Below are 144,179 nucleotides of genomic sequence, written 5' to 3'. Positions count from 1 at the left end.
CTATATGGTTTGTTACGGACAAACGGTGATTATACAATGAGTTAATGGACGCTATATGGTTTGTTACGGACAAACATGTTTTGCTCCATTGATGTTTTTGTTATTTGGAGATATGCTTAAGTTGAGTATCAGTGAAAGAAAATTATATTATCTTACTATTATTAAGCCTGACTGGTCCCTTTGTCAAGCTATGACTGAGTGAGCCATTTGTATTGTTACTCACTCCATTAACCTATTCGATACAGTGTGTATACTCGCTATCGATAGGGAAAATGTTCCGGGTTCAATGACATTATTCAATTTCATCACAACGTTGTACAGGTAAACAATAAAATAAAAATCTCTCCCTCAGTCGTAGCTTGACAAAGGGACCAGTCACTCTTAAAACGTTGCAACAAGTTTAATATCGAACATTGTTTGGGTATAAAGTAAAACTTTTATATTAGAAAATTATCATGTTTGAGTTTCTGTTGAAATGTAGATGTTGTATGTCTGTGTAAAAAGATAAACAAAGATAATATTTTTAAAAATGTTCTTGCTTGTATATATTTGAGTTTGATGAGAAAAGTAAGAATATTGCAAAACTCATGGTGTGCTATACTATTGGCCATTATATGTTACATTAAAAAACATAACTGTTAATGGCACAATCAAAAGCACACGGAAATCTTTATAGCTGCTCACAGTTGGTTTTTAGCTCAGCTGGATGGTATGGTGTGTTGTCCACCAACTTTTACTTTGAACAACTTCTTCATAAGAACTGGATAGCCTAGGGCCATTATACACTGTATTTGGCCAGTAGGTACCTTGGACAGAGCCCTATAATATTTCCTCAAATAAATGACCTTGACCTACATGTACTTCAAGGTTTCAGGAGTCAAATATGTAAAAACCTTTAAACAACCCTGAGTGGTGATACTTGGCCAGTAGGTACCTGGTGTGAAGTGCTATAAAGTTTCCTCAAATACATGACTTTGGCCCACTTTCAAGATCACAAGGGTCAAATGTGTTAAAAACATTTACACAACTTCTTCTAAATAACCAGGTTGCCTAGAGAATGATAGTTGGCCTGTAGGTACAGTGTAACCTGCATCAATTGTTAAAAAACATTTCAGGGCAATGATAGTGGGCCAGAAGGTACCGGGCATTGAATGCTATAAAGTTTTCTCAAATATATTACCTTTACCAACTTTCAAGGTCACAGGGGTCAACTATGTCAAAACCTTAAAAAACCGTCTGCTGAATAACCAGGAGGCCATGACTGATGATGCTTAGCTAGGAGGTACATTGGATGTTGTGAAGTTGAATAAACTGGATGACATTGACATATGTTTAAGGTCAAATGGGTCAAATATGATAAATCCTTTGAGCAATTTCTTCTTAAAAACTGAGAAACATCAGTAGGTACATGTATATGGGAAGGTGAGATACAGGCTTTCCCCAAATAAATGACCTGGACCTAGTTTCAAGGTCACCTGCATCAATTATTCAAAAACTTTTCAGGCAATGATAGTGGGCCAGAAGGTACCGGGCATGAGTGCTATAAAGTTTCACGAAATAAATTACCTTGACTCAATTCTGCATTACCAGGAGGCACATGGTGATGATATTAGACCAGTAAGAGACTGCAATAGAGTAAAATGAGACTCAATGTATGGAAATATTTGCACAATTACTTTTATTGAGACTGTTTTCCAATGATTGCTCAAGTATGCAGGTGAGCGACACAGGCCCTCTGGACATTCTGTTTAAAAAGAGTTTTACCTAAAAAAGAAGACAGATTTTCGCTTTAGAATGAATTGAAAATTTCCCATAGGAATACTCAAGAATATTTTCTCCAATTTTCGTTCCAACGAAAAAAGGCAAAAATATCTGTTAGCGTGGAATTTTAACCGCACCTTTAAAACATCAGGACAAAAAGAAATAAAATGTCAAGAAAAAAACCCATAAAAAATGTATCAAAACCAAAGCAAAGACACAAGTTTAAAACCAACAGGCTCCCGAAGGAGATACAAAAATATACCATATGATCCGGAATCGTAAGCGTTCCCGCCCGATGTAGCATCCGTGATGTGGTTTCCTGTCTCATTAACGAACTCTTGACTCACTCTGTTACTTATGTAAACATCCACTTATAACATACAGCTGTACCAGGCGAATTCTATATTAGTGATTCAACCATGCAGTTTTCAGGCCGTGAAATACAATGTCATGTCTTTTACATTGTAATAATACAAGATGTATTATCAAAGAACTGTCATTTCTTGCGCGAATGGGTATATTTTACTTGGGCCAAGACTTTCGTGCAATCTGAGACGTCAAATGAACACACACGTGTGATATTGCCTATCTATCTTATCAGACTCTGTAACAATTCATAGTTGTAAATGGTTCCTTTTTGGCGTAGATTTCAGCACTTCTGGTAGGAAACGCTGACTACAAACTGTAAGAAATAAGTCATCAGGAAAAACCAGTGCAGTGACATAAAAGTACTATTCATTAGTTTAAAAGTTACACAAAAAATGTTTAAATACATACATGATCAATATAGAATTACGGGCGATGGTATCATTTTTTATTTATGAAGTTCCACACACATCTAACCTTATTTCCACTTAAGGTAGTTGATAATCGATTGTGTAATCTTTGAAGATCCGTCTATCGTTTGATCTCCTTCATGTTTCTGGCAAAATCAATATTCACTCATGTGTGAAAACAAACGGTTAGGAAAACTTAAACCAGACAGTTGAACATTCTGTGTGACTACGTAGGCTCAGAAAAATGTATCTCCTAGAAATGTTTTACTGCAAGGCGGAATTTGTGGTCCTCTATGGACTGATGTTTATGGCAGTCCAGGGTAAGTTCATACTCTTTATTTTGCTTGATTTTCCTTCATAGTCCTAGTGATTATTTTACGTCACCATCGGTTGACTATACCGTTGGATTACCAGTCCCCAAGGTTGGCCGTAACATTGCAGCTTGAATTTATGCTGACACACTTTACATAAAATGCTTATTTAAGAATACATTATCTATTGTAGTCAAACTTTATTCACATTTTGCTTTATTTTTACAAATGTTTCGGAACACTTTATACCTTAAGTACAAACTGGNAGGGGGGGGAGGGGGGCAGGGGAGGGAACTTTTTATCGTTTTTCTTGTTTTTTGTTAATGTGTGTTAAGTGTGAACGTTGCTATTGTTTTTGTTGTGCGGTGTATACATATTTGAAATACATTTTTCTATTAAGTTAGACTTATCAATACGGTAGTATTTTATTCTTCGTTCCACTATACGTTTCCGCAATATATTCGGTGTTAAACTTCATCTATTTCCTATTTCTGTTAAGGTACATTTTCATATCTTTTAATTACTATTATGTTAAACATATATATTGATAATATCACATTAGTGAAATATATAAGTCATTTGGTATATATACCATCCTGCCTTATCACATATATACTAATTTACACTTCCTTAACTCGAGGCATGTTCAGTATTTGTTCACCAAACGGCAGGCTTTGTAATGTCGGGTTGTAAATATTGAAAGAAACTGTGAAACTGATCAGCAGTCGGATTAAAAGACAACACCCAACTTAGCCGAACAGTAAGACTGTACAAACGTCGACTTAGGCCAGCGGCTTTACTGATAAACACCCACCTAGGCCAATGGCCCTGCTATTGAACTTCAACCGAGACCAGCCGCTCCGCAGGTAAAACTCAATCTAGGCCAACGGCGCTATTGATAAACGTCGACCTAGGCCAGCAGTGCTACTGATAAACGTTCAACTAGGCTAGTGACCCTGCTATTGAACTTCAACCGAGACTAGCCGCTCCACAGGTAAAATTCAATTTAGGCCAACGTTTCTACTATCAACTTCCACATAGGCCAGCGGTTCTACTGGTAAAATCCACCTAGGCCAGCGGTTCTACTGATAAATTTTCACCTAGACCAACGGTTGAACTGATAAACTTCCACTTATGCAAGTGGTATTATTGATTAACTTCCACCTAGGCCAACGTTTCTACTGAAAAAGTTATACCTAGGCCAGCGGTTTATTGATAACCTTCGACCTATAGGCCAGCAGTGCTACTGATAAACGTCCACCTAGGCCAGTGGCCTTGCTATTGAACTTCAACCGTGGCCAGTAGCTCCACAGGTGAAATAAAACCTAAGCCAGCGGCTCTGTTGAAAAACTTTCACCCAGGCTAGCAGTTCTACATAAGCCAGCGGTTCTACTGATAGCTTTTCACTTAGACCAGCGGTTCTACTGATAAACGTCCACATAGGCCAGCGGTTCTACTGATAAACTTCCACCTAGACCAACGGTTCTACTGAAAAAACGTCCACCTACATGAAGGCCAGCGGTTTTACTGATAAACTTCCACCAACACCGACGGTCCTAATGATAAACTTCCACATATGTCAGTGGTTCTATTGATAAACTTCACCTAGACCATATGTAGGCCAACGGTTCTACTGATAACCTTCCACCTAGACCTACGGCTATACTGATAAACTGCAACCTACACTATGTAGGCCAACGGTTCTACTGATAACCTTCCACCTAGACCAACGGCTATACTGATAAACTGCTACCTACAATATGTAGGCCAACGGTTCTACTGAAAACCTTCCATCTAGACCAACGGCTATACTGATAAACTGCAACCTACAATAAGTAGGCCAACGATTCTACTGATAACCTTCCACCTAGACCAACGGCTATACTGGTAAACTGCAACCTACAATATGTAGGCCAACGGTTCTACTGAATAACCTCCACCTTGATCAACGATTCGCCTGCTTAACTACCACCTATACAAACGGTTTTAATGAATAAGTTCCACATAGACCAACAGTTCTACTGGCAATTTCTTTCTAAGCCAGCGGCATACTGCATAACCTTCACCTATGCCGGCGGTTCTACTGATAAAATTATACCTAGGGCCAGCGGTTCTACTGATAATCTAAATTGTCTAAATTACTGATGACACATTAGTTACAAGTTATACATGTATCATCAGCTAAGCTTGTTATAAACTATGAGAAGGACTATGTATAAGTGCAATAGTCCGTGTTTCCTAATCATCAGAAACAAATGTCTATATACTTGTACATGTTTGTTGACATGAATAAAATATGGCCTAAACTACAGAAGGGGTTCCATGCTTGAATGAATAATTGTATGTATTAGCCGCACCATTGCATAGCTTATAGTCATGAACGTCTGAGATTTTTGTAATCAATATCATGTTACTTTGTACGCTCTCTATTCCTACAAAGGCGCTATACCAAGGGGTTGATAACACTTTTTAGAACTCATTGTACCAGCTCAGATAGACATACACTTACTTAATAATTGAAGACCTACCCTTAGTCAATACACTTTAACAGGAATGAAGTTAAACCACCAACTCTAAAGTGCTTTACCCTACGATTCCCGCCACTGTGGGCCGGGTATCGAGACACAAATACATACAGTAAAAGCGACCAAACTAAATCTGTTGTACCCGCTCTAATATTTGTGATCTTTATATTTCTTTCTACTTCTAATTACCTTTTATTTCCTAGCTCTTTGCTTGGCAATACCTAACTTTTGGCTTTAATATTGAACGTTCGCCAAGGTGAGGAAGGCAATGGGTTCTGTCCCAAGGCCGAGCCATACCAAAGTCAATAAAATGGTAGTTGCTAATTCCCTGCTTACCAACCAACCCTACGCGTCTGTAAATGCTGTACCATAATTACTTGCATATCACTGCTTGCTTTACGTTTTAACTTGAAAAGTGTTTTGAAAAAGCTTTAAAAAGAGCAGGCTATGCGATATCTTTCATATCAATAATCATACATGTCTACCAATACAAACAAAAGCACAACAAAATCATATAACTTTTTACGTATTATATTCGAGGCGTAAATTTATTCATATTACGTTCAGTACTTGTACTTGTATATGCCATTCTGTCTTTTCGCTTTGTCGCCCACGTAAAGACGCCAATCGACAAAACGAAATAAGGAAAAGACAAAAACCCGCCGCAGCTACATTTAAATAGCGAAATAACGCCAAAGCTAAATAGCGAAATGACGCCAAAGCTACAAAACGAAATAAAGAGACAAAACATAATAAGCCCCGTAAGTAGGGATCGCCATGACTGTTTAAATCAGAGTAATTAATGGCATTATAGGCATATCAAGGACATATAAAGTAAAATAACTCACAAGGATAACTTAATCGAAAGCTTCCATTACCAACACTGTTACCTATCCAGATAAGTGCAGGTGAGAGCTAACCTGGCGTTGTATACATTGCGTGCAATAGTTTTAACATTGTAAGTAGCAGTACCCGCGGGCAGACTACCGTAACGGAACATCTGCAAACTTTATTTTCTTAACATTTTTTTTGAGGTGTGCATTCCATTCACAATATCATATATTGATTTTTTTTTTATTTGTTGGATAGAGCATCTCATGGTCAAATATTTCAAAATTAACACTTGATGTTTTAGATGTCTTAGCTTTGCACTGAATATATTACACACTGATAATAATATTCACACCATTTGTAGCCGACGTCGGACAAACATGCTCTAAGCATGGAATTGGTGAGGGCAGCAAATTAGTTGGATATACGTATCGAGAAGAGATTGGATTACAGAGGCAGCAGTGCGGGAAGGAATGTTTAGCGAGTGTTTCGTGTAGGTCTGTCAACTATAACAAACAGGACCTCATCTGTGACATCAACTCAAATGATGACGCAATCATTTTAACAAACGACGTACTGTGGGAGTTTATCAGCCGGTTGGATTTGAAAAAGGTAATTGTTAAAAAAGCATCTTGTAATATATATATATACATGTATATAAGAAATAATCAAAATATGTCTGTGTAGTATGATGGACTAAAGTAAAACCTCCTTATACTGCTACCATTTGGCCCAGACAAGTTTTGGCGTTATAAAGGGGTTTGGTGATAACGTGAGGGAAATGTATAAAGAAAATCTTAAGAAACAAAGAAAAAGTAACATTGAAATATGTTGGCGGTAAACGAGATGTCAAATGAAACGAGGGGCATTAAAATGAGGGTTTAATGTATATTACGAATGTTAGAGGTAAGGGACCATTCCGGCGGCTCGTTTGTTTAAATTTATGAAAGAGATTTGTGGAAGAGCGTTGTACATGTGTGTGAATGATCTGTTGGAAAATTATGCATGAATGCACATGGTCTGTGGTCAAATATTACATGGTAACTAACCAATGAAAAGTGTCGTTACATTGAAGTCGTGATAGAATGTCTTACGGTAATCTTTCAAGTAACAAGGCGGTAGACTCTACTAGTGGACTTTTTAATCCACGAGGCTTGCGGTAACCTTGATATCCATAGTAATTCTTTTGAGTAGTAGATTAATATACACTCCTTACTCAGAATTTATTCTAATTTTACTTATGAAATTCATATGATTAAGGGATTTTACGTACCTCCCCTTAAAATATAAACTTTATCTATTTCACACCAATTATGGGGGGATAGGGGGTCTTTGATGTGGGAGGAAACCGGAGTAATAGTGGGGCAGGTGATCAAATGCCTTTTTGTGCCTGATTGGGTAATCAAACCCAGGCTGCCTTAGCGAAAGGTGAGCACGTTACCAAGTGTGCATGTGTGGTCCTGCGATCTTGGGTGGTCAGGTGGCACAGTGGAATAACACCTACATTATGTACTCTTCTGTTTCAACAGATGTCTAGAATGGCTTCGATTTGCACCTGTTTGCCCCTAGCACCTCCTTTGAGCCTTTAATTTTATTTTGGCATAATGTCTCTTTTACCAAATTGTATAGGTGGACTCGCATGAGTTTGTCTTACAACGAATTCCATTATGTAGAAGTGTCGCATTGGGTAGGATTTTATTTTTCCGTGAAGAGAGTAAACTCGAGTGATGTGCAAAGTAGACCACCAATATTCCTGTCGATGTTCATAATTAACCTCTTCGTTTTGTATTGATAGGTATTGATAAACCACAAACAGTAATTTCAATGGCATAAGAATATTACCTTCAGCATAGATTTCAAATTTGGTGATTTAAAAAATAAATATCACTGCAACCGATCTATATTCTTTTCCAGATCCTGTCTGACCCATGTGAAACTACAGCTTGCACACTTTATCACAAATGTGTCGTCCTGCGATCTGGGGTAACCACCTGTGTCCGCACGGGTTAGTATACATTGTTATGTAGTTGATATAATATGACATCTAAGGTGATATGACATTTTTACATTTGGCATAACTATATTTTCAAATGAATGAATAAAATAAAAAATAAATAAAAAATATAAATCAATATAAGATAAAAACTGCTTATAATTGAATGCTTTCAATTGCTAAATTATGAATACAAGTATCAGGTATTTTTGAATTACTTATATTTACTTGACTGGACCGGAAACATCATGATGAAGGAAAACGCTTTCCCGTTTTAAGTTTTATTTGCGATAATTCACGCAGTCTTATGTTTTCTTTTAGTGTTTCACAAGTTTTGTTTGCCGCTGTTTCGCAGCGAATTTCAAACTATTTGATAAATTCTGTCCTTGGTTGTTGAGGATGTGGAATATTATGTTGTTTTTTCTTCTTGTGTGCTAACGATACTTTGTCCTTTAGTGTTGAAACGACGGTTTATTGACTATGTGTTGTATTTTCTGTATATGTGTTGTGGCTATAGTAATGTTTTCCTTGTGTCTCGACTGTTGTTTGTGTGTTGACAATACTTTGAACTTCATGCAGTGTTGAAACCATGGTTAATTTTGTCATTTTTCGTTGACGATGTGTTGTATATTCTTTATATGTGGATGCTATGGTATTTTTTCCCTTATGTCTCGACTATTTTTGTGTGTGTTGACGATGCCTTGTCCTTCGGTGTTGACAGTGGTTTATGTTGTCATTGTTAGTTGACTATGTCTTGTATTTTGTTTTTTTTATTTGTTGACCCTGTTGTATATTATTTTCCAAATGTGTCGGCTTTTTGTGTGTTGACGATATTTTGTCATTGTGAGTTGAAGCCCTGGTTTATTTTATTTTTATACATAAGGTATTCCGTCTTTGCGTATTGCAGAGTTATCTTCTCTTGGGAGCAGGTATTGATTGTTACGTCACTTGTTTGTGAGAGTAACGTCATCAATTTTTGAGAAAATGACGTCATTTTCTCGCACAAAGCAATGATGTAACAATCAATACCTGCTCCCAAGAGAAGAGAACTCTGCAATACTCAAATACGGAATATGATGTCGGACAGTCTGTTAATGCAGTTATATATTTTGTCACTGTGTGTGACGCGTTGTATATTTGTCTTGTTTGCTGAGGCTGTGCTAAATTTTATTATTATGTGTGGTTGATAAGGTATTTTCTTTTGTAACTGTGTGTTTAGAAGCTGTTTGCCTCGTTCTTGTAATAGTATGGAGACGCTGTAATATATTTTTATTTCTAATGTTGACGCTGATATATTTTTGTTTTTGTTTGTTGACGCTGTCTTACATTTTGTATGGTATTGTGACAGGACCTACCACAAATTAGCTATTTTTCCCCAGCATGATTATAACTTTCATAAATATGTTCTGAAAAGAAAACCATACTTTGCGAGACTTTTATGAAAAAAATAAGAAACGTGAAATAAATCAAACATAATCAACAGCAATGTGTTATCAAACTCTTGACCCTATATTTTTATCCTGTCGCTCTAAATGATAGCGATATTTGTCCAGCGGAGGTGTAACAGTGTAAGACTCAATTGTGTTACTTTTATATCCAAAACAATATTAAGGGGAGGTAACTGTCTATATGAAAAAACACCGAGTGTCATGGGACAGGGACCCTTAAAAATAAAAATAATAAGAACTCATCTAGCAATAAATGAACGCATGTCTGATTATATGATAGAATCTATCACTCAGTACGGTACATTTATTGAACACAGAAATTATATTCGGATACTTTTGTCTCACAGTTTCGACAGGTTTTCAATTGAGTGTAATTTCACTTTATACCATATGTTGTATATGTCTCTGTCTGTTTTGCAGAATGCGACTTTCCTCCTGATGTTGCAATGGCAATGCGGATCAGTAACTCTATGACAAGTGTTGGCAAGTCCATCAATTACGCATGCGCAACAAACCACCGACTTAAGTATGGAACTGGCAAGCTAATGTGTTTACCAAATGGGGAATATACCGACATTGACTTCGAATGCGAGTTGATTCGTAAGTTTATAACTAAGTTAGGTTAAGAGAAGAATTGAGTTTTCATCAGTGTTGATTCAGAGACTATTCAAAGAGTCATTTCTCTGCAATCTCGATGTTTTTTCTCATCAGTCTAACAGTGTAAGCTATGTTTGTATTTCATCCTTGTGTCCTGTCGCTCGCATCTACTTTGTGTTCCTCAAATGAGACCTGTTAAGTTTGGTTAGTCCTAATATGTTATCTATAAAGCTTACATTTCCTCTTTTTACAATAATAACAAAACAATTTAATTCAACTTACATTAATCTCTCTCGTTGGCTTTGAGGATAGCGTTGAGATGGTCTATATACGAGAGAACACGAAAACACTCTTAAAAACTCGCAAACATGATTGCGTTGGTGACCATATACCTTTTCATATCCAATCGTGGAATCGAAAACAGGCCGTTGTGGTGACAGATGAGTGCATTATCAGCTGCGCAACCCGATCACCCTAGTGTGATGGAAGCTATGGTACATACATATATTTTGTTGTCTAATTTTGTGTTAATGCTATGGTATAGTTTCCCATAGTGTGTGACGCGTGGCATAATTTCTTTAATCTTGAGCTTTGATGCTGTGGCATAATGTGTCTTATTGGTATCATTAAATGTTTGTGTGTTTCATTTTCCTCTGTACACTCCAAGCGCCGAATAAACCAAAATATAACCACATCCAATTAAAATATCCAGCAGTACGTTATTTTGGTCTTGGTTGCTGACAGCGGTTACGTTTAATCTTCTCAATTGTATCGTTACTAAGTAATTACTTCCACAAGTTAGGACAAATGTACATTTATGCATGTGGCATTGTAACAATATTTGGGAGAGCATCATAACACTGAAAAAAAGCTTTATATCAGCATTACTTATATAGCTCAACCGGTCATTTTGTTGAATATATCAAGTAGTTATGCAGAACATTTGAATGGTAACACAGATACTCAGATTTTATTCTGACTGTAGGACTTCAAAAAACCCTCAGCTGTCAGCTCAGTACGTTTGATCAAATTCTTACAGGAGCATGGACATACGAAGTAGTATCTAAATGGTTATTTGAAAAACATTAATGGTTAACAGTTGAGGTGAAAATGAAATGCATATATTCCCAATTAGAGTAATAAAAACTCTACAGAGCTTATGTTTGTTGTTTACAATGTACGCGACGTTAAATAAAGATTCTTTATTTATTATTTATTTCTAACCAACAACTCCGTCTCCAAATACTCAGTCAAGTTCGTTTATGCTTATGCTTTCATTGTTTACAGAATGCCGTAATCCTCCTAGCGTTCTAAATACGTATCACTTCACCAATAGCGTGATGAATGTCGGCGAGTCGATTACCTACACGTGTGCAACAAACTACAGACTGAAGGGCGGTAATGGCAAGCTTGTCTGTTTATCAAGTGGTGAATTTGCCGACGTCAACTTCGAATGCGAGTTGATTAGTAAGTATTTGTTTAATTTACATTCAGAAGGAAATAGAGCCTTTATGAGTGTTGATTAGGAGGCTATTCAGAGAGTTATTTAGACGTTGATTTAACCACTAATATATCATTGAGGAACGCTAGACAAGTTCCTAAAATCATTTAATATATTTTTGATTGCTTTACATTTTACGTTTGACAGTTACCCTAATGTTAACAATTGTTTTCACAACATCAATGCTGTCTTCTTTTTTAGTGTATCCAACATTTTGTAGATGTTTTCCATTTTGCGTGTTATTTTCAGTATTTTTTTCTTCTCTTTTCTGTGTTTCTACAGCACTCTGATTGAATATATTGCCTGCGTTTCCATGGTTATTTTCTTTTAAAGTCTCCTTTTTCCCTCACCACTGTTACCACCTCCTTCCATTTTTCTGTATTCAAACCACTGTGGTTGCCTACCATTCCTCTGTCTCCAAACCACTGTGGTTGACTACCATTCCTCTGTCTCCAAACCACTGTGGTTGACTACCATTCCTCTGTCTCCAAACCACTGTGGTTGTCTACTATTTCTCTGCCTCCAAACCATTGTGATTGCCTACCATTCTTCTGTCTCCAAACCACTATTGTAGCGTACCATGTTCAGTCTCCAAACCACTGTGGTTGCCTACCATTCCTCTGTCTCCAAACCACTGTTGTTGCGTACCATTCCTCTGTCTCTAAACCACTGTGGTTGCCTACCATTCCTCTGTCTCCATGAAATGCAATTTTGACTGTATCGTCTGAAGGCTTAGTTTTCAACAATACGGGAGATGCTAATGCAGGGAAAAACAAGGTGTGTGGAATGCGCATACGCTTACCAATTCACCCAATCAGTTAACTTCCGTTACAAGTCCCCTTGGATGAAAACAGGTTCTCTTCGGGTCTATATTCCTTGAATTATTTTTCTCCTGCTGTTACTGTAAGTCGCGCCGACAGCAGCAAAGGAATAAATCTTACAAGAAAGCATCATACTTATTTCATAGCGTCTGCCTAGCTCTGTTATGTGTTGTGATATGTACATTTTCACGTTCCTGTCTTGATAAAGGGGCAAATTGCCCTGCAAATTTGACAAATTTCTTTGTCTGCACTGTCGTTATTACAGTACGTCTTTGCCCGTATATCTAATTAATACGCATCCAACGAAAATTTGTTTGTTCGGATCCAGTTCCGACAATATCACTTGACATATTATAATGTTCTTCTTTGCTGTCTTTCGATTTTTGTTTGTTGAGGTTGGACTTATTTTTGTTCTTTCTACGACCACGACCTTGGCTTCTAGTTTTACATCGATTAGGCTGTGATTGGCCTGACCTAGAGTCATGTTTCTCAAGGATTGTATCAAACTGGTCATCTACCTGGTTGGTCAATTTGACCTCCAGTTCTTTCAATAAACTATCCTTCTTCTTATACACTTCTGCAACAGTTAATGCCTGCCACAGATCAAGATCAGCAGTCACGTTATGACTTCCAGCTTTCTTTGTTTAGCAGAATCATGGCTTTTACTTGCTTTACCTGATAGTAATTGCATAAATATAACGCTAAATCTGAACGAATAGGGACATTAACAATTACTCTTGTGTCAACATAAGAGATATTTGGTAGATTATGAAAATTGCCATCGTAAAGCGAAATGACATTAAACATGTGTAATGATTCGGATTGTTTCAATTTGCATATCAATATAGAGCTCAAAATACTTGGTCGAAACCCCCAATGTACTGCATATTGCAGTTGTCATTATGGCATTATGCAACTTGTTGTGATAATAAACGTGGAAAAATTACATAACAAGGGTCCCTGTCCTACTGCAGCCAAAATACTTGATAATTCCAGTGTAGTTTTCCGTATATAAAGTAACACACACACATGCCCCATCTTACCCTAACCCCCACCCCTTTAAATATCATGTATGATATAATTTAACACAACTGCGGTGTAAACGTTTACCAGGTAGCTCAGTTGGTAGAGCGACATTATAATAATCGGACGTTTAGTGTTCGAATCCCGTTCCCGATTGCAATTTGATATTCATAACACTGATGTAGATTTCATTTTGTTTATTTCATCTTTAATCATAATACTGATGTAGATTTCATTTTGTTTATTTCATCTTTAATCACAATACTGATGTAGGTGTTATTTTGTTTAATTCATAGTTATATTTAGATATATTTATATTCATGAAAATAATCTGCAAGGTACCGTGTTCGTTTCACTTATTATTAAATAAAGTGAAAATCGTGCCGAAAACTATGTCTAACGCACACTTTCATGTATGGCCTTGATACGAGGACACGTAACTGCTATTTTTGTATGTTTGATAATCTTTAAGGACGTTGGTAATAAGCACAATAAAGCACATTAGAAACACTACTGTACTGCAACTGAGTTATCATACTGCAGACGAAAAGAACATCAGACAGACGGACCGACGGATACCACCATACTACTATATATTATGCCCCATCAAATCGGTCCTGTGCAAAGTACACTGCTGTTGCCTAGAATTCATTCAATTGTACCCAAATAAAACGACAGATATAGAGTATGTCTTACAATCTTGCGTGTACAATAACAATCGAATGTTTTATTCTTTCCAGCATGCCCGTCTCCACCGAATACGATATCAACATCAGCTATACAGCATTGTAATTGCTTAAGTGTCGGGTGTTTGGCGTATTATACATGTCCTAGTGGCATAATTACCAACACACACCATCAATTTATACAGTGCCTTAGTGGTGGAGTATGGGAGACGTCCTTGTCCTTGTCTCATGGTGGCTGTTATTGAATCTGGTATTTAAAAACACCGAAAGTGAAACTTTTGTTTAAGTATTAAAATGCATCTTTTTAACAATTGTGATGGTATGCAACACATGTTTTTCAAGAAACTTTACATTGTTGATACAATAATAAATACAAATAAATGTTTAAAAAAGTTTTAAATATGCATTTTAGTCCTCAAATCAAAACTATGCGCTTAGCCTTTCTAAATAACGCAACTACGTTATACTGTGTTTGCATAATATCATAAAAGTTGAAAGTGCAATAAATTTACAATCCTTATATGTATTTATTCAATTAACAAAGGGTGTTGTACAGTAGTAGATCTCTCTGAAGAGTTTGTTTGGTTCGTGATGCATTATAGATAAAGTTCGTAACCAACTGGTTTAACAGCTATTACATATTTTTCCCTAGGATTACCATTTACATAGGATACAAACGCTAATCGAAAAGGATTTGAGAATTTATAAATTTAATTTGAATTTAACCTCACGCCAAGAGTGGTCTCTTATTACTCTTACAACAAATTGGAAAGACCTGAATAGTTTTCAACATTGGGATGTTAAACGGAAAAATTAAATCTATAAAATGTAATATTGCTTGTAACAAGCGTTTTCATTAGTTTGTGTTTACAATCAATTTCAGAAAAAAATCAACGTATTTGCGTGTATTATGGTGGAAAATATAACGAGGGTGAGACGAAGTTTGGTAAAACAAATGAACTTTTAACATTTGTCACATGGTGCCTATAATGTGTTGTCAGTTGTCCCGTTTTGTGAATATTTCGGAAGGGTTGAACGTAATGCACGCTCGCGCATGGTCTATCATCCTATAGTCCATGTTTAATAACAAGTGAAGTGTTGTTACATTGCAAACGTCGTTGAATAAGTATTTGACTGAGAGATGTAATATATTTTGATGACCTCGTATACAAAAAGTTATTTTTCTACACAAATGTACTTATCTGTCAAACTTGAATGATTGTGTATAAAAGTACCTTTTGTCATCGAATATCATAACATTATACTCGATTTAAAAACAGATAATATGGACATATTTCCGACGACTAGCGAAAATCTAAATATGTCCGGTTCCGACTAAAAAATGGATTAACGCGTCAAAGCAAGCGCGGAGGATTAAAAACACGGCATTTGATTGATCGGCTTAAAAAAACAATTGCGCTAACCATTACATAATAATACAAAATGACACATAATTTGTGCTACAGGAGATTACTTTTCTAGTTTTAATTAATAATTGGTCTTTCGATTTATTAGTCTAGAACGAAAACCGCACTCTAAATAAACCGCAAACGTAGAAGAAAATAGGTGGCAATTATTAAGAATAATAATGTAGAGTTAAATACAATGATACGTAACTTTTATGACATAGACGACTGTTATATTCTCTGATAATCCCATAATTACAACACTTGTATTTGTGTTCAACACTATTAATGGTGAAATATTATGTCCAGTAACCAGTCAATTTACTATTGACGATATAATTAATATCACAAAGATATGTTGGTTATACTATCAATGTCACAATGTACATAAAATAATATACAATATCGTCACATCGCTGTACAGGTAAAATAATACAAATCGCTCACTCAGTCATAGCTTGACAAAGGGACCAGTCGGTCTTGAAACGTTGCGACACGTTTAAAACGTACATTGTTTGTGTGAAAGTAAAACTGTGACATTACATATTTCTTACTGATGAATCTTATAGAAGATATTAAAATGACAATATGTTTATTGTTGCCATTCATGCAATATTTTTGCAATAGGAATTAGACAATTTTATTTGATTTATATGCCACGTCGTAATAAGATATTTAACAATAAAGTTTTATTTGTACTACACCATTGCCTGTTTTTGATAGTGTAAGTTTTTTTAAAAATTATTTTCATCAAACGTATTGCGTTCACGTTTTGCGTTCACGTATTGTTGTCCATCACAGTGATGTTAAGGAGATTGAGTTCTGAATATTCAATTATTTTCTGAAGTCATAAACCCAATAAAGCATGGCAGTTGTAATTCTTTATATTTCAAATTACAAATACATTTTAATTGCTTTATGTATGTTATTAATAACTTTATTCTTTGATAGATTAATTGCCGAGGAGACTAAACTAAAAAGACATACAATTTCTATCAAAGTTACAAAAGTTTTTTCTCACTTGCAAATTAAAATATTTTCTCAAATATAACCTACATACAAAGTTTGTAAAACTAACGTATACACTAAAATTTCCTACAACTTCATTATCATATTTTATCAAAATTGCCATTTCATAATTTATGTCCATCATTATATGCTTGGAAATTATTGTAATTAACAAACACGTCCTGATTTCATATTGATGTAATCCAAGTATGATGCAGAGTGACTGATATGAGCCATCACATTATTTCATTACTTGGCATACAGTGCGTCAGGTTATTGTTCTCGTTATTGCGTGATTTTTGTATCGTCAGTTTACGGTAAAACGATGATGTATAATGCTTATCTGCTTCATATATACGTCAACATATATGTGTCATTCATTTGTGTTTGATATCGTTGTGATACCATTATATGCACTTATCAAAAGAACCAATAGTCTCTTTTTTCATGTAAAGGTTTAAACCCTTTCTCTCAACATTTGTGCTCTTTTCATAAAAACAAGAATCTGCCTTCTTGTCCTTTTAATGTCATCGGAAAATCAACACAGGAGATATAAAAGTTCCCGCGTGTAAATAAATGACCATTAAAGAAGTCAGCGTTCAGTTAAGGTTATACGTTTCTTTATTATAAGCCGTCGTTTGAGTAACAAAGGCTGTCATGTGAATAATATAATGAAATTCTCAAGTTGACCACTTCTCAAAAAGTATATTTCTTATATAACGTGTACGCATACATGCTATTTAGGGTAGAGAAAACTCCGTAATTTTTTTTGATAGTTAGAAAATGTATTTGCTATTTGGACAATGCGAAATTCTGCTTGAAACATCAATTCAAAAGGCCAGGAATCTTTTCGGAAATGTTTTATTTCAAAATTACCATAAGCACATCAACGCCCACTCTGCGAGCAATGATGCGAATTAACAGTCCTTCGCTCCGTTGTTCGTTTATATTTGCAAAAATGCGATAGTTTACACGATTACGTGATCACCATTAGGTGAAGGAATTGCATTCGAAAGGCTCTAAGACATATTTACCATTTTAAGCATTGAATGTTTGATCAGTGCAAGAACTTCTAGAGGGTAGCTTACTTCACATTATTTTCTCAAAGGGCACTTCGCAACGTAAATTGTTTATGCACTAAAATTAATTCCAGTCTCTCTTATCTAGTTATGTTCGTAACAGTACTGTGTTGATCGCTTATTACAAAGTTGCTCAGTTAGTAAAACTAGACTGGCTTTATCTGTACAGTATGTTGATCCAAACGGATCTCGCTAATAATTAGCTAGTATACACTTAAATCTACATTGTAAATTGTAATATGATATGCCAGAGGTGGTGTTTACATTGAATTGATACTATATGATTGTTAGTATCATTATTGTGATATCATTGTACTTTTGGAATATTTTAAATCTTAATGATTATGAATTATAGCTGTTTAATTTATTTGTTGTTCCGAGAAAGTTAACACTTTTGTACTCAAGGTGATGTATTATTGTTCTTATAACAAAATTTAAATATTTTCATTGGGGATGTTGTACATGACTCATTTTCCCATACTTCTTGTACATGTACTAATTAAGAATCAGTTAATTAGCTGTAGAGATGTTGTATGTTTAGTTGTGGTGATGTTTTTCATTTCCCCATGATTCCAATTAATCTTGTATTAAATAGGATTCAATTAATTAGTTGTGGTGATATTGTACATTACCCATTTTCCCATTATTTTGTACCAATTAAGAATCGGTTAATAAGTTGTGATTTTACCCATTTTCCATTACCAATTTTTCCATTATTTTGTATTAGTTAAGAATCAGTTGATTAGTTGTTATGATGTTGTACATAATTCATTGTTTTCTTTTTCTTGTATGAATTAAGAATGATTTAGCTATAATGTTCCTATTTCCCATTTCCCCGTCATTTTCTACTACTTTAGAATATACAGATTATTGGTGATAGTGATAAAACTGTTTCATCTAAGCATACGTTCCATCAATTTCATCATAGTTTCATGCTAATTTAATGTGCGACATCTATCATGTAATAGAAATAATAATTATAAATGCTACAGATAGCTAGGTTTTTAGTACATGTAGTATGGGACCATAAAAGCCACACTAGTACTGGCAAAGATTGTATGCACTAGCGCACATTGAGTCAGTAGTGAACTATATCAATTTGCGGTAAATCCATTTTGATAGAGGCAAAACCAATCTCGGCTCCTCACTGCTTAATTTACTAGTTTGTGATTCAGCTTGGCTTAAAATCAAAACTGGAAGGGATGAAAATGGATTATCAAAGGATATAACTTACTATATAAACGGTATGATGGTTTCAATTGCTTATCAGCAATAGTGTTGAACGTGACATGATGGATTGAATCAGAAATTATAACGCTTAGCATTTCTACAAAAAGTTTTCATAGAAAAGGAATATAAAGATTAATATTTCTCCGAAGAGGTTATATGACCATTTTAATATTTTTGCTGCCAACCTTATGCATTGTACATATATGCTACGATGTAAGGAGTAATTCTATAACAAGTTAAGAAGAGCTGCCAGTTAATGAGGACTTCAGTTCGGATGATAGTGTGATATTTTGAAGGGCTAGATAAACGTATATTATAATTACACATTGGGGAAACAACTATAAATTCTAAGCGGTACAAAATATTATAACGGAGATGGTATGCTAAACGCCTCGTTTAAGGAATGGGGGAGCTCTCACTTCTTTGTTAACGGGTATATTTGATAGTTTTCTTTAAATGTAAACTTTACTTATTTTAAAACAACACTGAAACAAGTTATTACAAACTACATTTATCACTCATGTTGGCTAGGAGGTTAGCACGCAAGGGTTTTAATGTGGAAGGACACTGGAGTTGTCGGAGAAAACCTACTTGGTCGATAAGGTGACCCCGTAATTCTTCACGTGTGATCTCGAAATCGAACCCCGGCTGACTTAATTAGTGAAAGGCGAGTGCGATATCCACTGATCCAGCGGATTTTTAAGGACCAAATCTAATCAGTTGCTATGTAACTATGTGACTAACTGATATTTACTTATATTCCAAACAAACGTTTGTTAGATACATGCACAAGCATGCTATATTTACAGATGCGCATTGTGGCTTTCGAACTGGTGTCAGTATTCAGGGCCCAGTTGCTCAAAAGGTTATTAGCTTAATCGGTGATTAGCGCAAATTTTATTTTTTGTGTAACTGAAAAACAAAACCATTGAATTAGTTACAATTTTGCAAATAACAAATATTTAGTAGAGTGAATTTACATGCAAAATTAGAATATTTTACTTTGTATATTGACGAAATTATTAAACGTTGAAAAATGTCGTTAAACAGTGATTAAGCTAATCACGTGTTGAACTGGGCCCTGGATGCTATGATTTATTTGATATTATAGTATGCAATACGTTAATCAGAATCATAAGATATTACTGCTTTGGTGAACTAGTTTGTGGTAGTTTAGTGTTAGAAAATAACAAAATTAGAAACTATTTAGACACTACTTATACACTTTCGTTGTTTTCGTGGTTGCTATGGAACCACGAATATAAATGCAACGAATATTTCTACTACTCGAAAGAATGTCAACAACGAAAATGTGTCGAGGAAAATTTAAAATTCCGGATTCATTCAGACCGTGTTCCTATTCTAGTATATATATCGATTTCAAATTTTCCGTGTGCTACTGTATTGACACATCGATTCACAAACGAATGTTTTAAGATAATTGCATAATTCATTTTAAATATATGTATGTTTTTACTGAAATGGACATGTGTTATCAATCTGTTGTATCAGTATCATTTATTATTGATTAATTAAGTATGTGACCAATTACGGGAAACGGTAGGCCTAACGGGCGTCGCGAGATCTAGAACAGGTCAGTGTTTTCTTAGCATGATGTCAACACTCCCACCGCAGTTACATTCACTTTACCTGTGTGATAATCATTTTAATCGTTTGACATGAACAGAGATGAATGATGAGAGTGACTCTTTGCCATTTTAAAACATACCGCAAATGTGTTACGGTGTTGTACCAATGACTCTCAGAATTGTGTATATATTTCGGTGTACGTGGCTAACAACGAAAATTAATACAGTTCGTTGTACATGCTTACCACGAAAGTTTGTACCCACGAAATAATTTGAAAGCTCCAAACTACGAAAGAAAGGGCACACGAATATTTCATGTTATACAGTATATATATGTGTACTTAGTCATATGTAGTATTAAGCAATATGTTTTTTTCAGAGTTGTTTCTAATTCCGGGATTCTATAAGAGGTAATCATCTGCTTAACACTAAAACTACTATGTGTATACGATTTTGAGACCACCTTTACCAATAATAAGGCTATCAATTATAATGTTGACGATGTATTCTTCCTCATGTATACGGATAACCTGGTATAGTTCTTAGAATGTTTCGATTTATTTTTAGCTTTGCTGTGTATCTTTGAATCGTGTCCGACACTACCATATAATTAAATATTGAATGAAATTGTTAAATTCTAGAAATTATATTTTAACTTCATTTCGATATATGACAAGGTCACCTTGACCAGCTATGTTTATTTTCTATTTTTATTTATAGATTTTATTTTCAAATGTATCATATATTACAATTTTGAGGGTAGGTAAAACTTTTTTTTTTCAAAAAGGGGCCATAAGGGGTTTGATCCAAAAATTTAATCATTTATATTTCGAAATGGTCTAAAAGCTTACCTTAATTCTATGCTATATCATGATGTATATATATATATGGGAAAATATTAGTTCTCACCTGGAGACAAAAAATGGCACTCCTCCTTGCTTAGACTAGGTTTTGAAAGCGTGGTTGACATTGTAACCTATTTTTTAAGTAGCGTATTGAGGATCTGGCCAAGCGATACCTATTCCATGATGTTGCAGGTTCTGGTTAGTATTGCCTATAAAACATATGGTAGTTAAAGTAACAGCACAATTAGTTTGCATGCATTAGTTTGCAATAAGTCGTGCATGCATTCACGACTACCTGTCAATAAACTATGTATAAAAACAGGAAAATAATGAGATGTTGAGAAAAGTGAAAGACTGTACTGTGTACGAATTGTAAGATAACGGAAGTGAAAAATAAATTTCATTTTTTTTTTATTTGCCCTAAAAAGAATGACACCAGGTAAAAAAAATGGGAAAAAGCAGTAAAACACTTTGTTAAAGTAAGTCCCCAATGGCTAATATAACCGAATTCATAGTAGTACAACATGTTGATAATTCAATCTATATATATCTTAAAACAGCGGATAAGCAACAAATGGTTACAACTTAACCTGCTACATGACTGAATGTAAAAACTCACGTATTATTTCTGATTAAATAATATCAAGTTTTCATAATACGTTGTCTGAAATCTGTTATTCTCTACTAGAATTGTATAACTTATTTCAACTGTACTAGTAAATTCATTGCTTAAAGTAAATAAAAAAACCTGAATCTGAACATGGTTACGTTTGAGTCTGTCTGTATCTACTCTGTGTCTAACACCTGACATATACACCCCTTGGCGAGAGAGGTATTGTTTCGCCACAATTTCTAACCTGTAGCCCGATTTTTCGGGAAGTAGGAAATCATGCTACAATTAATATCGCTGGGTACGCAGCACGATTTCTCACACAACCACTTTAGACTTCCTCACTTCCGACTCATTGATGAACCTGCTAGGAGTTAAACATTGCTGGTTACCCACTAGCGGGTAACACCCTGGATGTTATTTCATTGATAAATCTTCTAATTATCAGGTGAAGTAACAATGTTTTGCAACGTCATATTGCATTGTAATTCCCGATCGGAAACAGGAGTATTGCGATCCTAAGAGATAATGAAGTAGAAACAGCCTTTTATAAAAAAAAAATGTAAGGGTTAATATGAAATTATATTAGTTATTGTTTAATCACCAACTCTTATATGTAACCTCAAGCGGTTGCTACAAATGACGGCCAAGGGTTGGTTGTGCAGGGTTACTTGTGACCGGGTGGAGTGTCCTGCTGGGTGTCTTCGGCAGTATGTGTCAGTGAGGTATCACTATAAAGTCGGCATCAGTTCTTCGCTATCACAAGGAGACAAACACAAACATATTTCAGCCTCCCAAAACACACATTCATACACTACACGCATGCATCTTGCACACAGGGGAGGCCGTCCTTAATCGACCATAGCTGTTGATAGGACGTAAAACAATAGTAAACCAAACCAAATTGTACAGGGTTAAACGTCTGATCAAAAGCCAAAGGTCAGTTGAGGACGTACAAGTGTTGTATGACCAAAAGTCTGTCAGCCATGACTTGAAGACCAGCCCAGACAAATTGTCCACAAACTCGCTCCATTTTGAGCAGGAATCCCTGGACAAGCCGACCAATACCCGCAAAAAATACTGTTATACAGTAATTAGAAAATTTAAAAGTCTCATAAAATGTTTAGTATCCAAAATATATCATTTTCTATTCGTGTTTATTAGGACGGTATACATTTAACCTTAATGTTTTACAAAATTGATCGACACATATTTGGAATAACCTGTACAATGTATATGTATCACACGTCCTCATTGAAACACATACTATGTTGAGTCTTCAGTACAATCCTATACTTATTGCAAAATTTATGTACGATGCATATATTAAGGCCCCTCATAAATCTGTATAAGTTAAGGATCCCCACTCCACTGCAGGCACAAAACACTACACAATTCCACTGTTATGTTTCATATATAAAGTAACCTACCCTTAATGTCGTATTGAATATAGCTGTGATTGAGCCTAGGCACCTGTGTTGAGCAGGGCTCGTATGCATGAAACCGTTCTCATGCTCAAGCATAGTTCGTGTGCACAAGCCTAGTTGCTTGGTTCAGTTATAAGCTCAGAAAAGATCTTATTGTTGCAGTGATTTGAAAAGAAAAAAAAATAAAAGAAGCCGAATACTGTTTTCAATGTTTTACGTGTTAGTGAGTTAGTGAATTACAAAAACGCGGGTTTTAGCACGGTTTCGTGAATACGACCCCATGTAGCGTAACTGATGAGAGCGACATAATAACAATCTGAGGTGTTAGGTAACGAGTCCCCACTGAATTATACACTCAGAACACTGACATATCTATATCAGTGGTCGTAAAAGTACCGCGGGGTATTGTTTCTTTCCAGAGATGATTTATTTAGACTATACCCACGCCAAAAATAAACACAATTTGCAATGCATAGTCAGTTTTTGGCAAGGTAAGGGGATGATAAAGAGGCAATTGATTTATACACGTAAGATACCAGAGTGTTTAAAATTCCTTCAGAAGTAAGGCCGTGTCAGTCATAGGTTTCAAAGCAATAATTGACTTTATTGTGTAGGAACGAAAGCCGAAGTTATATATACTAACATTCGGAGTAGGCGTGAAGCAAGCAATCTTTCAACCTCATGGCAAACGGGTTTTTGAGTAAGATAAACAAAGACTTCAGTTTACATTGTACTGATTTATGTATCATAATGAGAAAAAAGACGCCCTTCCTATCCCACATATATTTAAAAGCTATGATTTAAAATGCTATGTATATTGCTAAATAACTACAACAGATTCGGGAATAAAACAGCTATAATACAGATTTCAAACGAATACATTCATTTAATATATATCGGATCTAACAAGAATGTCCTTTTCATATGAAATACATGAAGCGAGTCTAAGAATTGTTTAATTAAGCGAGCTAAAATACAAAATTCGTTGCGAGTTTCACAAATTTCATATGAAATGAAAACGAGTGTAAGATCCTTTTTATCACATAATCAAAAGTTGTGGTATTTATTCGTGTAAAACGATAATTTCCATGCGACCGTGAAATGTAAAAAGCCGCCTTTTTGACGCCAGTGCGCCTAGGCGTGACGTCACAATTGAGACAATTGAAACTTAAAACCAAACACAGGGCTGATTGGTCATATTACATGAGTTAAGACGCAAATAAATTATGATATGAGTATATTCACTGGATAACACAGTACATTATGTGATAAATTAGAATCTGTTTTGAACCAAATATAAGAGCGCACAGACAGAAGCTTACAACCAATCAGAAGGGATGAAGTTTGTTAAAGCAAAGTTATGTGTACAACTATGTGTCAGCAAATGATACTCTAGAATGTTCGTATCTGTAGTTGTAAAGTTAAAACAACCATTTTAATGTCTGTGCAAACATTTTTAGCTTTAGGGTTTGTGTAAAATGAGGCAAATATGCAAAAGAATATTTTTTTTGTAGAAATTAAGATTAAAATTCATGTTAAACATTTTTGTCAGTGCTGAAGCCTCGTTTATGTTATTGTGAGTAATTAAATAGCTACGGGGTATAACTTAGTTGAACAGGATGTGAACCTCTGCCATATTGTGAAACGCTGTCAGTTCGAAAGTCCCGATAGCAGATGGAATAAGCTCGTAGGCTGAGCTTGCGGTACAATACTCTTGTCAATCTAGATGTTTACTAATTGGAAGGTGTAAATTTAGGCATTACTATAATTTGGGGAGTTTAGCATCGGGTAAATACACAATTAATATGTTTAAACTTCAAATATATTAATATCGTGTTGGATTTTTATGCTATTTATTTACTTTTCTTCTTCACTGAGCATGTCAAGTATATTTTCCAGGAAGAATCGCTTACCCCCTAACAAACGCATGCATTGTTACTTACTTTTTGTACATGCTTTGTCCTTAATAAACAAGCCCTTATTGGTAAATAAAATGTATTACCTTTTAACTTATCATATCACCACCTATAATTTATGCAAAACAATACATATTGGAATATCTACATACAATGCATGTTACAGATCCAGAGATTGAGCTAGGGAGGGGTTTGTGGTACAAACAAAAGGAGTAAGGGCCGTTTAAGATCGATTTGTTAGCAACGGATTATCTTGCTTAATCTAATTGGCCAATTGATCGGTTTGCACAAAAAAGCAAATTGGGGTAAAAAGCGAGCGATTTAAGAAAAAGAAGCCCTAACCTGCAGTCACGTGTCACGTATGAATCAAATTAATTGATGTTTGACGTGAGGTGCATCAAGCGAATTTTAATTTCTTAAAAATACGAGTTAAAAATGACGTCTTTTAACATCCCTAAATCTAACAATAACATTCAGTCAGTGTCTTATTACCTTATAAGCTGTCCTATGTAATGATACGTACAATGTAATACATACAAAACAGTATTTAACCTAATAACCACCAACGTAAGGACGCTGTCGTTTATCTGTTTTTAAAATATTTCTCTTTTTAAAGGAAATTCAGCCTGTGGGTATTCTTGAAATCTTGGTTCCACCTTCATTAAAACACCACTAAAATAGGTAATGAGCGAATGAACGTGTTTACAAACGGGGTCTCTGAAGAGGAAAAAGGTGCGAGTGACCTACCAATTAATACGTGTTTTCCTGCGTGTGTGTTTATTCGTATACGCGTCAAAAGTCAAGTCAAGATAATCTTAGTCATAATCAAAATAATTCACGAGTAGGTTGTTCTTGCTAGTCACACAAGCATGCAGCTGCTAGGGTATTTATAAAATTATGTTGAGATAATCTGAAAATATGTCGACATCTCTTAATAGTACATGTATTTCGACATATGTACATGTAACTTATAAGCCATAACTTGATGGCAGAAATATGCTACAATTAAAATAGACTGAAGCCATATATATCAAACTACTTGTTTCTTGTACACAGTACTTGTTTCCTTATCATGATTGCTTATGTGATTTGCCATGAATTTCAGATACAACCATACTACCATTTGATATTTATTCATCCTCCACCACTAGGTCTCGGGTTCGATGCCTACCTGGGGAAGACGTTTTCCTCCGGGCACACCGGGTTCCCTCCACTACCAAGTCTGGCACGTAAATGACCGTAGCTGTTATAGGTCGTAAAACAAAACGAAACCAAACCAAATTTATCTCCCGCCTTTTCTAATAGATGTATGTTGCAATACATGGAAAGTCGCGACCAGCTTATCTGTATTTGGACACCAAACGTTGGCATATAGACATGCATGTGCGCTAGTCCATAATGTGTACAAATATATTTGTATACCCTTCGCTGAAAAGGATTTGTCGTTCGTCAACCCCATACCCAACGGGGATAATGATTACACGTATAAGCGGGATTGTTACACAGCATTGTATACCGACAAAATGGCAAAGGGTTTATTTATAGATCCACCCACGAAGTAGGTCACACTCGTTCAATCCAACCCGCATTAGCACTAGCTAACCAATGGACAACAGGGCGCTGATCTAGAGAGGTTTCATCTGCAGGTAAGTGTTTTGGTGCGTTTTTATCGCTGCTATATCACACACTATTGTTGATGTATAATCACTCTCTGCTTTGATAACATTTGGCGAGAATTGTTGATCTCTGTTTCCAAGGAATGTAGAGAAATACCTCTAAACAACAATACTCATTCATACCGCCTGGGCTTCGCAGTTCGTTACCCATCACGACATTATACCCATGTATGCTACCGGACATAAACACGGATATTCCTTGCTGTCTTATAACATGAATTTTGACAATGGGCTTTCTTTCCCTTAACATATTGATCTGCTTTCGTGTTTATATATGATTAGCAAACATTTTTTTGCCATCCCCGTGACGTGTATGAAACCAACTGTGTGTTCAACGTATGGTTATCTTGACGATTAAACGATCATTGGAATGCCAGAAACAAGACTGACAATGTCGTTAAACAACGGATTTGGTTTAAAATTGTGTGAATGCACCTCACAGGAGGGGGTGATTTTGGGGGGCTTTTTTCTGTAGTAGATTCAGCTGATAATGCCCGTGAATCTACATGTTCATGTAGTTTAGGGGAGTATTTTGGCAATTAAATATTAATTTATTTTGTCATAAATATGAATTTTGATTTAACTGTTTGTCTTTTATTGTGAACTAGTATACAAACATATGTACAAGGGCAACACATAATTAAGAGGAAGGACACGCCAGGTTTTTATGCTATCATTGGTTATTATTCACCTGATAAAGTGATGCCTAGGAGGTTGTCTGCCTAGATNGGATCCACCACTGCATGTGTACTTGAAAAAACCACAGGTAAAAATGCAGTTGTATATCTATCATAAAATAGACTCTACCTTTGAAATAACACTTTACCTATATACCTAATTCCAACAAATTCAAATTCAAATTCAACTTTATTCTCTTTCACAATACAATGTATAGAGAAACATATTTACAATATAATATATAGTAATTGTAGTGTTTGTCGTCGGTAGTACACAGTACTGTTTCATAATATGTACACATTTATATCGAGGTGGTATATAGTCCTCTGCCAACTGACGGGGGTGATCACCACACCATGACGTTAATTAGAACAATAAGATTAGGTAGGGTCAGCCTGGTGAGCCTTAAAGCTTGCCCACTGACCTGACTGGAGAACCTGCTCATATATAGACAATTCAATTCAAATTAGTTTATTATAATGTCACATGTAAAATGTACAAGTATTGCAATTTCTAAAATATGTCTGTTCAGCCTCCCTTACATCCAGTCTACTATATTAGACTTACGAGACACTCACTCTTCCCCTATCACTCTAGACAATGGGAGATTAGCCCCCTATTGTTTAGGGTATAAGTAGTGGACTCCTTGTTTAGGCAACATCCATAGTCATATAAAGATATCCAAACTGCTGGCAAGGGGAAGCCATAGAAAATCATAGTTCAAGGTATTGTTGATATTAGAATGAAATCCAATATAAGATAGAGGAAAATCTTCAAAAGCCTTGGTCCAGATCTTTTTTTGACACGGGGGGAAAAAGGGTGCCCAGTCAACTAGGTCAACACCCCTAAGTCCGCCACTGGCCTCATATAACGTAATGCGTAACGTAATCAGAATCTCGGCTCTGTATTGTAAACATGTAATTCACACTGTGTAGACGACATTTCTAAACAAATAACATACCTTCGGTGAACCGGAGTGTAAAGATTTCTCTAATAGGCTGAAGTTAGTTAAGAAGGCAGTGTAGCCTGCTAGGTAAACGCAACCAGTACACAATCTGCAATACATCCGGGAACAGCGTTTTATGCATAGATCTTTAGTTATAAGTCTCAAGTTTGCATATACCGAGAAGGTGTTAGCCAAAAGTCCGGGGCGGGGGGAGGGGGGAGGGTGTCTCTTGCTTATCCCTTCCCTTCAACACCCATCCCATTCCCCCTCCCCGCCTGTCCGTTGTCAGAGGGGTCTGAGTGTCTCCTGCGAGAAAACAATTGAAAAATTTAACAGATTGTCGGAGATGAAGCTATTGTATTTATACCACTTAATTCCAGTTTTATGTTCATCAATCAATATGAATTAATCACAAATTATTAATACTTTACCTAAAGGCTTACTATTACGTGTACCGTATATGTATACGTCGACCAGTCCCAGCTAGCAGACGACATATGTACATGTTGTAACACATTTTATTGCTATATTTTGAAACTGTGAATCACACAAAATGCAGGATTCAAATGACGGGTGGAGTCTGGCGTAATTGTCAGCCTTTTTATTCCGCGTTTATTTTCTTAATATCTATTTGTAAAGATTACAACTTTGTTCTTCGATATCAGAACATTAATTGATGTCAAAAAACAATATAATTGTGTAAAAAATATAAATTAAAAAATATCAAAATTCACATTTTAAATCCAGGAAATGATTTTTGATATCAATAATATCTAAATATAAAGCAAATAGTACAATGGCGCCCTATAGAAATGTGTCTCGATGCAGTGACCTCAAGCTTCTATTTATGTTTGAGGCACGTCCTAAAATGACCTCAGCTGTTAAAAGGAAGTTTGACAAAATAAAACACAAACCAAGTCTTCTAACAGGACATTGAAGGGACCAAAGTTGATCTGCTACCCCTATTGCAACACAAGAGATATTTGTATGTTTCTTTTTTTTCCTGTCTACTTTATTTCTTTCTTATTTACATCCTCCTTGTGGTTCTACACTAAACCAAATGTAGTCCACTGAACCGTTTTTAAGTTTCAAGTTTCAAGTTTTATTTTTACACTCATGACACACACGAGGTGTGTTACAAGAGGTCAACATTTTAATACATTTCAGTTACATAGCAAAGTGAGTACAGATTGTGTATACAACATGTAAATATATAATACTGCAGAATAATAGCACTGCATTTATCTTATGTCACTTAAAGCCTTAATTGTTTTCTTTAGAAAACGACTTATTTTAGGTAAAACATTTAAATTACAAATAGAAATAATTCTTTTTAGCTTGAAATTGCTGGGGTTTGTAGTTTTATAATTATGGATACATATTTTTCTTATTGATGATTTTATATATCAGACTAGATGACTTGCTCCCGCCAGTTAAAAACTTAAACCAGAACATGATCATTCTTGTCTTGATTTCTTCTTCCAGAGGATATCTCCCGGTTTCTCCATAAATCATGTAATTCGGAGTAGAATTTTTCACATTTATGATTCTTTTACAAAATTGCAAATGCATTCTTTCTATGATAATAGTGTTTTCGAATCCCCATAGCTCACAAGCATACAATAGGATCGATGAAACAAGAGAATCAAATAACTTAAGTTGAAAATCGACAGACAATGGAATACTTCTTATTTTCTTGTAATTTTAGTACATGTACAATGTATGTAAGGCTAACCATTATCTAAACCAACAGTAGGATTTACCAGGTCTTATCCGTTCACGTGTCAAGCGTTGCGTAGGAACGGCAAGTTGTATACGAGATCAACTTAAATTCACATTATATATTTAGAGCTTTCTTGGTATGAAGAGAATAATTACACGTATTCAAGATTTAGATCTAATTCCGGTAAAAAATTGCACGGGGACCCGCATTCGGAACACCTCGCCCCGATTTCAGTACCGTTCATCAAAGGTGACTGAAGTGAATCGGCCGAGGTGTTTTTTGGCGACTCCTATGGATGGCATACACTATGCCAATGCTATTGGAAACCATCGGCACTTTCCATAAACAAGAAACATGCTATTGCCGACGGTTCCAGATTGTTGTCAATGTCGAAATATCCACACCAACACATATTTCTCGTAGCAAATTTTTTATTTCTGGTGGGTGTTCAAAAAGTTTAGATTAATTAAAAAGAAGTTTTTGATTAACATTTTATATCCACGTAAAATGCATTCTCTTTACGCAGACATCATATCCGTTTTCTCTAAACAAAATATCCAAATTAGATAGATTCTCGTTTTATTTTGCTTATTTAATTTCATATAAGTGTTTAATTTATTAATTTTTTTATTTTCGTTTTTATTTGCGAGTTTCACGTCCATGCACCAGCTAAGACACGCTTGTTATGTTAACAAGCATGCCCTGTGGGAACTCATCGATGTTTATTCTTATCTTAAGATAATGATTACATTAATTCAAACATACGTTTTTAAGAAATGTGTTATATGTTTATTCAAGCATGCATGTACTTGCAGATATAGCAGTTAAGTATTTACATTCTGTGTACCACTCCTTGTACATGTACATTGCGTAAGATTGTCCACACGTGATTTATTTTCGAATTTTATTTTCATATTTATTTTTCTATATGCTCCTATATGTATAGTGACGATGGCCGTGAACCATTTTTCAATATTTAGTGGTGAGCTGCAACAGGAAGAATTCATTAAGTTCTGTTATTGAAATCTCAAGAAACTCATTAATTGATACAAACATCCAAATGCTGATATTTAGAAAACAATTTTAGATCGCTAGAGTTACTTTACATGTATAAGAAAATATTTCGAATTATTGATTTCAGCGTTCAACATCTAAATAGATTTGTACTTTAACCAAATATGGCTTAGCGGAAATCAATACACAAAATTTCAAATCATGTTCAATATGTAAACTCAAGCATATTAACATATGTATAGCATCTACGCATGAACGACACTCCTTGTGCATTGTAAAAGACTGCCTATACAAATACAATTATACACGTAGGCAGCCTTACGTGTATAACAATATATCCTTTTCAATAACACACGTAACAGCAGTAAAGCGTACAAAAGTAAGAACAACAAAGTGAGTTAATCTCGGGATATGTCAGACGATTTCCATTACAAACCCTAGACCACAGGTACTTAGGCGCTACCCACTGGGGATTTAGCTTGTGTAACGTGCACCGTGGTCGGTACCTATTTGGTCCGTCCCAAGTGTCTCTCGGGATATGCTGTGCAGTTCCGGTAGCTTCGCCTTAGCGCACTTGCTTAGTAGCGCGACAATAAACAGCGCGACAATAAACANGGGGGGGGGACAAGACCTACACCGCACCGGCTTATGCAGCGTGGCGCACGGCACTAACAACTAGCACACGACTATTACCAGTGCTCCCTGCACCAGTACAGCGCAGTGACAACCTTGCGCACCGGCTTATCCAGCGCAGCGCACCGGCTCACACAGCGTAATAGCTACACCGTGCACAGGCCTTACAACCGCTAATCACCCTAACCTACTGCCTCACGACCACTGGTCACTTATTCAGCGATCAACAACTACCACGCTATGAAAGACTTATGCAGTCTTTCCACAAAGACTTTTTCAGCCTTTGTGTATACCTTATCGTTGTTGTATCTTCGCCGTGTTCTTCTGTCAGCATCATAATTCTCTCCCAGAATGAGATGAAGCCTCGCTTATATACTGCTAGCTCAAACCATTCTGGGGTAAATCAGGTTATCCCATTTTTCATGACGTCACTAAATTTCTCGCTTACAGCCTATGCCAAAAGCTATGTAAAAACCACAAACGCAACCTAAAACTGATTACACATGGTTTATATACACGATCTCATTAAGCTCACAATACTCCACACGTACACACGTACCTCTCGACAGGACACCGGAAATAAATGCCACTGGTACGTACACACACTCAATAACTTGCATAACTGTTCATTTCACTTGTAATCCCGAGGACAGCACAGTGTCCGACCAACTGAAATTTGACTATTTTCCGATTTTTCATGAAGTCTACCGAAAATTCTACTGCATGATATATGGTAAATCATACATCAAATTAAAGGAAACATATTTTCTTGCCGATCTAGACTACTCCCGGCGTCATACGTTGACAAAATCGTATGTTTTTTGGAACGGGGTCATTTCACTAGGGGGGCAGAGTTAGCAACCTTGATTATATTATAGATGTATTGACAGACAAGGCTATTACCTGTGCCCTAAACTGGATACCAGCCCTTAAGTTTTTATGAACAATTGACCGGCTATATCTTAATACTAGCTTATCTCCCCCTATAGCTAGTTACAGAACTTAGGGTCAGACAGCCAAGTGGAGTAAATTATCAGGTTTTTTTCTTAATAATTTATTAATATAGAGTCTATACAAACCGCTATGGGTTAAGAATCATGACGCTCATATAGAGAGACATTTCTCATCAAAAGTATACATGTTTGCCATATACAGTCGCTGGGAATCATATTCCCTTCATTCGGAAGCTCTCTAGTTCCGACTGACAGCTGAAGCACACACAACAATGACGCGTCAACCTGACCGTCTTTGGTCTAGTTTTATTGGTTTGATCCGGTGTCATATAATTCTATTGTGTTTGTGATAGGGACATTTTATTTTTGTTTCCTCTAGAGTTGTCTTGGATGAAGATAGAATCCCGTTTCCTACAATAAGAGCAATACATGTATATTGTTGTACATTTCTGATTATCATAATGTGCATATCTAGAACAGTGGTGGCCGAGTGGTAAAGGCGGCTGACGGTTTACGATCAGTAGCCTCCACCACTAGGTCACGGACTCGAGGCTTACGTGGGACAGTCGCCAGGTACTGGTCATTCCTCAATCACCAAAACCTGTCACGCCCTTAAATAATCATTGCTGCTAATAGGACGTAAAGCAAAAAAAACAAAACAAACCAATTTGACATATTTTCTCAAGTATAATATTGACAAAACATTCTGGTACGTTTACTGTAGAGCTTTGTGATACATCAATTCATTTTATCTTGTAATAGATGTGTACAGTATAAACATTTTGCCTAATAGTATGATTTGAAGTTGTTCCATACTTTGGGGGATGCTATTTGAAGGATTATTTGAAAGGTAAATAAATTATGGTCTTAAAACGTAAAAGAAATTTAATAGGACAACTGGCTGCAGATTCCGTAAAATATTATACCAGCTGCGTGCCTGTCATGTAAGTCATCCTACTTTGTGATAAACCCATGAGAGACAATGCTGACCCAACAGGAGCATTTGGTTATGTTTTCTGATCAAGGGGGGTTTATAAGTTGTTATTATGATTAAGATGCATGTAGTATAGCGGCTACCTAACTAGAGTACCCAACTCAATTTATAACCCACGGATGTACAAAGGACCTGTTACAGGAACAAAAGAACTTTGCCCACAAAGCAATTCAACTATTACTGGGTTATATTTGTAGCTCCCTAAGACACGACCCATGAGATAAAAAAAAAAAAAAGGTCCCCAGGGCCTGTGCTATGAACTATTTAGTGCCGCCTTCCAAAGGTGTACGACAGGGTTCATTTTATTGTCCAAAAAACTCATATTATATTATTTAAAGTATTAAATAATATAATATGATTTGATAGCGTAAAACATTGTTTTGATAGTTTTTTGGACAAAAAAGTGAACCCTGTCGTACACCTTTGGAAGGCGGCACTAAATCGTTCATGGCACAGGACCTGGGGACCTTTTTTAATTTTTTTAAAAATATCTCATGGATCGTGTCTTAGGGAGCTACAAATATAACTCAGTAATGGTTAAATTGCTTGGTGGGCAAAATTCTTTTGTTCCTGTAAAAGGTCCTTTAACAACCAATAAATCTGTTGTATCAAAGATACTCAGACAACAAACACAAGTAATAAGTTTTATTGGATTTATTGGTCACAACTTTCTAAACGGCCGTCGACCCAATAAGCCAGTATGGGTGTAATTTAATAGACCACAATCAACAAACAAACAATTCAATATCAGCTCCCTGCTGATTATTGTGCGAATCAATAGATTAACGGGATTAACGGGTTGAAGGCGACCAATTATTAATCAATAATTAACAGTTTCTGGGTATCAGCTCCTCGCTGATTATTGTGCGAATCAATAGATTAACGGTTTGAGGGTGACCAACTCCCCGTTAATCAATAATTAACAGTTTCGTGGTATCAACTCCATATTAATTATCAGGCAAATTCAAAACCATCAATCAAATATCAAGCTGCACATGTATTCAATATAACACAGGTCAATGTTCATATATTAATCACTATAAATGAAATAGCCATAATACTTTCAAAAAGACACCTAGCACTAAGACAATAAATGCTAATATGGTATTGCCTTTTTGCATTATAATGTAAAACTTGACGGAACAAAATGTGCATGCCGGTGAGAATATCTCTCGACTCAATTCTAAATAGGTAAAAATTATGGTGCAACTGTATTGAAAAGTCACAGCAAAGACCTTGTAACACCCACTCCGGATCTCTTGTATTCCGTTTGGGTTATTGAAAGGTGTGTTAACACGAGAGAAGTCAATGCTTGGTTATACCACTAATGTAGTGTCATATAGATACATGAAAAGTGTAACAGCCCGAATTCCCGTATTAAGTCACCTCTGAAATGAACAAAAGACTGAATAGGGTATCAAAATCTGAAAATAGAAATGGCTAAACTAAAATAATACAATTAAATGTCACCGCAAATTTGATTTGCCTTTTCTAAGTAAAAACACTCTTTAACAACAATTTTCGACTGATAAAAAAGAAGGATAGATACGTAAATGATGTTTTATTTTTTAATTTTCAGATTCGACCGAAAGAACAGATAAGATGTCGTTTGACTTTTTATCGGGATTTGTAGAGATCAGGAGTTTCCTTGCAGGAGACAATGATTCTGCGCAGGACTATGAGTAAGTTGGGTAGACGTCCAAAATAACCAAACAACATTTTGGTTTCAACTCAAAAATTGATGAAACAAGGGCAAAATATGCTCCAAAATAATTACCAACTGGGAACTTCGATATCGGCGTTAATCTCTCTTGGAACAGGTTGTTCTAATAACGAAAGAAGGACGGTTTTCATTCAATTAGGTATGAAGTATTTGTATTTAGTCCAAATATGTTTTTTTGGTTTTCAAAATTCCAAACGTTTGAAAAGGACTCAAATAGGCTAAGTCTGACGTCCAATCACATTGACATGCAGTAAACGTATAATGATTTAGCGGTATTCTGTTTTTAGCGCTATTTTCGCCCTTCAAATATAGCGCTAAATTAAGATTGCACAAATAAACTTTCTCTATATAACTCGCTATTGCATATATCGAGAGTTCGCGCCAATTCATCAATGCGCTTATCTATTAAATTTCAATAAAATACTGAAATTAAAATCCGCTAAAATAAGTCATTTGCCAGTATAGGAAGTCAGTGAAATGTGTTTGATCTGATATTGACAGTATACAGAGTCACAATACGACTGTAATCCTGATTTAATAGTACCACGGATGTTATTAAGAACTTTGATTATGGCTTAGTTGAGCATCTCACAGAGCCAGCGATACAATGTTGTTTACAAGGAATATTGTGAAGTTTTTGAACCTAATACCAGCGTATCTTTATCATTAATCTGTATGAGGAAGGATTGTAATACAGAGGTGTTGTTAGCTAGTATTTTATATTTCAAAAAATATTATTTTTATAGTGGGGCGCTGACTTATCTATTCACTTATTATGTGGATGATTGAGTGCGGTGAATGGATATCGGGCCAAGATCGGGCCAAGAAATACAGACTTTTTTCAATTTTTTTCTTTCTAAACATACATATTTTTTTAAATTATAGACCTGATATATTCTATCTACTCTGAAAGTTAATATAACACTCATTTGCTCTCGTGTTACCCGTTGCCGAACGTAGATAAAAGTTTTTAAAAATTACAACAAAAAAAAACTAAAAAGAATTTCTTACTAACTTGCTTTTGACAATCGGTTAAAAGGTACAAAAGAGGGAAAAAATACCTAAAATATTTAGACAAATGGTGGATTTATCGAGATCTAAAATTCTCGATATAACGGGTTTTGATATAAAGCTCAGTTGTCAGCCTCCATTGTCTCCTTTTAAATCATAATATATATATATATATAAAAAAACATCAAAAGAGTCACATTTTGCCTCTATTGAAAAATAACATTTTTCAGTTCTCATTCATAGCACGTGCTAATTGTTTTCCAGTCCACCGTGTAAGGACGTCGTGGCTCACCAAACCTTCTACCTCTATCTCCTTGCCCCTGCGGTAAGTAGCACATTCCTGATAGTCCCTACAGTACGTACATTATCGTATGCCTTAGTCATCGGTGCAGCATTTCCTCGAACAGATGCGAAGTCAACTATCGATGACATAACATGCCATTGCTGAAAACATTTGGGGAGAAATGGCACCGTAGTCGTTAAAAAGAATTAAACCTGTGCGTTGTAGATTACTCTGAACTGTTTGCTTACGTTGTGTTGTTTACTTTTTCACATACATAGTCAATTGTTTTCTTGTGTATAGATAGACAAAAAATGATGTATATTGTTAATGTTTTTTAGAGTAATTCTATTGACACTCAGTTACACAAAACAGTGTTAAAACAAGCAAAAAAGCGACATAAATGCAATAACATGATTGTTCCAATACGCATTAACTTCAGTGACCCTTTTTTTTTTTTTACTAATTTCGTATTCCTCAAAATATTTGTTTGATATGGACCTGACGATGTGTACAGTCCAGCTAACAGTGACTGTGGTAATTGTCGTGTTACACGCCCCTATGTAACATTGCATTATAACCATTGTGATAACATCCGTCTCAATTCTCGCGACCATGTCATTCCTGTCTATTCCTAGGTTCTCTTTACCTTGATGTTGGCCTTCACAGAGAAGAGGTTCATAAAGAGGGATTGCTGCGGCGGGAGACCTTCTCTGGTGCAGTAAGTGATGTAACCTCCCTTGATTTCGTTTGTCTCTGCAGTAAGTGATGTAACCTCCCTTGGTTTCGTTTGTCTCGTTCAGTAAGTGATGTTACCTCCCTTGGTTTCGTTTGTCTCTGCAGTTAGTGATGTTACCTCCCTTGGTTTCGTTTGTCTCGTTCAGTAAGTGAAATTACCTCCCTTGGTTTCGTTTGTTTGTTTGTTTTGACTTTAAGGCCCTGGCATCAGCCAGAGCCATGTGGAGATAAATGCTTATGGAGATGCCACCGGAAAGAAAATAGGGAAGTGAGAAAACAAAACTATATAAAATCCCAAGTATAGCAATTGGGGATAGCAGATCAAATTTTGTTTCTTCAATGTCGCATTAGCAAAGGACACTGAGGGAAAAAAACAATTCTGCAGAGCACCGCATTAATACGATTTTGCAATACAGAGGGATACAGTAGGCCTGTTATTTCCCCGAACCTACAGGGACAACCTTTCCCTGTGATGGGTTAGTGGTATTCATGGTGCAAATACACTATAATGGTGACAGCATACCTGAATTTCAACCAATGACAAACTTAGATAGAGTTGTATTGTATAAGTTTGATTGCAAGTTCGTATCAAACATACAAACACACTTCCTTGTTTCTATTTATGATAAACCAATTGAATAAAAGTGTATGTTACAGGAAAATGATACAAACATGTAAATATCAAGAAAATGGATTATCCGGGCCTTTTACAGCTCTTCGTGAGCTTACTTTTATTGGGATTCTTCGTGCGAGAAAAGAAATCATAGGTTCTGATGTTTGGGAACTTTAAAACACCGGTGTGTTGGCAGGTGTGGGTTCGACTCTCGATGTCGTTAATTTGTTGAGTTCTGTTAATCGGTGCTTTCGTTTTACTTCATTTTCACTGCACTACTTTTTCTTGCTTAATCTCAATATTATCGACCCTCTTCTGTCGGACAGTATAGCAGCATGCCCTTATATTGTTAGAACTGTTAATCTATTTCAAGTATTGGTTTAGGTAGTATTGAGGTTAAAAAGGAAACAACGGCTAACCATTAGGCCTGTGTAGGAGAGTTAATTCCTAAAATATGTTGCTATTATCTAAGATAAAATGTCAGTCATCCGAAACGGGTTTTTTTTGTACGGAGTCCAACTCTTTTGTTACGTTTGCAATCGATCATCCGGGAGAAAAGAAGCATTCGGTTTGATTGCAATAAAATCAGATTGTTCCAGCGATTACAATTCCATGAGCTTGTGTGTATAACAGTTACAACTTAGTTGAATTTAATAGGATATATTTAGATGTCTATGAAGATGAATAACTTTTAACAACGGAAATTGATTTTTCTCATCAATCATTATTAATCAATCAAATCGGACTGAACTGGAACAGTTAAGCATATCAAAATGATCCCGAACATTCCTAGTGCACCGTCCATCCTGCCCTCTCGATCCTTATAGTTACTTATAGCAGGTTTCTAGTACAGACACGTGTTCCTCTTCACCGGACTCGAGATATGATCCGAGGGAAGGTCTGGCACTTTCAGGTAGCCCTGTTATTATTTCTGCTCTTTAATTATACAGCAGGTTTTGGCTTTTCTATATCCTATCAGGTCTGTTGCAGAATGTATTAGTATTCATTGATGTTACTATATTTTACGTGAGGTTTTATCAAATTTTTACTACTCTCAAAGAGAAACAAATGTCTCCTCCCTGATTTGGTCCTGTTTTCCATAGTACAATCAGCTTTCACTCCATTTATAAACAATATAACAAAAATGTAATGTTTTTTTCTAGTCCCCAGGATGTGATTGGCCGCTCAAATCGAGTGTCGTATGCCGCGGCGTTTGGATCCATAGCTTTCTTATGTGCCGGTGTGATTTTCGAGGGAACGTATGCCATCGACTACACGGGTCCACTCTATCTGAAAGGTGGGTTTCAGTTCTATACACGTGAACCTGTGTAATGAAAACTGCTTAAAACTCGACAGGATAAACATCCCCATGATAGAAATACCAAGGTCTAGAAACAGGGCCCTGTGTAATTAAAACTGTTTTAAACTCGACAGGATCAGCAAACCCATTACAAAAGTAACATGGATATACATGTACCAGTTGTAACGTTTTGTAGTCGCCTTTTTATTGCTTTAAATGATATTATAAGGTACCCGTTGTATATTTAAATGATACTCTAGAGTACCTGTTGTATATTTCAATGATATTCTAAGGTACCTGTTGTATATTTATATGATATTCTAAGGTACTTGTATATTTATATGATATTCTAGTGTACCCGTTGTATATTTAAATGATATTCTAAGGTACCTGTTGTATATTTATATGATATTCTAAGGTACTTGTTGTATATTTATATGATATTCTAGGGTACCCGTTGTATATTTAAATGATATTCTAGGGTACCTGTTGTATATTTAAATGATATTCTAGGGTACCCGTTGTATATTTAAATGATATTCTAGGGTACCTGTTGTATATTTAAATGATATTCTAGGGTACCTGTTGTATATTTCAATGATATTCTAGGGTACCTGTTGTATATTTCAATGATATTATAAGGTACCCGTTGTATATTTCAGTGATATTTTAAGGTACCTGTTGTATATTTCAATGATATTATAAGGTACCTGTTGTATATTTAAATGATATTATAAGGTACCCGTTGTTTATTTCAATGATATTCTAAGGTACCCGTTGCATATTTCAGTTTTCACCACTTAACTGTCTATTTTGATTTACATAATTTGTAATAATCAATAGAAATTCGAAGTAAAAAGGAAGCAAATATTTCAGATTGTATTTAGTCGATGCAAACACCAAACAAAAGTTTGTTTTTTCACTGCACCATATTGTCATTGTATCTATGAATGAATGAAAAAATAACGAAAAAAAACTTTCTAATGTATTCAGAAACATTATGACCGTTTGTGATAATCTTTGCTATCGGTTGTATTATGTTGTTGTCTACGATGACTTATGGTATATAGTTTCACATTTCAGTTTTGTCTCTGTTGCATTATATGAGGATCTACAATATCAGTTGTATATTTCAGATTTCGTTCAATTGCTGTCTTTGATGATGCATGATACATGTACCTGTTGTATATTTCAGTTTTTATTCTGTTGCTGTCTATGGTGATATACGGTATCGGATATTATCCTTTGTTCCTGTCCCTGTCCCTGGATTCCATACCCGGTTATATTGTCGGTATCATCTACGCCTGGTTTCTGACGGGCATGAACTTCGCCAGGACTTTCAACTGTAACAATCCTGCAGCTGTAAATATTTCTAAAACTATTTTACATAGTATATCATATCGCATCATATACATGTACCTGTAGTCCAATTGGTATGGATTATACGTCTCATTTATCAAATCCACCGCCTGTCAACGTTAATGTTGAAATTTTAGCAAGTACTGAAACTGAACCTCAATCTTTCTGACGTCAGGTAAAAACTAGAAAAAAATGAGTTTTCGAGATAACAAATTCAAATATCGAAGCGTCCTTTTAGCATTGTTGCTCCCTTAAACATTTCTTTTTATAAATAGATGCACATTACACACATTTATCAATAGTTATTTAAGCGTTGTAAGCTACGCAACACTCGTTCAATATTAGCAAATACATGTAACGCATTTTTGAGGAATATAGCAAATGATTGGTATGATTTCTAAGATAGCAGAATAGCAAATGATTAACTTTTAGCACGTTATCATTATCAAAATCTTAAAATTAAAATTTTAAAGACTTTTTACCTGAAATGGTTGATGAACTGTAGAAAAACTGACTCGACAGCATTTTAAATGAAATGTGAAAATGAATATACCTGTTTTACCATAGATGGATATTGGGATTCTTGTCATCCGCGGTCTTCCGGAATTCCTGTGTCAGATATACCTGTGTTTTAGCCTTCCGGTTCGACTGATTCTGCGCATTCGACGACGGAACATTGTAACCTCCAAAGACGTCCAGGATGAAGCAAGGAGTTGCTACTCTGGGCTACACGTTCGAAAAATCTTTGAAAAACCCAAACCCCCGAAGCCGTAAGCTTCCTTTACAAAACAACTCAGAGTCAAGTCCTTGATAAATTGATGGGCACGTGCATGCACACATTTTAGCGTTAGTCTAATTTAATTTAAGCACTTTTCGTGCCTAAATATCGTGCTAAATTATAATTACGCAAATCGTAGTTCCTTTCTGTGTTTTCTATTGTATAAATTCTATCCCGTTAAACTTCTGTAATGCGCTAAAATAAATGTTTTTAGAGTATGCTTAGTTTTGTAGAGTAGAATCATTTCGTTTACTAAAGAAATTGAAATGAAAAACAATCTTGAACAAAAATTAAATAAAACGATGTGATCGATTTGATCTTTATTAGTGGAAAGGGGCGTAAAAGATGAATATATACGTTCGCGTTTGTAATGTTTTCCTTTCTTGAAATAAAAGACATCTATTTCAGTTTTGTATACGTTAACGAGGCAACTTTTAAGAACATAAACAAAGATGTTTATGGCAGCTCATCGATTAATAATATGTTTTGATTTGTTTTAGGGAACCCGAATCACTAGTTGGGAAAGTCGTTGCTTTGATAAAATCCTTGCCTGCGCGTCTGCTCTATTTCAATATTCCAAGTAAGTAATACATATCTATGTTTCATGATTTATATCTCTCAACCCTTAGATTTATATTTACAATCTATAATAAATAGAGAATGAAATCATAAGCATCCAAGATCTACCGCTAGGCATCAATGCCTTTTAGGGCTTCTGCAAGCGGACTCCTGAAGAATGTACAAAATACTTGAGTCCGCCTGAAGAAGCCCTAACAGGCAGAAAGGCCTAGCCGTATATCTTGGATACTTGTTAATTTATTCTTTATTTTCTTTTGCAAGAAGTTGTTTATTTATAATAAATATGTATATATAAATATAATATCCTTAATGATTTCTGATAATTTCCAAAACTGTCTTTAAGAAATCAAAGATCATGATCAAAATCAATAAAAAATGTAGAGTACTTGAGATTACGTTAATTGATCATAGTCATTTTATATTAATGAGCTGTTATGTTTCTTCAGCTAATATCCAAAGTTAGAGCTGTGTGCAGTAAAGGCCCCCTATCCCGTTGAGGGAAACACGATAATTCAATGTCATTTTCCTGCATAGAGTAACCTTCCCTTCATTTAAGTTTTGAAAAAAAAAAAAATGTAGTTGGCCTGGGACAGGGACCTACAACTTATCAGATAGCAGAATTGGTTAGGGCAATTGTATTGCGATCGGTGATGCAGGGTTCGAAGCTCGGTCTGCCCGGTCTGGGTGGTCGGGTGGTGCAGTGGATAGCGCACTTGCCTTTCACCAAGGCGGCCGGGGTTCGATTCCCCGATCGGACGTGAAAAGGTTGGGGTCACCTGCCCGAACACGTGGGTTTTCTCCGGGTAATTCGGTATCCTCCCACACTAAGTCCCAACACACGCTAACATCCGGGCCAACAAGAGTGATTAATATAAGTTGAAATAACTTGTTTCATAATTGTTTTAAAATAAATAAAGTTTATATTTTATATATGCCCGACCCCCTGCAGCTTGACTTCCGTAATCTAACTACGGAATACTAACGTTGATCTTGTTTTGATTTTAGCCTTGTTTCATTTTCATAAAAGACCCACAACGTATGGGTTTCTATATATAAATAATCTGTCAAAGCTGATTTCATGCCGGAAATAAAGTTTCGAATTCACAATTACAGTACCTGTAAGAGATACGGGGATTATGTATAAACAGTTTGTTATATTCAACATCTAATATTTGTCTATTAACTATGAACAATGCATTATTTCCAGAATTTCGCTACTCCGGTAGGGTTTTGTCTGTATTTGCTGTTGCCTTCATCATTTTGTACAAAGTAAGTAACACAACTATTATTTTTTTAAACTGAAATACGATATGTATTTTGAAAATATTGATATTGTTTTACAAGTTTTAGCCGGCCTGGTCCGAAAGACCAGCGTGAGCTTATGTCGTATTGCGGTGTCCCTTCATACAACCATCAATAATTTCTTTTACAACATGCCATGCTTATATCATGAACTTTTATATACCATACATAATAAAGATTTGTTTTTGTAAAATTAAAGATCATTAGTAACATTATTTGCTTTTTTGTTAAGGTACCCCGTGACTCGACCTAATATTATATAAGAAGAAAATGCAACGGGCCCATACACTGTGCTGGTATTGTTGATAATAATAATAATATATAATTCGAGGTTCTTATATTCCGGTTTATCACAACCTAGTTCGAAGGTCGTCTCAAAGCGGTTCACAAATTATTATCTGTGGTTATAGGGCCTTTGCAACCAGCCAATATCTTTCTCAACTCCATGTGGAGCATACAGCCGGAGCTGCCATTTCGGCGCTAACAGCTAGCATTCAACAACATAGCTGCCAAACCACGTACTCATTTACAGCTGAGTAGACTGGAACATGCAGAGTAAAGTATCTTGCTCAAAGATACAACAAAGTGCCGTACCGTGCCGTGCCGTGCCGTGGCTCGACCACGCAACCCTTCGGTCATGAACCCGGCATCCTACCACTAGACTACCGTGCCTCTACATATCTGTTGATACATTCATTTGAATCTACTTACAGTGGAAAGACTCTATGGAGACTGAGTGGAGGTCGAACATGGCACTATCTTATTCTGTCCGCTATCTTTATAATAATGTTATGATTTCATAGCACATCACATGTGGTTTCCAATCCTTGTAAGAGAAGGCGTACTCGCAATCCCAGCATTTCCTCGCAGTCACGCTCTCTCCACCATTGGAATATGTCATCAAAAATCACGCTGTTGCATACACTATTAATATAAAACTACCGAACATAGCTAGATTGACAACTGTCCGTTGACGATTACAGAGGGGCGACACCCTGTTACGCTGCCGTCCTGCTATTATTTGTTTTGCTGCTTGTATCATCCTCAAAATGTCGCATATATAACATTCGATTTTTATNCCCCCCCCACACCCCGATTTCTTAAAGGAGGATGACCAACTAACCTGTTATGTGTGTTTGCCTTATGTTGTTGACTAGGTGACCGTCGAATTCATTGTTGCGGCTATTTCCTTGTTCCAATTTGGAGATATACTACTAGGGCTCATTTTAAATGAAGTTGGATTGGAGGCACAACCAATGGAGGACGAAACAATATCTACAACAAGGGAAATAGTTAACCTCTTATTCTATATCCTGTACGCGTTAAAAGGTAAATAATCATTATGACCTATCTTACACTTTTCTCTTTAGCCTCTTTTTCCCTCACCCAATCTCACAAAGATTTAATTTGTTATTATATATTTATATACTTATTTATAAGAGTATTTGTAGTATGTTTTGGTATATATAATAGATATTTGTAGTATGTTTTGGTATATATAATTGATATTTGTAGTATTATTGGTTTCTATAAGAAATCTGTTAGTATGCATTGATATGTATACCAGTTATTGGTAGTATGTTTTGGTATTTATAATAGATATTTGTAGTATTATTGGTATATATAATAGATATTTGTATATATATAATAGATATTTGTAGTATGTTTTGATATATATAATAGATATTTGTAGTATGTATTGGTATATATAATAGATATTTGTAGTATGTTTTGGTATATATAATAGATATTTGTAGTATTATTGGTTTCTATAAGAAATCTGTTAGTATGCATTGATATGTATACCAGTTATTGGTAGTATGTTTTGGTATTTATAATAGATATTTGTAGTATTATTGGTATATATCATAGATATTTGTAGTATGTTTTGGTATATATAATAGATATTTGTTGTATGTATATTGATTTGTATACCAGTTATTGGTAGTATGTTTTGTTATATATAATATATATACCAAAACATACTACAAATTTATATTATATATACCAATAATAATACAAATATATATTATATATAACAAAACATACTACCAATAACTGGTATATATAATAGTTATTTGTAGTATGTATTGATATGGATACCAGTTATTGGTAGTATGTTTTGGTATTTATAATAGATATTTGTTGGATGTATATTGATTTGTATACCAGTTATTTTTATTATTTTTTGTTATATATAATATATATACCAAAACATAATACAAATATCTATTTTATATACCAAAACATACTACCAATAACTGGTATATATAATAGTTATTTGTAGTATGTATTGATATGGATACCAGTTATTGGTAGTATGTTTTGGTATATATAATAGATATTTGTAGTAAGTATTGGTATATATAATATATATTTGTAGTATGTTTTGGTATATATAATATATATTTGTAGTATTATTGGTATATATCATAGATATTTGTAGTATGTTTTGGTATATATAATAGATATTTGTAGTATTATTGTTATACATAATAGATATTTGCAGTATTATTGGTTTCTATCAACGTAATCTGTTAGTATGTATTGATATGTATACCAGTTATTGATAGTTGTATGTAAACTCTTTGTTATATTTTGTGATATGTAAATATTATATTTCGGTGTTGATAATTCGACAAAATGCTTTGTCTGCACGCCAGTTATTACGTCTTTGCTTTTATTTGTTGTAATATATCTATATTTAGTTATTGATAGTTTGTATAAGTACATGCGGCACATGAAAAGTGCTTATAGCTTCTATCAATTCCATATTTTGATAAATGAATTCTATACCGTATAGATTATTATCTTATTTCATTTATAGGTTGCGTTTACACCGCAGTGGTATGCGCATTCGTCCTTGGCTGTGTTCTGATGCTCCATTCCTTGTGCACATACAGGTAATGAAATGTTAAAGGACAATGGGTGCATCTCAGTTCATTTGTAGTCCCATTGTAAAAATATACATAATATAAATTTTGGGAATATGTTTCTGTATGATGTCGAAATAATCTACTTAATCGTATAAAAATTCAATAAAAAAAATATTTAAAGTTACATGAAAAAGGTTATGAAGAAAAAGGATTAAGTTTTGTTTTCTTTTTTTGTCAAACGTATTCAATATTGTATTACCGAACATAACCTGTTCTGTAATGCTCTGCTTGGTCATTGTCATGTCATATATTATAAAAAATGTCTTTCACATAACTTTTCATCACAAAAGAAGAGTATATGATTGTTTATTCGAAACATTGTTTATGCAAACAAAACTAATGATAACGCGACATGGGGCTTTTGAATGGGTCGCCTAAAATTTCATTGTAGTATTTTATAATCAAATGAAAAAACCCATAGTAAAACAGAAATAATAAAACAGTTTGTTCACATATCAATAGCACTTCAGCTTATTCCTCTTGTTTGCTGTTTAAGTAACTCCGCTTTTCTTGGGCGTTTGATTATCATTATTCATAGGCAGATTATTTCATAAAAATTGCATACTATTTCATGTTTTAATGCATATTTGTTTTATATTTCTTAATTCCTGTATTTAGAATGTACCTTTTGGAATCATACAAGGGCAACCATGAGTTTCTGATACCAAGTGAAGACAGCAGCAATGCAAGTAAACTGGTGCGTATAGTATACGGCAACTATGTATTACATGTATGTCTGTAATATATTGGAGTTTTTTTCCGCCTTTGGGTGGAGACAGCTTCTATCACTGTCCAATGAGAACGTTTTGTATTCACCGTATTTAAAGCCGTCGTAAATATTGACTCTTTTCATATTGATGTCAACCTTTTTTCGAATCAAATTCGATTTTATTGTTGTCCTTTTGTACATATTTTCTGTCAATTTTACTAATCTTCTTTTACGTTCATATTCGTTTCCGTCCATTGTCGTTATTTATTTAGTCATTCAGAACAATAAATAGTTAAATGAAATATAAAGCAAAATAAAGCATTTTAATACCGTTTGTTTTAAAACCACAACAATAATTTTCATTAGACACTGATGGGATCTAAACACATTGTAAGATATAACACAAAAATGTTTCATTTTCGTGTTGTGCTACTAGAAAATGACTATAACACTGAAACATTCTCAACATAGAGAAATATTGTTCACTATTATATGACACAGATAATCTACATGCAATGCAAAAGGTTTTTTTTCGCTTTACATATTGATGTGCAACGACAATGTTTTCTCTTAAACTTTAATTTCAGAAAGTAAGGCAACTAATAAAACGATTTATGCATGTGATAGTGACCTTCCCAAGCCCATGCTGTGATACTCTGGTCTTTTTAACTACTGGATACTTCAAATCTAGAAACTAAGCTACTATACTTTAAACATGTATGCATACATACTACAAAAACATTTTGGAAAGTATTTTCTGAAATTAAAGGGATACGGCTAACAAGGTTGTGTTGTGGTTCTCAACTACTATTTATCTGATAATGTTTTTATCAATTTTACAACATGGTTTGCAGTCTTGATGTGGATGTTGTGTGAAATGTCTTCGCTTCGTTTACAGGTAGGATTCATGCGATACGCTGGGTACCAAGTGGCTTATATAGGATGGGGTAGGTGCAAAAAAGACTTGCATACATTATTAATTTAACTTTTCACCAGAATTTTAACTGTCTGACATTTGACTATATCAATAGTTTTTTTCGAACGATCTATTAACATTAAAACATACTTTTTAACAAAACGTACAGATTATATAAATAGCATCCCGTAATTCTATTTAGAATGCAGACAGACATCTGATATAAAGCAGCTCTGTCCCACTGCCAATAACTGTACCTACGCATTGGAAAATTATTTTATTCAGACATTGCTATAGCTTTGATAAATCATTTATGAAAAGAAAACCACACCTTCCGGGGATTATATGAAGTTAAAAAATAAATATAAACAATACAATCAACAATAGTGTTCCGAGTGTAAAAAAAACCGCAGCGGGTCTAGACCGAAATTCTAACCCTTTACATACGATTGATATATAATCGCTCGAACCGATTGAACTAACAGGTCAATGGAAGTGTCGTGGACCAACTGTGCTACAGTCATATCCAAATTGGCGTTTAGGGGCGGTAACTGTATATAGGAAAAACCACAGTGCATTTTGACAGGGATCATCAAGTACAGACAACGATTGAAAATTAAAAATGCTTAAAATAATCCTAGAATAATTCACTCATTCATGCTTGAATACAATAATTTCCTATACAGTTTCCAAGTTGCTAAATTGTATATCACTGCTTTTCTCTATATTTTAACGGTATTTGTACAAACCATATATGTTTATTATACTACCATCATTCAGTTTTCCGTAAATCACAGGGTATTTGTACTATAGATAATGTCATTTGTGATTTCCCAACATTTCCGATATATATATTGGAAATTTGTACCAATAATAACAATGTCTCTCGTATTCTAAAAGTGTATGCGTATTATAGCAAGTTCTGTACCGTACAGGCTGTAGTACTAAATGATACTAAATCATACGATATCACTCTGTGTTACAGGTTTCTTTGTACAGATGATTGTGCTGGCTGTGGTATCAATAGTGATAGCAACAGTTGTCGTATTGTTCCAGTTCGGACTTGGGGGTTGGTTTATTGAAAAGCTACATGCAATATGGTAAGTTCTATTCTGCCTAAACCTATGGAGCATATCCAATTGTAATATCTACAATCCACCGTATAATTTGAAATGTTCGTGAATACTTTCTTTAATGGTTTGAAACAATTTTTGTCGTTTCGTAATCCACACTTTTATGAATACCCAATACAAACAAACAGCAGTCAAGTTTATTAATTAAATGTGTCGGGGGTTTTTTCGTGGTTCATACATGTAGCAACCGAAAAAACCACGAATGTTTATATACCATGAACATTTCATGTTGTACAATAGTTATTGGGGGTCATGGTGATGACTTTATTCCGTCTATGCGTATTACAGAGTTATCTTCTCTTGAGAGCAGGTATTGATTGTTACGTCATTGGTTTGTGTGAGAAAATTACCTCGTTTTCTCAAAACTTGATGACGTTAATCTCACAACCAAATGACATAGCAATCAATACCTGCTCTCAAGTGAAGATAGCTCTGCAATACGCAAAGACGGAATATCACTAAGCATTGTTAAATGTTATATTGCTCATGCATTTATATAATTAAGAACTATTGGGATTTGTTTTACATAAACTTCAATTCTGGCTCTATTTTTAGACTTTTGTCTCTGCAAGGGTGGAACGGTGGTGCAGAAAATGCTACTTATCACCGAAACATGATCAAATACTCTTTTTAACGATTGTGTAATGGACATACATATGTTAAAACGTTTGGAAAAAAAATGAAATATTGCCTATTTTGTTATTGATGAATATCGGCTTGTAAGACAGACAAAATAAATTGAGGTCCATGATGAATTCATCTTTCAATTTTAACACAATTCCTGCCGGTTGCGATATTCTGTGTATTAGCTATACCTATATCTTTCTTCTTTGCCTCAATATGGCTAACATTTTTGTTCAATTTACATCAGGCCTGTTCTATTGACAACGTTGGTTGTAAATTTCGCGCAGCTGTTAATGGCAAGATGCGCATTTTTACAGAAGGGAGGTGAATTTATGGCTTTAAACAACAGGTAAGTTTCATTGCATTGCTTAATTTCTATTAAGACAGATCTCGTGACATATTCGAAGCTTTGTAGGCACAAAATGAATTTTGGCAGAAAATGTTACAGTAGATTATGTATTCCGTCTTTGCGTATTGCAGAGTTATCTTCTCTTGGGAGCAGGTATTGATTGTTACGTCACTTGTTTATGAGAGAAACGTCATCAATTTTTGAGAAAACGACGTAATTTTCTCACACAGACCAATGACGTAACAATCAATATCTGTTCCCAAGAGAAGATAACTCTGCAATACGCAAAGACCGAATTTGTCGTTTTAATTTGATTTTGTAAACCGACCTTTTGCATTTGACAATAAGGACTTTGTTTCGCGTTTCTTTTAACATCACTGTATAAGGTTATATGAACATAGCTGTTTGCATTATTCGTCATTTATGACGAACGCAAATGTTTAGTTTAGTTTGGTTTATTGGGGTTCACGTTCAATTAGCATCAAGGTGAGTTAAGGACATGGCTTCATGGATGTCGTTCATGTATGCGTGTGTGATGTATAAATGTAGGATTGAGGCGGTATGTTAATGTGTCTCATTCCTTAGCGTTCAGTATAGCATAACCCCGAAAGTATACTAATAAGGGAAAGCAAAAGTACAAGAAATTTAAATATCACATAAAATAACTATAAATATTTATAAGCACTGAATAAATAATTGCCATACTAGTATAAATGATTCTATTGTCAGAAACAAGGAAGAATAAAAACTCATCACAATCGAATGCATTGTGACCGTTTTTGAATTCCCTTAGATATTATGGTATTCTTATATCTGTAATATATGTTTCTGTTCTCGATATTCATTTTTGATACATGTATATGGGTTATGATACATGTATATGGGTTATGATACATGTATATGGGTTGTGATACATGTATTTGGGTTATGATACATGTATATAGGTTATGATACATGTATATGGGTTATGATACATGTATATGAGTTATGATACATGTATATGAGTTATGATTCATGTATATGGGTTATGATACATGTATCATAACCCATATACATGTTAATAACCCATATACATGTTAATAACCCATATACATGTATCATAACCTATATACATGTATATAGGTTATGATACATGTATATGGGTTATGCTACATGTATATGAGTTATGATACATGTCTATGGGTTATGATACATGTATATGAGTTACGATACATGTATATGAGTTATGATACATGTCTATGGGTTATGATACATGTATATGAGTTATAATACATGTATATGAGTTATGATACATGTAGATGGGTTATGATACATGTATATGGGTTGTGATACATGTATATGGGTTATGATACATCTATATGGGTTATGATACATGTATATGAGTCATGATACATGTATATGAGTTATGATACCTGTATATGGGTTATGATACATGTATATTTGTTATGATACATGTATATGAGTTATGATACATGTATATGGGTTATGCTACATGTATATGAGTTATGATACATGTCTATGGGTTATGATACATGTATATGAGTCATGATACATGTATATGAGTTATGATACATATATATTGGTTATGATACATGTATATGGGTTATGCTACATGTATATGAGTTATGATACATGTCTATGGGTTATGATACATGTATATGAGTTACGATACATGTATATGAGTTATGATACATGTATCTTGGTTATGATACATGTATATGGGTTATGATACGTGTATATGAGTTATGATACCTGTATATGGGTTATAATACCTGTATATGGGTTATGATACATGTATATGAGTTACGATACATGTATATGAGTTATGATACATTTATATGGGTTATGATACATGTATATGGGTTGTGATACATGTGTTTGGGTTATGATACATGTATATAGGTTATGATACATGTATATGGGTTATGATACGTGTATATGAGTTATGATACCTGTATATGAGTTATGATACATGTATATGGGTTATGATACGTGTATATGAGTTATGATACATGTATATTGGTTATGATACATGTATATTGGTTATGATACATGTATATGAGTTATGATACGGGTATATGGGTTATGATACATGTATATGAGCTATGATACATGTATATGGGTTATGATACGTGTATATGAGTTATGATACCTGTATATGGGTTATAATACCTGTATATGGGTTATGATACATGTATATGGGTTATTAACATGTAAAAGAGAAATGCAAATGGTAGTTACCACAACATTACATTTGAAAAAGAAATACACTATAGCCCTACTTTCTTGTCTTAAAGGGACCTGTGTGCTTTTTATTAAATTCTTTTTTCTTTTTCCATTTCCCTGTGAGGTTTATGTTGTTTTTGATCATTTCATGTTTATTCTTTGAAAACATCCTTTTTTTTTAATTTTCAATCGATTATTTGATATAGGAATTAAAAAAATGGCTATTTTCTATAAAATGCCTATTTGGACCCCGTTTTTACTTGAAGATCTCTTTTTTGCCATTTCAGACGTCTGTTCTTCATAACGGTGTATTTCATGTTCTTCTACAATATATTCCTGGGACTGGTTTCTTGTCTGTTGAGGATCCTAAAGGCCATACTAATAGGGGCTTTCTTCCTCCCCCGTCTGGATCACAGCACGTTGCCAAGACGTTTCCAGTGGTTTGATCCAGGTATACACAATATACTATGAAACATACATATTTTTGGATGCTGTGCACAGCATTCATGGCGGTCCTCGCCAAGCCTGGGCAAATCAAAACACTTTATCTTCTTCCGCGAAAGATCTTTAGATAATGTGTTCATTATTTCATGATATGATCAATGCTATAATATGGTACAATATATCTGTATAAGACAAAAATATCAAAAAAAGTATGTAAAGATCTTTAACAATGGCGTTTTGTAATCAGTGAAAGTTCCGAACTATATAGTTCAACTTATTACGCCTCGTATTCAATTACTCGAAAGTGTGTGTAAGAGTTTTCTCCCCTGGTCCATTATTGCGTACTTTTATGCTCGCGACTAGTTGAACGACTGTTTGATAACTATCCGTGATAAAGTAGGCTTCGTGTTTTCTTTGTCTCATTGGAACATTTCCAAATGAAAGAGAATGTTGACTTATACTAAAGTAGCCGTCAGCAGCTGTGCCTAACGAGTTTGTAGATAGCTTCGTGAATATAGCATATTGAACATCAAAAACTAAAACCGTATATACATATTATTCTCATTTACCAGAAACTGAATAATTATATAGGTCTTTAACCTTTGTTACAATATCGAGAGAAGAAGAGATACACAAGGGAATTGCATAAGTCCGTGATTAGACGCACTGGAAATAATACAATCTCGTTTTATTTTTTTGTATAATTAATCATGATAATACAAATTGTAATAATACTATCATAATTATTTATTTATATTATATATATAGCAGTTTGTTTATTTTTATTTAATCGTAATTAAATGTACTTTCCCATAATTGGTTCGCAGGGTTGTCTGGTCAAGGTCACTGTTACTATTTTAATAAAGATCATTGTCTACGCTGTAGCAACTTCATTCCGTGAAGGATTTCCATTGATTTGAAACACTAATTAAGGACCATAATATCAGACAAGTTTCAATTGTTTTAGCAATACTCTACTTGTTATATATATTTATATCGAAAATTATGATGAAGGGATGGACTATTATGACCCTTACTCAACAACATGTTCTTTATCATTTACTGCCATATGCATTCTGTACTGATATACCACCTCCTTTATTCCATTATTTGAATCCTTCATACACAGCATCACTGAGTGTACTCGGCACTTCGATTTTCTTAACTAATTCAATAAAACTTTTTAAAAAAATCTGAATTTTAAGTATCTGGAAAATAAGTCGTCTACAGTATGTGAAATCGGTACATTTTACACGAGACGTTGTACCAAGTTTGGTTTTGAATATCGGTAGCATCAGTCGGGGGTGTGTGATCGTTCTAGAAACGTTTAGAGGTACTGTGTAATCACTAACGTTGGTTGGGTGGTTAGTTTGTTGATTAAGTCGGTTATCTTCATCTACGAGTTCATAGATCAACGAAGTGATAACAAGTTTCAATAAAAACAATTCTCCGTTTGAGTGGGAACTCGTAATTTACAAACGCATGTACACACGAAATAGTGTTTCGTCTGGAAACCACAAAATGTTGGCCCCAGGCAAATATTTTGTTTCGCAGTAACCAAACATCACACAGATAAGTCTGACATCAATGCAGACACTGATCTTATTTAGATGTTAATCAAATTAACTTAACGGTCTCTACTGTCCTCAATGTTGATTGAAGGTAGACAAATCTGTTTATAAATAATGATGATATGCTTTTGTAGGTTTCGCTGCATATTGTGGTTTTATATACGTTGAGAGTGCTCATACGAACCCAGTTGCAATAACTTTCGTCAAAATGCTGAAAATAGAAACACTGACTACAAAGGAACTGGGTGCCGGGACAACTGTTACTAGAGCAGGAAGAAAAGTCCAAGAATCCCCAGCAGCAGTGAAATATATTCCGATGACTGAAAAAAGTGAGTATAAATCTATTTGTATATATGTGAATCGAAAGCTAGTTTTTCGATGATTACAATTAACCTTACGCGTAGAAATAATGTAAACACATGATAGACGAAATGTAACTCTTGTTTATTTTTGAAATTATTAAAACGGAAGTGTAATTTACGTTTTTGGAATGAAGCTTACAAATGGGGAAATACTATATTTTCAATTTAGGTATGGAGCTTTCATGGGAAACTAAGGCATTTTCAATTTCGTTAGGTGGCTTACAACGATGAAATGATGTTTTTACACCTAGATATGCTATAAATACATTAACACTTTTGCTTAGAAATTATAATAAGGAAATAATGCATTCACAATACTGTATGTAGGTTATAATTTGGAATTGATATAAACATGTAATATATATGTAATTATAGGAAATTGATACATTTATATTAGAGTTAGAAACTATATTGGGGAAATGATGCATTTACGCTTATGTTTGGAGGTTATGATTTGGAAATGATACATTTACAATGACGCTTGGAAACTATCATGGAGATATAATTGCATTTTCAATAATGTTTTGTTATGATGGGGAATTGATACATTTACGTTGAGAACTTTTACCGGGGAAGTAATACAATGTCTCTTATGTATTGATGTTATGATGTTTAAATATGGAGATTGAAAAAGGAAAATAAATATAAAGACGTTTAATAATAATAATAATAATAATAATAGACTTTATTTAGATTCGATAACACATTGAGTGTAGGACTCATCTCACATGTTGTCGACATACATTATACCATATTTACAACGTTTCAGTACAAATATTTTACTGATACTTTTGCTCTTTCTGAAAATATGTATTTCATGCCTGAGTAGAATTTCATATTTAGGAAACGTTTATAGAAGTCATGTAACATTGATATCAAATGTCGTTATATAGAGAATAATACATGCCTTTTTCCATATCACACCCAGTATCAACCCGAGACTGCAATATCAGCCCAAGGGCCGAATGCCCGAGGGCTGATATCGGTCGAGGGTTGATACTGGGGGTGATATGGAAAAAGGCATGTTTTATTCTGTTTATTACATACTTACTAATAAAAGCTACTATCTTATTATCTATTTTTCAAATAATAATTAATAAGCTACTATCGTATTATCTAAAAACAAAAACAAAACACAAAACAAAAAAGAAAGTTTCCAAAAGGGATGTGATACGGGTTTTGCGGGCTGATACAGGTTTTGGGGTGTGATACGGCGGGGGCTGATACTGATACAAAAAACCCGTATTAGTAAGTATGTAATGCATATGTTTTCTTGTCAGAGACATTACCATTGTTAAGAAACATTTTATAGGGCAGATAGAGTCCAACACCAAGCCAGGGTTTCGGACCTGAACATATTTATTTCTAGGCTGAAGAAATGTTATGGACGTTATAAAGATATTTTCGACCTACTAGATTTGATTACCTACAATTATTTATTATCTTGGATCGTTCTTGACCTACACACTTTCCTTCATTTGCAATGAAAAACTATATCGGGTGCAATATTTGGTGTATCAGGTCGTCATCATGAATGGGTTGTTTCTCTATCGATTTTGAAGTGTCTGTTCATTGTCAGCCTGAGTTCAATAGGTACTATTTCCTTTTCACCACCCGTATTCCAATGAACTTAGCTATTGTATGGACTTTTAACCCGAAATTACGAAGGTAAACAACAATGGAAATAGCGTATAAATAGGTGTTGCAACGATATTGTTTGGTATCATTGCAAAGGAAACAAAGTCATACAATTTACATTGTGTTATAATTCTGTTTTTTTTTACTAACTTAATGTTCCTTTTTACCTCATTGACCTTTGTGTGATGTATTTCCAGCTGTTCCGACAGTTGACAATATGACCGCCCAACGCAGGTCCAGACAAGCTTTGTTTCGGTGGCAAGTAGCTTACACACTGATCCGGAACCCAGAGCTGCTGGTGCGTAGGAAGTTTGATATTTTGAGAAGTCTGGAGCTGCTCGGAGAGTTGAACAAACCAACGAGCAAAGAAGATATGGTGTAACAAATCATGACAAATTTGTTTAAGTTTAAGTTCAGCGTCAAATGGTAATTGTGAAACACATATTTTCCACATTTCAAAGAAGTTTATGTATACAAGTTTTGATAGGTGTGTTATGTCCCTACATATGAACTTGATTAATAAGTTTATACACAAACCATTTACTTTACTATATATTTAATCGACATATCTTTTTACAAAGAATATTTACATTAGGATATTATGCCCGGGAACCGTTGTTCGATGCATTGATTCCTTTTTATAGATATTTTTAAGATAGTTTTCATATGATTTTACTCATTTACATGTTCACAGTATTTGTATGACATATTACTTTTCCTCTGTTTTGTACCAATGCTTGTTTATAATTAAACTGAAGCTAATCCGCCTCATTCAACCTCCCTATCACTACATTCCTGTTTTAATCCATATCTTCAGATAGTGAACTGTTCAAATCGCCCTTCTTTCGTTTTCCGTGGTCCGTCCGTCGTCCGTCCTTAAACAATTCTTGTTAACGCTTTTTCTCATAATGTACAGAAGCGATCTTTCTCAAATGTATATAGAAGTGCATGTACCCCTAAGTCTTTAGTTGTGCACCTAAACTTTTGACACAGATCAGATAAAACAACTGGACGACAGGCGGCCATTTTTGATTTTGACAGTTAATGTTTGAATTTCTTAGAAAGTACTTGAGGATCACTCTCGAATTTAATATGCAAGTTCCTTCAGGTCTGTAGTGGTGAATGTTAATTTTGAGATTGATCGGGTAAATTAAATAGCCGACAGACGGTCATCTTAGATTTTGACGATGAATGTTTGTTACCGCTCTTTCTCAAAAAGAACTTAGAGAATCATAATCAAATTCTATGTGTAGGTTTCCTTTAATCTTTAGTTGTGTATGTTTACCTTTGTTGCTGATCGGATAAAAAAAATGGCCGACAAGCTACCATCTTTGATTTTGACAAAAAACGTTTGTTGTCGCAATTTTATAGCACGTACAGATTTGATTTGTAGGTTCCTTTTGGTCTGTAGTTGTGCATGTTTATTTTTTGAATCTGAAAGAATAATAACAAAATGCACAACAGGCGGCTATTTTCGATTTTGACAGTTAAGATATGTTACATTGTATCCTTAAATTCAAGAAACAGATTTCCCTCGTACATTTTGTACAAGTGAAAATGTAGTGTTCACATTTTTGCTTATTTTACTAAAGTAACGTTTTAATATGGCCGTCAATCATGATCGATTCACGCCACTCGCTTTCCTGAACTGTGATTCTATAATATATAAAGACGGGTTTATTTATAATATTCTTCATACGAGTAAAATTAACCAGAGTTTGTAGTTCAGTATTAATATTGTTTATATGGTAAACAAATCATATGTTAAAATTTAAGTCGAGTGCTAAAATGAAACGGTTATATTAAATATGAGCTGTAATTAAAACTGTATGCTTAGACTGATTTGGTATGATGAAAATGAATAAGTATGATACAAAATTGGAAACTACCATACATGATGACAACTACTGTACATGTATGTTACATATGAATCGGTATGTTGTTTTGTTATTTGAAGGGTTATGCGTGTGCTTCGTATTGTGTTATCAGTCTGGAACGTTTGGTAAAATTTTAACTCCTCAAAGGAGTTTGGGGACTTATTGCCTTTGCCGTTTTTATTTTTATGTATACGTTCACCATTCATATTCTCATATTTTCCTCATTTTCTTAATTTTCCTCTACCAATGTTTTCTTGACGTTTCCTAGGAGACTTATTGCCAAATACTATTATTGATGATAATTAGTAGATGTGGGTCCCTTTTTATGTCTAAGTTTGCTCATACCTAGAATGTAAGTCTATTTGGGAATAGTATGAACTCTCTGCAATGTATATTTGCGATTAAAACATTTGTTTAAATTCAGTAAACTTATAAGTGATTGACTAGGATTTTTCTACATATCATTTACTGATCAAATGCGTTTCGTATGTCTTCTTTTTATCTGACAATCTGACAGATAATTTATCCAGCGTGGAGTGTGATTTTTTGATTTTTTTTTTGCGGTGGTTCGTTCGTCTTCCATGTCGTTTCATTGTCTTTTTAATCGATTTATAATTTCTATTTTGACTTTGCGTATTGAAGCAAAATTATAGTTTGTTCTTGGGTGTTGACGAGGAGTTTAAATCTTGATTTTAGATTCTTTTTATTAGAGTAAACCGTTAACAGTAGTATCTCAGTTGATACTATTAAATGAAACTGACACTGGTAAATGTCTTTTTTGTATTTTAGCTACAGGTATAGTATGTACTGTGTATTTAGCTAAACAACACCTTAAATATATAACTACACTCTAAAAATTTAAAGTTAGGCAAAACCAGAATTTTCTAGAATGCCATATGCTCAAGGTCACATTTGCTCGACTTTATTAGATTGTTTATAGTAATAATCATGTAAAAGTAGGTGCGGAAAGCACATGATAACTGTTTAACAGTAATTAACTGGGTTACCTTGTCAAAGGAACTGGCCTTGCTAATCTGTGCTGATCTGTGCTTAGGCTAGCTAGAAACAAACACGATGTGGATGATATTCTCTGCACGATTTATTTTTATTAACAACATGTTTGTTCAAATAGTTGAATAATATGTACTTAAATACGAACAAACGGATTATATAATGTACTTCGTCTATCTAGGTTTTCAAATTCCAGTTTTCATTTTATGTCACAATTTCTTTATTGAATATTGCATCTTAAACAAATTCTAAAGGAATTGGGCAACATGCGTAATATATAACCTTGTGTAATGACGTTTTAATGTAATACTGTGATATGTGATGTAAACAACCTTTACAACGAGAAACAATTAATAGAGTGTTTTATCAATATTTCAGAGTGGAAATTAAATGGTAACTACTTGAATATACATTGCATTGCAATGATATTATCATTATAATGTGTGTATGATATGTGCCTTTTACATAGTGAGTCAACTGTTAAAAGGATTTGGTACGCCTTATTTTTGTCACTGTTTAGTTGACGTGTCTAATTGCTATTAGCAGGATACATCGAATGTTTTGTAATTTTGATTTTCAAAACGGTGATGAAAATGTGTTTTTTTTTTACGATATTTTGGATTCACATTTTCACACTCAACTGAACGAACTGAATTGACCTCCATACTGGCGAGACCAAAAGGCATAAATATTAAATAGATCTGTTTTAATACATGTTTACCCTTTCTACCGGTTGATGCATATACCTCATTCTACTGCCTGGAGGAAGACATCTATGTGAGAAAGGAGGAGGGTATATAACTGAGAGCAGGGGACGTTTCAGCTGATTTACAACTACAAAGCGTTCTTCACCAAGTTAGGGTTAGTTGACAAGGGAAGTAACTCTGCCACTCAGGACGTCATTGCGAGATATACCAGGATGTCGGTGAATGTGTTAAATTGGAAATGTACTTTTTACATTCCCGGTGACATAAGAAAATACTCTTTACAAATAAACATGTTCAGCGATATCCATGTAGTGTAATATAAATTATAAAATTATTTTTTATTCAGGGCATTTTAAAATTAAAGTAAACTTCTTACTTTTTAAAAAATATTAGCGCCTATGGTAACAATAACGTTATAATTCAAGAATGAACATAAATTCCATTGCTACTTATACAAATTTTGTGAATTGATATTTTTTTACATATGCTTGTATATATATTTATATATATAAGTATGTTAACACCTTTGACAATATGTGTGTTCAAACTAACATGTGTTTCATATCCATGTATAGTGAAAATGAATTATATGTGGTTATGTTTGTGACAATTAAGTCACACTGAAAATGCCTGAAAGAATATTAGAAATACGCAGAATTAGCTCCTAGACTTGAATTCCTGAAGAAAAAAATTGGTATGCTTTCGTGATTTTTCGTGAATGTAGATCTGTTCAATGATAATCTTTTTAAAATCATAAAATAAACAGCATTACCTGTTCACATATTATGCTTTATCTAATCACTTGTGTTTGCCTTATTTTGTCGCCGGCGATAACAATGCCCCGAAACATGCAGATCTCGAATTATGGGACAGAAATATAGTACCTTAAAATCGGTTTGCGTTAGAAACAGTCCTGCACACGTGATTTGTCTGCGATATCGAGCAATCTGGTAAGACAAATGTATATTGTACGCTCTACAACATTGTAAACAGGAACAATGATGGGTCTCAATATTTCATAAATATAACGTTCCGATTTCAATCACCCTTTACGACCTCAACAAATGACATTAATTTCATTAATTGATACATAAACTATATCAAATAAATTATAACTAATAGTAAAACTTAATCCTAAACTAATAGAGACCATCATTATGTATTTCTATTGTTGTGATGTCGCTATGGCGGGTAGGCATATAACGGACGTCGCTACAGCGAACTATAACGTTACATCATCGTGTATGACGTCATAATATCTGCTTCAAGTAAACACTGGAAAATCTCCTTGATGAGATGAAAGCGCAAAAGACGCATTGTTAAGATTTTTTTCTTTTTATATGATTTATATTTATATATGATATAATTATCACAAGCATCCAGTCAACGTGTCTCCACAAAGACAATAACTTCTACATGTATCCTTCATGCATATACATATATGTTTTGTTAAGCATATCTTTTTTTATCTGGTCCCGAAAAATCATCTGTTATACAACGATAGTCAAATGAAATATGGAAAAAAACGTATGAAAATAATGCTTTTTAAACAATTAACGTGAATATATGTATGTCTCAAGATCTCGGACTTTTTTTATTACCATTTCTATAAGAAACTTGAATATGAGCACTAACTGTTGTTTATTTATTAATTTTAATGTTTAAGTTTCTTGATTTAAGGAAAAAGGTATTCAATATGTAATTTTAAATATTTCTGAAAATTAAACAGAGAATATAAATATAAAATTATTTGACAAAAAAATATCAGAAGAAAACAGAGCGTACCAAAGTGTCACCAAAACCATAGTTCAAACGCAAAATCGATAGAACTGGGGTAAAATATGACTTAAATAATAATTTACATGGATAACCTTGCAAAAGTACAAGAATAATAAGCTTATGTGTTTAGGAAGAGTAAGCGTCTTCTGCTTCATCAATGACACCCTCCGTGTAACTCCAAGTCGAATACAAGTACGTCACGTCCTAACATCGATAAGTCGAGTAGTGACAACCAAACAACAAAGTACTCTAATAATCACTAACATCGACCTTCGTTTCACACAAAGAAAGAACATATTTCCCTGTAATAGCGACCGCAAAACCTGTCCGTAGTTTTCGTCAACCTGCATCTTTGAAAACCCTCTGTGTTAGTTTGCATTCGAAATCTTTCACGCAGGTCATGATATTCGGATCAAGCTCCTAAGTAAAGAATCAACTGCGACATGTAAATAAAGTAGGTAGGGGAATACCAGGGATGTTGTACTCAAAAAGGGAGATTTCACAATAGGAAAGTCGGAATCGTCCGGTTTATCGTACAGTGCAGCTTAGTAGTACGACGTCCCTTGTGGTCATGCTATATGTAAAGATCGAGAAAAGCGGCTGACGTTGACGGGTCGGTGGAGTCCTTGACTTTAAGCTCAGATTACAATAATGACAGCTTAATGACAGAAGCTAACGTTTGGATTTTGTCCTTGGTAAAATACGGGCCAGGACCATTTCACTATCATTGTTCAAATTATAGCCATTTTATCTGTGATTATAGATGTAGTATTGCTTCAAATATTTTGACCTTGATTGCCGTTCTACTTGCTAGGTCTTAGAGATTATGGAAAGAAATGTCTTTTCGGAGATAAAGTGCTACTATCGACTGTCACTAACACATGTGCACCGCTAATATCTAAGGTTGTAACGTTGGGAACAAACACCCGAAAGGTCGAACGGAAATATGTAGTGTTTCTCATCTTTTTACATAATACTACCTGATATAATTGTTTCCATTCATAAAATGTTACATCTTGTTGATCATGTATATACAGACTCATCTCTTATTATTTTATAATGAACTGTAAAATTATAGATGTACGTATAAATATATATTTATATTGCCCATTAAGGTTATACGCTGTATGAGGTCTGACAAATAGGGTTTAGGTAACAAAGCTGTGGTAATTGTAATGATACAACTAAAATCACAAACTACAAATGGTTAAGGGTAGTTTGGAAGGCTGTTCTATAATTCTGTTGCAGCCTTGTACAAATTTCAGTTTCAATGATTTACGTTGATATTTTAAACAGCAAGTAAGAGACCACATAATGCTGAAACGTATGGTAGGGACACGCAACTAGAAATACACTAGATTTCTATTGCACATGGGGCTTAAATAAGTAGAACAGAATACAAGAGTTATGTTCCCTTGTCCTGGGGTACGCGTAACAATACAGCAAAATGTATGTTCCACGTTTTGCAGATGCATCGACAAAGTACCGGCATTTCCATTCATTATAGCATCACCATAAGCACCCGTAGATATCACGAACAAATTATCCAATAAGTTTATACCACGTAATCAAACAACAGAGTTATTCGGATGCAAATTCGATATAACTTTGAACAAAGGAAATATGTTTATGGAAACTCATGCCAAATGGTCGAGAAGAATAAAACCGGGTAATTCTAAGTAGAAGCACCCTCATCTTCATTGACGACTGCAGATTTGTAAATAAACCTGACATAATATCAAGTTAGATATTTTGGAAATACGTAACAAAACGAAATATGTCAAAAGTAAACAAATATCTGTTCTCTTATTACATCGGTTTCACTTCAATGTATAATAGTTTATGGCCGTAGTTTGTAAACGATGACTCAATGCTTTCAATTGTGTAAGATTTGTCAGTTTGGTGGGAAATTGGTAGCGGCAATGAAACTATTGATAACCTCATGATTATTAGCTTTTCTTTGCATATTCTTTGTGGCATTATTGTTTGGTAGGAATCGATTTGTTTATGAAAACATCTTATCATAATTATCTTTCCTTTTGTGTTTTTGATTTCAGCGATGCGTAGCTATTAAGCACACAAAATCAGAACAGGTCAGGTTAAATCGAGGTTGATGACGTTGTTAGTGCACTCATGCATAGCATAATACATGTGTAATTGTCTCATTGCATGCAGGGGGATTCCTGACCTGTTTCTACAATGTAATCATCAAATTGTACAGCTTCCATTATTCACAGTTTACAATCACATGGAATTTTGTCACTACGTCTTCTCTTTCTCCCTTTAATATTTTGTCTACATAGTGGGAGATAAATCAAGGCTGCAAGAGAAAATTGTTCGAGCGACAAAGGGGTGATATCTTATTAGTTATAAGTACATGGTCCTTATTGAGGCAGGAATTACCCCCTCCCCTTCTCACACACACAATAACACCTGCACGCTACCATCCAGGCCAATAATAGTGATTGATATAATTTGATAGAACTTGATTCATATCAACAGCAAATATATAAAATGTGATTTATTGTATGCTATTTACCCGAATACAGGCGTCCGCGAGTCATGCGGTATTTTAAGTATTGATCTATACCACGATATGGTATATAAATAAAACCCATTCATTCAGCTAGAGGTGAATTATTGGGTTGTCGATTAAGATGGTTTCCAGCAAAGGTAATATAATCAGTTATGCCATAGTTTCTCATGACAGGGTAACCATTAGTTCGAACACGTTGATAAGGCAGTAGTTTTACTACTGTTCTCAAGATATTCTAGACTTCTTCTTGAGAATTATCATACTGACTACCCATGATAATGAATTTAACATGCCCTGTTAGGACAACCCAGCTCTTAACCTCGGCTATATAAAGAATGTATTTGGGGAGACTAGAGTGTCAGCGTTCATACACAAAAAAAACTTCACTTGTCAGGCCACCCAGTCAAACAAAGCGCTTGTCTAATTACTAACGGTAGAGGAGATTGAACAAATGTCCTAAACAAACATTAGGTTCCTGTTGGGAGTGACTCAGGTCATTTACCCTGCTATTTATCATGTGCAGTTCCGGTTGTTTGTGACCTTTTAAGCTGCCCTGTGTTAGCTAAACAACACATGTACGAACGTGCGGCAGCTGTGTAAGACGTGTGCTGATAAATCCATATTCCTGATTTTTTCTTCTATATTTACTTCTGATGAACAACGAGAATGGACTGTGTATGGAGAGGTAAGTGACCGTTAAAATGGTTTGGTTTATTTTGATAAGGTTTATGTTACTTCATGTGTACATACTGTATCTTCATTGTAATTGTATGTATTATTTTCCAAACATTTCTGTCGTATACAATCAATAGAGTTTAATGAGTGGGGAACACGAAAGGGACGGTTTGTCAGATTGATGTAGGATATGGATAAAGGGGGAGAAAGAGAGATTTATAAAAGTACATTAAAAAGAGGACACACTGAATTACAGACGAGTAAGTAAGATATTTGTCATTAACCAGATAGACATATAGCTTACAATATTAACGTATTTAAATTACGGGAGAGAGAGTTAGAGATCTAGAGCGGAGAGAAAAGAGGAGATCCAGAGAGGAGATATTTTGCAGTATTGATTGAGTGACTTCACACTTCGTAGACAAAGGTTAATTCTCAATTTCAAAGATAGACAGAAAGTCAAAAAATAGACAGAAGAACAAAAACAATTACGTATAAGGAGAGAAGGAGAAGACAGATAGTCAGCGACGATTTAGAATAAAACAATGTGACAGACAAACATTGGATAAGATGTGAATAGGGGATAACGAAAGTAGAACAACTTGTAGATTTCATTAAAGAAAACAGGTCAGGAATTTCCGAGCATGCAGTGAGATAGTTACACATATACAGATCCTGTTTTTCAGGAGTGCACTAACTACGTCATCAACCTAGATTTTATCTGACCTCTTCTTTTTTGGAGTGGTTATTAACAACGATCCACTTCAATTAAAGACACAAAAACCAATCATAACTACAATAACAATGTTTTCAAAAAATATCCAATCTTAAATAACAATAATGACATATGTATGTCAATAATAACAGATACATATAACATTAGAAATAGTTTATCTGACGTTACCTATTTCTCGCGAAGCTGACAAATATCGCACGATTTTGCTGTGAGTCAATGTTTACAAACTACGGCCAGATTCGTTATACATTCTAGTGTAGCCTAATGTAATAAACAGGACAGATATGTGTTTCCTTTCGACACAGAATTTTTAGTGACATATTTCCAAAATATTTTAATTGATATTATGTCAGGTTTATATGAAATAAACAGAAAACATTTCCTCTGTGAACTTTTTAAAATGATTTCAAGGGACGCATCCGTCCAATATGAAATGTAGGTGTCTTTCAAGCTGTTTTTTAATGACTTCTGCGAAAAATATATCCACTTCCTGAAATGTTTTTTCATTTATTTATTTATTAAATGAAAGAAGCAACCTGCAGAATGAAGGACATAACTCTTATATATCAATTCCGAGAGTAATGCAATAAGCACGTCAGATCATTTCTACTCTCATAGGTATCCTCGAAGCATAGGGAGCTAAATAACAGGGGAGCATTGAATTAGTCGCCCAAACCTATTATGCAGTTTAAAAAACTGGTATGTTTTTAATTCTACATCTTCATAATTAAATGATTTATATAATAAGATATTTTAAAAGTTGTCGTAAAGCAGATCAAATGTGAATAAAAATGTCATATACTAATAACGGATTCTAATTTTAGTAATTGTTTATACTTGCACTTATAAGAAAATTTATATGCGTGCACATCGTTCAGTTTACACTGTGGGATATAATCGCAACCACTAACGCACACGGGCTGTATAATGCTAGATTAGTCATGGCTTGTTTACTTTCTTATATTCTCTCATGAACATAACAACGAAATTATTTAGAAAAAAATATATTGTTGTCAAGATAAAGGTAATTTCGGTGATATCCGGATTTCGTGAAATCCATTTGCACCCTATGACATTTAATGCGTCAGGCCTGGAGTTGCCTGATGACTTGAATAAAGTTCAAAGTTTCCAATAGGCGATAGCTACACAGCTATGTTGAAACCTTTAGGTACCCTGCAAAGAACTGTTTACTATATTAACACATGTTTCACAGATACCATATACATGTAAATGTGAATGTCTCCTTTATGATGTTTTTATTTTATGTATTATTACACGACAAACGACTGTAACCCTCTCTAGCTGAGAAGCATACTAATAACTGTCACGCCACTGTTAACATACATATATGTTGTTAGATTTATATAAACCCAACTATTTCCTTGCAATGACACTACAATGGTGGCCTTTCAATGTTTCCGAGTTTCTGCAAACGTAAGTAAAAGCACATACACTGAAACCTCCTTCTAATGCCATCATTTTGCAGGAGAAATTTGGCATCATGAAGGGGTTTAGTGATAACTTGTAGGAAATATATGAATGATCTGCTAAAAAAAGGAGAAAAAAGGACCTTGAAATATGCTGGCGGTGATTGAGGTGGCAAACGAAACGAGGGTATTATATTGAACTGTTAATGTATAACTTTAGCTAGTGTAGATACCATGACGTACCATAACACTTTTACGTTAGCCCTTTTTCATTCGATTCTATGTAAATTTAGTGTATTCCATAAAACTATTGACTTTGTTTTTTTGTATTAACTTTTGATGGAACTGTCTAGCAGCTAGAGAATTATAAAGGGTGTGATGATATCTATTTCATAATCCCTTTCCCTTTTCGTGGTATTTCAACTGTGCTGAACTCATTGGCTAAAACCATTCATACAGCAATAAATATCAATGAATGTAAAACGAAACCAAGTTAAGAATTTTGAAAGCACATAAAATAATACAGGATCAGTTGTTAAATGGAGTATCTTAAAAATTTCCGGAATGTCACTGTATATGGACTTTTTTAGGGAAATATATTAAAACATTATAAACATTTATCACATAATGTACTGTGTTATCCAGTGAATATACCCATGTCATATGTTTTTGCGTATTAACCAATGTAATATGACCTATCAACCATGTGACTGGTTGTAAGTTTCAATTATGACCTCACGCCTAGGACAAGAACATGACGTCATAGACTTAAGCACTGGAGTCAAAATGGCGACTTTTTACATTTCAAGGTAGCATACAATTGTCTTATTACACGAATAAATGCCACAAATCTTGATTATGTGATAAAAATGATCTTACACTCGTTTTCATTTTATATGAAATTTATGAAACTCGTCATACATTTTTTATTTTTTTATTTTTTATCTTAGACTCGTTTCATAAATCACATATGAAATGGAAACGCATGTAAGATCCTGTATATATCAATATACACTTCGATTATTAAAGCACTTAAGCAATATTTTGGTAGCATGAAGCTGGTATGCCAAAATATTTACAAAAACATGTAAAAAATAAGTGGTTATCGATTTGAATGCAGATTTGAATTACATTTATGTAAGTACAACGGATGATTATAGCCTTGTTTCTCAAGCGATCAAATGTATTTATAGATACATAATCATTGTTGTGTGTCCCAAAATCCCGTACTGTGACCTAGGGAAACCAGGGCTTTGGGGGGCGTTCGGCCACGTTGTGGAATAGCTTAATTACCATCTGTTATAGGAGAGTCAAACATCCTGGACGAATTCAAGAAGGATAGAAACAATGACCTCTTCACTTCTGTATTTTAGTGTCTTTGCACAGACGTCATGTACATACCAACTTTTATTTATTCATGTATGTACATATTGAGATGATAATCTTCCTGCTTAATGTATAATGGTGATTATAAACCTTTTTTGTTTATTTTTTTAATTAATAATACTATCCATATGTTGTAAAGCGCTTTAGAGTAGTTTTACAAATTAAATAGGGCGCTATATAAATGTTGTATGTAACTATTATCATTATTATACGTGAAAAAATCTAAATTCGGGAATCTAAAAATGACTACGCTATGGTTTCGTATATAAATACAATTTTAAAATGTTTGTGAGTATTTTGCATACAGCAAAGAAAAATGTAATTACAAATTCTTTTTATCTGCTCGTGTTTACAAAACAATACCGTTTGCTGTTAGCTGCATGAGTAACATGTTGTCTCTGCTTTATTATGTTTGCTATTCAATAAAAGAAATTGTCACACCAGAAACCTATTTGAATATCACCTCAGATTATTATGTATATTTGTGTATTATTGTTATAACATATGGCTCTCAAATCTTTAACTGGGTCATTGGCGATTTTTCCACCAGATAAATCATGAAAGAACAAAATGTTTCACCCAAAGCATTGTTATGATTAGGTTTAAAAACGCATAGCTGTATCCAGATGCAAATGTAACGTGCAGGCTGTCACCCATCCAGCTACTGACTAATCTCAACGCTGCTGAACTAGTGAGCTGATAACCCGGGTTATACCGCATTGATGGAAAACCTAACTTGCCAGTAAGACAGCATTCTTCTCCTCACATTCCTTAGATGTTACACTAAAACACTTATCTCTTAGCCAAGATAATTACAGAGGTAGGTTATATAGAGTATACGTGATAATATGAATATATTCAACTTTGATTTAATCCAAAAATTTGGTTGTCGAATATTGCGTGCAGTTTGTCGCATAAAATGTGGTTTTCACATAAAAGTCAATACATTAAATATGGACGCCAGCTGTCACTTTCTCTCTCGCTCTTACCTAGACACTCCGTATTTCCATACGATGCGGTACACAGGTGTATAATCCTGTTTACCAGACAGGTACAATTATGTGACACAGTCAACAATATGACGTTGTTGTAATTGATTACATTTAGTCCGAGAAAGTACTGATCAGAAAGTCAAAACCAAAAGTACGCATAATTGGACTTAATTATATAGGTGCAGATGCAGATGATACATGTAGCTAATTTATATAGGTGCAGATGCAGATATTAGCTAAGGAGTAGCTAAATGACTCCATGGTTTCTTTAGTCTCAACTGACCAGCTATAAAATTGATTTGTGACGGGTTTAAGGACTTTATGATAGATGATGGCTGTATGCAACGTTATAGTCCTAGGACATGGACTGTATGCATAGCTGGACTTAATTGATATGGGTCTGGGTTATAAATATAACCAAGAAAGGAGATAGTTGAGTGGGGAAACGAGCTACAGATGGCTGGAGACTGCGCTAGAGTACAGCTACAGATGACAGAGACCTATCCTAACACTTGAGATTACCAGAATGTTCAGTCGTGTTTTGTTACAATTATTTTTTGTCTGCCTATCACAAGAATTTCAGTTTAATGGTATTACACCAGATCCGGGTCAGTTTAAGATACACTCTGCGTTGTATGAAAGCAATGATGTACTAGCTAGTTGACAGGCTAACCCTTTTAAGTGAATCCAGGCTAATGGTTCACTTTATCACTCTCTGTAAACAGGATACGTTATCTGCTACACGTTAACTGCGAGCCATTTCAAACTTAAGTCCACTCTAATATTTTTATGGTAATTTATGTAAGCAAAGAAGTAATAATGACTTTATTACTCTACCGTAGTCAGTACTGGAAAATGTTCTTATAGTTCCGTCTTCAAATGTTTTGTTTACAGGAGCAAGTACATAAAGATACCACAAATACAATAAAACACTCAAGACGTGAGATACAATGTACGTAGGCAGATATTGAAATGTAATTTTAGAAGGTTTATAGTGTCTACGTGTCACGAGTTATCTCGATAAACACACCTTGGTTGAAGCTAGTTCCAAGGTTCAGTCTGTAAGAAAGAAAATATATGGTTAACATGAATACATCTTCACTGTGTTTTGAACCGTTGGTTATTCAGCCTTTTTTTCTTTCTATGGTATGTTCAAAAACATCATGGCATTTCAAATTGTGCTTAAGGATGCATTCTTCTGAGGTTTCAATCACGTTCAAGTCTCGTTTTGATCTGGTGTAGCGGGTTTTTGTAATATTTAACAAATTATGATAAAGTTTATTAGCAAACACGCATCTGAAAAATATATCAAAAAACTAGATGCCTGTTGTTTGTAGAACTTTTTTACAATAATTTAAAAGAATTACCAATTTGAAAATGTGTATTAATGTGTATTTCTTGCGCTTCAAAAAAGGCAAACATTTCACCTTTTTTGACACTAGATTGATCACTTAAATTATCATTGTGTCACTATTTTTAATTGTAGTAGGTTCAATTTTGCTGTACAACTTTATATTGTTTAATATGATAAAAATAATATGCAACAAACTGGAAAATTATACATTACTGATATATTCTTTTTACATATTTAGTGTAACTGTAGCACTTTTGATTTTTGACCCCGAAAAAGGTAAAAAAAATATAACACAAATGATAATGGGACAAAAAAAAGAAGCACACGGACCCCCCATTTTTGTCGATGTTTTGGAAAGAGAAACACATTTTCTTTTAACTCATTAAATATTTATAAAAAAAAGTTTAATAGCAGAACTTTTTATATCAAGCGTTTAATCTGCAAAAAATGGTAAAAAAATAGTATTTTTTCATTAGAAAATAGGGGGTAGGGGAAAATATGATAGGCTTTCTGTGTTAAAAGAATAAGATTAAGAAGTTTTATTTCCATAATTTAAAAGAAAAAAATATTTTCATCAATTCTACAAATATTCATACATATATGATATCACACCTGGAAGAAATTGTATGAATTTGTTCTGCAAATGGTCAAACCCCCAAAAACCACTTAAAAGCTCATGTTGTGTTAATTTGGTATCTTTGACCGGTCATAGCACAAAAATGAACACACTGACATTTAGTTTTGTTTGCATTTTCTACTATGCCATAAACTCCTTTTTCCAAAAATCCATATAAGAAAAAAAGTTTAATACAGGAATATTTTGACTTCTCAGAGGTGTACATCTTTAAAGTACTCGGAAATCAAAATCCAGTCTTATAAATGAATGATATCCAATTTACAAAACTTTAAGTAATGATTACTGACCAGAATAATGCATGGTTGGAACAATAGCAATCTAATTAAAATTATATCTTCACATCGCTCCCGTTTACTGATATGTCGCGTTGAAGATCTAACAACATCCCATAAAGGGTCACGTCAGAGGTCAACATGAATGCATTATCGCATTTATAACAAGCCAATCAAAACGCGACATAACTCTTTCATTCAACTAATCAGAAAGCAGGACCTGTAGCATTTAATGCAGACACCTCGTAGCCCAAAATCCACTTTTTCGTCTGGTCCAGTGATAGTTTGAATATTGCGAAGCCTGTCATTGTTTAATTTTAGTTTCAGGTTGTTAAACGTTTTAACGACAACATCACCAGAAGAGGAAGTCTCTCTTATTTCAAAGCAAAATCCACAAATTGTACAAACGTTGTCTTGTAGATAGACACGGCGTGGTGTCATGGGCGCCGCCATTTTCGATGTTCATTTGACACCTCTCGGTCTTTTATCATAGCAAGTGTGTTCCGAAATCATTACATCATCACTTACAGAAATGCGTAAGCTCTCATCTGATTGGTTAATGCAAAGGTCGCCTGAACATGACCCTCTACGGGATGTTGTTAGATCTTCAACGCGACATATCAGTAAACGGGAGCGAGTTGTCTTCAACGTACTTTTATAAATAGTCGCTAGAAACCCCGACATGAAACTTCTTCCAGAGGAATTGAACGGCAATATATATATATTTGACACACTGATCAAACGTCAATTAAACTGAAATATCAAACTCTGATATGAGGAACAATCAGATAAAATTTTATCCCGTCACTCGCACATTAAAATAAAGCAGTTTAGCTGTAATATGTGTAATACGTAAATACGATGATGTGTTGTCACATTATTGGGTAAAACATGGGACGTATGCAAGTCTATCAGTGAACACCGATATGTATTTGTTGGTATTCAGTGCGTGACCATTGTATCATACCTGAGGTTTTTCTCTACCATAGTAAGACTCCAATGGCAGAGGTAGACGAAGCAGACGACAGCATGCTTGGCAAAACGAAGATCTCGCCCCTAAGACGATGGATCAACGAAAACTTCCTGCTAGTGCTCACTTCAGTAGGGATCGTCTTCGGTTTCATTTTAGGATTTGGGATCCGAGAGGTGAACCCCTCTCCCGAGCTTCTGACGTGGATAGGTATGTTTATATATATATCTACGTGTAAGTTACCATGCTCTATTCAGGGGCGCAACTAAGGTATAAATTGTGATGTGTTTTCTAGCGTCGACGGCGATAATGATTCACAACAGGCGGGGCATATTGGACAAAAACATGTTTGACAGAATTTATAATAGTGAGTTTATTTACGTTTTTATGCACCTGCTCGGTTTAAACGAAAATAGCTCACTAGTTAATTTCTAGTAACGGAGGAGAAGCCTGTTAAGTTTTATATTTAATTGATACAGTTGTGGGGTCGCACAACGTTACACGATGTGCGGTGTGCGCACGATGTGTGCACGGTGTGTGAACGGTGTGTGCACGATGGGCGAACGATAAAAAGCTGTACGATCATTGCTTGCGCACATCTGTGTGCACGATGGACGGACGTTGTGCGATAACAATCGTGGTTTGTGTAAATTGAGGAATGCCTTAACAATTTATACGGTTTCGTATTTAAACATATAAACTTGATGTTTACGTTTGTTTCTATATCCTAGCAACATCTATAAACTTATCTTTCTGTCTATCCATTCTATTATTTAGAAATTTTGTTTTCTGTGTTTTTAAACAAACTTAATCGACACACATGTAAAATTACAACACAATCCCGTATACAGGTAAACCACGGAATTAGATTATCTAAGACCGTGGGTAAACATAACCACTTTGTACATGTATCTGTACCGTAGTTTCCTCCCCGCCTGAGGCACTTACGTAACTCGTTTTGTAAGGCCGGGGGTGTGAAAACCAGGTGAAGGGGAGCTATAGGTAAACGAATGCAAATAACAAATACTACTCATTAAGGTCAAACGGTATCGCATATCAGCTCTGTGTGTCAGGCACTGGTCAGGACACTCATCAAATTGTTATTTACCTGTTCTGTTACCTTGTAGCCAAACCCATTCTTGACAGCCTAACGGTCACTGTTATACGGTGTAACACGCATTGTGAAATTGTACAATCTTTATTATTGTGATGAGAAATTACAGATATATACACAGTGTACATTATCGCATACGAGCCTTCCATATTTTTGTCATTCCGTAATTTTGATCTACAAATGATACCAAATCGCACAGTTGTGCGGAGAAAAACTCACAACGGTGCGAACGATTGCTAAATCGCACAGTTGTGCGCACCATGTGTGGACGGTGTGCGGACGTTGTGCGAACGATGTATGCACGGTGTGCGCACGCTATTTTTGGTGCGTTGTGCGGTCCCACAACTGTATGATATATGCCAATCGACGCTTTTATATTCTCCTTTAAATATGATGGCTTTGGTTATTATATGACGCCTGATATCCTTCATGAATAGGGTTAAAATAGTTTTATTAGCGAGCCGCAATATTTCATACATATATGTATACTTTACCTGTGCATTTCATTCATGTATGTGAATAAATGTACTAACTTGAAACGCGTATGGCTTGATCTTGGAGTATATCAGCTGTTAATTGATTTTGCCAATGGCATCAAGGTATGAAGACATCCTATGTACTCTTGTTAAACATATGTAATACCTGTGTTTCACTATTACAGGTATGCCGGGAGAACTCTTTATAAGGATGTTAAAGTTGATGATTATACCTCTCATTGCCAGTAGCGTAATTGCAGGTAGGTTAGTTTTTTTTTACATACCTGGTGAATCTTACCTTATTGATACAGACTAGTATCAGGCCATGCAACAAAAATTCATTATTTCAAATGGTGATAAAATAATATAATGTATTTCCCCAATGGCATTATTCCGTTATCAGCGTTGTTTTGTCCGCCATTAAGTTCGGCTAAAGTTTTAAGGAAGTACATTGAACATGAATAAGGGGTAATGCTGAATAAAGTTCTGCAGTAAATATGATATGCATATGAAGAACGATTGTAAATAAAGCAATATCACATATGTATGTTGTATTGCGTACCTGTTACTTACATGTAGCTGTATTATAGTGAAACAAACTATTTTCAGGTCGTGCGGTACAAGGTTCCATATGTAACAATTTGATCGCCCAAGTAGTAGTTCTACCCCGGATAATGCCGAGTAATGCTGTACAATGCATTTAAAAACTATTTTTATTCCGTTATAAAAGCAATTTGACATCTAAGTGTATCTTAAGTCTCAGATTGAAGTTATAGTAAATGGAAGTAACGAGTTAACGCTACTGACATTGATATGGCATGGCAGGAAATTTTGCCTTTTCATGCGGCACGAATTTCGGGGAAAATATTCAAATACACTGTGTTAGCAAATATTGTCATTGAACAGAATGTATGCAATAACGATCTGTGTTAAAAAATGTATACATGTAATAACAATCGAAATTGACAACTGCGGTCAATTGCTTTTTTAATACTTTTTTGGTGATCGTGTGACGGAGTGGATAGCGCACTAGTCTTTCTCCAAGACAGCTAGGCTTTGATTTCTCGAACGGACGTGCAAATGTTTGTGGTCACCTGCTCGATCACGTGGGTCTTCTCCGGTTTGTTGGCTTCCTCCCACAATAAATACCTTATTCGCGTTTCTACCGGAGCCAACAAGAGTGGATACTATAAGTACCTTGTGTCATAACTGTTGTAAAATATATACAGTTTGTATACTTTCAGGAGACGATTAGCACATTCGTTTAAATTCCAGTTTACATTTACAGATTTGATATCATTCAAATAATATGATTGAACTTTCACAATGAAAATCGTTTGAATAATCTATCGATGTATAGCATGTTTATTTTCCAGTGGACGGGTATCGAATCATTGAGTTTTGACGTCACATTTGTAAAGTCAATCTTAGGGTGAAGCCTGACGGTTTGGCTCATTGAGCACAAATCAATCGCTCACATTCACACAATAAAGAACGTACGTTTTCGTATCATGTTAGCCGATTGCAGACATACTAAAAATACCAAATAGAATTGGGGGGTTTTCCTATCAATCACGAATTACAAATTCGATATTAAACCAATACCTGTAATTGAAATATAATTTAAAAAAAAAAATTTCATATAAAAAATATGTATATGTTTATATTTTAATATATTTATGTTTATATATTCAAACCTTCGTTACAGCAACTGCCTCACTGGACGCCAAGTCTAATGGCCGGATAAGTCTAGTGGCTTTTATTTTCATCACCGTAACAAATGTCCTTGCATGTGTCATCGCCATCGTCCTTGCCCTCATAATGAAACCAGGTACATTAATTTTTACTTTGTAACTTTTGAATATGAAAACATGTTAAAATTACAGGCTTTTATTTACATTAGGACATACACTGGTTAATATTATATAACTTACTGCATTTATAGAACCTGGTTTTGAATTATCACAAATTGCTAAATGACACACAAACAGTACGAAATATGCATCAATCTCTTTGCATATCCATACTCTTCATACTTTCCCTATGTGTTCCAAACTTACCAAAATTTCTTGGTAGTTATAGATGTATACAAATACATACAGGAAGGGTTTACTTTGAAGCAAGAGATATCACGATTTACCTAACCATCGTCGCAAATAAAAACATTTAATACAGCCACATGATCAATTGTAATTAACTGAACCGTATATAAGCGAAACAGGTGAAAGATGTTTTTAAAGATCTGTGTACGAAAGCAATATATCATGACTTTAGTCTAAAGCTTCTTTATTTATTCTGGGACCTAAACGTGGATATTTTCTTTAATTGTTGGTATCTAACGAACATCCCGGAACGACTTTGATCCTGGAAAAACATAGATAACTGTAAAATAATGAAAGATGGTACATGTGGACATTTATTCGGTATTCATCTATAACATATCATAAATAAATTCATATGTTTAGAGGTGATATACTCTGTATCTGGTAAAGTTAGGGGGCGTACCTCATTACTTCAGTTTGATGGAAAGGTGAAGTACAGAAATCTTCGACTATTAATGTATAATCTATGCGTTACAACGTATATAAGCCACTTGTTGAGTGGCTTGCATTGATATATACATGTATATGTTGATCCTGTAAACTTTAATGACCAGGATGTTGTCATATTTTATTATGATTTTTCTACCAAGGTGTTGGAGTGACTTTTGTGACAACAGAAACGAAATCTACTGCTGTTGTGGAAACATCGGATGTTTTTGCAGATTTACTTCGGTAAACTTTGAACATCTGCCTTTATGACATTTGTATTTGCAATATATAAAGAAAGTGGTACTAAAATATGTATATTTCACGTTTTGTTTCATATTATGCATGCATGTACGTCGTCAGCTCGGGATTTCTTTTCACGGATGAAAAGTTACGTTTTTTTAATTTCCACGATTTATTGCAAATAGAACAAACATTTTTATTATTTCAATCAACCAAAATTAAGTGTATATATCTCTGTTAGATTGTTTGTTTTTGTTGTGTATACTATACGATGCACCTTTGTTTACGTTTCGTATAATCGATATACTCTTATTAATTAAAGCATTAAGGATCCTCGTACCACTTCAAACACTGTAAATAAACATTGAAAAACGTTTTTTACCAACATAACTATAGCGCTGATAAATCATTTATGGAAGGGAAACCACATTATCTTTCGGAAACTTTTATGATAAAATGAAGATGAAATAAACAAACAAAATATTATAAACAACAACGTCTCTTGGTGTAAAAATACAGCGGGGCAGGACCAAACCCTTGACTTTACGTCGTTGTACTATTGCTCTAACCGACTGAGCTACCTCTTCAACGGGAAGTGTCCTGGGCCAGCTGTACTTTAGTAATTAAGGGGAGGTTATGGTAGACAACACAGCGCAGTGGGGAAGAGATCCTTAAAGTCAGTCTTCGACAGTCGTCACTTTGTTTAACATTTTTTGTCTTTTTCTTTATTTCAGAAATATAATGCCAGACAATATTGTGGATATGACGTTCCAACAAACAATTACTCAAAATGAAGTCACGTATGAAACCTTAATAAAGAATACTACTAACGGCACTGTTAAGGAGACTGTTAAAAAACTGAACAAAACCGTCGGCAAAACGTCAGGCACTAACTTACTCGGTACGTATTGGCCTTTCATACAAAAAAAGTCTAGTATGACCTATTATAAATGGTGGCATAACATAAATTCGGTACTGAAATTTAAGCAAACCAATACCCAGCCCAAATATTATTTGTGCAAGTTAACTGAATATGAATATAAAATTATCGTGAACATCGGAAGGTCGTAGTTGATATGGAGACAGGGTGCTCACCATTTTGTAATTCCAGACGTCATAATTATACTACGGTCCACAAACGAAATATGATCAGACGCTTTTGAGAATATAAACACTTTGTCAAACAAATCATCACAGTTCTGCCGTTTATATTTCTTTCATTTACTTTAGTATTAGACATGATTTGCTTACTTCATTTGGTACTTCTCATTACGTATTTTCCAATTCCATGCATTATCTTGAGCTATCAATATATTTGTTTACGAATGTTCTCTTTGATGGCTTTTGGTCTATTGTTTTCTTTTTCCAATTTTAAGACAATGAATTTTTGATATTGCTTACGTATACTTTGCTGTAAAATTGTGAAATTAAATATGATTCGTTGTTACATAACTTCCTACTTCAGGTATCATTATGACATGTATGCTGATGGGAATAGCTCTAAGCAAAGCAGACGAGAAAGGAAAACCAGTTTTAGACCTTTTTGAGTCGTTGGCAGACATCTTTCTGACGATACTGCGTTGGTTATTGTGGTAAATTGGCGTTAAACTTATCAGAAGCAGACAATTCGGCTACATGTTTCAAGTTTATTCAATATAGTACTTATGTGTTTGTCAATACATACAAAGTACATAATTTAGATGAACAATTAAGCAATAACTATGCAAGAAATACAACATTTCTTGCTAACAAACACAAGTAAGGTATTCCTTGCAAACCTATGTATGAAGCTATTAGTAAATTTATTATTTATTATTTTAATCTTTTGTTTTTTGTTTTGTAAATATAGTGGATTTTCAAACAAATGTGGATTACGAAAACAGACATTTAGATTTTCTACGGTCTCTGTATTGGTACAATTTGAAAAAATAATTGTGATAATCAGTGCTGATAAATCAATTGTTACTTGTTATCCAAAACTTTACCTGCTAATGTTGTGGAGTCCTTTATACTACTAAATCCTCGATATTCAGGCGTTACGTTCGGCTCTCTGTACCCCTGTAATATGTCATAGCAAAATTAAAGGCACTCCAGTCATTAGATTGGTCTCGGGTAAAGAAACCTGATCAATCACTCGGCTGATACCTGTCCTTTGAAGTTCACAGAGGAGCGACGCCCGACTGCATAGCTGTTAAGTGACCGCAAGATTCACATCAAAGAATCAAACTAGTCTTCTTGTCTCATCCACAAGGTGGCGAACACTGAGCCTTTGATTTTGCTATGATATATTCCAGGGGTGCAGAGAGCGAAAGTGAACGTAACTCCTGGATATCGAGAACGATACTACTATGTCTGATTCTTATTGTTACAGGTTCACACCCTTGGGGATCCTGAGTTTGATCGCGGCGTCTGTGGCTTCTATAACGCAACTTGAAGAGATGTTTCGAGCCTTGGGGATGTTTGTTGGCGTAGTCACGTTGGGGATAGCTGTACATCAGTTAATTCTTATGCCTCTCATATTTTTTGTTTCGACTCGTCGGAATCCGTACAGATTTGCCGTACAAATTGGTAAAGCGTGGATGATTGGGCTTGCCTCAACGAGTACGTAAGTAAAAATACACTTTGTAACTGTTATAGCTGACAATGTATTGAACTGTTGTCAATTGGTTTCCTTGATATATAAAGTCCATGACGTGACAAAAACAAGAATTCGAGTTGATGAGTTCAGCGATTAAGAGCTATACGCGTTTTTGCATGTCGTTTTGTTACATGTATGCTAACATGTTAACATTTTGAGGATTTAAAAACTACAATTAACAGTAAAGGATTATTATTATTCCATTAATATGAGTAACGTTCATTAAAAAGCGGAATACGTTTCCTCTCTTGGAACACTGACTCTATTGTCCTTGTTTTATCCACGTTTCAAAATTATCTTTGTATATAATTTGCCTTAGTTCACCGGTTTTTAGTTCAAAACACCTTGTTTCTCAAATATTAGCCAACTGCGGCACTCTTCTCTAGATGGGTGATTCACGCTTCGTCTTGTTTAATGAAGAACACATTTTTATTTTATATATAACAATAAAAGATGTGTATTTCAGTGAATATGTGTTACATGTATAAAGACCTTTAGAAGTGTTATTGTTTCTCAGATCCATATAACACTTCGTCCCGGTCAGTATCGCTTTCTCAGGTCCATATAACGTTTCGTCCCGGTCAGTATCGCTTTCGTAGGTCCATATAACCAAACGATGCATTGCGATTATAACAGTCAATCAACAAAATGTCCTTTGCTATGTAAAGAACTTATGCTATAAAATTTCAACCGTGTGTTAAGCAGTTACCGTTTATTCCACATGCTCTTAATTAGGTTTTGGATTGGGTTTTATCACAAATATAGTTTAGAAAATGTAATAGCAATGCCATATGAATGGTAAGTGTCAATTGGATAACCAAACTGTCAACAATATATTTCAGATCGTATATTGAGTCTTTCTCCATGCTAAATACATTTGGCTATCTTACAGTGCAGTGGCCATTCCAGAGATGTTGTCTGCGTGCGAGGATGACCAGAAGGTTGACAAAAGGGTCAGTCGGTTTGTAATCCCTTTTTGTGTGACACTGAACGCCGACGGTAGCGCCCTCTTTATAACGGCGGCAGCCATCTTTGTGGCCAACATAACTGGAGTCAATATTAGTTTGGGTGATATTCTCATTATAGGGTAAGTAACTCGTACAAACTCTGATGCAACTTTGAATTCCAATTTGGAAAATAGTGTCTACAACCTAGTCAAATAGATAAATGTTATTTACATATTTAAAATCTCTAACTAAACATTTGACTTCATTTTGATCCAAAATACCACGAGAAGTATACAAAACATCGTAGGCAAATAAATATCAACTTGAAATCGAAATGTTCAGCATTTAACGAGGACAAAATACAAATAATGTAGCTCTGCTTATATCATTTTTATTTCAACTTCAGCATTTTAACCGCCATTTGTTCAATGGCGTTACCTTCGATACCTAGCTCCAGTATCGTTACCTTGGTGATGATATTGACATCCATGAACATACCAGCCGATTCTATTTCTCTCCTGTTTGCTGTTGAGTGGTTTTTGTAAGTATTTTTGTAAGTCGGTGGAACAGTGAAATAAAGGTATTGAATAATTTTAGGTATTTGAAGAGAAGTAACGATGAATGGAAAGTTTTTGCCATTATCTTAATATACACATAAGTTTAATCGTGTATATTGATGTATGTTGCAACAGCGTCTAAGGGAATATAGAACGATTAAAATCAAAGGTATCATAATCAACCGGTTATTAAGATCTGAAACTGTTTCAGATTTGTATTGATACTATAAACGATGTGTCAAAATATAAAACGGACATTTTCTTTCAAAAAAGAAATCATTAATCATTCTGGTCACATTTATTTGTTTGTTTGTATTCGTGTTATGATTAATATCATTAGAAGAAACTAATAGATAACAATGAACGGATAACTGAACTATAAGTATGAACATATGATCACACTGTTTGTAAAACTGTAATAAGATAGTAAACATGTAACATACGAATATAGCCTTAGGTTGATAACATTGCCAGGTTTTTATTTAATTTACTTTGGCAATAGCCTTTGATTTAGTCTACTTTGGCAATAGCCTTTGATTTAGTCTCGTTTGGCCATAGTCTTTGATGAAGTCGAATTTTGCCGAATTCTTTGATTTAATCTTTTTAAACCATTGTGTTTGATTCAGTCTACTTTGGCAATAGCATTTGATTTAGTCTACTTAGGCCTAAGTCTTTGATTTAGTCTACTGTGGCCAATAATTAAGTTTACTTCAGCAATAGTCTTCGATTTAATCTACTTTAGCAATAGTCATTGATTTAGTCTACTTTTGCCATAGATTTTTTATATAGTCTACTTTGGCAACAGTCTTTGATTAAATCTACTTTGACAATAGTCTTCGATATAGTCTACTTTGACAATAGCTTTTGATTAAGTCTACTCTGGCAATAGTTTTTGATTAAATCGACTTTGGCGATAGTCTTGGATTAAATCTACGTTGTTAATAGTCTTTGATTAAGTCTACTTTGTCAATAGTGTTTGATTTTGACTACTTTGGAAATAGTCTTTGATTAAGTTTCTTTGGCGAAAACCTTTGATTTAGTCTACTTTGGTAATAGCCTTTGATTTAGTCTACTTTAGCAATAACATTTGATTTATTCTTCGTAGGCCGAAGTATTTGATTAAATCTACTTTAGCCGTTGTCTTAGATTTATTTTTTCGGCTAAAGTCTTTGATTATGTCTACTTAAGCCATTGTCTTATATTTATCCTTTTTCGGCTAAAGTCTTTGATTAAGTCTACTTTAGCCATTGTCTTAGATTTATTCTTTTTCGGCTAAAGTCTTTGATTAAGTCTATTTTAGCCATTGTCTTAGATGTATTCTTTTTCGGCTAAAGTATTCAATTAAGTCTACTTTGGCTATAGTCTTTGCTTTAGCTTCTTTGGTCATTGTCTTTGATTTAGTCTTCTTTGGTCATTGTCTGTGATTTAGTCTTCTTTGGTCATTGTCTTTGATTTAGTCTTCTTGGGTCACTGTCTTTGATTTAGTCTTCTTTGGTCATTGTCTTTGATTTAGTCTTCTTTGGTCATTGTTTTTGATTTATTCTTCTTTGGTCATTGCTTTGATTTAGTCTTCTTTGGTCATTGTCTTTGATTTAGTCTTCCTCGGTCATTGTCTGCGATTTAGTCTTCTTTGGTCATTGTCTTTGATTTAGTCTTCTTTGGTCATTGTCTTTGATTTAGTCTTCTTTGGTCATTGCTTTGATTTAGTCTTCTTTGGTCATCGTCTTTGATTTAGTCTTTTTTGGTCATTGTCCTTGATTTAGTCTTCTTTGGTCATTGTCTGTGATTTAGTCTTCTCTGGTCATTGTCTTTGATTTAGTCTTCTCTGGTCATTGTCTTTGAATAAGTCTTCTTTGGCTATAGACGGATCCCTGTCTCACTGAAAGCAAAACACTAGACTAGACAATTCTGCTGTATTTTCCTTGCATACATTAGCCTTCCCGTAGTAACTTTGTTTTGGATTAACCTAAAGCGACTGTTTAAGATAAAACCGTTCACCAAATAGTCCTGTTGGTTAGAGCGGCAGTATGATTATCGTATCCTGAGATCCTCCCGAATTCTAATTCTGAACACTGTTGTTGATTTGTTTATCTACACTTTCAAGTTTCTGCAAGGTTTGGTAATTTTTTCAGAAAGTGTTTTCTACCAAAGCTGTGAAAAATATCCTATGTGAAGATACAAGTTTTGACTATGGAACCAATCATTTAACCAATTAACTAAGTAGCAATTCGTCATGCGAGTACATGTGAATGTTTAAGCGTTGCCTGCACTGTATGATATGTTTCATGTATTTCGTTCTTGTTGCAGAGACCGAATCCGTACAACAAGCAATTTAGTGAGCCACACCCACTGCGTTGTGGTGACATACCATTTCTGTAAGAACGCCCTGGAAAAGTTCGATATATCGGAAAAGAAAAGTAATCAGGAAAAACAGGCAGCCATAGACGTAGTGATCGATGACAATATACACCATTTGAATTAAATACCTCGGCAGTAATAAACAGGCGAAAGAATATCCAAAGTTTCCAATAATGTGTTTGCTTTAGCGCTGTTGCTATTAGCAAAATATCATTTATGATGCAGTGGTCCCAAAGAACAGATGATTAGAGTTGTATCCAGAATTGTACAAATGAAGATGTCTTTTATTATTTTGTCAGGTCTATAATTCAGCTTTCTTACACAATCCATACAGAACCTTATTTTTTATCATAGCACAAACAATGTGTGTAAAGATAAATATAAACAGTTTTTCTTATGAAATCATACATCTAACGTCCCGATGTTACGACATCGTGGCTATTGTTGTATTATTCTGGCGTTACCATGCATAGTATCCCGAGATTTTACGCATACAATATACCACTACTTCGCATGGTGATCAAATGCGTATAGTATACTAAGCTATTTCATAGAGTTAATAGAATATGACACTTGTTCTAAAGTATAGTCCCATGTAGTTTCTACAATGTGGGTTTTAAAAGAAATTTAATTCTAACTAAAAGTCGATTCAACAAGGTCTAGATATGAACATTCCGATATATTCAAAGTACATTCATAGATGGCGAACGCACAACTCCGGAGACCATGCTGGTTATTGCATTACTAACTTTATTAGTGAAGAGTTACTTCCGGTGTTCCGGTTGGGTACATACTAAAGGACTGATTATATCAGATGGACATTACAAAGACCATTGGAAAAGTGCGACGAAAATACGACCATATGTTCCGGAAGGGTAAACATATTTTGCTCTATCAATTATCAACAATATCCGGCATGTAAATGAAGGACCACATCTACGTAAGTCACGTCCTCAAAATGAAAACAAGGGAACTAAAAACGATGCAAGGCACCATCGACAATCATATCATATTGGAGGCTCGGTGGTCTAGTGGTAGGACGTTGGGCTTTTGACCTAAGTGTTGCGGGTTCTAGTTACGGTACGGCACTGTGTTGTATCTTTGAGCAAGATCCGTTCCTCCGCTTGGTCCAGTCTACACAGCTGTAGATGTGGTTGGGCAGTGCTTGAATTGTAGAATGCTAGCTGTGAGCGCCGAAATGGCAGCACCGGTTGTTGAAAAGGTATTGGCTGGTTTCAAAGGCCTTATAACCACGGACAATAATGTGTGAACCGGTTTGAGACGACCTAGGCTCTACGTTGTGATAAATTAGCGGTATATAAAAAAACTCGACTTATTATTATTATTAATTATTATATATCATTCAAAGAAAAAACAGAATTCCTTGTTAGACCACAAACACTAACCCATAGTCTTTATCAACCCAACGCAAATTAGCTTACAGAATTACCGTACATGGATGTGTGTGTCCAGACGGCATTTGTGGAATGCTTTTGCTGGTGTGAACATTACAAAAGTGTCGTTAAATCATTATATGTTAAAGCTCTGTTCATTCACGCATATTGAACTAAACCTACCCATATCTTATTGCTACTCTCTCGGGACTAGATATCAACCAATTATAAATACATACTCGAATCATTTAAGGTACCAACTACAACTTTTTTTAATTTAATATCATGCATTGAATTCTAAGCAACTTTCTTTAATCACAACTACTATCATATTATTATATACTATATATACAGCGAATAAGCATTACAGAAGATATCATTCTGCTTATAAATTAGCAACTTTACTCAAAATCAATATGGTTTTTTTTTAAGTCATAAAGGTTTTTAATTGGAAAATCTTGAATCTCCAGCAATATGTAATATAATCTTTGTCAAAACTTTTTCCTTTTTCAAATGTTATCGTGAACATATTAAACGTCAATGATGTCTTCTTATCGTTCTATTATATTGCGTGATAAGAAACGCCTGGTCCTACATATGTTGGTTAACGTCAACACGTCAAATAGGAAACTATTGAATGAATATATATTCTATGTCTAAAACTGGCAAAAGCAAATTAAAAATCCATTTTTACACGTTTGGCTTAAACTTATAAATAATCATCAATATTACACAGGCAATTTTCCAAATCGTGATTGTGTTTTAAGCATGGTTGAAGAATATGGAAGGCCATCAGGTTCATCATTGGGGCGATCCCCGCACCAAGTAAAGCTGATGTGTTTGAAAGATCTTGAGAACCTAAATGTATTTTTCCATGATGGTAAATACAGATTTTATACAGTTTCATATAGCACAATTATGTTTTTTATCCATGACTAGTTCGATTATATGCTATGTCACATTCAAAATTTGTCAAAACAATAATTTATTGATTTAAAAAGTCAATACAACATGTTCACATTTGATGAAATAGTTTTGAAATAATACCAATACACTAGCTTATGAGGGAAAGTTTAAAAAATATTAAACATAATCCAATTAAATGAAGTAAAGGGTTTTTAACCAATCAAATTTAGGTTTACTACACGACACAGGTATATATGATTGTGTTCTTGTGAAAATAAGGCCAATACTGTTTTTTGAGAGGTTATATCCGGATATCACTGGATTTGACTCCGGATCCAGTTTTGGAAATGTATTTGGAAGTCTTCAAATGTTATGTGGTGTCACCTCTGTTCCTGTACTTTTGTAGTCATATCTGGTTCCCAGTTTGTTCTCGTGATGCTCACTTATATCATTAGACATTCTCCTGCCCATGTCTGACGCGTAACAAGCATACACAGGGTCACGAAAACATTGACACAATAATATTACAATAATACAATGCCCGGCTGTAGTAATATCGTGCTTTTAGTAATGCGTGATTGCAGTAATGTCTGACTGATGCTGGGTGTCAGTAGTGCCCGGCTGTAGTAAAATATGGCTGTTAGTGATGCTGTGTGTCAGTATTGCCCGGCTGTAGTAACGTCTGGCTGTCAGTGATGTCGGGTGAAAGCAAATTGCAATGCCCGGCTGAAGTAAAGTCTTGCTTTAAGTAATGCCTGATTGTAGAAATGTCTGACTGTTAGTGATGCTGGGTGTCAGTAGTGCCCGGCTGTAGTTAAATCTGGGTGTTAGTAATAATAAATAAATTCTTTTATTTAGACAGGGTAACATATTTAGATTTTCATCTAGTTTACAATATGGCCCTGTAAAACACATTATATATACATACATAAAACAACAGCACATCACGCATACAGAGACATATGACATACAATAAAATAGAAAAAGTAGTTAAATAATACAATACATTATTAAGACAACTTATTGTATTGTATCACTAAATATCTAAATTGCATTTAGAACATTAGAAAATATTACAGCATATTACAAGTCAATACATACATATATTTATCACAGGGTGATATAAGGATTACCTCAGGAAATTATAATAAACAGAATCATAGGGATAATTTCAAATATTGTACTTTAAAATATACATATAGTATATACCATATAATACTCGGTTTCCAAGTGATTGGGAATCCCCTACCTACTAGGTCCGCCGGTAACACATGATATTCATGATCTAGTATTTTTAAAATAATTGGCAAGATATGCCTTTTTAAAAGCCATAACATTTGTTGTAGTTCGTATGGTTTCTTCCAAAGTATTCCATAAAATAGTACAAGTGTATCTAAAAGAATTTTTGTAAAAACTTGTTCTACACTTGGGGATATAGAGCTGATTCATTGCAGAAGACCTTGTGGTTCTTGTGGAAATCTGGGTTAGATAGGTAAATAAATTTTGTTTTGAAAATCCTGGAGCCTGGTCGTTAAGGATTTTATAAGTAAGAACACATTTTCTAAAAGTGTAAAAATCGTGAATAGGCATCCAGTTTAAAGTCTTTAAAAGTAACGATGTTGGTGTACGAATTTCTCTTATATTTAAAATTACTCTTGCTGCTCTCTTTTGAAGTTTAAATATTCTTTCCTTAAGGGACACATTTGTAGCGTTGCTCCATACTGAAGAACAATACATAAAATGAGGTAAAACAATAGTCGTATACACCATTTTGGACATTTCTTGGGACATGATCTTTCTGATTCGTTTTAACACTCCAATTTTCTTTGATAATTTCTTACATACATAATCAATATGTACATTCCATGATAAACAGCTGTCAATAAAAACTCCCAGCAGTTTGGCATTGTGTACAGTTTCAATAATTATATCACCCACTTTGACACGCATCTGTCTGTGTTTTGATAATTTTTGTGATGAGCCAATCAGCATGCATTGGGTTTTTGTTAGATTTACACTCATTGTATTATTGGTCATCCACTCACTTGCTAATTCAAGGTCAACTTTTAATTTTTCTTCGACATCATCAACTGCATCACCTTTTACACCCTGTGATGTGTCGTCAGCGTACATTACAACTGATGAATGTTTCAAATATGTTGGATAGTCATTCATATGCAAGATAATAAATAGTGTATATAAAATATACATTCGGTAAACTTGAGTCAAATTTACGTCCAATTTCAACACCAATGTTACAATAATAATCGTTAAATGCATTTGCGATATCGATTGTTTCTGTAACATTTTCTCCATTTACATTTAGACATGGGGCGTTGCATGCTTTAGAGGACGGTTAAAATTCTTTTATTTTCTTCCATATATCTTTGGAGTTTTTAGAACATTGTAACATCGCTTCATCCAAGTAGTTACGTTTAGTTTGTTTTGTTTTTGGTCACGACCCTGTTTCGGGCTGCCTTGTACAAGTCCCAGTCCGTATCTAACTTGGATTTTCTTGCTTGTTCATGTAAATTGTCACGTGTGTGCATTTTACTTACTACATCATCATTAATCCATTTTTCGGATTTTGCACTGACACGTTTTTCTGTTAGTAGTATTTTTTTGTCGGCAACACCATAAAACAACTCTTTAAAAGAGTGCCATGAATCGTCAATGCAGTCAAACACCTCGATAACAGACCATGGCACCTGTGCCATGTGTGCTTTAAATTCGTAGACATTAATTTTCTTAAAACTTCTATATTTAATGTTAATATGATCACTTTTGGTATGAGCAAAGTTTACTTTTCTTACAGCATACACTAAGTGATGATCGTGTATTCCTAACGGGATAACGCCGGCCTCTCTGCAGGAAAACGAGTCCGAGGTATATATATGGTCGATTAATGTTTCTGAGGTTGTTGTCTCCCTGGTCGGAGATGTAATGTTCTGATGTAAACTTTACACATTCATTTGGGTTTTAAGCATGTTGGTTTTCAGTTCGTCTATATTAAAATCACCCATGACAATTAATGGTTGGTCAGGTGCTGAAACATTTTCTATGATCTGGTCAAATTGAGGGAACCAGTCAACTTTTTCACTGGGAGGCCTGTATACTGAAACACATCGTATACTTGACGAGTTCGTTTGATTTATTTTTAAAACCAAAACCTCCATTCCGTCCACGATAGACGAGCTCTCATCCACAACGGTCAGTGAGTCCTCTACATAAACAATAACTCCGCCGCCATGTTTATTTCGATATCTACGGTACGCCGAGTATCCATGTACGGAAATATCCTGTAGATCCGTAGAACTATCAAGTTTACTTTCAGTTAATGCCAATACATGAAATTTTCTTTTTCTAAAAAGTATCTTGATTTGGTCAAGTTTATTTGATAGACCGCATGTATTTAAGTGGGCAAATTTCATCCTCTTTGGAAGATTTTCGATATACTTATCCGAGGAAACATGAAAGTCATAATTCCTGGAGAAATTTTCGACACATTTGTTACAAATCCATTCTAAGACTGTATTGATTTCAATACTATCAGCAGTGTTCAAACAGCTACTGTGGTATACCGTTGTGCACCCAATACAGGTAAATGCTGACTCGGTTGATTGCACATTCATTTCACATAGGCAACAGTCTACAGTGCACGTGGTCACCCCAGGTCCAGGATTCATACTCACGTCGTTTGACATAACGATATACAGTAGACACAGAAAACGAATAGTGTTCACACTCCTACCTGTGTGCTTCTGTCATTTAGGGAATTCCATTCAAAAATGTTCTTCGTACTATTTCGGTACCATAGCACTTTATCACTTTGTCCAGAATCGGGAAATATTTGTCTGGTGACATATTAGTGATGTCTGCTAGTTCATACTGGTATAATTCACTTTAAAGTGATGATGTGTGTCAGTAGTGCCCGGCTGTAGTCAAATCTGGCTGTCAGTGATGTTGGGTATAAACAATGCCCGGCTGTAGTAATGTCTTGCTATTAGTGATGCCCGGCTGTAGTAATGTATGGCTGGTAGCGATGCTGGGTGTCAGTAGTGCCCGACTGTAGCATTGTCTGGCTGTTAATGATGCCAGGCTGTAGTAATGTCTGGCAGTTAGTGATGCCAGACTGTTAGTGATGTTCGGCTGTAGTAAAGTCTGTCTGACAGTGATGCCTGTCTGTAGTATTGTCTGGCTGTTGGTGATGTCAAGCTGTAGTATTGTCTGGCTGTTAGTGTTGTCCAGCTGTAGTATTGTCTGGATGTGAGCGATATTCAGCTGTTAGTGATGACCGGCTGTAGTAAAGCCGGACTGACATTGATACCCAGCTGTAAATTTAGTATTGTCTGGCTGTTAGTGATGCCCAGCTGTACTATTGTCTGTCTGTGAGCTATACCCAGCTGCTAGTGATGTTCGGCTGTAATAAAGTCTGACTGTCAGTGTAGCCCGACTATAGTATCGTCTAGCTGCCAGTGATGCCCGGCTTTAGGAATGTCTGGCGTCTAGCGATGACCGGCTGTAGCAATGTCTTGTTGTCAGTGATTCCTGACTCTAGTAATGTCTGGCTGTCAGTGATGCCCGACATTAGTATTGTCTAGCTGTCAGTGATACATGACTATAGTATTGTCTAGCTGTCAGTGATGCCGGACAAAAGTATTGTCTTGCTGTCAGTGATGCCCGACAATAGTATTGTCTGACTGTCAGGGATGCCCGACTATAGTATTGTCTAGCTGTCAGTGATGCCCGACTATAGCAATGTCAGGCTGCCAGTGATGCCCGGCTTTAGGAATGTCTGATTGTAAGTGATGCCCGACTATAGTGTCTAGCTGTCAGTGATGCCCGACAAAAGTAATGTCTGGCTGTCAATGATGCCCGACAATAGTATTGTCTAGCTGTCAGTGATGCCCGACAATAGCATTGTCTGGCTGCCAGTGATGCCCGGCTTCAGGAATGTCTGACTGTTAGTGATGCTCGACTATAGTATTGTCTAGCTGCCAGTGATGCCCGGCTTTAGGAATGTCTGACTGTTAGTGATGCCCGACTATAGTATTGTCTAGCTGCCAGTGATGCCCGGATGTCAGTGATGCCCGAGTGTTATATTTTCTGCCTGTCAGTGATACCCGACTATAGTATTGTCTAGCTGCCAGTGATGCCCAGCTGTGGAATTGTCTTGCTGTCAGTGATGCCCGCTGGTAATAATGGTAGGCTGCCAGTGATGCCCACTGGTAATAATGGTAGGATGCCAGTGTTGCCCGATGCATTAATATGCGACTTTATTTTTTTCGGACGCAGCTCTGTCCGGCTATCACTAAAATACATACCTGTGCAATTTACCTGGTTGCCAGACATACCTCAGGTAGATGATAACCGATATTTAAAAGAATAAATAGTTGATGTATAAATGAAATGTATCAATGTAATCTAAATATTTCAGTGACACAGAACATTTGAATTCTGGTCCTTAGCATGCTCGTGTGTGTGCATTGGTGCTAAGTGCTAATCAAGGGAGATGATGTAAGATGTTTTTACCGCTTACAACTTAAAATTAACATTCTTCGAAATATGTAAACGTCAATCTAAAACAATTAAGTTTAGTTAACACATGAAGATAACTACTTTTAACTTACAAGTAACAAGTAATATACAATGAAAATTTAAAAAAAAACATCGGCATTCACGCTTACACTGTGCAACATACAAGTTACTTGGAATGAAATACTTAAAAGTCGGTCTATTATATACCTAACACCAATTATTCTTGTTTTTGATAAGCGTTGATGTTTGTAATACCTTTTGAGTACATTGGCGCAGGAATTTTCAGTGGTTCGTTTAAGTTAAACAGTTTTAATTAACCGCGTGTTACATAAATAAACAAAATAGTAAACTTGAACTATTTTGACCCCTTCACAATAGATCTTTTTAGTTCTGGTTCAGGTTTTAAAGATTTTTTATTAATATTAGGAGGAAATTAATATGTGCAGGTAGCGCAGAAAATTTAAATGAACCGTCAGCTCCTGAATTTATAGGATCCTCATACATGTATAAAGATACAGTAAACGTTCATTTTTAGCGTAGTATCATTTTAGCCCTTTTTTACCTTAATTATAGCGATAAGCTATTATTACGCCATTTGAACTTCCTGTATATTGTCATATTGTACTATGTTTAAGTACATTTATTCATCATTGCGGAATTTTATTTTATTTCAAACTCATAAATGCGCTTAAATAAGTACTTTTACAGAAAATAGTCAGAGCTCTTAAAGATTGTTGCATCTTGTGATATACACCAAAATATCTTTCATAGCGTTATAAAATGGTGTTCTATTTTGACAACTAGCACGACTGTTGTACATTTTTGTTGTCGTCTTCTATATCTTGTAACACGTCCGACTGTTCCAGCGACTTCTTACAGAAATGATAAGTTACAACTACACAATGTGTATGGCTTACAAGATTACTTGACGATCGGATCCGATCCCTACAACAAATAAAAAAAAAAACATATCAGCATTTACGAATACACTACGCATGCACTTGTATGACTTATCCGTCGATTAAGTATAGATGGTTTTTATCACAAATAAATATTGAATATCCCGTCTGCATTTTTCACAATTGAACAATAATAAGGCTTCAAATTAGATAGATGTGTTCGGTTAAACGTTCTATCGGATATATCATATCGACTTATGATACTTACAAATACCACTCAACCGCAAACAGCAAAGAAATAGAATCGGCTGGTATGTTCATGGATGTCAGGATCATCACCAAGGCAACAAGACTAGCACTGGGAACGGGAGGTAACGCCATAACGCAAACGGCGGTTAAAATGCTAAAATAAAAAAATAAAAAATTTGATCAAAATTGTTACTTGAACAATTTTAGGGATAATTAGAAGTATATGTAATATTTACTCCCTCCTACACACGGTTCAAATTGGAGGCGGCGCTGACAATGTGCTTCATTTTGGTCAGTGTCTGCCAAAATCGCTATTTTAGAATCCCTGCCCCACTGACTGTGTCATACTTTGGGTTTTTCTGTGAGCAGTAACCTCCCTTTAACTGCTGTATGCAAAACTGTAGATAACATATTTTTAGGTGTTTTTAAAGCTGAATTATCGACTTCATGCCGGAACAGTTCCCAACACTTACTTACAAAGGCGGTGGTACAGGGATCTTAAATTTGATGCAACTCTCCGAATTTTTAATCAATGAACATATGAAATGAAAAAAGATCTATAAAATAATTTGCCAATGGACTTGAATGAGATATAGAATTAAAACAGGGTATGTATCACAAGTAAGTTCACAAGTCAGTTAGACAAGTATAACACATCCATTATGTGTTTTACTGTATAAATACATCAGCATTTTATAAATAAATATACAACATTTGATATAGCGCCCTATCTAGCTATCGGATAAGCTACTCTAAAGCGCTTTACGGTACATAGATATACAATTAATACAATTAGCATATACATTAATCAATACAATTTCGAGGAATTCTCAGGAGCTGCCTTATCAGGCACTAACTACTAGTCCTATGCCACCTGGCTAATATCTCCCTATGTGCGTATGGCTGCGTGTGTGCTTGAGATGTAATGTGTATAGCTGTAACAGGTTGGTATTTTAAACGACGATAAAATGTAGAAGTTGGTTTAAGAGCCCTTAATGTTTGTGATTTACTGGTATGTATTTACTTAATCATCTTTACGTATTTTTGCAATTACGGATTATTTACTTAATTATTATGTATGTGAGGCAGATATACTGGAAATGTATTAATGTTTAATTATTATAGACGTTAGTGGAAGAACCCCGCTTTGATTAACTTGTACCTAGGTTGGTATGTACGGATTGTGATTTGTGTAAACGATACAGTAACATCAACGGGCAATTCAATTGGAAAACATTTACTCACGACATAGGCATTTGAAGGAATAAGATAAGTTTGCATTTGAAACAAAAATATATTCAAATTAAAGTATTTTATCAAACTGTTCACAAAGAAGTTCCATTTCTTATCTAAGCAGTGCGTTCAATAGTTTAATAAAATTTTGATCAGACCATTGTCAAATTATTTTATATTCTACCACGTCTGTGGTGTAACGACGGTTTTCATTGGTTAAAAAGAGTGCATTATTTAGCGATATACCATGCGCGTACCGATAACCAATGCACGTGAAATAGTGCGCACGCATGCTGTTCCAACAACCTCCCCAATGATCAAGTTAAAACGAGGCAACACGATCACGTGATAAATCTTGCACGCGCAAGATTTACAGGGTCTAATTTGCATATCGAATTATCTAGGTCATGTCGCCTTATAAGACAGCAAAACTTTACAATTAGTTGCATTTGACGTGGTAGAATAAAAATAATCGACTTATGTGCGTGCATTATGGTGGAATATATAACGCGGGATTCGAAAAAGTTGGAAAAATAATTAACTCAGGCCGACATGTTCTCACCATCGTTAAATATTCCACCTTAATGCACGTACATATGTTGATTATTTCTTAAATATAGCAACGCAGTTAAAGGTTTGATATCAACAGAGGGGAGTTTTTTATGATTTATTTAATGTTTCGACCTTAATAAATGTAAATAAATATATAATCTTCACAAAATGTCTCACCCTATCAGAATAATGTCGCCAACATTAAGGTCGATTCCAGCCACAGTGCCTACAAAAATGGCAGCTGATGTTATAAACATGGCACTTCCGTTAGCATTGAGTGCAACACACAGTGGAACGACAAAACGACTGACCCTTCTGTCGACGTTCTGGTGATTTTCGCACGCGGACAGCATCTCTGGAATAGCCATGGCCCTGGAATGTAATACATTAGTCCGCTAAACCTGACCATGAACGCAAACTCCAAAATACTGATCGATCGCCTGCTAATGGTCAACTAGTGATTGTTCCATAAAAAAAATGGAATTTGTTGCCGAAATCTGGCAAGATGGATGTCGATGTAGGCAATCATGATCAATTGACAGCACCGCAATGGAATAGAATGATTCAGCATTTATAGTGTCGAGTTGAAACATGATATCTAGGAAAGTGAGTGAGAAATGAATTAACTGATATATAGGTATAAATATAACAAAACATGTACAAATCTAACAATCGCTATCGCCAGATTTCGACGACAAATCCCCGTGTTTTGTAGAGCAGTCGATAGCTTGACTATCAACAGGCGACCGATCAGAATTTTGAAGCCTGCTATTATAGCCAGTTCTGCCGGACTAGTAAGTAATACTTATGCTTAATGTAACACCTGTGTACAACAGTTAACTAGATCTTTAAAAACAATGTCTTTTATAGATACTTTTTTTGTCATGATTAGGAAAATGTGAAGCAAACAAAAATCATCACATAAGTTTGTTTTGAACAAAAGAAAAAAAAAAAAAAATGAGCTTTCGAAAACGTATGTTTAGTTTGCAAGCAACGATTGTAAATAACTGGTGTCTCAACTCTAAACCCATTTTAACATCCATTAAGGGGCGAAATGGTCAAACATGTGTCCCGTTCCCCTGAATGCCTGTAGTATTAGAGTACAATTTGGCGAAATTTCTCTGTGATTTTTGACAACTGACATTACTTGATGCAGCTCTTGGAGGCTTAGTGAATTTTTTCCAGCAGTTTAGAGCAAAGACACCAGTAATTTGCACTCTATACTTGACACGGGAAACAGACGTTTACGAAAGCCCGCAAAATAAGTTTTCAATTGCTGTTTGTGGTAAACAAACTTCAAACAAACAGAAGTCTTTATTACTTATAACAAACTGATGAATCTTATTCCGGATTCTGATATATTCTTATTTTTTTTCTTTTCATATATATTTGTAAAACAGCAATGAAAAATAAATGCCCTACACCCCAAAAAAAACAAATATCTCACAAAAAAATAGTCAATATTAAAAGAATTTAAATCTTTTTATCATGTTTCAATTTCATAAACTTCTACAATATTTATATAAGAGATGATGATTGCAAATATTTTTCTTTCATACACCAATGTTTTCTTACTTGTTCGAGGCACAGTAGAATGACAAACCGACTGACCTCTCTGACCCAGATGAACAAAAAGTTAACATTGAATACGTTTAATGTTCAATATACTTATTTAACTGTTATTTTTTTAATTCATGTAAAGGTTAAATTTAAAATTTCTAGGAAATACCAGTCTTACTTTCTTAAAGTAACTAAATTTGTATTAAGCCTTATTCATTCTTTCTAATACGTTACTTTGTACTATTCCTATTAGTATTCATGATGATGTTAGCACTGATAATTTCAGTATATGACAACACAGTAGCGACTGTTCCGGAAGCGTACTTTTATGAAGATTGCATAACGCAGTTAACTCCCCTGATATTAAAGGTAACAATTTACTATATAAATATCTATTGAAACTCCTTTTTAAAAAACAAAGCGAAGTGAATGTTACGCTTGCATTTGATTTAGTTTGTTCGTGTTTTACGGTCTATTAAGAGCTATAGTGATTTAAGGACGTGCCAGATTTTTTTGGTGAGGAAAACCGGAGTACCCGGAGAAAAAGAACCGACCTGCGACCGGTACATGGCAACCGCACCACGTAGGCCTCGGACCCGCGACCATGAGCATGACCATGACCAGAGAGCTTCTGATCGTAAATGATCAGACGCTTAATCACTTGGCCACCGCGGCCCCATTACGCTTGAGTAAATGAGAGAATAAATGTGAAAAAATAGATAAATGAAGGAATAATTAATGAAAATAGAGGAAAGAATGAAAGAAATAACCGCAAATGAAATGTAAGAAGAATGAATTCCCTCCTGTGAGTGGGAATAGATTTTTAGAGGGCTGAATTCAGGGTTCAAATCCTTGCGTTGATAATTGAAGATGGAAAATATAACATTTTAAACATGAAGAAAAAACGGATACATGTATTAGTATATGCACAGAGTGCTTTGACTTACGTGCTTGTTGTTGCAAACACCATCATCCAGGCTTTACTGATTTGCACAGCAAATCTATAAGGATTTCGTCGGGTGAACACAAAAAATATTGTCGGCATTATAATTAATTGATGCATACTGATCCCCACAGTCATCAAGCCCACATACATTCCCAAAGCTCGAAAATCCTGGCCAAGGTCCTTTATGGTAGCTGTAGTAACAGCAATCAGGCTTAGGATACCAACAGGCGTTAACCTGTAGCAAAAGAAAATGAGTTTTATCGATGGTAAATATAACACCCTATCTAATGAAGCAAATTTAAGATTCGTATTTATTATGGTGGGAATCTGACAAGCTTTATGAAAAAATAATTATTGGTTTCATGCATCTTATAAGAAGTGGAAACGAATTTATGATCAGTTTTATCACATTATAAACAAATTTTGCAAATATTGGTAAAAGACGTTTTCGATATAATTCTTTAAATCCATATGATATATGAACAAAAACAAACTAATTCCATACAGTACTTTTTTGTTTCTCATGTATAACGTTATACATGTATATGATATTACAATGTACCTTAGCAACCATTGTAGTATTATCATTATGACGCCTGTCAGCGATTCAAAGAAGTCTAGTACTGGCTTTCCCTTCCCTTCTGCCTTGTTTATGGCTATCCCCAGCAGCAAACATGTCATAATGATACCTAGATAGAGGGAATAAAACGCATTATTGTATAATAACATCATTATACCAAAATGTTTAAAAAGGAATATGATATTCTAGGTAACCAGTTGGTGTTTCGCAACTTTAATCAATCATACTTGTTTGCCCCGATGGAAGTGATATGGGTGTGTTTTACAAGAATTAACATAAAGCAATATGCATTTCTTATGAGTTTACGTACCGAGTAAATTGGTGCCCGATGTTTTCCCTACAATTTTGTTAATTTTTCTGACAGTCTCCTCGACAGTTCCGTTTGTTGTATTCCTCAAGTAAGTTCCATTAGTGACGTGGTTTCGAGTCAGTGTTTGTTGAAACATCATATCCACAATATTATCTGGCATTATGTTACTGAAGTCACAAAAAGTAGAGCTCCATTTAGAATTACGTTTTTGCTTGAAATATTCTCCTTTCTCTATAGAAGTCGAAACCTCTAAAAGGACTTTTTTGGTTAAGAGTAATGTTCCCTGTTAGACATTTTTCAAAAGCTTTGCAGCTCATGAATTCGATAATTATTTTGACGTTATGTTTTCATAGTTTCTGTACGACCACACTGATAAAGTGGAGGTTTGCCAATGTAAGGTCCCAAATTCGATCCATGTAGTATTATATATATTTGTTTATTGATATTTCTATTTTCAGATATTGAAATATCTTATAAACTTCAGTGTAAAATGCATGACAACATGCATTTTTTACATATAAATTTTGAAAACTTTCAAAAGGACTTCACAATAGTGACAACGGGGAAATATAGATTAACGTGATGGTAGCCGTTACCTTAATTAATTGACAATAGATATAGAAAAACGCAAATCATTCAACAAGATTGTAAGCTTATTTATTTTATAATGTTACTGTTACTTGTATGACCAACTTAATTATTTGTAATTGATTTTAACGTGAATCATTACCCAACAGTCCCAAAACTGACTACATATTCGCAAATAATTCGTCGTTATTTACTATAAGATACTAGGTAAACTCGTGTCTTTCTACAATTCGAAAAAATAACTGTCGCAAGTTAGATTTACATTATAACTAAATATCACACGACGGAGAACTTCTATGTATCTTTGAAAAACAATATAAGTAACACATTAACATTATAGTTTTCCAAAATTTACCGGAATAAATCTGCAAACACGTCTGCTGTTTCCATACCACCTCTATATCCCGTCTGTGTTATTTCTGTGCGGACTCCGTCTCCTTTAAAACATTTAAACACAAAATAAAGCATATCATGGTGATAAGTGAAATAACATCGTGAGAAAAGGACTATTTTTGAAACAATAATGTGACAATGGGAGTTAAATAATAATATGAAACGAAATTGTTTTAAGTAAATTTCAAAAATGGCTTGTGATGTTCGAATACAAATTGAATATAGGATTAAAGAAATAACAAGAGTAAAAAATATTTTATTTTACATATGGAGGATATTAAATGTTTCCCATTGAATACCATATATATTTCACGAGTACGGCTTTTAAGAATCTTTTCAAGAGTGCCAAGCACGACCAGAAACAGCCGTATATTCTTCAAAATAAAATAATCTTGTACGCCATAGTCTAACGACTTCACTCTTGGCAACAAGTCGTCAATGGCCTACTCAGCGGCATTCTATCGTTTCCTGTCATGATCTGATGGATTTTTTTTTACAAAAAGGTGTTGTCAATTCCGTAGTTATGTTATAAACTTAAAGAATGTGTCAAAGATGTTCCAAAGCAACCACCTTTCTTTAGACGCTCTAATTGCAGCTGAATGGAAAATGTACAGCTTTGAATGCAGTGAATAGTAAGAATCGTTCTGATTGGTCGATATAGAATTGATACAGGTCATTATAGAATAGTTAATACATGTTTAATCAACAGTATTTTACTCTATGTAAATAAGGGAGCATCATTTATAATTGTGAATTCACAATAAGTTCAATTGATACGTCGCTAGAAATATTACAATTGACACTGGCCTAAGAAATATGCTAAGTGTCATTTACATCGGCTTAAGATTTTCTAACGTAACAAAAATTGTTAAAAGTTCTGTTCATTTCAGGAGAAGATTTCTTTATAACAAGAACGTCTCGACTCATATCTAAAAAATCTTACGGAAAGACCATAATAAAGATCTTCTATAAAGTATAAAATCTTAAGGAACGGTTTTCTAATAAAACACAATATATTAATCAGATAACAAGATATTTTTTAACAATAAAGTAACCGAGTTCACATCTGAATATCAATGATCACTAATCATTGATATATATAAACTACCTGGTTTCATGATGAGAACAAGAGCGATGGCGACGACACACGAAAGGCTATTCGTGAGGACGATGAAGGTGATGGACACGATACTTATCCGTCCATTTGACTTGGCGTTCAGAGAGGCTGTAGCTGTAACATAACGGCAATTCGACATTAAAGCGATAGCTTCCTTTTTTCAATGCTTCTTATATTATCTGAATGATTAACGTAAGACACCCACCTGTGATTGCACTTATAAATTCTGGTTATAGATAAAGTATGCCAAAACAAATAAGATTTCACTATACAGCAGCCTGGGCCCGTATTCATGAAACCGTTATCATGCTCAATCATGGATTCTGTGCTCAAAACAGCTTTCTTGTAACTCGTTTAAATCATGTCAAACGAACAAAAACTCAATTGTAAACATTGAAAACAGTAATCGGCTTGAAGTATCTTCACATTCTTTTCCAAATCCTTGACATAACAAGATTTTGGTGAGTAATTTATAAGGGTAACAAGAAATTAGGCTTGAGCACAAAATCCATGCCTGAGCATGAGAACAGTTTCATGAATACGGGCCCAGGTCCAGCTTTGACTCATTGGTCATGTTAAGGCCAAACACAAGATGGAATATAGCCAATTACATTGTGTTGAAATCATCGATCAATGTGTTTCAAAGGTGAGACAAAACTTGTAAAACTTCGAAATCCTCCACTTCAAATTGCATATAATTGAGATATATAGATAAAATGAATATGCAATGTGTTCATATTTAGAATCCAGAATCATGTATAGAATCCAGCTAGTAACATTTTGTTGAAATTATCGATCAATGTGTTGCGGAGGTGAGCCAAACTCACAAAACTTCGAAAGTCTCCACTTCAAATTGCAAATACTTTAGATGTATAGATCAAATGAAGATGCAATGTGTTCATATTTCTTTTACTGTCGGCGAGTATTCCCCTAATCCGCTAAACAATTCATATTACTCCATTCAATCAAGTGAGTTAAAAACTACACCATTTTTTTTATCAGGTCCCTTTGATAAATATATGTGATATCTGTAAGTCATCTGATTTTCTGTTGTCAATAAACTCACCTGTAATTACGCTACTGACAATAAAAGGTATGACCATCAACTTCAGCATCCTGAGAAACAGTTCCCCTGGCATACCTGAAATTACAGACCATATACATGAAAGTATCTTTTTCATTACGATCAATACAATTAATAATACAAATGCTTGAATATTTGTTATTTCATATGCACTTTTCACGTCGCTGCATGATATACATCTACCAGTAATGCTTATTCCACCACGTGTTTTTCCTTTATTGATTTATTTTCACATTGAGATGATTTTCTCCGATCCTTCACAGCTGTGTCTCCCGTTTTAGCCGGGAAAGATCAGCTTGTCACCCCCTTGGGGGAGATAGCCGCGTGCCGATTAGCACGTGTTCAATTGTGACGTCATAAAAATGCGTCATCGGTAATGATCATAATGAATGACGATATGCACACCCCACATGTGTCTTTGTTTACAAACATAGCAGACTACTGTCGATGGAGCTGTGACTGAAGTAATGGATGGGAGAAAAAAACATCATCCCCTATCTTGAGGGTGTAACAGAAATCTCAAACCTTCGGGGGGATTTTTTTAAGTGTCTAATCCTCGGCAGAGCCTCAGGTTAGACAACCAAAAAGCATCCCCCCTCGGGTAGGAGATTTCTCTGTCGCACGCTCAAGGTAGGGGAAGATACCATTAATCTGCTTGCTTAATGTGTAATGGTGATTATAAGCCTTCTTTGTTTAACAATTATAAGTAATGCTATTATACATATGCTGTTAAGCTCTTTAGAGTATTTTACAAGTTATATAGTGCGCTATATAAATGTTGTATATTATTATTAAAGTTGATTTAACGAAATTTGTTATTGGTGAATAATTTAATTTTGTTTTCAGTACGATTTTTCATTGTGATATTAAGTGTGAGACCAAGAAAATAAAAACATATGTGTAAGGCCGTTGTACACAAGGGCAGTATTTTTTCACAGAAAGTAGTAATTTGTCACACAATCTGCAACCATGTCTTTTGAAAGTGGAAATTCTGTCATAATCGAAAGCAGAGAGACGGTGGCGAGAACCAAATTAACCGTTCACCATCATATTTATAGGGAACAATGTCGGCTAGTTGGTTCACTTTTCAAAGAAGGCTTATTATTCGGAAAGAATCGAAATATGTGGTAAGGATCAATTTTTGAGATTCACCAAAAACCTAATGGGCCAGAAAGGTGAAATTATCCTACTAAGCTGTAATTCTGAAGAAGACTTGTCGAACAAGTTCAGTGATTACTTTCTGAATAAAAATCAGATCGATCAGAAAAAAACATTGCCGAAGTGAACTCTACTGCTGAAAATGGTATCTCTTTCATGACTGCTGACATTGAATTTGAAGGGGAACCATTGACAAAGCTCTCACCAACAACCCAGGACGAGTTGCGCAATATCATCATGACCTCGCAATCGAAGTCCTGTGAGCTTGATCCACTCCCTACTGACATATTAAAACAATGTATTGAAGCACTACTTACTTTGACTACCTCAATGATAAACAAATCATTGGCTGAGTCAAAGGTTCCATTGTGTTTCAAGAAGGCACATGTTAGACCATTGTTGAAGAAGCCTGGAATGAACAATGAGTAGTTCTTGAACTACCTCCCAGTATCAAATCTGTCTTTTCTGTCTAAGATCTTAGAGATGTTGTGTCCCGGTGTTTAGAGGTTTATCTCCATGCATACAGTCTCGTTGACAACATGCAATCGACCTACCGCATGGGACACTCTACTGAGACGGCCTTATTACGTGTACATAATAACATAGCTTCTGCATTGGATACCAAGTGCAGAGCGGTGCTTGTCATGCTGGACTTGTCAGCTGCATTTGACGTCATCGACCATGGCATACTTTATAAATGTTTGAAGTACTCTTATGGAATGACTGATACCGCACTATGCTAGATACAGTCTTATCTGAGTGAACGACGATAATGAGGTGATATAATAATACCACCTCACATGACTAGATTTCGGGGTTCCTCAATGGTCGGTGTTAGGACCACGAAAATATTGCCTGTACTCTAAACCGATTGGAGAGTTTAGTCGTCACCAAATCCTTCGCTATCATTTATATGCTGATGACACACAAATGTACATGGTCATCAAACCAAAGGACAATTGAGATGCAATTTCAGAAAATCTAGAAACTTGTCAAATATCAGTACCTGGATGAACGCCAACATGCTAGCGCTTAATCAGAAAAAGACGGAACTAATAGTCTTTTCCCCAAAGTGTCAGCAAACAATGGCTCTCCAGCTGAAAGGTCGGTGCCAGAACTATTGAGACTGTCCCAGCTGTTAAAAGCCTAGAAGTATACTTTGATAGTTCACTGAACATGGAGAAACAAGTCAACGCTATTGCCAAATCATGTCACTACCAGATCAGGAACATCGACTGTATTCGTCAGTTCATAACTGCAGATGCATGCAAGATTTTGATTCATTCACTTATTACCTCTCGATTGGATTATGGTAACGCCCTGCTCTGTGGCACATGTATATCTGACAAATTAACTAGTTGCACTGGTTACCTGTACGATACAGGGCACAGCACAAACATTTGGTGTACACATATAAGGCACTGAATGGAACAGCTCCCCAGGTCTTACAGGAGCTTGTTACCCTGTATCAACCATCACGATCACTGCGGTCCGAGTCAGAATCATTGTTGTGTGTCCCAAAAGCTCGTATCGTGACCTTTGGAAACCGGTGCTTTGGGAGGGTTTCGGTTACGTTGTGGAATAGCTTACCATCTTCTTTTAGAAAGTCAAATACATTGGACAATTTCAAGAGGGACATCGAAACTCACGTCTGCATTTTTTGCTCTTTGCAAATACGTCATGTAAATACCACCCTTTTATTCGTTCATTTACGTGCACATTCCGATGATTATTGGTTTGCTTAAATGTATAAAAAGTGATTGTAAGCCCTTGCTTTTGTTTCGCAATTATAACTAATACTATTATCCATATGTTGTGAAGCGCTTTAGAGTAATTTTATAAATTATATAGAACGCTATATAAATGTTGTATATTTTTATTAGTAGTAGTAGTATTATACTTTAGCAAATTTGAAGACGTGACTTTTTATAGTCATGATTTGAAATATCAGGATTGGTGCTTCATAGCATGTATGTGGATGTGGATTTAAAACACCAAAAGTATTTGATTGGTCAACATAAAAAACAATTGAATGTTATATAACTTGAAAATAATGTAATGGATGTATAAACGAATACCGAAGTGCACTATTCACCTACTGTGACCTGCAGTTTATTCATATTACTCTTAGGTTTGCAGTCGATGCATCGATAGAACAACGTATAATCTAGTCCAAGCCTTATTGGACTGTATGGCGGGAGTGTGACAATAATATCTTTCAAAAAAACAAAACTTGTATGCACATACATGTACACACAAAAAATAAGTCAAACATCGCCTTGTGATACTGCAGGTAAAGATTTTTCTAACATCGGCTATATGCATTGAATATATGTTCACTGGGCTTAGATAAAAGGGGAACTCTACAAAGTAATTTTTAATATATACGCTACACTCGTAAGTTTGTGCCCATACCTGGACGTGGAATTTAAAAAAAAAATACTTCAAGATTTTATCAGTCCTAATATTTTTAGTATTTTGAACACTTTCGCGCACTGCTGAAATCATAAAACAAACAACATATCTATAACAAAACTATATGCACTTAAAAAACTTAAATAAGCGCAATCATGATTTAGCGCAATACGTAAAGCGCAAAATAGCTACAATTATAAAACTCAAGGTAAAGTCATGTCCAAATTCGTACGAACATTACTCTATAAAATACCATTATTTTTGTGTATATAGCTATGATTCCAGGCTGACTACACAATGTGTATTGAACACCTCCTACCTATCCATGTCAGAACTTCAGTAGAAGGCTTGCTCTCCCGGATACCAAATCCAAAAGCGAAACCTAGGACGATTCCTGCAGCTGGCAGCACGATTATTAGATTGTCCTTCATCCACCGCCTGATAGGTGATATTTTCCTGTTGGCAATCATGTTGTCATCTGTTCGTTCTGTCTCAGTGCTTCAACCCTCGGTTCGAAGCATACAGGTAATGCGGACAGTTTACATGAGGACCAACGCGTTTCACTGTACACAGATATTGGTAGATAGTACATGCTCCAGGTCGTAAATCAGATCATTGGATGACATTAACATGTATGCATGCTTCAGCAAGTTATTAGAGTCGGAGGTAGGGGTAAAGCTATGTGATCGCACACCATATCAAAAATACAGTTGTGCATAGTTCGTTGGTACAACGTCGGCAGAACGTCTTCACATCTTGCGTACCGCTAGGCTATTAAAAAGGATCAACTCGTTGTGTGTTAAACCATGCACATATTTGCCTGTAATAAGATCGTTTGAACATTGATGAGGAGTTGAAAAAATAGAAGCCTCGTGTGAAGTAAGATGCATATTTTAAATATTCCTATAGGTTCATCTGAAACTGTATCATATTCAGAAACACATGTTACAATCTATCAACATATTGTACCAAATACCTAGCTGATAAAAGGCATAATTTTTCTCGTTTCAAAGATAGAAACTAGATGTAACGACTAGTCGTAGTTGTTTTATGAGACGCTTCATAATTATTTACATAATTTACACAATAAATGCAGTTATCTAGCCATTACAATTTGTTGACGTATGTATTAAAATATGAGGCTTAGCGACTTACATGTAGTAAGTAAAAAATGTAAATCATCAGATTGCATTAGATAAAAAATCGTTTGATGACTATTGAGACTTTCAAAATTAATATTATATACCGTTGCCGTACTGAATAGGTCTCCTTTAATGTTTTCATAAGTAAAACAGTAACACAGGAAATGTCCTTCATTTTCGACGTTGTTCAACCAGAACATATAGTGCCTCTTATAATGGTATGTTGAAAAACCGACCAGTCTTGATAGGTTAAGGGAAACAGCCAAGTCTCAATTTTAGCCGTTGTGCTTCGATTAATCTCTCAGCAAGTTACACAAAACGTAATGATATGGAATTCAACATTTTTAAACTTACATGGCGTTCTGAGTTTATTTTGTTTGTCGATCATATGATTATTGGGGGCTTGTGCTTTAATGTGCAAGACACCTATGTTTTCGCACCTGCACATCCAAGCTGGTCACCTCGGCCTCTGATTAGTCGAAATAAAATATTGGTCGATTCTGCTTAAATTTCATATGCATGTGTATTTTGGCACTGCGAATATAACTGCGGGGCTTTGGGAGACTTATGTAAATTAGTACTTGTTTTAGTTGTTGTTTTGTGTATTTAAAAAACCCACTCTTATTGACGTTATTTCCTGAGGTAAAAAAAGTCGTCAGATAAATAATTCACGTAGATTTTTCCACCCTTTTTACTTGTTTATAATTTATATCTAAATTATCCTAAACATGTAGGGACATCAATAATAAAGGTGTCCCAACTAGTTTTCGGGCCCAGAATTCCAGTGAATTACCACAACGTAATTACCGTTTACACAGACAAATATCACTCTACAGTAAATATATATACATTTACATGTACACATATGACCAATGCATGTTACATATACCTGTGTTTAAAACAACCGAAACGTGATATCCATCTGTATAAATGTTAAATTAATAGAATAGCATGTAAATCAAGTTGAAATACGGCAACCTACATTTGTACTTTAAACAATGAAAGATTTGGGCACGTATTCATGAAACCGTTATCATGTTCAAGCATGGATTTATTTTCAAGTCTTATTTCTTGTTCCGTTTATGAATTAATAAAAAAAAATGTTAATGATTTTGGGAAAAAGGTGAAGTTTCTTAAAGCCAGAGACTGTTTTCAACGTTTATGTTCAACTTTCTCCTTATATGACATGATTTAAACGAGTTACAAAAGGGTTGGTTTGAACTCAAAATCCATGCTTGAGCACGATAGCTTCATGAATACGGGATCTCAGCATAAATACTAAATCGTATAATAATATTCACAGGTCATTCCTAAATATTTACCGAGCATAATACTTGTTGAAAACATACGCTGTAGCTATTGCTCAATGTGTTAGCAAGTTTTTATCGCACAGTTTTTTCTTTTCTTTCACAAATCGTCCACACGCCGCATATCGTGTTAAGTTGTGCCATCACATAACTGTACCACCCAGAGACCCAGTACATCGGAAGCAATCTATCATGCATACGTATCTTTCAATGCGTTTGTGAGTGCCCAATTTCAAACAACGAAAGACGCACCCTGTGACAAATTTTGAAGAGCCAAACACGAATATTTGATTTTACAATGTTTCTGTACCTTATGTAAGTGTACAGCTGTACCATAAAATACAAATATTCGATTTTTCATATCTCTGTGTACCAAAAAAAGTGTACCACGGTCAGAATTTATATATTTGCGTCCGGTTCTTGTTGGCCATCGTAATCTAAAGATGTTCCGTGAACAGGAAAATGGCTGGCGGTAATGTCTTACCCGGGGCTTTCATATTCTTTTAAGAAGCCGGTGTAACGGGTTGAGTTAACTGTCTCTAGTGGGGACTCGCTTGGCAGAATATTGAGGATATGATAACACACAACCGTTCATTTTCGTGATCTTCACTTTTTTTTCCCTTCCAAATTAAAGAGTTCCCTTCAAGGGAGAACATGCATGATGTTACAATTGGCAAATGATATAATCATAATTGGAGTTACTTCCCTTACACCAAAAACATACAAATGTAAATATAGTACTTACGTAATATTAATTAATCACACAATTGGATGGTTCACAATAATATATGCTCTAAATAACATCACCCCCGCAAAACAAAAATTGGACCCCAATTTTTTTATATAACAAACCATCCAAAGGTGTGTACAAGATTAAAATTATAGCAATATAAAGTGGCTTTAAATTTGCTGGATTGATATTATTTTAAAAACATGATTGAATATGATGACTGATATTTAAGAAGAAAAACATATAAGAGTATATTAGCTATTACAGTATAACATCCAACATGCACGAATTTGTTATATTTTGAAAATCAAACACTAGATATAAGGAAAAAAAATAAAAAAATTTAGAAGGAAATACAATATAGAACTCTAATTGAAACTATTAAACTCTCTTGAAAGGTATAACAAACGTGTATGAAAAGTAAAACAAAAATATTAACAATGTCAATAATTGAAACTATACCCTTTTAGCTGTTAGCAATCAATACCAGATCACAACATAATGGCCAATATTGCATTGATACATATAGTGACCGTTTACTCCCAATTAGTGTAATGAAAAGTTTGTAAACTTTCTATTTCGGACACAAATTTACACTTCGTACCTCTCAAATCAATATAATTGACAGCATACAAACAGAATACTCCCCAGAAGGCAATATAATATTAAGCAGACTGGTTTGCATGACCATATACTGTCAACTTAACTACCATCTAACCATCATTATTAAATAGTATACAAAATGATGAAGCATGAGAAAATCATATTGAACCATACACACATCATTCATCTATATTTTTTGATATCCAATAAAAAAAAATCACAATCTCGCAACTATCTAGTGTCAAAACAATTTGTCAAAATACTTCAACTCATTATGAAACAAAATGTGGCATGCTTATCTGGGAACCTGAGAGTAGCTTAAGTGGCTCCTTATCTACATAGGTAATAATGTAATGTATGCTCGTACTAATTGTGTTTAATACCAAACAACTACAATTCAGTGTAGTAAGAGAAACAGTTCCACCAATGCATTATGTATGACAACATAGGGTAATAATTTACAATTTAAACAAAAATAGGAATGACACTGTTCCCATCCAACTCGACAAGTGGTAGGAATGACACTGTTACAATCGTATCCAAACACATATAGGAATGACACTGTTCCAATCGTATCCAAACACATATAGGAATGACACTGTTCCCATCCAACTCGACAAGTGGTAGGAATGACACTGTTCCCATCCAACGCGACAAGTGGTAGGAATGACACTGTTCCCATCCATCTCGACAAGTGGTAGGAATGACACTGTTCCAATCGTATCCAAACACATATAGGAATGACACTGTTCCCATCTGGCTCAACAATTATATCATACAATTAGCAATTCAAACAGTAAAAGAAAATGATAAAACTAGAAACGTATCAAGATTTGACTATGCATGGTTCAGGAATTCAAATCTTGAATCAAACAAGAACGCATTCATATTTAAAATATGTAATATTACAAATATTACAGGCAATATTTATCAATATTCCTAACAGATGAGCAGACTGAACATAACAAAGTGCAACTGGTATGATGACATATGCTACTATAGGGACAATTACGATGCAATCAGGTTTCAGTAATCAGTTTTACTACTATTCAATCATAGTTCCCGCGTATAAATGTACACGACCAATCTTAAGCAACATATTTACACAACTGGCGGCGGTTTTGCTATTACATATGCATATAAACATATAGAAAATGTCCAACAATGGCAACATTCATAGAAAGCTTTGACTTAAAAGAATGAATAATTGGACTACCAGTTTCTGCACAAACCAATGGAAGAATAATTGGCATATTATGAAATGAGTACGGAAGATTGTCATTGTTATCAATCACGGAATGTCTTCATTTTAGAATATGGGACAATTTACATCTCCAATGTCAGTAGATTACACATCATTTGACATGTGCAGGTAAGTCTTTCCGCTGGCCAGACAGATATGCAAACAGATCTTTACTGTTGATAGACATTGAGTTGAACTGCTTGGAGTTGGAAACATCACGAACATCAACAACTCTAGGTGTCACTTCAGTCACTGAACAAACAGCATATTCTGTAGAGGGTTTGGTGTTACACATTCCATTCACAGTCTCTGACGTGTTAAGTCCTGACAAAGTGTAGAGTGCATCTTTAGAAGCAAATGACTGACCAGAAAATGACTGTCCACAAAGTCCAGTTTCCACTCGATCGGGCCTATAACCAGAACTTGTATTCGTACACGGGTCACCAAGATACTCTAAAACAGACCTAGACGTGTCCTTTTGTTGGATGTTACACTTACTATCCGAAGTAGAACCATCTGTCTCTGGGGCGTCATCTGGAGCACTGTGTACCACAACATCAGTCTGGTTTGCCCTGTTTATATCAACACACACCTGCTTTGTATTCGCCTTAATAACTTTAGTACCTATATCACGCCGCTTCCGGTCAAGTAGCCACTGCTTTCGCCGCTTTTTCTCATGGCGAATCTGTGACGGCGACTTGTGTTTACGTCGTGGGTTGTTGCTAGGCGTAGATATAATTGCAGTACCCGGTACATTACTTTGGTCACAACCATTATCACTCCCGAAGTCCTTGTTACAATGAGATAACAATTTGGTCCATGTGATAGAAAATGACAAAGTCTGTCCATTCTCATTAATAACATACGATGGAATCCAATTGCTGTATTCGACACTGTAATGATCAAACACCTTAAGTAAATTGTCCGGAAGTAGCATGGTTGAAATTATAGCAGTTACCAGTTCAAATATCGATACATCTTACAACGCCGCCATTACCACGTGTTCAGACCCAAGCACTCTGCATCTTCCTATAAACGGGGACACTCGCTTGCTGTGGTCCAACCAACAACGGTCGGCTGGAAATGTCACGAAACTACATCTTACGGTTTTGGATTCTCCACCATGTAACGGGTTGAGTTAACTGTCTCTAGGGGGGACTCGCTTGGCAGAATATTGAGGATATGATAACACACAACCGTTCATTTTCGTGATCTTCACTTTTTTTGCCCTTCCAAATTAAAGAGTTCCTTTCAAGGGAGAACATGCATGATGTTACAATTGGCAAATGATATAATCATAATTGGAGTTACTTCCCTTACACCAAAAACATACAAATGTAACTATAGTACTTATGTAATATTAATTAATCACACAATTGGATGGTTCACAATAATATATCCTATATATAACACCGGCTATCGGTTTTGGACCATTTGGTAGCTATTCCAGCAAAGATGAAAGGTGGTGTGCCAACAAAACCATAAATCACAAAAAATGCTGACCATATATTGATACTTTTAATGAATCATTCAATCATTCAAATGTGAAAATAAACTACACAGTAAGTATGTCTAGACATTCATTTACATTTGCTATAGTATTATCGTATATCGGGTGCGGTGGAAGATGGATTATTTGTATTTGGAAGGTGTTTAGTTGCGGAACGTTAAGTAATGTAGTCCCGTCTAAATAATCTTCTTTACTAACTCTATATCATGTGTACACCTGCCTTAGCAAAAACATGACACTCTTGCGTTAGACGAACCCGTACCTAGCCTACCAATACAGGCACACTTTAAATTACATAAAACACGATAAAAAAAGACAATACAGATACAGAAGTACTGTATACATAGAATATTATGACGATCCAAATAATTACTCACACTGTTAATTGGTGGTCACGCTGACTTTATGTTGATTGTTATGGCCTCTTCAAAATTAACACACGTCCTAACGGTACAATGGTTTATGACTCTTTCACGGCCTGTGTCATTTCTAGGTTTACGTACCCACGAATGGGGGAACGAAATATCACTTACTGTCCTCATATGTCATGACAAACTCCCTTTCATTTCCATTTTTGATTTAACTGAAGCGTAATTTGGCCATGGATCTTCCGTTGACCTGGTAATCCATCTGACTAGACCAACAGTATAACGGTATAAGTATAAGGAGAGGGAGAAGTGACAATACCAACGCAAAATATTACACAAAGTTTGATAAATTCAAGAGCTGGTGCGTATTAGAGTTTTCTACTGCTGCGATTTCGACAGTAGCGGTGTTCATCAGTGCACAGGTACAGTTGAATGTGTTTGAATCCGTCCTAAATTTTTACTATTACAGCATAAAGAGGCATCAGGATGTGAATCTGTTACATGTATTTAATCCGTGTGAGGACAAGCTTAAAATGATGTTGATGGAAGGTGACAGGCGTATAGTGTGTAAGGCAATTAAAAAGAAAGAACCCATTTCTTCGGACGTGATTAAAAAAAATCATTGACAAGTATGGATCGGACACTTCAAATGTTTCTAATTTGATATTGTGTGATATGTTTTGATAGGGTTTGCAGGTTTCCTTTGTTTTAATGAAATTGCACAATTGAGGGTGAAACATATTCATGCGGTAAAAGATTATATGACGATTGACATTGAACGGAGTAAAACTGACATTTATCGAAGGGGTAATAAGATTGTGATTGCTAGGACAGGGGAGATAACTTGTCCAGTAGTGTGGATGTCGCGTTATTTAGAACTGGCCGGCATATCAGATATACCCGAGGCATTTGNAGCGCGAAACATATTATTGGATGCCTTATCATCAATAGGTTTAGATAGATAAAAGTTCGGTCTACACAGTTTAAGAAACGGAGGAGTGACCGAGGCGTCCAACAATCAGAAAGTATCTAAGCGCATTTTAAAGGCCCATGAAGTTGGAAATGTGACGTCGCTAAAGACGGTTATATTACGGATTCGGTAGATACATAGATGGCTGTATCTTTAAATTTGAACATTTGATAGATTTTATGTATCGATATATGGTCAGTGCGCGGTTCACACGCTCCTTTGTCTATTTCGAATGGGTAACGAGCTATAATTTCATTATGTCTTGTGTTATCATTTGAATTTAAATTGAATTATATTCGGACGAATATAATAAGGGAGAATATAAATGAAATTAACTTCGGTTGTTTTCGTAAGTAATCGGATAAGGAAGTGTCGGGTGGATGTCACGTGGTGTAGGGTATATATAGGGAGCACGCGCTAGGTGCGCTCTTTCGAGTTCGTTGCTCATCACCAGATCTATACATGTTAATTTTCTTATATATAGTGTAAGGATGTTTTTTGATAAACACATTAAAATGCAATTTTGTGTAGATGTATGTTGGCCAGTGAGGGTAGGATGTGTTTGGTTGTGGATTGCAATAAACGAATGAGTAACGAGCTATAATCCAATTTATGTCTTGTGTTATCATTTGAATTTAATTGATTTATATTCGGACGAATATAATGATAGAGAATATAAAGAATTTTAAATACAGCTTTTAATGTACTGCATACATATAAAAAAAAAATCAAACCTCGTGTCTTTTTAGGTTAACATGATAACCAACCACCACTTGTTTGGGTAGCTCTATTTCTCCGACTGCATGTTTCTTTACTACCGACTCATTGAGTAAACATGCTAAAATTGGTTAACATTTGTGTTTACTCACTTATGAGTTACACCCTGGACGTGATTTTATTTGAATCTTTCAATTATGATGTCACAGAACAATGCTTTGTGGTATCATCTTCCATTGTGACATCATAATTGTTGGATATTGTTTCCCCATCGGAAACAGACATGATGTATTTCCAAGAGAAGCATGTGGAATAGATAAACGTTAAACGCAGAGAAAAGGTTCACAAACTCGTGATAGCTGGTTAACATATGTATGCGCTTGTCTTTATACAATTCGAAAACGAATTCAAGCTAGGTAAATGGGATAACCAACCATTACTCTTTGAGGAACCTCTATGTATAACTACCCCATGGCAATAAGTATGCACAATGTAGTACTTAAATGTACGGTAGTGTTAGGTCGATGATAATAGAAAGTCGGTCGATTTGCAATTCACATGCACATAATGTATTTTTATACTCTCGTGTTTAGCATGCAAACAAGCTAATTACACACAGGATATGCTCTGCTCTGTTTTTTGCCCAATAATAACACAAATACATGTTTAGTCGAAATGAGCATTTATTTAATTAAAATCCCAGTAATGAAATTATGACCAATAGATAAATCTTGATGGTATCAAGGCAAATTACAAAAAAACTAAATTCCATAGCACATGCATATTATAAGTAGTGAAAATGAAGAAAAAACTATTCGTGAAGAACGTATTTTGTGATGTACAACATGTTTTATTTTGTCTTAATTATAGACATCATTCGTGTTAATCGTAGTTTGAAATAAAATCTTTTAGTGCATAATGATCTTTGTTTTTTCCATCGCTTTAATCGTTTTAATTTCCTCACAGTTGTTTTGAAACAAAAATAGTTTATGTCATCTAGTAGGGATATGACGGTTGTACTTAAGTGACTCGGTTTCCTTGATTGAGTATCCTTCTGGAATGAATACAGTGCTGTCTGTCCCGAGTGCTACATGTAGCATCCTTTTTTCTATCTTTTGCTGCATCGTTTCCCCGTGTGTTTTATTTGTTTATTAACTCATGTATTTCCATTATAAATTTTGTTTTTACACAAACAATAAATCAAGCTAATGTTAATACGTAGCAAATATATCAGGAATGCCGACTGTTTGGTCTTGTCGTCCCCAGTTTCTATATCTTGTAACATGTCGGACTGTTCCAGTGACTTCTTACAGAAGTGATACGTTACAACTACACAGTGTGTTTGGCCTACAAGATTACTGGTCGAGCGGATCCGATCCCTAAAACAAATAGACAAAACACCTCTTCCTCATTTCAAATGTTGTTGTATTAATTATTAATAACATTTTTTTATTTTTTTATGGTTACACTTAATATGATAGAAATCATTAGCGTTATTGCTTCAGAATAAATGAAGAACTATTTCATCTAAACTTTACAATGTTAGGCAAAGTTATGAAGAGTCAAACAACACAAATTTCATATCAGGTAGGCACACGGCTCGTAGAAGCAATAGAAATAACAAATTTAGAAGATAGTTAAAATTGCAAAGATGCGTTTACCTAAAGTGAAATGCGGATCAGCGTATTATATGTATATGTGTGTATATATTTCTCAGTATATTATTTAAGCATTGAACTGTTTTTGTATGGTATTTATGATCTATTTGAATGACACAACTTTGCAAGAAAACAACATAATGCGCGCTATGATTTATATTTAAAATGAAAAATGCTCGCCTTATCGACAGTCCACACAATTTCGTTCAATAGTTTGAACAGCGTATTGTCGCGTGCTGATTGGAAAACAAAGTAGTACTTTGAAATTTTAACAAACACTTCAATTTTATTCCACAACTCAGTATCAAATACAATTGCGTATGATATGTATATAGGGTGATTTAAGTTTATCAATAGAACTCTGAGCTGAAAGTTAGATTTGAAATTGTTTCGATTTTTCTCCGGAACAAATTTCCCGCATGGATAAATACAACGAACACCGTAAATCCGACGTTGCCCTCCACGAGGGGGTTATTTTTGGAAGTTAATTCGAACTTTTCTCTTCGATCCTTTTGTGAAGAATCCAGACGTGAATTTATTTGTTGATTGTATGGGAATCTGACTACAGTCTTTAGATTCTATAACAGCCTAGTTATTTGACATGTCGTCAGAAACTGAAGAAACAGTGGCTGCGAGACGCGTGAAACTGATGAAACAGTGGCTGCGAGACGCGTGAAACTGATAGCGTTTGAAGTAAATGATCTTGCGACGGAGCACAGGGGTTCATTACAATGTCTGAAATGTTTATGGTACTGTATCATATGTGTCAGTAGGTCTATAAATTATGTGTATTTCAGACATTTGTAACGAACCCCTGTTGATCAGTGCAGTGTAGCAGACGATATTTTTGATAAATTGCATGAGCGTTAAAATTGTTTCCATTGCCGGCATTGGTGATTTCAACCGATGTGCATTTTGTATGATATTGCAGACATTGGTCTTGTTTTTGTTGTAATAAAAGTATTTTTTATTTCATTTTTTATTTTGCACATAAATTTACAATGACATTGTCAAATCTCACAATGCCTGGCGATATTTCAACAGCCGTCATGTTTATTTACATTGGATATTGTAGTTCCGGTCAGTATTGAATTAATACGCTAAGAAGTATGTCTCGTGCTGCATGGTAATTAAAGTCCCATCAACGACACAGCTTTCAAACAGGCTGTATAGTGACAATGCCATGTAAATATATACATGTATAAACGGGGTTTTTTTTTGGGGGGGGGGAATAAAGTTTTTAAAAAATCCTGTTCACATATAATGTCATCAAAGGATGCAGAGAATAAACCGCAAATTATGCACAGGAGTTGTAGCTTTATACAGTCATACAGTGGGGAAGTTTTTTGCCAAGCCCTTCCCAATTCCTGTTGGACACCATTTATGAATTCTGGAAATTATATTTAATAAATGCTTATATAGTTGTGACATATTAATTCTGTTCCTATCGATACGGATGGTAACATGGACAATTACTAATTTAGAAAAGAAACAATAATCCTCATATCAGTTACGGTTTTACTTTTCTTTATCATGACAAAAGGAATAGCTTTTAAATCTCAACAATTAGAATGAGTAAAACTACCGCTTGAATAGTTGAGCTCGGGAAAACGTTTTAGTGGATATTTATAACTGGTTTGGTTTGGTTTAGTATTGCTTAACGTCCTATGACTTATGATACTTACAAAAACCACTCAACCGCAAACAGCAGAGAAATAGAACCGGCCGGTATGTTCATGGATGTCAGGACCATAACTATGGCTACGATACTAGCACTTGGTATGCTAGGTAACGCCATGCTGCAAATATCGGCTAAAATGCTAAAAGGAAAACATTTTAGAGAAAACATTTTTACTGTAATAATTGGAAAAAGTGAACTGATTTCTGCAAGTTAATTACGAAAAGTGTTAGCTTCGCTTTTGCCATTGTTTAGAAGCTATGAAATAGTCTTTTCTCTGTCCTAAACCATACATACTATTTGACGGTTCAAAACTGATGGCGGCATCTAGTCAACAGCTTCAATAATCCCACTAGAACTTAACCAGTAGCAGTCACAACTGCTAATTAAGTATATCATAATCTGAATTGTTAAATATTCATGGTACACAACAAGTATTTGCTGCAAAAACAACTGGTGTATCATATCAGAATGAGGTTTAAATGATTATATTACCAGTGTGTGTAGCCATCATTTTCTGAAACATATTTGCTGGTTTTTGTTTGCTTCTTTGTTCGTTTATTTGTTTTGTTGTTTAAGTTAAGGTGATATGAAAAAACACAATTGTAGGAATTTTAAGAAAAATCATATTGACCTAACATGATGCAAGAAGGTACAAAATATACACGTTGAACAGTTTTGATCGGATTGGATCGTTACAATAGTTCAATAAAATAATGATTGTACTATTTCTAAATGTATAAAAAAAACTAACATATTCCATTCTATTGATAAAGCTTATCACAGAAGGGCGTTTTTTATGATGATGATGGTGATGATGACTGTTTCAAGTTTCGACCTAACGAATACCAATTAATGTATAATATTCAGTAAAATCAACCTACCCTATAAGAATTATGTCACCAGCATTCAGATCCATTCCCACAACATTGCCAATAAATATGGAAGTGGCTGCAATAAACATGGCGCTCCCGTTTGCACTAAGTGCCACGGAAAATGGCGCGACGAATCGACTGACCCTTCTGTCGACGTTCTGATGATCTTCGCACGCGGACAATATCTCAGGAAAAGCCATTGCACTGTAATGTAACACTCCTTGTTTCACCTTAGTACAACAATTAATTGGATCTTTACAAGTAGTGGACCCAGCTTTGTATCAAAATTACTATACATGTTGAAGTTTAGGAAAATATAGAGAAATTATTTATGTCAATATAATGTACTATAATTAATTTTCTCTTTTTGTTCGTTGTTTCAATCCAGTTGGTCGAATTTTCGCTTCATAACTTTGTGAATTATAGAAACCAAACCTCGGAAACTAGTTGCCTTTTTTAAAAATAAATGCAAGCGATTAAGCGTCATTAATAAAAGAATTGTTAACCACCTTTGATCATATATCATTTTCAAATGATTTAATCATACCTACATTAAGTTCTAATTGAGTAAATATTTTCTCTTTTATAAATCAGCTTTTTTCACACCTCTTTCCATGCTTACTTGAAAAATACCGTTAATTGCTTAAGTAATCCTATCTATTGAACTGGTATTTCTAGTTGCCAGGTAAATTCCTAATAAGGTATTTTTTGCCATATATATGTCTTCCTATACAATGTTAGTCTTACAGATTTCCATGAAAATATCGCCATATTTGTATTAATCATATAATATGATCAATCCAACAAAAACTTACGAGCTTGTTGTTGCTAAGACAATCATCCAAGCTTTACCGATCTGTACAGCAAATCTATAAGGGTTTCGTCGGGTCAACACAAAACACAGTGTCGGCATTATAATTAACTGATGCAGTAATACCCCAACAACCATCAGACCAACCAAAATTCCCAAAGCCTGAAAATTCTGGGCAAGGTCCCTTACAGAAGCTGTAGTAAATGCGATTAAACTTAGGACACCCACGGGCGTGAACCTGTAACAAGGGAAAAAGAGAAATCACAATGCAAAGCGTCAATATTTAAAGATGTTCTATGACCAATCAGCAATTATATTCGCACTTAAGTATAAACAAATTAAATATTTCGTTGCATCTCTCGGATAGTTGGACGGAGTGACTGTACAATGTATTGTATTCCAAAACACTTTTGCCGAGTATGATGTTCCACCTCTACAGAGAAAACACATTTTCCTGCCTTGCTTATTTGCCCATAACATGTAAATAACATATTTGTATAAAAGTATACATGCTTTGTGCGGCGATCTTGTTTTCATGGTGGTTATTTTCTTTTGCAAATTACTTAAACCACAAAGAAGCAAAATGCGGATGAATCGTCTTATTATTATCATAAAATTATAATGCCAATTAGAAATGAAATTAAAAACATATTGATTGATATCTTTAGAAAATTGAAGTGAAATGGCATGTAGTTATTGGGTGTTTAATATTGTGAAACATTTTTACCATAAAAGCCACATCATAATTATCATTATGACGTCTGTCAGCGAATTAAAGAAGTCGAGTACTGGCTTTCCCTTCTCTTCTGCCTTGTTTATTGCTATGCCTAGCAGCAAACATGTCATAATAATACCTAAGGAATGGATAAAACGCATAATTGTAACTAAACCTTTTTTTCGTGAATAAATTGTGTGTCAGTGTAAAGAAATGTCACTTGGCATATTTATAATAACTAGGTAAGGAATGAGAAAATCTTATGTAATTGTACGTTTCCATTATAAAAATCTAATCTTGTAATGCATAACCCTTTTTATCACAAAACTGACCCATTTTACGATGTCATACGGCCATGTCATAAATATGGCATTACACACGTGTAATAAAATCTAAAGGTGCTGCGATTGATCAGAACCAAAGANGCAAAGCGTCAATATTTAAAGATGTTCTATGACCAATCAGCAATTATATTCGCACTTAAGTATAAACAAATTAAATATTTCGTTGCATCTCTCGGATAGTTGGACGGAGTGACTGTACAATGTATTGTATTCCAAAACACTTTTGCCGAGTATGATGTTCCACCTCTACAGAGAAAACACATTTTCCTGCCTTGCTTATTTGCCCATAACATGTAAATAACATATTTGTATAAAAGTATACATGCTTTGTGCGGCGATCTTGTTTTCATGGTGGTTATTTTCTTTTGCAAATTACTTAAACCACAAAGAAGCAAAATGCGGATGAATCGTCTTATTATTATCATAAAATTATAATGCCAATTAGAAATGAAATTAAAAACATATTGATTGATATCTTTAGAAAATTGAAGTGAAATGGCATGTAGTTATTGGGTGTTTAATATTGTGAAACATTTTTACCATAAAAGCCACATCATAATTATCATTATGACGTCTGTCAGCGAATTAAAGAAGTCGAGTACTGGCTTTCCCTTCTCTTCTGCCTTGTTTATTGCTATGCCTAGCAGCAAACATGTCATAATAATACCTAAGGAATGGATAAAACGCATAATTGTAACTAAACCTTTTTTTCGTGAATAAATTGTGTGTCAGTGTAAAGAAATGTCACTTGGCATATTTATAATAACTAGGTAAGGAATGAGAAAATCTTATGTAATTGTACGTTTCCATTATAAAAATCTAATCTTGTAATGCATAACCCTTTTTATCACAAAACTGACCCATTTTACGATGTCATACGGCCATGTCATAAATATGGCATTACACACGTGTAATAAAATCTAAAGGTGCTGCGATTGATCAGAACCAAAGAAACATATTCCAACGCTACTACCGGAACTACTTTTATTTACTTTACAACATGATACATTTACTGAGTACGTAGGTTTTGACATATAGAGTCAGTTGATAACACAAAATGTTATTATTTTGTTATAGAATCTTACATTCGTGGCCATGCTATATTGAATTAATTAACTCGTTCAATAACTTTACATGACATTCGCCTTAAGGCTCGTGTCATATACAATGATTGAACTCGTGTGACAAATTCAATATGACATGGACACATGCAAGATCCTCAGTTTCACGTAAGAGTAGGAGCAATAAGATTTTTTAAAGGTTTACCTTTTTATTTTGGTCAGATCATGAAGTGATAACTCCATTGAACTCTCAACATATATTTTCCAAGACGTGAATTGTTGAACATTTTGTAAGTAACTAGCTTGCATACCATCACTAATTTTAGGAATCTGCATTTCAATTTTCAACACAAAAGCGATCAAGAATGATTATTTTGAATTAAAGTAAGGTGCCTAACGAGTTGTTGGTATCAACGTATAGTTCTTGTATGTGATCTGATTATTGCCAACACTTTATTCCTATGTATACTGCCTCGAGGGGTTACTTTTGAATAGAAATCCTTTTGTTTATTAATATTTATTATATTCGTCTGTTCGTTATATATATACTTACACATGAAGTTGAATAATGAAGAACGTATATATCACAAGCTATACGTACCGAGTATATTGGTGCCCGATGTTTTCCCTATCGTCTTGTTAACTTTTCTGAAAGTCTCCTCGACAGTTCCGTTAGTTGTATTCCTTAAGTAGGTTTCATTAGTCACGTCGTTTCGAGTCATTGTTTGTTGGAACGCCATATCCACAATATTGTCAGGCATTATATTTCTGAAATTACAAAACATAAACTTCCGTTCAGTTCTTTAAAAATAGAAATCGCTGCTTGTGTTGTTGACTTTTCAAATTATCAATAAGTTCTGATAACATAACAAGTGTCTTCGATTAAGAAGAAGACGTTCATTCTTGCAGAACATCCGGTCCTATTCTCCTTTTCCTTTTTTCAAGGATCTGCTTATTCATCTAACTTTTATTTAATATTTTGACCTAGTTTTTTTATCGATTATCAGTTTGAAGATTTTTAATACATGAAAGTTTTCTAATAATAGGAATCTCAAATATATCTGTATCAAAACGAAGGCACTTTCGGAATAACCTTAATTTGTAAATTTGGTCAAATTTGAAATCATTGAAAAATTTGAAAAATAATAATGTAATGTTTGCCTTAGCAAATCTGCAAATATATCCGATGTTTCTATACCAGCTGAAGATATCGTCTCTGTTATTTCTGAGCTCACTCCATTTCCTTAAAGTAAACAAAAATAAAGCACGTTTCTGCAATTAATAAAATTACAAATAACAGAGAAACATAAAGCACAGTGATGAAAACAAATCAAACAGTGGATACTTTCAAGAAAGTAAAGCAAACGTTTGCTGGTGTGTAAAATGTAAAATATTTAATAGTTATATAAAGTTAATTTTGAGAAATTAATCATCATCTCTGCAGTTAACAGTCATATAAGCTCACTGTGTAGCAGAACAAATTACATTACCATACTTGAACAGTTTTAACTTTTTAATTATTTTCATGACGTATCAATACGACAACTATTTTCAAAACCACATTAAACAAAACAAAACAATAGCTAGAGGACACCGAAGTTTCAACAAAATCATAATTATCACTCAAACTCGATAAAACTAGAGAACATATGAAAAAACGAAGATGAGGCAAACTGATGATCATAATCAAAACATCAACTTTGATATCGCATCCAAAAAGTATAATTTTTCCATATAAGATCAAGATGGCGACCATAACACTTTCCCATATTCTTCAACAACCTTTATCTGTGTATGTTTATCCGTCAGCAATCGACATCTACCATGGTAGTCGTTGTAACTGGAGCAAGCTCTTAAATACCGTATCAACTAGGACAATTAAACACCCTAGGTAGAAAAGGGGATGGTACTATCAAGAAAGGGAAATTACTACAATAATAATGACGATATCAGCAATACTTACCTGGTTTCATGATGAGAACAAGGGCGATGGCGACAACACAAGAAAGGCTATTCGTGAAGACGATGAAGATAATGGAAACGAGACTAATCCGGCCATTCGATTTAGCGTCCATAGAGGCTGTAGCTAAAATATAACGGTAATTCGACGTATAACTATAGCTCAGTAAACCAGTACTGTGTTTTTGTTTCGCAATTCCTATAACCAAGAGTTTTATGCACCTCTCTTTCTGTTTCAATAGTGGTTAAGTATGAATTTGATTTCCTCCTTTTTGCCCCTCTCATCACCGATGAGTCTGAGATGGACGAAACAGCTGCTTTGTGCAGTGTTATTCTTTTTGGCGTACTGTAGCAATAGTCAAATTTGTTTTTGTGCAACCACGCGTGTGCACTGATTATATGGCGTTAATATGTAAAAAAAAAAAAAAAGGGGGGAATATTACTATTAATGCTTTTCATTGATGGGATATAGCTGAAAAATATTCTTTTTTAATTTGCATATGTTGTCAATTAATAACTTCAATTTAAGTTCAATTGGTTTATTATCATCTTGATATCGTATATCCATGGCCTTAGGCAAGCGCTGTTTTTGAATTCTAAAATGAATCATATTACTTGTCCTTGCAAATACAAGTGGGCTAAATTATTATAATTTGTTTCTCCTTGTGATAAATATTCATCATATATGTAAGTAATCATTGTAATGATTAAAATTACCTGTAATTAATCAACTTACCTGTTATAAATCAACTTACCTGTAATTACGCTGCTGACAATGAGAGGTATGACCATCAATTTTAACATCCTTATAAACAGTTCTCCGGGCAAACCTGTAATTTTAGAACAAACATTGGAAACAAAGGAATGTTCAATAATCAATTCTTGGTTTGGTAATACTTCAATGTAAGTCAATTTTCACGTTACTTCATTATATACCTTTTATTCTGTATCCTCTCTATCCTGATGTGACGACACTTTATATTTAAGGTTTGAAATGCATCTTTTTAACATTTATGAGGGTATGCAACACAGTTCCGTTCAAACATAGTCCATGATGCGCGTAAGCGCATCTTGGAGAATATGTTTGAAAGGAACTGTGTTGCATACCCTCATAAATGTTTNGTATGCAACACAGTTCCGTTCAAACATAGTCCATGATGCGCGTAAGGATATGGAGAATATGTTTGAAAGGAACTGTGTTGCATACCCTCATAAATGTTTGAAAAATGCATTTCAAACCTTATATTTACGTTCTATTACATTCACTATTATCATCTAAAATTAAGAAAAAAATCGTATTTCTTTACTTAGAAAAATAATGCACCGTTCTGAAAAACATCTTTAATAGAACAGCCTTTGCATATTTGAAATCATTTATTTTACCAACCAGCATGTTAAACAAGCACTGAGTATCTTTAAAATTGATAGTAAATCTTAATTTGACAAATATTCTTTGTGAATTATTTAAGTTACAAAAAGTCAGACAATTAATCCTGGTCCACGCAAGTAGCTGACCGATAGGTGTGCAGAGGCTTAGCTCACCAGGTCACGGGGCTGTATGAAATGTCGACGAGATGGGTTAAATAACTACCTCATTGAAATTGAAAGTACATCCATGAAATGTTGAGTTTCCTTAAAAACCAGATAACGATCTAAAAGACTGGACTATTGTGTCGACCGACTGCGACATTGGGACTAGCTCATTGTTGGAGCATTCCGCATGTGTCTCTGTCGCTGAGGGGACTTGCCGACGTGCCGGTATGAATTGACCTGCTTCTCCACTTGCAAAAGACGCTAGTGTAGTGGACAGCGATTTCTTCTGTTTAGTTGAAAACGATCTGTTATAAGATCTTATAGCAGAGTCGCTTCGGTGGCCCGACATGAACATGATGTGCCTTGATTCAAATCCACAATCATTCATCGCCTGTATTGCCGAGGCACGGAGACAGTGTGCTGTGTATCTCTTTTTTTTTCGGTTTCAGCACCATTACAAATGTCGGAAATGAAACCGCAGAAGGTACGAGGCGGTATCGGTTTATTTGTGAACCATATTTTAGACTTGGACGTCGCTTCTTTGCTGTAGTGGTTAAATAACGTCTATGCCATGGGATCAGTTTTTTCTATGAGGAGCCGTAACATCGCCACTGGACAATTTGGAGTGTTAGTGCTTTAAATTCGCTTCCCGTCTGGGGCCTCCATGTTTGACAAGCCCCTTGGAAGTTTTTGTTGCGTTACGTGCTAAATTGTGACAAACTCTCCGTTCTCATCACTTTGAGACTTCAAGGAATTTAACCCTAACTGTTGATGGAACTTTATCCCGCGACTGACGAAATGTATAACCAGGTAATACTAGACAGCTTGTCGGAGGATAATCGAGGATGTGTGTGATCCACGCAGGTAGGTGGCTATTGATGCTAAGTCATCGTTCTCAATGATTTCCTTATGCTTTGTAGGTCGAAGAACATGCGGGTTTTCAGAAGACAGTCGAGAGTACGGTTGGCTAATTGAAATGCTGTATCCCTCACAATATCAATAATACGCCCGATATCTTGTAAATGCCTGATGATTGCGGCGCGGACATTTTTCATGGAGATTTTTTGGTACTCCTCTGCCTGTACAAGGGGCATTTCTTCTGCTCTCTTTTTAACGTTTTTGGGCCTAGCATAACAGTAGTGTTTTGTCAATACAGTAGCCATGTTTGTTTCTGAGATCGATTTCATGTCGATGGTGTGTCCTGTCCGGTCACACGAAAATACGTCATAGGGGAATTTACGCCATAGATACACATACGAGTTTTTGCACGCCATAACAAAATGTAAGTGTTATAGTCACGAAATAATTCGATTTTTCCATTGGTATACTCATTTAACACATTTAGGTAAAGTATCATTTTTAAAAAAAGCTACCTGAAATAACTTTACACTAAAATACGCCATACGTGTTTCTTCACGCCATTGAAAAATATAAGAATTAGTTTCAGCAAATAACTGGTTTAATCCTGTGGTATATGCCTTATACAAAATGTGGTAAAGTTTCATTCTTACAAAATGTGTATTTTGTTAGAAAATCGACAAAAAATGTATCGCGATTCAGAAGTAAATTTCCAGGGAAGTTACTCTTACATTTGCAAAATACGCCATAGAAACAACTGGTACTATCTATTTATGAACACAGAATAAATTATAACCAACTCTGAAACAAAAATTAATTACAATTTAAAATGGTTTATAAATTTCATATACATTTTAAGTTCATTGCTATGGCCACTGAATAAGATTAGATCTAAGTTCGTGCTATGGCGTATTTTGCAAATGTAAGAGTTACTTCCCTTGAAATTGACTTCTGTCGATTTCCTAACGAAATAATCATATTTTAAGAATGAAACTTTACCACATCCTGTTTAATGCATATACCACAGGAATAAACCAGTTATTTGCTGAAAATAACTATTATATTTTGATATGGAGTGAAAAAACACGTATGGCGTATTTTAGTGTAAAGTGCTTTTAGATAGCTTCGTAATTAAGATCGATTTTCTAACAAAGTACTTTTTTTTTTAAATGATACTTTAACAAAACGTGTTAGATGAGTATATCAAAGGAAAAATTGAACCATTTCTTGGATATAACACTTTCATTTTGCTATGGCGTGCACACATTCCTATGCGTATCTATGGCGTAAATTCCCCTATGGCGTATTTTAGTGGGAATTTTTCCTGCAGTTTTTTTGGTACTCCTCTGCCTGTGCAAGGGGCATTTCTTCTGCTCTCTTCTTAACGTTTTTGGGCCTAGCATCACAGTAGAATTTTGTCAATACAGTAGGCAAGTCTGTTTCTGAGATCGAATTCATGTCGATGGGATGTCCTGTCACCTCACGATTCCAATCTACAAGAAATACAAACGAGATCTTATTTGGTAACTGTTTAAATTAATCCCAAATTAAGCCTGTGACTACTATTTATTACTAAAAAAATGAACTCGGCGACCACAGATTTTCCTTTGTGTATTGGTGAAATAGTCAGTTAATTGCTGTATTTGAAAATTGCAATTACTGTTTGTTTTACTGTTTGGTTTGTACTTTGTTCGTGGTTACACGGAGCGAGAAAGAACAACGAACGATTTTTTTGCTTTGCCTTTATAATTCGATTGACACAGGCACCTGTCATCATTCCTATTTATTAGAGCCTACCTTGGAAAAGCCGTAACCCCCATGCTGTGTTCCGTTTCGTTGACAAGGACTGGTTTGCAGATTCAAACACTTTTATATCCTCCTCTGTTGTTCTTCTAAATCAGCCGGAATGGTCAGCTCCTAATTCATCTGTTCGGTTATCAGTAATTCCACTTGATGCTAAACGCTCCCCAAGATCCATGGTTTCTAATAACAATGAGATTTCTTGTTGATAAATATATAGCGAGCGCAGCGATCGCTTTTTGTATCGTACGCGTGGTATATATTGTTCAAGCAAAAAGCTATATATAGTAACACAAAACGAAACTACAATACTATGCGATCTGTTTTCTTTACATCGTGCAGAACAGAATTTAAAATTTGTGACGCTCTGATTGGTTTTTAATAGATCAGAAGCTAAACATTGGCCGTTTTAAACATCTCTGTGGAAATACATGTATGTTTCAAATCGTATCTTATTTACGTGAACTTTGCAAACGTATTCGTTATGGTTTGAAGTGTTTCTTCCCTAAAACGGGTTTAAAAATTAAAGTTATCGACGTTTTGAAAATCGCGGGCTTCAAAATTTGCCACACTATAATTGGTTGAAAAAGACCGGACAGAAAACTTCATATCGAACGCGAGAGAATATCATCAACAAGAGAGTTTGGAGTGAACTTTACCTGTTTTTACCTCATTACAGACAAGTTTCATGTTTAACTCAAAGGTCTACCAATATGAATATGTGTTTGTCACTCTTTCAACGAGAAACAATCGGCTTTACGAAACCTAGGCCTGTGCATGTTTATCAACGACAATGCTGATGAGCCGCCAGCGATACATGTATGTATGCGCATGTGTGGGTTCAAAGTAAGTATGCGTAGCCTAGCTACTTTGTCAGTTCGAATTCGTGTCTGTGTCACAACGGAGACGTATATACTACTGGCTTTATTTGTCTCTGGTCACTCCCCCGTCCCCCTTCTACACCTGGTGCAATGTCTGAAATACACATATGCTATACTGATATGGGTCACAACACACAAACACAGGTGTAACGAACTCAATCTAGCTGCGATAACGTAGCTTTCTGACGAAGACAGATTCATTTTATATATAGCGTCGTCTGGGGCAAATGAGGCCGGGTATTAATATTAGTACTAGGTTCAATCACACCTGGGTTCGTTACAAATGTCTGAAATACACATATGCTATACTGATACGGGTCACGGCACACATAATGCTGTGACCCATATATCAGCATAACATATATATATATCAGACATTTGTAACGAATTGATCCCCAGTGGTTCAAGGTGGGAAGTCGAGGGGGATTCGAGATTCATTTATAAATGATAAGGCAGCAGGCAAATTGCTGTAAGTTTGTAACGTGTTTAGGAAAATACATTGCCATGCTTTTTAAATGCACAAAATGTATTTAAACGTGTTGAAAAAAGTTTCTTTTAACACGTTATTTCATCAGTTGTGTCTCTTCTATTTAATTAAAAATACCGAAACTTACAAAAAATGACAAACATCAAGCATTCCATTAAGTCCCCTTTACATGTACAATGTCTTTTACCATATACGTTATTATTTCTTATTTTTGTTCTACCCTTTAAATGTATCTGTATTTAATGAAGGCGTTAATTGCACTTATTTTTTGTAAACAAATGATGCATGGTAATAAATGATAAATGCATACAGTCTGTACTTGCCAACCTTTTGAAAAAAAATTATGGGGGAGAAGCCGTGTGCTCAAAATCAAATATTACAAAACATGAATAATTATAAATGATGTGTATATACCCCTAGGTAAAACAAAAAAAATAGAGTGTCAATAGTCTTTTTAGTTATTCTGTCTGATGAAATCATTGGGTATCATAATAGTTAAACAAGTTTACTGGCTGAAAATGGTCACTTCTAGAACGGCCTTTTTTTTTTAATTTGATTTTTATTTTCATTTTAATGTGCAATATACATTTTCATCAAATTAGCAATTATCATAATCATCATACATCAAGCATCATCCATCATAAACACTAGCCTCATTACCAACACATCTCACAGACATGCACCATCCTCATCATCATTCTCATCATCTTCATCATCACTTTTTTATATAAATCAACATCTCATCATATTTTGACAATGCATCATCATCATCATCATCATCATCATCGTCATCATCATCATCATCATCATCATCATCATCATCATCATCATCATCATCATCATCATCGTCAAAGCAATTATCATCAGCATCATCAAAGCATTATCATTGTATCGTTATCATCATACAGAGAAAATATCAAATCAACAATGGTCATTACCATAAATACTTGCATCATGTACATGTGATCATCATCCTCACTGGTTTTATCAAGAAAACAAGATCACCTTCCACATGTCACAAGACTCTCACATCCTGACATCATACACATAAAGTTGAGGAAGCATACGCAGTAACGAAAAAAAAATAAAAAAATCTATTGTATACCTGCAGTGATAAATAGGATCAGATTTACATGAATGTATATTGCACTGTATTGGCTGGACAGACAAATAGAATGTAGAAAGAATTAAAGACGTTTAAAGAAAAGAAAAGAAAACGAGAAAAAGAAATAGAAACAAAGTGGAAGAACAGGTTGGGAGGTAGCTATCTATAGACAAGACATACTATTTTCAGCTTTGCCAAGGGCTGGGAGAAGCCTACTTGATATATGAATAACAATAACACTGGTAATAATAATAATAATTTACTAGTAAAAAACAGCAAGAGTACTCTATATTATAAATCAATTAACTTTTTCCATTTACGCCATTCTATATCAATTTTTTCCTTCATAGAGTCGCCCTTTATAGTTGCAATATATTTTTGAACTCTATAATTGTCTTGAATTATGTTAATTAATGAATTTATATGTAAAGAATTGTGTAAACATCTCATTCTGTATATGTACTGCTTGATAATAATGATAATTCTATTATCAACCCTGTTGACAGGAGGATGATTAAAAGATAGCAATCAAAAGAGAAAATATTTTTTATTTATTGAAAAAGGAATAAGTAATGCCTGTAATAGCATTTCAAAACTTTGTAGTAAATTCTGTACTTCATTCCATTCCCACAAAATGTGAGTGATAGTTTCTCTTTCAGAATTACATAAAATACAAAAAGGGGAGGTAACCAGGCCAATTTTACAAAGGAAAGAATTTGTTGTCAGGATGTGATGAACCACTCGGAACTGAAGCTTTGTATTTTTTGTAGCTTAGAAAGGAATTTTGAAAATGTTGGCCCACCTCTAGAACGGACTTAGATCGCAATCTAATTCCGTGGTCTGACTATGAGTCGAAAGTTGTTAAGGGGACGGAACTCACGAGATCTGGAAAAAATAAGCTACATGTTGATATGATTCGTCATTTCACCAAGTAATTAGACTGGACCTAGGTCCATGACTTTGACTAATTTTCATATACATTTTTCACTTTTCGAAACTTGTGAAATAATCAGTTCTTAAATATGAAAATGAAAAATTGATAAACTGATTACATGTAACGTTTTAGTCAATTTTCAACCGCATGTATAATCCATTCAGATATGTGGTCACAACCACTAGCTATATACCATTGATATACCAGGTCACAACCTCTACCTATAGATCATTGATATATCTGCTCACAAACTCTAATTATACTATAAACCACTGAGATACCTGGTCACAATCACTAATTATAGTTCACTGAGTTACATGTACCTAGTCACGAACAGTAACAGACGCAATACCTATGGACCTGAGATACCTTGACACAAAAACTTACTATAGACCACTGAGATACCTGTTTACAAACACTCATCATAGACCATTGAGATACCTGGTCACAAACACTTATATTAGACTACTGACGCAACACTTATTCAGAGATCAAGTCTAGACAAGATAAATATATATTTTTAAATATCATGTTTAAGAGGGGTTTACATATTTGAGTTGTTGGTTTTTAAACAACTTCAAGGACGAGCATTGCTGAAATCATTAATATTTTCTTGATCAAATCTAAGTAATTGCATAACTGACGCACCCTTAAAAGCTTTTAACTTTGTGATTTAGGTTTTGTGCATCCAATTAAGTGTGTTATAGTCGTATGAATACAAAAAATTGTAACTTAGAATTTTATTCAGATTTTTCAAACACATACGCATGACAAATAATGAGATACAAGTCTGTAAATTATGACAGGAAAAGATGGGTAATTGTACCGAACATTCATCTTACAGATTACATACTACTCTATTCACTACACGTCATACATATAAACCTATTACACAGCCTTTGCCTGACTGACATTCATCATTAAACCATCGCCCATTTTGCCTGTACCCATTCGTACATACAAAATACTTATGGTCATGCGATGTGCTTTTATGAGAGAGAGAGAGAGAGAGAGAGAGAGAGAGAGAGAAAGAGAGAGAGAGAGAGAGAGAGAGAGAGAGAGAAAGAGAGAGAGAGAGAGAGAGAGAGAGAGAGAGAAAGAGAGAGAGAGAGAGAGAGAGAGAGATGGCACTATTTCCTATCTAAAATTCAATTTATTAGCAAGATTGAAGCAGTAATATTAACAGCTGATTAATTTTGAAAGAAATCGGCAAGCAATGAACGACATTGAAGAGAAGAGAGCTAGACTATAAAATTACAACTCGATAAATGTTCCACATTTTTTCCAATCTTTTTCAAATTCTTTCCTGGCAGTGGCAGGTTCCCCATTGCTGTTAGCAATAAAGTTGTGGAAGTCGTAAAATTGTTTTAATGCATTAATAAGTCCATTGATGTTGAGGGAGTTGTGAAAGCATCGCATTTTGTACTGTTTTATAACAAGTAGGATTTCATCATCAACTTTGCAGTTATTGAAATTTTGACAAAAACATCCCAAAATATAGGATTGTTTATTGTAATTAAATGGGATGAAAAGAGCATCTAGTAGAACTCTTAGACTATCTAGAAATTTTTGGACTTCTTGACATTCCCACAGGCTATGTATAATAGTTTCATTTTCAGAGTTGCATAGAGTACAGAGAGGAGAAATAACTAGATGTGTTTTAAAGATAAAAGAGTTTGTGGTTAAAATATGGTGATTAACTCTGTACTGAAACCATTGATGTTTGGTGTTTTTTGTAACACTGAAGGGAAACTTGTATATTTGAGCCCATGTTGAATCATTCAATTAAAAGACTTTGTTCCATTTCTTTTTAACTGTTGGTACAGTATTATTTTCTATAAAAATATAATAGAAATCTTTCGAGCCTTTTCTGTTTTTCAGGAATAATTCAATGTTTATTGGTAAAAGAGGATACGGAGGTTTTAGGTCAGGGATTTCATTTGAAGATATAAACTTTCTCACTGCTGACAAAATGCTATGATACTGGAGGAAATTTGTTTTTACCCGATATGTGCGAATAATTTCCTGGAAACTATGAAAGCTTCCAGTATTCTGATCTGTTATCAAGTCATTTATAGTTATAATATTTTTGTCATAATAATTCTTAAAAAATACTGATTTCTGACCAACAGGTATATTTCTGCTAAACCATAATGGTGTTTTTAATATAGATTAGACATTTTGGCAAAACAATCATTGCCACAGTTGGCTAGTAAATCCATGTTAACGTAACTTTTTGAAATAACTTGCCATTTAGCTGTGGTCTGAAAAAGCCTTCTGATCCAAGATAATTTTAATGAATCTATAAATGCTTTTAAATTAATCATTTTAAAGCCACCGTTAAGGTATTCTTGGATGATAACTTCTCTTTTTACTTTGTCTGTTTTGCTGTTCCACAAAAATTCAAAAATAATAGAATTAAGTTTTGAAAGAAAAAAATCATCAGGATTTGGCAGTGCTATAAATAGATGGTTGAATTGTGAAACGAAAAGTGATCTAATAATATGAATTCTACCAATTGGTGTTAAATTTCTTCTTGTCAAGGTTTTTATCAATGACTTCAATTTTATCAATTTTTTGTCAAAATTAATTTTTGGTATCTCGTGCAAGTCAACATGAAACTCAATCCCTAAAAGTGTGAATTTGTGTCTGCCCCATTGCATGTTAAGTTCTGGGAGGAAGGTGTCATCACTAACTTCTGTACTACCAATCCAGACTACCTGTGTTTTGGATACATTAATTTTTAGACCGGATATTCATTAACAGATTATTTAAGAGATCTTTCAGAGCCATCTAAAGCTAAAGAGGTATCATCTGCATATTGTGAGAGCAGAATAGGACAAATATTAACTTGAATACCTTTTATGTTCTTATTATTTCGCAATCGAAGAGCACTGTTTCTGCACAGAAAATAAAAATATAAGGGGATATCGGGTCGCCCTGACGACAGCCCCTTTCTACATTGAAAAATGATGACAGGTTTCCCCCCTGAATGATTGCAGCACTGACCTTTTTATGAAATACCTTTATCCAATTTCGTATACTTATTCCAAAACCAAAACATTGTAAAACTTTTTCAATGAAACCCTACGAAACCGAGTCAAAAGCCTTTTCAAAATCTATCATCAATAGCATGCCAGGGATATCATTTTCTTCACTAAATAGCATTCAGTCATAAACTAATCGTGTGTTTTCCCCAATGTAACGCCCCGCGAGAAACCCTGTATGATCCTTATCTATAATGTTGTCTAAGACTGTTTTTATTCTATGTGTAATTGTTCCAGAAGCTATTTTATATATAACAGTGAGTAGTGTTATTGGTCTCCAGTTTTTTATGAAGTGCCTAGGTTTATCTCCCTTCGGTATGCACGTTACAATTCCGCGGCGTTGAGAAATAGACAGTTCACCCTTTTCATAGCCTGAATTATTGGATTACCACAAAATTGCCCAAATATTTCCAAAAACATTAAAAAAAAACACTTAGCTGTAAAACCATCTATGCCAGGACTTTTGTTATTTTCCATGTTTTTTAAAGTTTGACCTGCTTCTTCCAGTGTTATAGGACCCTCTAATGTTTCTGCATCTTGTCTACTTAGTTTACAAACATTATAGTCTTTAAGTAATTCATACAAATGTACATCTTCTATTTCATTGTCATTACTATAGAGCTTTTCATAAAAATTGCGAACTTCATTTAAGATTTCTTCTTGTTTTGTAATTACATTACCGTCATCTTATTGCAGTTTAGGAATTATTTTAGGGGTAAAATTTCTATTTTCTAAATTGAAAAAATAGTGTGTTGGCTTTTCACCTTCTTCGACCCATTTAGCTCTTGATCTTATTATGCTACCTTCGATTTAATGTTCACTGATTATTTCTAATTCTTTCTTTTTAAAGTCTAATTGTACTATATTGATATCATCCTGATCCTCAAGATTTTGAATCGCTATTCTTAGATTATTTTCATTCAAGTGTAGTTGTTTCTTGGCGTGGGCTGAGTAAGAGAATTGTATGAATAACATATCTTTTGATGTCGATTACTTTTTTAGATTAATGTTAGAGACATAGTTTGAAGACGCTTCACGATCAGTAGATTTCTTTACACACGTGTGCCACGCCACGGGTAGTAAAAATTCAATTGATCATAACTCGGTCAATTTTTCAAATATCTAGCTGAAGTTTGGTACAAATAGGTGTATCATAGTCATATGAAATAACACACAGGGGCTCGGTTTCGGAATACGTTCGGTTAGTAATAAACCTATACACACCAGTAAATAACAGCAACATTTTTTTTATCCAGTGTTTATACACATTCTAAAACCTTATAAAAATTGAGGGTACCGATGGCTTTTTTATACCCTCATTTTTTATAAGGTTTTAGAATGTGTATAAACACCGGATTCGATAAAAAGTGCTGCTGTACTTTACTGGTGTGTAAAGGTTTATTACTAACCGAAAGTATCCTGAAACCAAGCCCATCTAGAATAACATTTTCTGATGTCGCTTACTTTATAGGTTAATTTTAAAGGTAGTATCTGAAGACGCTTCACGAACTCTAGAGTTCTACTCACACACGTGTGCCACGCCGACGATCATAAAAATTCCATTCATCAGAACTAGCTGAAATCTGGAATATATAACAATATTTTTTTTATAAATAACATGTCCTCTTATGTCGCTTACTTAAGTAGGTATTTTTAAAGATATTGTGTGGCGGCGATGCTTTCTTAACTGTCCAGTCTACTGCACACACGTGCCAAGCCGCCGATCGTAAAATTCAATTCATCAGAACTCGGTCAATTTTTCAAATATAAAATTGAAATTTGGTATAGAGGTGAATTATAGTCATATCAACAAAAAAACTTCTGATGTCACTTACTTTATTCGGTATTTTTAAAGATTTTGTCTGGCGACGCTTATTGTCATTTGAAGACGCTTGTTGTCGGTTGAAGACGCTTTCAATTGTTATCATTCTGTCAAGAATGTGGTCAGGATCCCATGACCATAACAGTGCATGTGATCTTTACCAGACTATTAAAATGGTCTTCATGGATAAAAAGTAGGTGATAAAATGTTCCCTAAGGTCAAAAGGAAACATTTAAGGTATGTCATGATCAGGTTATCCGAAGCATATGTAAATCTTGTTGTTAGCCTTACTGTAGTTTATATGGGGAAATAACCCTTTTAAGTACAAATTCAAAATTGGTTGGAATGACTATTATGTGACTGAATTTTTATGGTATGAAAATTAAGAACCTGGCCCTTCCCTAGTGCCTGTCGGGAGGGGCCAAAGAGGGCAAATTGGCTGAAATTTCAACAATCGTCTTCTTCAGATCCAGATATGCTAGAATCAAACACTCTTCATGGATGGAAAGGTCCCAAGTCGCTCTATCTGAAATTGTTATTTCATTACCCCCATGTTGTTCATTCTTCCACTCTTTCAGAATTTATTTTGAAAATTGTCAGCAATATATACCGTATGTCAGACAATTATGTACCTGCCAAAATGATGTATTAATAATATATGTTGGTCACTCCCAACATAATATCTCTCACGGAATTCAAAAAGCCTTTTTTTGGATTACATTAACTAACATCACTACAACAAATAACATAATTGCATTACAACTCAGGTCCATATATCTCTTGTATAACTCGGTGAGATCATTGTTGTATATTTATCATTTCTGTGTTGTTATTGCAATGGTAATGTTTATATATATCTATTGCAGCATCTGGCTTCTGAATATACTGGTACAGTGGTATCATGCTTTAGGTTCAAAATATGTTCACGATATAATGCTTTTTTACATTACAATGTAAATGATTAAATTGTTTTATCAATTGGTTATTCCAAAGGAATTGATATTGCAGCCATTGCTTCTCCAATATTGGAATATTGAGAAACTGAATGCTGGTTCAGAGTTACAAAATGGGAACCATACTTATATATATTTACTTTTCCGTAGGGGTCAAAGTTCGAATGCGTAATTCTGTGAAACAAACTTCAAAACACTTTTTCTCAATAACCGAAAGTACCAAGGTCATGATATTTGATAAATATTTTGCAGAAACAATGGACTATCAAGTTTGATAATATGAATGACCTTGACCCATGTTCATGGTGACTGGGGTCAATTATGTTAAAATCTTCAAAAGACTCCTTCTCAATAACGAAAATGCCCAGGGTATTGATATTCGATCTGTAGCATGCTAGGATGATGGGCTACAAGGTCATAAATTTTCATCAAAGATCAACTTCCGGTATCTAATAGAGGTCAAATTCGAACATGCAATTTTGTGAAACAGATTTTAAAGAAACCAGAACTATTTGCGAGTTACTTTCCTTCCACCAGTAATAAAAGTCCTGGTAGAAAATCGTTCACCTACAAAAATATAACCCAAAGCAAAAATTAAACACCTTTTTTGTTCTGCCTTTTTGGAGTACTGCTAAAATTTCTTAACTTGATTTATCTTTTAATCAAGTTTCAACATTTCAAAATTTGAATGTCACTACTTCAATGGTGTGATATAGGTGAAAAGCCCGTCAAATTGTTCGCCAACAATTTATAGTTAGGATTGCGTCAGTTAACTAAGGTTACTTTATATTGTTCTCCATATCAGGTTTGAGGGTGAGCTTATTCATCAAAAGCATATGTAACAATTCAGTAATGGGTTTTAAATCAGAGAGCGCTAAATTAAAACGTTTTTAGATTTTTTTGTCATTTTATCGTCATTGATATTTGCCTTCCCCTAGAATATTGTTCCCTAACCTAATTTTCTGGTCTGTTCCACCCGACCGGCCATTTTTGACAAAACGAATAATGATATAAGGTCATTTGGTTACTCCAATCAGAAATTTCCTTTCAAACTAACTTTTCAGGAGGAAAGATGACCCTTCAAGTGGAGACCTTGTAAACTAAGTAAGTTAGGAAAATCGTTATTTCAAATCACTTTTATATATAACTTATATTGTACCACTTTGAAATATATCACCAAACTTGCTTGCACTGAATTCATTTGCTTTCATTTTTCATACAATGTAATTATATTTGTTTAATTTTTATAATTATGCAAGTTAGAGTCATAAATAAACGGACGGATAAAGCACTCCCAGTTGTATCAGAAAAGATAAGTTAAATATTTTGCATTCACTGATATGCACTTTTAGCAATATATATAACATGTGGAATTGTATGCAATATGATAACAACCATTAGTCTATTAACATCCGACATCTTGTACAGTGTAGCTGTGATTCGTGCTTGAATACTTAACGAAAACCACCTACCTATCCAGGTCAGAACTTCGGGAGATGGTTTTGCCTCCCGGATACCAAATCCTAAAGCGAACCCGAGGACGATCCCTGCAGTAGTCAGCGTGATCATCAGGTTTTCCTTTATCCATCGTCTGATAGGTGAGATTTTCCTGTTTGTCTTCATGTTGTTAACTGTAAGTTCTACTTAATCCCAATAGAGCAGCTGTAACACGAAACGTGAAAGTAATGTGTATAGCTCGCTTGAGGACCACTGAGCGTCACTATGCACTGATAATCTTATTCATGTTCCTCCTTGAAAGTCATGTCATATGTTTCTTGACTGAATCAACAGCGTCGCATTTTTATCGGTCGGATGGACACACTCAATTACTTTTACATATAGTAAGAGTGAACGTGACAACGATATCATAATGAAACGACTTAACGGTTTTTACTCGACTATTTACTATTTATTTCTATATCTTATTAAAGCAGTTCTTGACAAATATCAGAGTAAATCAAAATAAAACGACTTACCGATTTTACTCGACTATTAAGGCAATTATTTGTTCAGACTCTCTATCTGTCCTACAGAGTTTACAGTTACGAGATCCTAAAAACACACTCGTACAAAACCTTGCTCTTCGAATATCTCGTATCTTAAAAAAGTCTAAAATAACTTTACTATGGATTCCGAGCCATCTCGGAATTAAAGGCAACTAATTTGCTGACAGGGAAGCAAAAAAAGCATTGAATCGCGAACAAACAAATATTAAACTACCATACACAGATTTTAAACCTACTATTCGTACAGCCATTCAAAATGAATGGCAGCAACGCTGGTCTCTCGAGACCACCAACATTTTTTTAAGATACAACCGAAACTTAAAACATCTATTCCCAGTCGGATAGATTGTACAGAGGCTCCGTACTGGGCACACATATCCTACTCATTCGTACCTTTTAAAATGAGAAGATCTACCTTCATGCCACGCATGTGACACTCCATTTACAGTGGAACATTTTTTTAAATAGAATGTTCCGATTGTTAACACATTCGTGATAACTACTTTCGAGTCCCGGATATGAAAACTCTTTTCAGTTCCATGGACTCGAAGGCATTATTTAACTATTTGAAAGACATCGGTCTATTTTATAGACTCTGATGTCTTTAACCCACCTTACCCTTTTTGACGTTATATATATATAACATATTCCATATCATCTATTCGTTATCTCTTTTATCATTTTAACCCCCTTTTTATTTTTAATTATCTACACATACAATGCGAATGCTTTTAAAATGAACCATTTTATCTGATTTTATCTTCGCTACTCACATGTTTGTTGAAAAAATAAGATAAATAAATAAATCACCATGGCTCTAAATGACCCCAGCCGTCGATGGGCCGTTCAACATAAACAAACAAACAAACAAACTATTTAGTATTTGTTACTATATCTTATTAAAGCAGTTCGTAACAAATATAAGAGTAAATCAAAATTTAAATAAAGTATGTAAAACACTGTGTACACTCATTTTCCATAGTGAAATATTATTTTCACCTTGGTTTTTTAAATGTATAGGGCGTTAAACCTTTGAAATGTGTTATCGCTGTTATTATGAATATACATAAGACCATGTTAAATTCCTTCAAATATACAATTTAAAATAGTATACTGTCATAATTTCATTTTAAGCTACAGTTTCATTGGAATGATGTGAATGTAATGGTTGCATGTAAGGTCTTATGTACCATTGGGAAACACTTACACCTGTTGTTACCCACTGCATGATAGTAAGAGGCGGCTTATAAAGGAGCCCCTTGAGAATTGGATATTTGCGTTGGTGCCATCAACCTGGGGACACAAAATTGACCAAAATAAATCTCCTGCACCCAATTCAATATTTTGGATCTTTATATTTCTCTAGTTCCAACTGCCTTTTTGTTATTTCTAAGTGCCTTTCTTGACCATATATCCCTTTCTGCTTTGATGTTGAACATTGGAGCCTAGGTGAGGAAGGCAGCGGGTTATGTCCCTTTATACGGACATGTCAAAGTCGTTAAAAATGGTACTTGCTACTCCAAGCTTAACATTCAGCAACTGGGGAAGTGACAACATCTGGTTTTCCCGTTGTCAGTTTAATGTGACCGGGCGGGAGGATATCAAAGGGAGACAATTATACCAACATATCCTTATGTCCAGAAGAAAAAACCACATTTACCTGCAGGATCATGATGACGCCCATAAACTTTCGCCATAGTCTTCATTAACCTGAATCTTAGGAAACCCTGTATTTAAAGTTTGTCCGTCAGCAGTCAACATCTAGCATATGAGTCATGATATTTGAAACAAGCTCGTGAGTACCGGACCAACCGTGATATTTAACACCGTAGGTATTTGCTGTGACGATTCCGTTGTGGTGGACAGAGAGAGCAACATGTTAAAGCAGAAATAGGTGATGCCATAAGGACGCGATGCGGTTCTTAAGCAAAAGAAGGGGCCCGAAGCCTCTCGGACGTTTTTGAAAAAGCTGCAAAACCTATTGTTAGCCCATAACCATTTCACTTACTGCGTTGTACGAAATTTGAAAACAACAAACATGTTTTCATTCACCGCTAGTGTTGTTAATGACTTACTGGTACGTTAGATACGCCTGCTTAATCACTCATTGTAAAAAGGTTCTCATCACAATACTTTATCTCCGCCTTTTGTCTGATTCCACTGTCCTGAGAGATAGCCGCTATCAATCGCGTATTTTAGTCCTATAACTGAACAGATTTCATCGGCAGTTTCTATAAACTACTCCAAAGTATATGATGTATTTTGAATGGAGAACATATATAATGGAAATTAGTCGTACGTTAGGAATGTTGAAGTTTTGGATAAAATTACGTATTACAGATAATTGTATTTTACAGGCATGCTATGAAGAAATGTCTATTGAAGACAGAGACGGGGTTTGTTCAGTATGTGTCTTAAACGTTGATTCTCAAATGTGGATTTCATCCCAATTTACACAATTCGTTTATTAAACCTTTTGGCATAAGTTGTTGTCCACAGATTAATAAATAAATAAATAGCTAATTAAGCAAACAATGTATGACTATAAATAAGGTCATTGATATCTAGTGCTTGTCAGTAATATATCAATATGTCCCTATCATCAAATGCTATTTTATTATCCAGGAAATTGTTTCTTAGCAGTGCACTATATCGCCCTTCACTTCTAGGAGAAGGTACGAAAGTAGTGTGTATGTGTTGTTGTTGTTGTTGTTTAATTGTTTACTTATGTTGCACTGTATATATGCACAACTGATGAGCTGTAAAATTTCTGGTAACAAATGAACTTTAATTTGATCTTATAACTTCTTTATCAAATCACCAAGCAAGTCATATAAGAAACAGGCAGAGCTTTCACTGACATCTCCCCTCGCCTCAGTTTTTGATCTTGTGTTATCACTCTGGACAATTTTAGCAAATGAAAGTTTGGATGTGCTTTAGAAATGATTGCGGGTTTAAATTTATGTACATACAATTGTTTATATACGATATTTCTGCTAGAAAATGCTTTATTCAGGGAACAGAAATTTGTTTTATTCGTCAACCCAATACGTTGAATATATCCCCTTAAAAATAAACCTGTACGTTAGGTGTTATTGGTGATTGATATGTACGTTAGGTGTTAGTGATAACAGATCTGTACGTTAGGTGTTATTGATGACTGATATGTACACTATGTGCTATTGATGACTGATCTGTACGTTAGGCGTTATTTATAACTGATCTGTACTTTGGGTGTTACTGATGACTGATCTGTACATTAGGTCTTATTGATGACTGATATGTACGAAATGTGTTATTGATAACTGATCTGTATGTTAGGTGTTATTGATAACTGATCTGCACATTAGGTGTTATTGATGACTAATCTGTACGTTAGGTGTTATGGATGACTAATCTGTGCGTTAGGTGTAATTTATGACTGGTCTTTACGTTATGTGCTATTGGTGACTGATATGTACGTTAGGTGTTATCGATGACTGATTTGTACGTTAGGTCTTATTGATGACTGATTTGTACACTAGGTGTTATTTATGACACATATGTATTCCCGAATATTAAACTACAAAATTGAAAATCAAAATTTTATTTTGTTGACACTCATAAAGGTCAGTTAAAAGTAACACGTTAAATCAAATAACATTGCTTTTATTATTCAAGAACAAAGTGATCAAACAGCAGATATCATGTCTTTGTATAATATTTGTTATTGTTTCTTAGTGGAAACTTCGGGCAACGGGTATGCAATGTGTACATATTGTTACATGAAGATAGCGTTCATGATTAGTGTGTGTGTACATGTATGCATTTTGGTATGTAATTTCAAAGCAAGAATGTGTATGTTTTTCAGTGCAGATGTGTAAGTTATATATGTGTGTTTTAGGATGTGCATGAATGTGATGACATGCTGTTTTGTAGTTACTAGTTAGCAATAAATGTATAACTGTAAATTTCATCATATGATTTAATGTATAAATTAAATGTTAAATAAATTATGTTATTACACAGATTTATAGATTTGTTAAGGAATGATATGTGATCGTCGTCACATATCGTTATACCTTACCTGCATGCCATCATATAGACACATATCTACTATACATAACTTTCCAAATGCGATAGATTTGAAATCAAATACCAGAAATATGAGCAATTTTGTGTATGACATGTGTAGGGGATCATTTGAGTCCCCAGTGATTAACATTTTACCTTACTGTTTTATGAAGCTATTGCTGAATTCGTTATATGAAGTAAATATCACTCTGTAGCAATGTCTTCCTGTGAACCATCACCAAATACGATAAGAGTTGTCTCCCATTGAAGTCTGTTCGATTACGTAAATATTTTTCAATCAATTCATCTGGTGGTCTGGTACTCTAACTATAACCGGGTTAAAACAAAACAGAATATGAAATGTGACGGACGATATTTTGTCCGATATTTAGTTATTTTATTATTAATATTAAATATAGTTGATTTTGTTTTTTTTAATAGAAATGTTTTTTTTATGCGATGCGAAACACAAAGGTATTGAAATTATGCTGATGTGAAGAAATTGAAATAATGCGTATATTTTTAAAAAGATCGATGGAATATTTGATAAGAAAAAAACTCGTTTAGAGCATATCGGTAAACCTATTCGGGGTCCTGCTTGATCAAACATCACAAATATTCAAGTCTTACACGCGTAGTTAGAATATGTAATTCAAAGCCATTCCTTGAAGATTGAATTAATTATTATATTGCTTATTTACAAACATTTTCAAAAAGTATATAGCTTAGAAAAAAATGTAATAAGTGAATACAGTTGTCATAAATTTATGTTTTTGTTGAATACTTTATTCATTCATAAAGAAGTATCAGAGATTGAATAAAATGTATTTCTAAATTAACATATGATTATATTTTTGTGTTTATTGTTTTACATTTAAGGAAGACAGACAAAATGCTCTGACTGATAATTCTCACGAAGTCATCAAATTACGATGTAAACGATACAATGTATTGATGTTAAACATATCAATTAATTATCACAATAAATGGGTTCGATTTATTATCACATTGAATATGAACGACTTCGCTACGAAACTATGGAAATCAATATAAACCGTAAGCTCCTTTTCAGATTCAAATACTGATGGTACATATATGGGTTTTGGATAATCCCAGCTTAAGTCTATTAAATGTCATATTCCCTCAGAACATCGATAATATAAAATGATTATTTCAATAAAACATTTATATATTTTTCTTACATATTTAGGCCAAACAACAGTGGATTTTGCAGATCACGTGTTCAACTGTACTTGCTAAAGACACGAACACAAAATGTGGTTTAATATTAAAATGCATCGGATATTAGATCTAGAATACTTTCGAAAATTACTTTCCATAATTAGATAATCCAGTCAACTCCCTTATATACTCACATTCTAAGGGATGCTTTCTTACAATACTTCATGACTCCTGCATAAGCAATTTTAAATATATTACTCTCGAAAACTATTTAGTCAAAACGGTGAATGTTCAATAACTCATTTGCCATACACTTAATTTAAAAAACCCACATTTTATGATCTAATACAAAATAATACTTGCTTTTTTAATTCTTATATAACCACAGTCTCTACAGTATGACCTAACGTACAGATCAGTCATCAAGAACATCTAATGTACAGATCAGTCACCAATAACACATAACGTACAGACCAATAATGAATAACACCTAATGTTCATATCAGTCATGAATAACATCAAATGTACAGATCAGTCACCAATAACACATAACGTACAGACCAGTCATGAATAACACCTAACGCACAGATCAGTCATACATAACACCTAATGTACAGACCAGTCATCAATAACACCTAATGTGCAGATCAGTTATCAATAACACCTAACATACAGATCAGTTAACAATAACACATCTCGTAGATATCAGTCATCAATTACACCTAACATACAGATCAGTCTTCAATAAAACCAAACGTACAGATCAGTTATCAATAACACCTTCCGTACATATCAGTCATCAATTAACCTAATGTATAGATCAGTTATCAATAACACCCAAAGTACAGATCAGTCATCAATAACACCTAACGTACAGATCAGTCATCAATAACACCCAAAGTACAGATCAGTTATACATAACACCTTACGTACATATCAGTCATCAATTAACCTAATGTATAGATCAGTTATCAATAACACCCAAAGTACATATCAGTCATCAATAACACCTAACGTACAGATCAGTTAACAATAACACATCTCGTAGATATCAGTCATCAATAACACCTAACATCCAGATCAGTTAACAATAA

General features: G+C 34.7%; 5 protein-coding genes across 6 annotated transcripts in view; 3 read left to right on the top strand and 2 right to left on the bottom strand.

Annotated features, from left to right (window-relative positions):
• The window catches only part of LOC110454708 (zinc finger HIT domain-containing protein 1-like), a 12,574-nt gene extending 12,050 nt beyond the window's left edge, over positions 1 to 524 (top strand). The window contains exon 6 of the mRNA XM_021504361.1: positions 1 to 524. This exon is cut by the window's left edge and continues 1,749 nt beyond it. The gene's annotated coding sequence lies outside the window, so the exon portion shown is untranslated.
• Positions 525 to 26,699: 26,175 nt separating this feature from the next.
• LOC110454703 (stimulated by retinoic acid gene 6 protein-like) lies at positions 26,700 to 60,981 on the top strand. Of its 2 annotated transcripts, none has more exons than XM_021504354.1 (18): positions 26,700 to 27,029; positions 35,580 to 35,682; positions 36,999 to 37,059; positions 37,653 to 37,735; positions 39,529 to 39,662; positions 40,861 to 41,027; positions 41,592 to 41,794; positions 42,303 to 42,382; positions 43,589 to 43,650; positions 44,841 to 45,012; positions 46,511 to 46,586; positions 47,238 to 47,316; positions 48,227 to 48,275; positions 49,230 to 49,344; positions 50,249 to 50,350; positions 52,864 to 53,027; positions 54,726 to 54,920; positions 56,789 to 60,981. In XM_021504354.1, exons 2-18 carry the CDS (start codon positions 35,603 to 35,605, stop codon positions 56,971 to 56,973), a joined length of 2,007 nt encoding a protein of 668 aa, XP_021360029.1. In that variant the 5' UTR covers positions 26,700 to 27,029; positions 35,580 to 35,602; the 3' UTR covers positions 56,974 to 60,981. The 2 variants fall into 2 exon arrangements, with proteins under 2 accessions (XP_021360029.1, XP_021360030.1); XM_021504355.1 differs by lacking the exon at positions 26,700 to 27,029 and adding an exon at positions 32,589 to 32,645.
• A 4,054-nt stretch (positions 60,982 to 65,035) lies between these two features.
• On the top strand, positions 65,036 to 85,754 carry LOC110454704 (excitatory amino acid transporter-like). Its single transcript, XM_021504356.1, has 11 exons — positions 65,036 to 65,186; positions 72,970 to 73,160; positions 74,726 to 74,800; positions 76,249 to 76,371; positions 77,233 to 77,314; positions 78,046 to 78,212; positions 78,777 to 78,903; positions 79,683 to 79,916; positions 80,842 to 81,036; positions 81,303 to 81,437; positions 83,761 to 85,754. Exons 1-11 carry the CDS (start codon positions 65,155 to 65,157, stop codon positions 83,933 to 83,935), a joined length of 1,536 nt encoding a protein of 511 aa, XP_021360031.1. The 5' UTR covers positions 65,036 to 65,154; the 3' UTR covers positions 83,936 to 85,754.
• A 5,978-nt stretch (positions 85,755 to 91,732) lies between these two features.
• Positions 91,733 to 105,330, bottom strand: LOC110454706 (excitatory amino acid transporter-like). Its single transcript, XM_021504359.1, has 10 exons — positions 105,053 to 105,330; positions 101,143 to 101,217; positions 100,068 to 100,190; positions 98,922 to 99,003; positions 97,979 to 98,145; positions 97,651 to 97,777; positions 97,090 to 97,323; positions 94,760 to 94,954; positions 92,817 to 92,951; positions 91,733 to 92,594 (listed from the first exon to the last, which is right to left on the bottom strand). Exons 1-10 carry the CDS (start codon positions 105,201 to 105,203, stop codon positions 92,450 to 92,452), a joined length of 1,434 nt encoding a protein of 477 aa, XP_021360034.1. The 5' UTR covers positions 105,204 to 105,330; the 3' UTR covers positions 91,733 to 92,449.
• Positions 105,331 to 114,010: 8,680 nt separating this feature from the next.
• LOC110454705 (excitatory amino acid transporter-like) lies at positions 114,011 to 138,116 on the bottom strand. The gene is made up of 11 exons (XM_021504357.1): positions 138,087 to 138,116; positions 137,317 to 137,506; positions 123,180 to 123,254; positions 122,429 to 122,551; positions 121,627 to 121,708; positions 121,067 to 121,233; positions 119,945 to 120,071; positions 118,350 to 118,583; positions 117,544 to 117,738; positions 116,667 to 116,801; positions 114,011 to 114,702 (listed from the first exon to the last, which is right to left on the bottom strand). The coding sequence occupies exons 2-11, from the start codon at positions 137,465 to 137,467 to the stop codon at positions 114,480 to 114,482; spliced, it is 1,512 nt and encodes a 503-aa protein (XP_021360032.1). The 5' UTR covers positions 137,468 to 137,506; positions 138,087 to 138,116; the 3' UTR covers positions 114,011 to 114,479.
• Positions 138,117 to 144,179: the final 6,063 nt, after the last annotated feature.

This window comes from Mizuhopecten yessoensis, unplaced genomic scaffold, assembly GCF_002113885.1.
Source record: "Mizuhopecten yessoensis strain PY_sf001 unplaced genomic scaffold, ASM211388v2 scaffold8035, whole genome shotgun sequence".
In the NCBI taxonomy this organism is placed as follows: domain Eukaryota; kingdom Metazoa; phylum Mollusca; class Bivalvia; order Pectinida; family Pectinidae; genus Mizuhopecten; species Mizuhopecten yessoensis.
This window is presented reverse-complemented; position numbering and strand designations above follow the sequence as displayed.

Bases quoted from the DNA above. Each gene is read 5' to 3' on its own strand.
- LOC110454706 (XM_021504359.1), bottom strand. From the start codon at position 105,203: ATGATTGCCAACAGGAAAATATCACCTATCAGGCGGTGGATGAAGGAC. The intron at 101,218-105,052 runs GTAGGAGGTGTT...CTGTAATTTCAG, and splicing joins TGAAGTTCTGACATGGATAG to GTATGCCAGGGGAACTGTTT. The intron at 97,324-97,650 runs GTACATTGTAAT...CTTTTGCTACAG, and splicing joins ATACTACAATGGTTGCTAAG to GTTAACGCCTGTTGGTATCC.
- LOC110454703 (XM_021504354.1), top strand. From the start codon at position 35,603: ATGTCGTTTGACTTTTTATCGGGATTTGTAGAGATCAGGAGTTTCCTT. The intron at 49,345-50,248 runs GTAAGTTCTATT...AATTTACATCAG, and splicing joins GAAAAGCTACATGCAATATG to GCCTGTTCTATTGACAACGT. The intron at 54,921-56,788 runs GTGAGTATAAAT...ATGTATTTCCAG, and splicing joins TATTCCGATGACTGAAAAAA to CTGTTCCGACAGTTGACAAT.
- LOC110454705 (XM_021504357.1), bottom strand. From the start codon at position 137,467: ATGAAGACAAACAGGAAAATCTCACCTATCAGACGATGGATAAAGGAA. The intron at 122,552-123,179 runs GTAAGTTGATTT...GTTATATTTTAG, and splicing joins TGTCAGCAGCGTAATTACAG to CTACAGCCTCTATGGACGCT. The intron at 118,584-119,944 runs GTAAAAATGTTT...CCCTTGTTACAG, and splicing joins ATTATGATGTGGCTTTTATG to GTTCACGCCCGTGGGTGTCC.
- LOC110454704 (XM_021504356.1), top strand. From the start codon at position 65,155: ATGAACAACGAGAATGGACTGTGTATGGAGAG. The intron at 73,161-74,725 runs GTATGTTTATAT...TCACTATTACAG, and splicing joins CGAGCTTCTGACGTGGATAG to GTATGCCGGGAGAACTCTTT. The intron at 81,438-83,760 runs GTAAGTATTTTT...TTCTTGTTGCAG, and splicing joins TTTGCTGTTGAGTGGTTTTT to AGACCGAATCCGTACAACAA.